The sequence below is a fragment of the Mesoplodon mirus genome (genome assembly GCF_964341445.2).
Source record: "Mesoplodon mirus genome assembly, chromosome: 7".
In the NCBI taxonomy this organism is placed as follows: Eukaryota; Metazoa; Chordata; class Mammalia; order Artiodactyla; family Ziphiidae; genus Mesoplodon; species Mesoplodon mirus.
Genome location: NC_138983.1, coordinates 53,857,302 through 53,999,442, shown reverse-complemented (window position 1 = coordinate 53,999,442; position 142,141 = coordinate 53,857,302). Strand labels below are relative to the sequence as shown.

At 50.4% G+C, this 142,141-nt stretch overlaps 2 protein-coding genes across 21 annotated transcripts; both read right to left on the bottom strand.

Moving 5' to 3' along the window:
* Positions 1 to 27,220: 27,220 nt before the first annotated feature.
* Positions 27,221 to 40,535, bottom strand: LRRC32 (leucine rich repeat containing 32). Of its 6 annotated transcripts, XM_082627666.1 has the most exons (4): positions 39,666 to 39,802; positions 36,555 to 36,595; positions 35,611 to 35,701; positions 27,221 to 31,303 (listed from the first exon to the last, which is right to left on the bottom strand). In XM_082627666.1, the coding sequence occupies exons 3-4, from the start codon at positions 35,695 to 35,697 to the stop codon at positions 29,399 to 29,401; spliced, it is 1,992 nt and encodes a 663-aa protein (XP_082483792.1). In that variant the 5' UTR covers positions 35,698 to 35,701; positions 36,555 to 36,595; positions 39,666 to 39,802; the 3' UTR covers positions 27,221 to 29,398. The 6 variants fall into 6 exon arrangements, with proteins under 6 accessions (XP_082483792.1, XP_082483790.1, XP_082483791.1 ...); XM_082627664.1 differs by lacking the exons at positions 36,555 to 36,595; positions 39,666 to 39,802 and adding an exon at positions 40,376 to 40,535; XM_082627665.1 differs by lacking the exon at positions 36,555 to 36,595 and having other exon boundaries at positions 39,666 to 39,801.
* A 15,760-nt stretch (positions 40,536 to 56,295) lies between these two features.
* Positions 56,296 to 141,082, bottom strand: LOC309807904 (uncharacterized protein). Of its 15 annotated transcripts, none has more exons than XM_082627879.1 (13): positions 140,872 to 141,082; positions 94,253 to 94,432; positions 92,404 to 92,480; positions 88,098 to 88,153; positions 85,386 to 85,556; positions 81,749 to 85,214; positions 74,659 to 74,807; positions 74,308 to 74,387; positions 71,737 to 71,900; positions 71,255 to 71,531; positions 62,919 to 63,005; positions 61,200 to 61,286; positions 56,296 to 56,620 (listed from the first exon to the last, which is right to left on the bottom strand). In XM_082627879.1, exons 10-13 carry the CDS (start codon positions 71,354 to 71,356, stop codon positions 56,384 to 56,386), a joined length of 513 nt encoding a protein of 170 aa, XP_082484005.1. In that variant the 5' UTR covers positions 71,357 to 71,531; positions 71,737 to 71,900; positions 74,308 to 74,387; positions 74,659 to 74,807; positions 81,749 to 85,214; positions 85,386 to 85,556; positions 88,098 to 88,153; positions 92,404 to 92,480; positions 94,253 to 94,432; positions 140,872 to 141,082; the 3' UTR covers positions 56,296 to 56,383. The 15 variants fall into 15 exon arrangements, 10 of the variants coding, with proteins under 10 accessions (XP_082484005.1, XP_082484007.1, XP_082484003.1 ...); XM_082627881.1 differs by lacking the exon at positions 140,872 to 141,082 and adding an exon at positions 121,398 to 122,059; XM_082627877.1 differs by lacking the exon at positions 140,872 to 141,082 and having other exon boundaries at positions 94,253 to 98,011.
* Between the last annotated feature and the right edge of the window lie 1,059 nt (positions 141,083 to 142,141).

The following is a 142,141-nucleotide window of genomic DNA, read 5'->3' as shown; positions in this document are numbered from 1 at the left end:
AACTCAGGTATATGAGCATCTGTGTATACAGAGCAAAACCACACATCACAGCCATCCACACGTGCATGTGTAAACACCTACCCTTGCACGCACACACACAAGCTCAGCAGCACTACACTCCAGTGTACACACTGACTTTTCTGGCTCCCTTGTTGCTGAGAGATTCTGCAAAGGTGCAGAGATACAAGCACCTAGTTCCACTTCACCTGAAAACCCCCAGGCCCTGGGTGTGTGGGAGGGTGAACCAGACGCCCTCCGTTCAGGGGGCACAGTGGAAAGTCTGACCCAAGTTGACCTTTGCAAAGAGCAAAAGTGAGGGTTTTTTCCACCCTGTTACCTCACTGTGTCGGGGGTGACCAGGGCCACCATCGCTAATCCTCCTCCCATGAGCCCCTCAACCCTTGAGGACATTCAGGTCCAACATCAGAACTCCATATCCTTAGTTAACTCAGCAATTAACTCACTGACACCTGCCCCCACTCTGTGCCAGGCGCTGGGCCGGGGGTTAAGGGCAGAGAAAGCAGCTGGACCTGGGTCCTGACTACAGGGCTCACAGTCGGGAGGTGGGGTGATGGATGGGATCAATGGGAGGCTCAAGATCAAGTCCCTTGGAGTGTATTCACTTGATGATCAATTTGCCAAGGGATCAAGCTTTCAGAAGACTGATTTGCTGAACATACCAATTTATGTTTGTTAATTTCAGGGGTTTTATTTTTTCAGTTTAAAAGTATACAGCAATTTTATTGAATGGATTGGGATTTGTTTTCATCTTGTCTTCATAACAGCATTTTATTTTAATTTTTAAATTTTTTAAACATACTTTCTAGTAAATGTTTTTATTATTTATTATTTTTTTACTTTTGGCTGTGTTGGGTCTTCATTGTTGCATGGGGACTTTTCTCTAGTTGCGGAGAGCGGGGGCTACTCTTCGTTGCGGTGCGTGGGCTTCTCATTGCAGTGGCTTCTCTTATTGTGGAACACGGGCTCTAGGTGTGTGGGCTTCAGTAGTTGTGGCACGTGGGCTCAGTAGTTGTGGCTCATGGTGTCTAGAGGGCAGGTTCAGTAGTTGTGGCGCTCGGGCTTAGTTGCTCTGCAGCATGTGGGATCTTCCCGAACCAGGGCTCGAACCCAATGTCTCCTGCACTGGCAGGCGGATTCTTAACCACTGCGCCACCAGGGAAGCCCATATAACAGCATTTTAAAGAATGTTCAGATAGTCAAAAGCTTAGGGTCGGGGGTGGTATAGCTTAATGAAAGCACTTAATATTTGTAACTGGAGAAGGACTTTCTGGGGACATCCAGTTCTGCAGCATGACAGGCTTTCTGGGACCACCTGACCCGCCAGGTGCCATGTGACCTATACCTGGATTCTCGTCTGATTTGCCCTGTGATCTTGGCCATGTCCCTACTCCTCTCTGGGCCTCTACCTGCTCATGTACAAAGAGCTCATCGTTAGGGCCCTGCTGACATTTAATGAGACCCTGGAGCTTCCTGTGACCTCCATCTCTCAGTGTGGTTGGGATTTGGGCTGTAGGCACCAGAGAGGATACTGACTCTGCTGGGGGTGACCCCACGCTGCTTGGAAATCAAAGTTGTAAGAGTCAACACTCACCCATGTAGTTTTGGTGCCTCTGTCTAAAGTGTGACATTTCTGGGTCCTGTCTCCAGCTTCAGGAAGAGGGGCCTAGCGTGCTCGGGGTGGGGAGGTGGGGAGCACGGGCTGCAGAAGGCGGGGCCCAACTAACTTTCCTTTCCTGGTAACACGCTTACTAACCTCATTTCCTTTTTCTGAAGGGAAATGCCATTGACACCACACAACTGGATTTTCAGTGAGGCCAGATGAGAACTCGTGATCTCTTTGCAGGCAAGAAGGATGCACACTTGGGCTGGGTGGATTTGGAGACCCCCTGATCTGAGGCTTCAGAGATGGAGACCCCTGGGGCAGAGATATGCCCTGGGGTCCACAGCCGGACAGTAAAGCTAGGGCCAGGAACCAGCCCCTGCCTCCCACCAGGGCTCTAGAATGAGGCACCTAACCCGCTCCCTCCACCACCCCATTTTTAAATTAATTAATTAATTAATTAATTAATTTTTGGCTGTGTTGGGTCTTCGTTGCTGTGCATGGGCTTTCTCTAGTTGCCGCGAGCGGGGGCTACTCTTTGTTGCGGTGCGTGGGCTTTTGATTGCGGTGGCTTCTCTTGTTGTGGAGCACGGGCTCTAGGCGCGCGGGCTTCAGTAGTTGTGGCATGTGGGCTCACTAGCTATGGCTCGTGGGCTCCAGAGCGCAGGCTCAGTATTGTGGTGCACGGGCTTAGTTGCTCCACAGCATGTGCGATCTTCCTGGACCAGGGCTCGAACCTGTGTCTCCTGCATTGGCAGGTGGATTCTTTTTTTTTTTTTTTTTTTTTTTTTTTTGCGGTATGCGGGCCTCTCACTGTTGTGGCCTCCCCCGTTGCGGAGCACAGGCTCCGGATGCGCAGGCCCAGCGGCCATGGCTCACGGGCCCAGCCGCTCTGCGGCATATGGGATCCTCCCAGACCGGGGCACGAACCCGTATCCCCTGCATCGGCAGGCGGACTCTCAACCACTGCGCCACCAGGGAGGCCCGGCAGGTGGATTCTTAACCACTGTGCCACCAGGGAAGTCCCTTCACCACCCCATTTTAATAATGGCACGAACATCTACCAAGCTGCCCAAGCCAGAAACTGCTCAAGCACCTCCTCACTGCGCTATGCAGCTCCTCCAATCTGTCCCCAGGCCACGCCCCAGCTCAGGCCTCCTGGGCTCTGTGTAGGACCCCTGCCCAGCCTCTGCTCAGGTCTCCCCACACCCATTCAGGCCTCTTCCTCCAATCTGTCCAGTTGCTTGGGTGACATGGCTAAAACACAGCCCACGATGTTACTCTGTAGCTTAAACACTCCCGGGGCTTCCTGACCCGGTATTCAAGGCTCTCCATGACTGTCACCATCTTCCTCTTAGCCACTCTCCTGATATGCCCCTTTGCTCCCTCAAGGCAGAGATTACTTGCCCTCCCCAGATTATGGAAGCTTCTTGCACTCACTCATGCTCTTGCCTCTACGGGAACTCCGCCATCTACATGCACATTCCTGCTTGTTCACCCCTGAGGGGGGGTGCAGCACTCCAGCATCTGCTCCCATCATTGCCTCAGAGGAAACTGCTCTCCTTGGTTGATGTGTCTGAGCCCTCCTCCCTACCTCCTTAAGGGAAGCAAAGACATTTTATTGTGGAAAATTTCAAGCATGCACAAAAATAGAATAGTACAAAGAACCCTGCGTACAAGGCCACTCTTGTTTCATTTCTATCCCCCAACACCTCCCCCACTGGATTATTTGGAGCAAATCGAAAATATCAAATCCCTTTATCTATAAATATTGCAGTATGTATTTTTAAACCATAAAGGCATGACCAGAATACCATTATCATATGTCTATTTTCATAATATTTTAACATTATCATCAAATATCCAGTCATGTTTAAAATTTCCCAATTGTCTCATAAATGGTCTTTTAAAGTTGGTTTGTTCAAGATCAGGATCCAGCAAGGTCCACACATTTCACTTGTTTGTTGGGTCGCTTATGTCTCTTTCAATCTGTAGATTTCTCCCCCTTCTCTTATTTTTCTCCTGCTTATTTGTGGAATAAACCAGGTTTTTTGTCCCCTGCCGTTTTCCACATTCTGTACATCCCCCATAGTGTTGTTTAACTTATTCTTCAGTCCCCTGACTTTTCTATAAATTGTCAGTTAGATCTAAAGACAATTAAATTCAGATTCAAAGTTTTGGCAAGAATACTTTATAGGAGGTGTGTATACAGTAGTCCCCCTTTATCCACCGGGGTAAGTTCCAAGACCCCCGGTGGATGCCTGAAACCTGGATAGTACTGAACCCTAGGTACACTATGTTTCTTCCAATGCATACATACCTATGATAAAGTCTGATTTATAAATTAGGCACAGAAGCTGAATATCCAAATTGCCAGCATCACTACTCTTGAGCTTTGGGGCCATTATTAAGTAAAGTAAGAATTAGTTGGACACAAGTACTGTGATACTCGTGACAGTCGGTCTGATAACACAGACGGCTGCTAAGTGACAAATCGGCTGGATGATTCACATCCCGGGCAAAATGGAGAGGGATGATGTGAGATTTCATCATGCTACTTGGAACGGTGTGCAATTTAAAACTTATGAATTGTTTATTTCTGGAATTTTCCATTTAATATTTTTGGACCACATTTGACAGCGGGTAACTGAAGCTGTGGAAAGTGAAACCATGCATAAGAGAGACTACTGTCCTTCCCTCAAAAGGCACATAATATTTCATTGTCTGTCTTTCTGCGCTGCTGAAAGACTTTGATGGTCATTGCCTAGATCCACTATTTTGTTAGAGATTTGCAAAACAATGATATTTTAATTTTACTTTCTTCTTCACTTATTAGCTGGAATACTTCTATGAGAGAAACTTCTCTCATCAACTCTGGTTTCTCTGAGGTACAATATACTTAGGAAAGGCAGGATAAATGCTTGATGCTTTCCTCCTACTTATCAGTTTTCAGAATAACGAGTTGATTCCCTAATATTCTCTAAAGGGGACCAACTGGGTTTTGTTTGTTTGGTTGTTTTGGTTTTGGTGTTTTTCTGTATCATTATTATATCATAGTTGTAATGTATTTGATATGTTTTAATCTATTACAGTTATTATCCTTGTTATCACTCAAATTGTCCCAACTTTGGCCAGTGGGGATCTCTTTAACTAGCTTCTGAGTCCTTTTGAACAGACCCTAAGTGGTGTTTAGTAGCTTCCTGACTTTCTGGTATGACAAGATGCCCAGGTTTTTCTTGTACATTTCCTGCCCAGATCTGGAATCAGCTATTTATCCAAGAAGTTCTGGTTCTTTAAGTGAGAAGTAGTATTTAGAGACCACAAATCTGGATGTTAGGGGTGCTCAATGCTATTTGGCTGGTCATTATGTCTAGGTTATTCCAGGGTGCAGAGCTGGGAAATACTTTTTTTCTTAAGAAACTTCACACCAAGAGTTCATATTGATATTTTAAATAAAACCTAAGACTATAAGACTTTTACTTAAATTCTTTGATTTTACATTATTGCCTCTTTTCACTAATGCTGAAAATCTTGCTTCCTACGAACATTAACATAATTACTGATTCACTATTTCCTACTTTTTCTATATATTATAAAAATGTCAGGGCTTCCCTGGTGGCTCAGTGGTTGAGAGTCCGCTTGCCGATGCAGGGGACGCGGGTTCGTGCCCCGGTCGGGGAAGATCCCACATGCTGCGGAGCGGCTGGGCCTGTGAGCCATGGCTGCTGAGCCTGCGTGTCCAGAGCCTGTGCTCCGTAACGGGAGAGGCCACAACAGTGAGAGGCCCGCGTACCGCAAAAAAAAAAAAAAGTCAGAGTAGCAATGCCATTACTTTTACAAACAATCTGATGACTGAAAACACCTTATGATTTGTTTGCAGTTCTTTTGTCCTTAGAACATATAGCCTACTAGTGATGTGCGGTCAAATCACCACATTTCTAAATCACTTGAACTATTTCAACTGTGCATGGAGAAGCCATCAACTCAAAACACAGATTCATTCATTTCATTTTGCTTTTGATTTGGGGGGACTGATTTTGGCTTTTGTTTTGATTTAATTTTGTTTTATTTTTGTGTAAAACATTTATCTGGTTCCAAAGGTAATCTGCAAAATGAAGTATATTCAGAGAAGTCTAGCTTCTACCTCCACTTCCTTTACCCTGTTTCCTTCCTCCTCCAATAGATAAGTTTAAATTTTTCATTTTTTATATTTTAACTGATTTTCTTAAATTAAAGAAAATATGTGTGTTTTCCCTTCACTTTCTTTGATAAGTGATAATGCACTATATACAATTTATTCCACTTTGCTTTTTTACTTAAGATTGTACCCTGGAGATTATGTCATCACAGCATCTAGAGACCCTCTTCATTCCCTTTTCTAGCTGCAGAGCCATATACTGTGTGGCCAACGAATCTCTATTGGTGCACATCTTAGTAGTTTCTATTACAAATGGTGCTTCTTCTGTCGATAGCTTTATGCATACATCTTGTCTTATTTTTGCCAGTTTATCTTTGGGATAGACTCCTAGAAGTGGGGTTGCTAGGTCAAAGAATAAACACATATGTAATTTTCTAGAAATTACCAAATTCCCTCCATATAGGGCTTGCACCATTTTGTATTCCTACCACACCATGTATGAGAAAGCCTCTTTTCCCACAGTCTTGCCAACAGAGTATATTGTCAAACTTTTGAGGTTTGTCAATCTGATAAATGAGATATAGCATCTTGGCTTAGATTTAATTGGTATTTCTCTGATTATGAACAAGGTTAAATATCTTTTCATATGTCTAGGTTCTGATTCACTTTTGGGTCCCTAGTGACATTTGTGTCCCTGGCACAAATGAGGTCCTTTGGAGAGATTCCTAGAATGAAAGAAGGAAGGAACAGGTGAGCAAACAGATGAAGAAAAGTCTTGAAGAGGATGGTTGACTTGCACAAAGTCACATGTCCAATTATCACCAGAATCGGAACTGGAATTGATCTCTTTTTTTCCCCTTGTCTAATTTATTTTTCTGTCTATAAAATGAATAGAAGTTTATAGTAGAAGTTTTCTGACTATAAAATGAACATGAGTTTACAGTAGAAAGTTTGGAAAGCACAAGAAAGTATAAGCCAAGGAAAAATTTTAATCTTTCTACCCCAAGTCAACCATTTTTAGCATTTCAGTCTATTTCCTCCCAGTCTTTATGCATTTTTTTCCATTTATGATCACACTACATATATGGCTTTGTATTCTGTTCTTTTTCACTTAACACTTTTCCATGTTAGTAACAACTCTTTGCAAACATAATTTTAATGGCTGTACAATATTTCACTCTCCGAGTACATGTTAATATATTTAACCTTTCTATCATTGCTAGACTTCTAGATAGTTTCCAGATTTTGGCTATTTTAAATAAATTCTTCCATGTTCATCTTTTTTTTCACGTTCTGAATTTTTCCCCCTTAGGATTTGATTCCTGGAAGTGGAGCTCCTAGAATCCCAGCACTGAGTTCCAAGTCCAAGGCTTTTCTTGGCTGTGCTCAGAGGACACTCTTTGCTAAGTTTTGCCCCTGTGACTTCCTATAGCCGCAGGCTAGTGTCTAGTGTCTGTGCTCTGAAGCTGAGACACACTCACACCCAAGTCAGATCAGAGGATGGGCCAGGCTGGGAGGGATAGAACCCACTCAGGATGAGGAATCAGAATCTCCTGCCATTCGCCCTTGAGCTCCTTGCCTTCCCAAGGCTATTGACAGATACCTTTAACCAATAGGAGGAAACCGCACACTGGCAAGGTCAAGCCTGATGGAGAGTGCAGGGCAGGCAAGGTCAAGTCTGGTGGAGAGTGCAAGCAGGTAGGGATGCTGAGCAGACGTGGTCTCTGCTTTGGAAGGACTCACCATCCAGGGAGCAGACATCTGGGGTCATACCTTCCCACCCTGAGAAGGGCTCCGTGATAAACTCTAATACAGCACTGTTCACTACAGAAGGATCTGGGAAAGCTGCCTGGAGGAGGCATCAACTGAGTTTAGCAGTAGGGAATATAGGTCTTACCTGACAGATGAGGTTGGACAGTGATCAATCCTGAGGGGCCCTGTAAGCCAGCTTACAGATCCTGGATCACGTCCTATGCAGTGAAGCAGGGGGATGAGGATCAGGTGTGTGTAAAGGACAATCCCTCTGGCTGCTGTGTGGAGGGCAGAACTGTAGATGGGAACTGGACAGACAGTTAAAGTGAGACCAATACTCAGGGAAGAGACCATGAAGCCCAAATCAGAGCAGTGGCCATAGGGACAGAAAAGGAGGGCCAAGATAAGAAATGCCAGGTATACAGTCGATACTCAAAAAAGAAAAAGGTATGTCAATTTATGACCTTCCTGTAGCCTGTGGGAAAGAGTGCTGGACTGGGAGTCAAGGTACCTAGGTTCCAGTCCCAGATCCCTATGATCCAGAGCAAGTCTCTTGCCTATATCTGGGCCCCAATTTCCATTTTTGTACACCAAGGAGGTTGTAACAGGTCATCTCCAGGGGCTTTTATGTTCTGAAAACTCTTTGATCCTAAGGCTGCAAAGTAGCCGAGGTCCTTGGAGGGGAGAGGAGGGAAAAAAACAGAGGCTGAGCAGAAAGAGCAGCCGGGGCTGGGGTCTTGGGGTCTAGGCTCTCTGTCTCTCCCCCCCATCAATCTCGTAGGCTTAATGTCAGTGGGGCGGCTGGGCCGAAGCCAGAGGCCAGCTGCAGGGAGGGAGGAATTGTCTCTGGCTCGAGGAAGAGAGAGGAAAGAATGCAGAGTTTCCAAAAAGCTGTGAACAAGTCATCCGCTCCGGCTGGGTGCCCAGAGGTTTCGCAACTGTCCTGGGGGCCTGAATAACAGAGCGAGCCAACACGGGAGGGCGGCTCATTCCCCTTCTGTGCATCAGAACCTGCACGATGACGAGGGGCACTGAAGATGCCTCTGGCTGCAGGTAAGAGAAAACCCTGCCTCCGGAGCTTCTAAATATAGCAAGGAAATGTATCAGCTCTCATGCTTCAAGCCCAGAGAGGGTGGCTCCACTCCAGCAGCAGCTCCTGGTACCATCAGGAACACAGGGTTTTCTATTTCCCTCTTGTCCTTGGCTGGCTTCCTTTGTGGCCCCATGACAGTTGCCAGTGACAACAGAGGCTACACGTTTCTGTGTGAATGTCCCACAGGAAAGTGCAACAGAGGACCTCTCTCCCAACCCTGAGCTAAAGTCCTTTTCTTTGGTTTGAATAGGACAACTTGGGTCATGTTTCCAATCAATAACAGTCTCTCAGGGAATGGCATGTGCTGATTGGCTTAGATTAATTGAGATCTAATGTTAAACCTGGGGGTTGAGAGAATGAGCAGAATTGCGGTCCTATAAGGAAGAAATTGGGGAGTAGTTGCTGGATGGGCAACTAACATGTCTACAGGATGATAAACCTCTGTTCCCCATCAGCTCATCCAATCCCCACCCAACCTGGGGGTCAGGAGGATGGGTGTCCTCTCTAGGTGACCACTGAGGTCCCTGAGACATAGAAGGTGGAGTGGCTTGCTTGGGTCACACAGTGGGTAAGTGGCAGAGCCTGAATTGAGAAAAATAAACACATAGCAAACACAGAGCAGACCTCCAGCTGCCAGCCTTGAGTCAAGCTCCTGTGGGCTTCCACAGTGCCTGCCCCCAGCGGCCCTGTCTCAGAACCCACCTTGCAATGTGGAAGCACACCTCCCTCTCCAGCCTGAGCATGCACGCACTCGCTCACGGTGTGAGGCTTCCCAAGAGCTTAGGGATCCGAGGCCAGGGGTGTGGGTTCAAATCTTGACCTCGAGCTTCTGTGTCCTCCTCTGTGAGATGGGAGTGTGAACCCCACCTTCTCCCCTTGGCATAACTGTTGGGAGAGTGAAATGAAATGAGGAGATGATGCTTTACTAATTCTGAACCATCAGGTTTTCCATCTCCTGGTGGAAAATGGTCATTCCATGGGCCTCATCTTCACTAAAAGACATCAGGAGACAGGGAGCCAGAGGGACCACCAATGAGACACCCAGATATGGATCCATTTGGTGAAATGCATAGTTCGAATCCATCAGTTGATAGATAAGGAGATCTGTCCAGAAAGGGGCAGTAACCAGCCCAAGGTCACACAGGACTAGAACCCAGGCCCCTGGCTCCCAGCCCTTCCTCCTGCACCAGGTCCCACAGGTCAAGTGAGGTCCGTTGCCTGGCTTGAGGTGGCGACGGCACAGCTGCAATATGGTCTGTGCCCGCCAGCACGTCCCCAGGTTTCTCGGGGGCCATTCTTCAGGGGTTCACTGAGGTGAGGCCACACTTCCCCTCTGGCGGCTTCCTGTTTTGGCCAAACAATGACTCTTGCCGGGACCTGGTGCCAGCTGGCTGCAGCTGTTGCCAAAGAGTTGACTTCTTGCATGCAGAAAGGGGAGATCATGGTGCCCCCAGCCGGGAACCCCACACTCAGACGTGGTCTTTGGGCCCCACTGAATTCAGTAATCCCTTCATGCACTGATCACATGCACATGAGCACCTTGTTTGCCAGGTTCCATCTGGGTATCCAGAACACAGAGGTACATCAGATGAGAGTTTAGCAATTCTGCAAACATTTACCCTCTGCCCGTGAGGAGTAAGACATTGTACGAGGTAGCAGTGATGCATTTATGAATAAGGTACACCCTATAAACTTGATGACTGATGCATCTATTTGTCCTCCCAGGGCCTTGCAAGAGCTCTGAATGGGTTGTCAGTCATTTACACGCTTGTGTGAACTAGTGCAAACAGCTCTTTCCTGATGGAATGTCTCAGGGCACATGGGGAAGGGTGTGAGTAAAAATAATAAAGATGAAATGTTTATGATGGCTTTTTTCAGTAGGTGAGAAAATCAAGACTCAGATATGCAAAGGGACTTACTTAAGGTAGGGAATGGAGCCACGACCTTGACCCAGGCTTTCAGAGTCCAAGCCTGGCACACCAAGATACTTCAAAGAGCATCCAATCTAATGTGGAGATTCACAGGATTAGAGATGCAGTGGGAGCGCCCAGGTGCCCATGGGGTAGGGGTGCTTGTTGCTGAATAAAATCTGTGGGGGAGACTGGACAACGGGAGGGAAATATTGAGTGCTCTCTATGTGGCAGGCACCTAGCCAGTTGTCACTCTACAGATGAGGAAAATGAAGTGGTGACAAACCTCCCTGAACGTCTGGAAAGCAGCGCAGCTGGCACTTTCACCCAGGATCCACACTGTGCTGGTCGTTCTGCAAATGCCCCAGATCTGTCCTCTGTCCTGCTCTGTGTCCCGGGACGCTGACTTCTGTGGATGCTTCACCTTTCTGTTGGGTTCGGCCAATGGGAGGCTATGGCAGGTGGCCAAGGAGAAAGGAGAGAGGGGTCAAAGCATCTGGTTCCCCTGCTCCCCCCTGCGTGCCCACAGTGCTGGCACCACCGGCTCTGGGAACATCACTGCCACCCAGGAGGGTAACCGCTTCCCACTGTCGCTGGTCTAGGCGCTCCCCACCCTCTGTTGGTTCCCTTAGTGTGCCCATGCTTTCAGTCATCTCTCTTCAGTGCCTCACCTTGCGTGGCCCAATTTCCTGCTGGAATCCTGGCTGGGACCGAGCTGGACCCTTCTCCCACCTTCCTGCCTTGTTCCCCATCTCTACTGCGATGCCCGCCATGGCCCCACCCACCTGAGACAGAAGAGTGACCGGGCAGGGTCTGCCTCTCCCTGGGCCTCCTGCATTGTTTCTGGGCTGGTGCTGCTGTGGAAACAATGAGACAGGGGTTTCCAAGGGCTGGAACTGGGTCCCTCCATGTGCCCTACCTCCTGGGACAGGCTGGAACTCCCGGGCTGTCACCTAGAAGAAGCAGAGTGTCCCGCGAGTTGGGGGTGGCACCTGAACCCAGGCCTGCCTGCCGCTACCCTCTGGCTGGGGGTGGGGGGACAAGGGAGGGGAAGCAGCAGAGGCTCCTCCCGCTGAGCTGCAGGACCCTTAGGGGTCACCCAAGGCGACCCCTCTTGGTTGGGCAGCAGGAACAGACCCAGAGTAAGGGATACACTGAGACCACTAGGTGGATGACGCCCGCATCTGCTTCAAGCCCAACCTCTCCCCTGCGTGCCACACACAGACCTCCACATGCTCCAGAGACCTTCCTAACCCACAAGCACCAACACCCAACATGTCCCCCCCAACTCCTCTCCCCACATCCCCTCCATCAGGGAAAGGCACCAGAAGCCTGGAGTCACCCCTGACCATCTCTCTCTACCCTCAGCCCCCGTCCTTATCCGGGTTTTCCAGCAGTTCGGCTTGCTAAACCATGCTCGACCCTGTGATCTTCTCTCCAGGCCATCGCCCCTCCCCTAGTCTGGGCCTCATCATCTGTACTCAGTTATGACAATGGCCTCCCGACTTGTCTCCCTGACCCTGGTCTTGCCCCTTCCCACCCATCCTCCGCTCAGCAGCCAGAGTAGTCTTTCAGAAGTACGAATCTAAGCGTGTCTCTTCCGTGCTTAAATGGAGCCCAGGCTTTTAACCTGTGTGATATGCCCAGGCCTCCCGCTCCAACTTTGCCTCTAAAGCAAAACCCTATCAGTGGGCCCTGATCCATTAGCTGCCGCTGGCTTCTCCACGCGTGGCCACGAGTCCACTTCAGAGGGGCCCCTGGGAAGGGCTCCTCCTCATTCCCACCAGCACCAGCACTGCTGTCTCAGTCTGAGTTCCTCCAAACTCGAGGCTCTGGTGTAAGTGGTTTAGAGGGAGGTGAGCCTGAGAAGCGAGAGTAAGGGAGTGGAGGGAGTGCGACGGGGAAGGAAGAAAACCCCACACCAGGTGTGTTCTATCCGTCTGCACAGTGGGCAACGGAATTGCATTCCACCAGCACCCTGCGAAGCCTGAGGAACACCTCCCAGAATCGTCCACCTGCAGGATGGGGAGCTGGAGGTTGATCCTGACACTCAGCCCATCAGGTGAGGGGCCTTCAGACCTCTTGGCTGTGTCATCTGCCCAAGCAAGCTCGGGTGGTGCTGAAGAAACGGCGGCCAATGTGGAGACTCACAGCACAAGCGTGGGGTAGGACACTGGCCTTGGGAGGTGATCTTTGCCTGTAATCAGAAGTGAGCCAAGGGATGTAACAACGGCTTCTGAGGCGACTGCACAGAAACACTCTTTAATCGTTCAGTACAGGTGCCTTGTTGGCGCTCAGTGTGCGGGAGGTGTCCCGAGTTGCTGAAGAGGAGCCTGTGGTCAGAGTGCACCTGAGCGGCTCTGGAAGGAGCCTGGACTTTGCTGTCAGACTTCCTGGGTTCAAACCCCACTTGGGTTGGCACCTGCTGTGGGTCCTCTAGCAAGCCACAGCACTCTTGAGCCACCGTGTTGTCAGCCACAAAATAGGGACAATAAATTCTACCACATAAGGTGTTTATGAGAATCAAACGTGTTATCAGAAATGAATGCCTATGGCAGAGTCAGATGCCAAATACAACTGGTTATGTCTATTTCTTTCTTCCCTCAAGAAGATGCTGCCCTAAACTCTTCCTTACTCAGCTCCCTCAGCCATGAGCACCCCATCTCCTCCATGCTGTAGGTTTATCCTATGTTACCAGGAGCCCTGGCCTCCTATGGGCAGTGCCAACGCATCTGCAGTCCCCTCCCCCACTCCAGGGTACAGAGCAGAAGTAGCTTTTTTGGAAGCACAGAAGAGTTGGCAGTGCGTGCCACACAGCAATAAAATTTTTCTAAATCCCCATGAGCTGTTTCTGTCTTTCCCCCAAATCCCCCTTCTGACCCAGCTGCCTTTATCACATGGGCAAATTTAGCTTGAGCCAACGCCTCTGGTTCTACTCCTCCATGTTTATCCCTCCACTTTGGGCTCTGGCCTCCACTCACCTGTTATGGGTAGAATTGTGTCCCCCCACCAAGCCAGATTCATAAGTTGAAGCCCTAACCCTCAGTATCTCAGAATGTGACCTTATTTGGAAATAGGGTCGATGCAGATGTCACTTTGCTAACATGAGATTATAATGGAGTAGGATGGGCCCCTAACCCAATATGACTGGTGTCCTAATAAAGAGGGGAAATTTGGACACAGAGACACATACATAGTGAGAACTCCATGTGAAGACTGCAATTGTATCGCTCAAGCCAGGGAACTATCAGGAAGCCAGGAGAGGGCCATGGAACAGATCTTTCCCTAGTGCCTTCAGAGGGCACGCAGCCTTGCCAACACCTTGATCTTGAACTTCCAGCCTCCAGAACCGAGAGACAATATATTTCTGTTGTTTTAACCTACCCAGTTTGTGGTACTTTGTTCCAGCAGCCCTAGCAAACTAACACACCACCTAAAAGGGCAACTTATTTTTCTGCTACAAATATCATGTTCCTATCCTTACCTTCTTTTATAAATTATTTAATATTTATTTATAAGTAAACAATATTTTTGTCCCAACCCTTGTAATCCCTTTGCTCCTCTGTTTATGTATCTATCTTCCTTGACTCCCTGTTGGACTGTGAACCCCTTGGAGGCGGGGCCTGTGTCATTCTCATTGTTGTATCTTCAGGCCCCGGCAAAGAGCCTGGCCCACAGGAAACATTAGTAAAGGTTTCCTGGAGATTTCTTGAAAGAGGTAACTCTGATGCTTGCCCTTGAAAGTGTGGTCCCTTTGGACAGGCAGAGCTACCAGAGGAAGGCATTCCAGCGAGGAGAATGGCATGAGCAAAGGCACAGAGGCAGGAAAATGCAGGGTAGGAATGAGTGAGCAGCTCACCATTGGCTGGGGGCTAGGGTGTGGGACATGGGAAGGCACAGAGGCAGGGTGGGACCAGAGGGTGGGGAGAGGTGGGCGTCAGGGTTTCAGGGTTTGGGAATGAATTTAATTGAGAATGCTGTGGGGGTGGTGAAGAACCATGTATAAGAGAGGGAACAACAGCGGGGCTCTGGGAATGGAGCTACAGAACAGACAGAAGACAGGGAGGCCACAGTCCAGGTGAGAGATGACAAAAGCCTGAACCCTCAGGGGCCTGAGGATGAAGAGAAGATGAAAGACATTTAGGAGGAAGAAATGTGGGCCTGATGACTGATGTAGAGATATTTTCCCCTTTGAGGTGCCTACGTCCAAGCTCCTCCTCCTTCTGAAGATGCCACACTGAGAATTTCCATGATGTCGGCAGTGACCTATAAATCACCCCACCCCCGGTGCCCTCTGTGACAGCTGTCAGTCTTGGGGAGGGAGCAAAGGAATGAGCAATCCCCACCTCAGGCTGCTGAGCTTTCTGGTCCACAATTCAAAATGTGGTGGAAGCGAGTAATTTTTCACCTTTTTAATATCAATTTTTTCTTATCACTCATGACTAATGGTAAGTTAACTGTATAAAGAAAATCTGAACGTACAGTGGCATTAGATCTTATAAGGTGAAAATTGCATTCAATAAAAATAACCCTGGATAATCCCTTAAGTGGAAGGACCTGGGATGTTAGAAATTCAGAAGAAAAGATTACTTTATATAATGACCTTTTTTACTGTGACCTCTGTTTCTCTGGAGTGTCAAAGACCAAGGTCTAGTTTGAAATGGGTGAAAGGGCAGAGTTTGGAGGTGGTGGATAGGTAGATTAAATGCTTGCTGGGTATGAGCCCATTATATGGATAAATAAAAGAAGAAAATAAAAATCATCTGAAATTCTCCTCTTACTCTTAGTTTGTGGTGAATATTCTCTTTCCAGTCTTTTTTTTTTCCCCCCTAATGCACATTAAAAGCTATACTCAGTAGAGTATGAAGTGCCTCTTGATGTGGTGACCTGAGAAAGACACATCACCTCTGTGGTATTCCTCCCAAAAAGGCAGAACCTGACAGAGGAAACACCAGACAAACACAAACTGAAAACCGGTCTATAAGATTATTGGCCCAGGCTCATCAAAATGTCAATGTCATGAAACACAAAGAAAGACTAATTGTTTCAGACTAATGGAGATGAAAGAGACATGGCAACCAAATAGAATGCATGATCCTGGATTTCATCCTAGATGAGAGGGGAAATTGCTATAAAGGACATTACTGGGGCATTTAGTGAAATTTGAATCTGGCTTGAGGGTTAGATAGTGGTGTTATAGCAATATTAAATTTCCTGAATTTGATAACTGTACTGTAGTTATGTAAAAGAATGTCTTTTTTCCTAGGAAAAAAATGTTGAAATAGTTGGGGTAATGATGTATGCAACTTATTCTCAAATAGTTTGGGGAAAATGTGTAGAGAGATAAAAAATGACAAAGCAAAATGTTAACAATTGCTAACAGCTGGTGAAACTGAGTGAAGGATATTTGGAAGTTCCATTCTTCTGCAAGTTTGAATTTGTTTCAAAACTAAAAGGTAAAAAAAAAGTCCAGTCCAATTAAAATTAAAACTTCAATCTCTGGGAAAAAATATTTGAAAAGACATATCCGACAAAAGACTATTATCGAAAATATACAAAGAACACTTAAAAGTCAATAATAAGAAAACAAACTGCACAATTTATTAAATGTGCAAAAAACCTGAACAGACAACTCACCAAAGAAGATATACCAACTGCATGAAAATCATATGTTATCAAGGAATTACAAGTTAAAACAACAATGAGATAACACTACAGACCTATTTGAATATCCAAAATCCAAAACGCTGACAACACCAAATGCTGGTGAGGATGTGGAGCAACAGGAACTCTCATTCATTGCTGGTGGGAATGCAAAATGGTACAGCCACTGTGGAAGAGAGTTTGACAGTTTCTTACAAAACTAAACATAATTTTACTATATGATCCATCAATTGCACTCACTGGTATTTACCCAAATGAGCTGAAAATTTATGTCCACACAAAAACCTGCACATAGATGTTTATAGCAGCTTTATTCATAATTGCTAAAACTTGGAAGCAACCAAGATGTCCCTCAGTAGGTGAATAAACAAATAAACTATGGTACATCCAGACAATGGAATATTATTCAGAGCTAAAGAGAAATGAGCCATCAAACCATGAAGACAGGGAGGAAATTTAAATGCATATCAGTGAGTGAAAGAAGCCAATCTGAAATGGCTACATACTGTATGATTCCAACTATATGACATTCTGGAAAAGGCAAAACCATGGAGACAGTAAAAAGATCAGTGGTTGCCAGAGGCTGCAGGAAGAAGGGTATGAATAGGCAGAGCATGGAAGAGTTTTCGGGAAGTGAAACTGTTCTGTATGATGTTATGATGGTGGATACATGTCATTATACATTTGTCCAAACCCATAGAATGTCCAGCACCAAGAGTGAACCCTAATGTAAACTATGGACTCTGGGTGATAATGATGTGTCAGTATAGGTTCATCAGTTATAACAAATGTACCATTGTGGTGGCGATATCAGTGGGGAGAGGTTGTGCCTTTTGGGGGAAAGGGAATATGTGAGAACTCTCTGTACTCTCTGCTCAATTTTGCTGTGAACCTAAAACTGCTCGTTAAAAAGTCTGTTAAAACAAAACAAAATTTTAGTCTCCTACTACACCCCCATTAAATGGATTAAAAAGAACGACAACAATACCAAGTTGTTAGTGAAGATGAACGGCAACTGGAACTCTTATTCATGGCTGGCGGGAAGTGAAAACTGAACAGTCACTTTGGAAAACAGTTTGTCAGCATCTTTGGAAGTTAAACACACACTTGCCATGGGACCCAACACTCCCACTCCTGGGTATTTACCCAAGAGAAAGGAAAACTTATGCTCACCCAAAAACCTATAGGTGAATGTTTATACCAGTTTTATTTATAATTCCAGCCCCAAACTGGAAACAACTCAAATGTTCTTCAGTAGGTGAATGGTTGGACAAACTGTCATACATCCACTCAGCAGAATACTACTCAGTAATGGCAAGGAACGTTGATACTTTCAGCAACATGGATGACTCTCAGATGGGTTGTACTAAGTGAAAGAGCCGAGACCCAAAAGGCTACATACTGTGTGGTTTCATTTATATGGAAAAAACAAAACTACAGCAGAAAACAGATCAGTGATTGCTAGGGACTGGGGATGGAGGAAAGAATTGATGACAGAGGGAAGGCAAGGGGACTTTCTGGGCTGATGGGAATGCTTTACCTCGTGACTGTGCTGGTGGTTACATAACTGTTATGAGTTTGTCAAAACTCATAGAACTGTACATTAAGGGTGAATTTTACCATATGTAAATTATATCTCAATTACACAAAAAGACAAACAGAATTTCTCAAAACTTCTCTCCTCCCCTACAGCTCCCAGACAAATACACTTCATAAACACGTGATGGGAAAAGGAAGGTTTGAGGCAAACAATTTTGGGATTATGCGGAGCCCCCTTTGTGGTCTCTGCCAGCTGGTCCCTGGGCTTCGGGCACATACCCCTGGCTGACCACCTGTCCCTGCCCCCTCCATTCCTGCTGAGGGGTTCTTCTATAGCGTCCCCTTGTCCTGGAGGGCTGACTTCTTGGTCAGGGATATTTTGGGATGACTCAAGCCCAGCGACCGTGCGCTGTGTGCAGTTGGTCCCCTAAGAAACATTCCTCTTTTGTTGCCAAACTCTGGAAACACAGGCTGCTCCCACAGCAGTCCCCACCCCTGGTTTGGGTTACCCCCAGGGGCAGCTCCCACCATCCTCTCATCTTCAGACTTTTCCTTGTGAGAGGTGGGGTCAGGCTCTGTGTCCTCTCAGCTCCAGGGAAGCCCCGGTGGCCAGGCTTGAGCTTTGTGTGGTGAAGCACAGCACTTGGACAACTCCCTCCATGGAAAGTCTCAGTCCCTTTCCTCCTCTCTCAGGTCGGAGTGAGTCTGGAGGCAGGTGATGGGGTGAGGACATCTTAGTCTCTGCCTGAGTCCTGCTGGGTTGTGTCTGGTGCTGCTTTTGAGGTTCTGGGGGACAGCAGCAATTCTGAGACAGGAAAGTCCCATTTAGCATACAATTACACATAACTAGTATGTTATTTTAACAAAACTGAGATCTTTCTTACACATGGTTTATAATCTGCTGTTCCACTTCACACTATGTTTTGAGCATCTTTTCATGTCAGTAAACACACCTCTACATTCATACCCTTTTAAATGACTGACCAGTATTCCCTTGTATGGATGTATTGTGATTTACTATACTGAACCCTGATTGTTGGCTGTTTTAGGTTGTTTCTAATTTTAGGTTATTATTAACAACGCTATGATTGTCTATTTACATGTAGCTGATGGTGCTTTAGCTGCAGGGTCCTCACTTGCTCAGAACCTTTCCACATGCCCAGGAGAGGAGTCTGGCAATATTATATTCATGATTTTGTCTTCTTTTTGTAAGAAATGACCTCTAAATTGTATGAGCTTCAGGCTCCACAAAAGCTGGATGTGCCCTTGGCTATGATAAACATCCTCACAGTCGTTTTTCCTTGGCTACATCTAGAAATGTAGCCAGAATTGCTGGGTTGAAGCAAATGCACATTTTTAAGATTCCTGGAACATATTGCCAACTAGCCCTCCAGAAACACTGATCTAATTTACGCCTCATCCCTGCCCTGGACAAGATACCCAAGACTGTGGTGATTTCTATGGGATTGTAGTTCCCTGTTACTGTGGCTTGGTTGTAGCTGCCATTAGCATTTTCTCCCCAAAGCAGGGGTCTTGACCTGAGATCCATGAGACACAAGGGTAGAATTCCTGGGACTGTGAACCTGGATGAGAAAAATTTACATCTTTCTTTTCATCATTAGCATCTAGTTGAAATGTAATAGCTCTTTCCATCATGAATGTGGGCCACAAATCCCTGAAGCATTACTAGGACCTGTGACGTTAGCAGTTCCACTACCAAGAGAAATCAGAGATGTTTTCATGTCTTGTTACAGCTGTTAAAGATCTCTCAAAATATTGTTCATGCTCAACAGTGCTTCAAAATTACAGTAATTATTAGATCTGCAACTAGGTTTTGGTATTTAACATGTTAATTAAAAAACATGTATTGCCCAATTACAATTATTTTTTAATATTTTGAAAACTGCATTCAGTAGGATTGATTTCCTTTGTAATCATGCATTTTTGTTTTGTTTTATGAATTAAAAAACGTTATTTTGGGGCTTCCCTGGTGGCACAGTGGTTGAGAGACCGCCTGCCGATGCAGGGGACACGGGTTCGTGCCGCGGTCCGGGAAGATCCCACACGCTGCGGAGCGGCTAGGCCCGTGAGCCATGGCCGCTGAGCCTGTGCATCTGGAGCCTGTGCTCTGTAACGGGAGAGGCCACAACAGTGAGAGGCCCACGTACCGCAAAAAAAAAAACAAACAAAAAAACGTTATTCTGAAAAGGAGTCCACAGGCTCATCAGACTGCCAAAGGGTTCACGCACAATCAAGGTTAGAACACTTCCTGTGTGGGACTCTTAACTCACATGTTCTTGAAACTTGTGCGTGATACAAAAGGAAAGGAATTAAACTTTCATGACTGCTGCCTGGAGCCAGCCTCTGTGTCAGGTGCTGGGGTACAGAGGGGGCAGGATGGCCCCCTGCCCTTGAGGAGCTCACAGTCTAGGTGGGAGATGCAGTTTCACAGCTCCTGCCACTCATTGTCCAGTGGACTGGGGATTCAGGTTCTCAGATTTTCCAGGATTTTAAGAAAATCATATGTCCATATTTATATATGGTCCCATATAAAACAACTCTTTCAATTTTTTAAATGTTGGCAACCAATCCAGCTTTTTATAAACCACTGTGTGGGCCAAATAAAGCATGACTGAGGGCTAAATCTGGCCCACAGGCCACCAGTTTTCAACCTTTGCTCTAGAAGGAGAACAGAATTCCAGTTAGGGTGGAAAAAATTCATTCTGTGGAACAAAGCAGCAAGGATTCTGAGCCCCCATACACACCTCCACTCTGCTCCTGCAAACCAGAGAGACAGGGAATTGGAGCCCTGGTCTTGGGAAGAGAAAACATGTGAGAAGGAGCTCTGTGGTGGGCAATGTAGGTGGCGGGGGGGATCCCTGCAACCTGGCTGCAGTCCAGGTGAAGAGAGGCCTGGCTGGAGGCAGATGCTACTGTGGTGAGGGCATCAAGGGATCTATGGGAACAATGCGGTCAATTAAGTGATTGTAAACCCAGAAAACCCAAGAGCCTCTAGCAGAGAAACAAAAACCAAAAACAAACGCAAAAACAAAACAAAACAAACAATTAAAAAAAAACCTATTTGAATTAAGACAATTGATAAGGTTATTGGATATAAGATAAATATACAGGGGCTTCCCTGGTGGTGCAGTGGTTGAGAGTCCGCCTGCCAATGCAGGGGACGCGGGTTCGTGCCCCGGTCTGGGAAGATCCCACATGCCGCGGAGCGGCTGAGCCCGTGAGCCATGGCCACTGACCCTGCGCGTCCAGAGCCTGTGCTCCGCAACGGGAGAGGCCACAACAGTGAGAGGCCCGCATACCGCAAAACAAACAAACAAACAAAAAACCAATTGTGTATTTTTCTCTATTTTGACGATAAACACACAAAAATGAAAATAGAAAAAATATTCCATTTATAATCTTGACAAAAAGTCCAAAATAGTTAGGAATAGATTTAAGAAGAAACACTTAGGGCCCATATGAAGAAAGGTATACAATCTTGTGGAAGGATTGAACATGGAATCTGAACATATGGGAAGACATACCATGCTCCTGGATGGGAAGACTTAATATCATAGAAATATCAAAATTCCCCAGATCAGTTCCAAACAGAGTGAAATATTTATATGGAAGAGTAAATGCCCGAAAATAGCCAAAAAGTTATGGAAAATAAAAACAGTGCAAAAGAATTTATTTGTATCAGAACAAACTCCAAAAGCAATCAATGGAGTATTAGTATAGGAACAGGGAAATAGATCAAAGAAATATACAGAACAGGAAATCCAGAAATAGATACCAAATATATATCAGAATTTAGTTTTTAACAGAGTGAACCTTTGATTATTTAATAAAGGATGCTGGCACAATTACAGTGCACCCAGAAGCAAATAAATTTTTCCATCTTCATAATAAGTTCAGATTATTTAAAGATTTAAATGTAAAAAAGAAAAGAAGAAAAAAGAAGAAGAAAATTTAGGAGACTATATGAGCAATCTGAGTGAAACAAATTGAGAAGCTATGAAGGAAAAATGAGGCCCTGAAAAGCATTTTAGAACAAAGATACATAAGAGTCGATAGACAGATGAGAGACTTGGAAAATATTTGTTATGAAAATGCTAGATAAAGTTAAAAACTGCAATGTACAATGACGCTTAACAAACTGACAAGGAAATGATAACTCAACAGAAAAATGGGCATAGGACAAAAATAGCAATTTATGGAAGAGTCAATCCAAACAGCCAACAAACAAATGAAAAGCTGCTCAGATTCAGCAGTAGGGAAATGTAATTTAAAGTAACAATAAGCCACCACTTTACATTTGTAGCTACTACATGCATTTCTGGCAGGAAGTATAGGAAAAGTTTAGGTTACCTCACAAGTTGTTTGTGGAAATATGAAACATTATGTCTTTTTGAAAAGTAGCTTTAATAAAATTATGTATCATATATATCTATATCTATCTATCTATCCACTGATGTAGAATCTCACTTATAAGTAGTTATCTGACAGAAATACAACTCCCAGGGACTACGGGCATAAGAACAAGGATGATTTTGCAGCATGTTTACGTTTGCAGGATAACAAAGTGAGTATCCACCAATTGTGAATGGTTGAATAAATTATGGAATATTCACGTAACGGAATATTGCATACTGTCAAAAGTGAATCAGAGCTATTTGTTTGTTTGGTAGGATTTCCTTAAAGTACTGTTGAATAAAAACAGCAAGATGCAGGAAACCATATATGATATGATCCCATTTTTATAAAACAGTGATACATGCATAAGTTTATTTGCATATAATTTAAATGTATCTGTCAATGGTGACTTGATTATGGAGAAAACATACAGAAGGTTAGATAGGAGAATGTTAGTAAGCTACCTAGGGTGAAAGAGTATGGTTGGTGCAAGCTGACATGGGCGGCTCAGGAATGGCGGAGGGAGCCAAGCCCATCCCACCGCCCCACCCCAAATAAAGCAGGAGCCTTTGGAACTTGACTTTCTTACCCTGTAGCCTAGCCAGTCCCTCACCCCCACAATGCTTGACTCCTGGCACCCATCCCTTGGCCATGCCTCCCACCACCCCTTATGGGTGGCCTTCCATATTTTTCTCCATGATTCTAGAACGAGACAGCCAAGGCACTGAGGGGAGGGGAAGGCCAGGAGGGTCCCAGGGTAGGGGGACCTTTCAGTGCATGAGAATGGACCTCAGGGTCTAGAGTGCAGCTCTTGCAAATTCATGGGAGTGAGGGGAAGAGGCTAGAAGGAATATTAATTCACTCACTCATCTTAAGTCCTCCTTCAGTCTCAGCTTACAGATTCCATCCTCAGAGAGGACTTCTCTGAGTCTGCCCATTTCATTCTGTCTCCCTATTATTTTCTCTCATAATACTCTTCAAAGTTTGCTATCTTGTCTTTATTCTTGAGTGTGTGTGTGTGTGTGTGTGTGTGTGCGTGCGTGCGTGCGTGTGCGCACGAGTATGTATTTAATGCCTATTCCCCTCCTCACCAAATAAACAGCACCGCCAGGGGAGGGAGCTGGTATGTACAGCACAGTATGTCAGTTGAATTCAGTAATTTCCTACTCACTTATGCTCTTTTTCATTGACTCACTCCTTTATTCATTTATTCCCTTATTCATTCCAGAAACGTGCTCTTGGCCAGTGACTTTTCCCCTGATCTGAGTCTTCCACTTTCTAGCATGGCTTTTTGGGGGGAGGTGGGAGTGGGAACGTGACTGCATAATTCTGGGAATGCATCCACAACCTGGGAGAGCTGGGTGAGTCTGAAGCTCTCCAGGGAAGGAGGGAAGATTCCAAAAAGCTAGAGGGTCAGAGCGGAAGGTGCTGGAGGATCAGAGAGGACAAAGTTGGGAGTGATAGGGTGAAGGATGCACGAAGGGAGACTCTTCTTTGCCCCCACCCTCACATCTTCCCACTGCCCAGCTTTTGCTCTGGCAGTCTGCTCTGCCTGGAAGAGGCTCTCCCCATCTCCACATGCTGAAATGCTACCCTTCCCTGCAGGGCCAGCCCAGATGTCCTCGAGGTCTCCTCTGAATCCTCCAGCTGGAAGGGCCGCTCCCTGCTGCAAACAAACTCCCAGAACACAAAGTCTGGACCTCCCTCGTGGTGCTGACCACTTCCTGCTTGGGCTGTAGTGTGGCCCCTCCCTCCGCCCAATAGGCAGAGGCTCTGCCTGCCTGTTCCCAGGGATCCCGCAGGGCCCAGGGCCCAGCATCAAGCAGATGCTCAAGCCTAACATGTGAACAGCACTGCGTGTTTTGGGGGGGGGGTGGCAGTGATTATGACCCCATTTCACAGATGGGGAAATGGAGGCACAGACCAGGGGCATGACTTGCTCCCAAAGCAAAGCGGCAGCACAGCCTAGACTCAGCCCTGCATTTCTGGTCCCAGAGGCAGAGCTCTTTCCAGGGCAGCTTGGTGGGAGGTGGGAGTAGGGTGGGGTGGGGTGGGAGCTGGGTCCTGAGAACCAGCAGGCCAGAGAAATTTGGAGTTCGAATGGCCAAGTTCAGGGAAAGCTGGGGAGGAGCCAAGGTATTTATTATGCTTGGTCTCCAGCTCCAAACAGAGCTGATGGATGGAGCTGCTCCAGTTCCTATAAACAGCTCGGGCCTCCCTCGCCTCCACCCCTCCACGTTCTCAGCACCACAGCTCCAACTCATCCCACTGAGAAGGGGGTGGGGGAGAGATGACCAAGGGAGGAGAAGGAGAAGAGAAGAGGGGTTGGGGGCAGAGAGGAGGATAAAGAAGAGAAGCCAGGGTCCTAAAGGCAAGAGGAACTGAGGGGAATGAGAGTGGTGAGAGAAGATTCCTGTTCCCCTGGGAAGCCCACACCCTGCAGTCCCTTTGTGTCCTCTACGTTCCTGGGGTCTGTCTGAGAAGTTTATCACCCGTTCTTGGTCTGAGGGCTGATGCTAATCCCCACAAGTGTTTAGGTCCTGGAGGGCAGGGCCATCCATTCAGGAAACATTTTCTGAACTTGCCTCTGTGTTGGCTCCGGCCCAGGGGACACAGAAGGGACTCTGGGTAAGACCTCCTTCCAGGAGCTCCTGGTCTGGTGGTGGATCAGGCAGACATCCCAGTGTTGTGGCCCCGGGGAGCCCAGGGCTGATGGCAGCTGGAGGAGGGAAATCAGGGCAGTCTCCCCAGAGGAGGTGATGCAGGTAAGCATTGAAAAAGGAGGAGTTTGGCAGGTGGGTCAGGGTAGGTGAGACATTTCAAGTAGAAGAGGTGGGAGAGAGCCAGAATTGGGAGGGTCAGGAAGCAGTGCTGCCTAATGGTTAAGATTGCTGGCTCCAGAGAGGAGCAGGGCAAACCTGGGTTCAAGTCTCAGCTCTGGCCCTTGACAGCTGTGGGATCTTGAGTCTCAGTTTCTCTAAAGTGAGGAAGATAATAATAGAAATCTCTTCAAAGGGTGTTAGAATTATATACAACCACGTACATCAAGTATTCAGCGCAGGGCCCACCCGGAAGTGCTCAATAACTGTCAGCTCTGAATAGGAGGTGGGAGGTGGCCAGAGAGAGATGAGGATGGAGGGCCGCAGGGACCCGGACTTGCAGGGCCTCTGAGCTGCTAAACAACGGGGGCACAGAAAGCAGACTGTGGATCCTGGATCCTGGAGGATTGTGCCAGCACAGGGAACTGACAGGGGGAGGCGGCTGGTGGGCCAGGGATGCTGGCTTCCTCTCCTCCCACCCGGCCTGCGAGCCCGGCTCCTGCTGGGCCTGGTCCTCGTGGACTGAGTGAGCCAGGTGACCTGACACCGCAGTCTGTCTGTGACAGGGGCTGTGCAAGGGCATCCTCTCGCCCTGGAACTTGCCGGATGCTCCGATAACCTAGTTGGCAGCTGTGTCCATGTTCGGCTGAAAACAGGAATTTCTGCCTTGCTGGGGGTCTTGGTCAGGTGAGCAAACTCCCCTGTTTGCCAGGAAAAGGGGTTAGGGGCCTGGTGGGCTCCCGGCTGAGTCAGAGGTTCCCAGAGTCCTGGGTTGAGCTCAGCCCATGCTACTGCCCTCCTGCAGGCCTTCGTGCAGCACCTACTGTGTGCCAGGGCATTGAGTCACATACCCTCTCACCCCCTAGCCCCATCCATGAAATAGGCATTTCAGTTTTTCCTTTGGAGAGTAGGAGCTGGGAGCAGCAACTGGGAGGTGAGAGGTCACAGCCAGGGAGGAAGCTGGGCTGGAGAAATCTCCAGGACGCTTGTGGATGGGGGAGGCACAGCTGGAGCCTGTGGGAGAGGAGGTGGAGAAGAGAAGGTTGGCACCTGCAAAGGGGGTGATGTCTCGGGGTCAGGCAGCTGAGAACGGAAGGCGGGGCCCCATGAAGACAAGCACAAGGGACTGCAAAGTGGGAGACCAGGGGGACCACTCCCTGCCCTCTAGACTCTGCTTCAGCCCGTCGCCTGACTCCCACCCGCACCCCAGGTGAGGTGGCTCTTGTCCCCTCCCCCAGAGCCCACAGCCCACACCCTCACCCTCCAGCCCCCTTCTAGGAACCACGCATGCTCTTCTTCTGGCCCCTCTTGGTTCTTCCAAGTTCAACCTTGAACTGCAGCCCGGCCGCTCACTCTCAATCTTCCAGCCCCTGGGAGACCTTTAACTCTCTAGCTGGGGAGGCCTCTGGGTGTCAGGGTATCGAGGCTGGACACTCGGGAGGGGCTGGGGCTGGAGACAGAGACGTGGGCATTGTCAGAGCGATGGGGTGGCTACGTCAGTGAGGGTGATGGCCTTCCCAAGAGAAGAGTCCTGCTGATTGCCATTCTGATGGCTCGAGGAAGAGGAGCATGGAGCGGAGCCTGAAAAGGAGCGGCCTGAGAGGAAGGCACCTAGGGTCCTAGATGTCGGGAGAGTGTGCCGAGGGGAAGGTGTGGGTGATGGGGGATAGAGGTGAGGGGCCCCGCAGCGGAAGGGTCAGAGGCGTGGTCTGAAAAGTACACCCTTGGTGACCTCAGCTGGGGGTGGGGAGGGGGACAGCTGGAGGTGGCCTGGGATGGGTTAGGATGGAGGGGAGGGAGAGGAAGCTACTTTACCTAGAAGTTTACCCATGAAGTAGGGAAAGGAAAGGGGAAAGTGGCTTAAGGGTCTTACTGTTCATAAGATGGGCAAGACTTGAGCACAGCTGAAGTCTGAGAGGAAGAAGCAAAGAGAGGAAAGGCTGAAGGAGAGGAAAGAGAGAAAATGGAGCTGCAGAGGAGGGAAAGGCGCTCAGCGGCTCCTGCTGGAAGTCACTGTTTTCTCAGTGGTGGGTGGGGAGTGGGGTGAGTGTGAGGGGACAGAGGTGTGGCAGGGACACGACGGGGGCTGAGGCACCCAGGTCCAGGATGGTGATGACCCAGAGCTTCAGTCTCCCACCCAGCGGCCCTCAGCCTGTCTCCCCAGGGGTTTGCCATGAGGCTTCAAAGGCTGGGAGGGAAGTAGAGGAGGGCAGGGTTCGAGTGGACGCAATGATTACCCGCAGCAAGGAGGAGGCCGGCAGGCCGCACTGTTTCTCCAAAATCATTTTTTAATACATTCACGTGGGTTACACAAAGAGCTGGCCCCGAGGCCTGGGTTGTAGCCTGGGTCCTGGGGGGTGAGAGCAGCATTGTGTAGTGTTCTCAAAGATCAGGCATGGAGGGGCCCACACCTTGCCCTCCAGGCCTGAGGAAGAGTGCTTGTGTGCAGTGAGCACCTGTGGTCATGATCCCACACAGAACTGGACCCACCGGCTGCCCCACTCGCCATCAGGGCCCTGGGCTGGGGCCAAGCCACCAGGCTCTAGCCCCGGCTCTGCCGTTGACTCCCTGAGTCCTCAACCTGCTCTGGGCCTCAGTTTTCTCATCTGTAAAATGGGGTAGAGAGGGGGCATTTTCATCATCTCACACTTTACCGAGCACCATCGTGAGCCTGAGTGCGGGCCAAGCACAGATAAGAGGGTGAAGACAATGACACAGGGTCCTGGGGTTAATCCCAGGGCTTCCTTTCTTCCCAGACAGCCCATGATTTCATGGGTATGAGAAATAGGGGGTTATATCTGGCTGGGATTTTTCTATCCATTTTTCTAGGGGAAAAAATAAGTCCCTGCATGATGAGGACTAGTAAGAGAGTTTGGAGCCAGCATCGTCTTGTGATGTGACAGCTGAGAGAGAAGGAAACCATTCAGGTCCAACCACCAAGCCCCCCCCCCGCCCCTGCCATGAGGTCTGAATCCACCTTGTTTCACAGGCTCTGCCACTGACCTGTGCAGCTCTGAGCAAGTCCCATTCTCTTCCTCAGTCTTAGCCTCCCTATCTGTGCAACAGGGAGGTTGGACTCAATGGTTTCAAAGTCCAGGCTATGTTCAAAGGAGGGAGAGGGAAGGAGGGCACACAAGAGCAAGAAGAGAAAAAGGAGGGCCCGCCTGGTCTGCAAATGAGGGAATAAGGAAAATGAGGCACAGAAGGAGGAGAGGGCCTGTGGCTGCGCATCTTCTCTCTGCCCGCCTGGGAGAGAGGAGGGAGAGGAGCGGGTGGGTGTGCACGGCACAGGATGCTCCCCGGCCTTGTTCCGGCCATGAGGGGCCAGTTCCTGTCCACCTAACAGCCCGCAGCCCCTGCAGTGGCCAAGCTCAGGCTCTGGACTCAGGAGGATGTGAGTCTGTAGCTCAGTTCTGGCATTTCTTAGCTGGAGGTCCCTGGAGGAAGACTTCTGGAGCCTCTTGTAAAATGGGATAAAAGACCAACCTCAGAGGGTTGTCATAAAGAGGCAGATGCAGGCTTGGGTTTGTCACCACTGCCAAGTGTGGTGCAAAAGAGAACCAGATACCTAAGGTTCTTACTCCTGGCTCACCAGCCAGGGTGGGACTGGGATGGAGTAGGGGGCCTGGGCAGGGAGTAGGGGGGCTAGGGCAGTATCTTGGCTGGTGTGTGCAACACAAGAGTGCCAGGTAGGGAAAGAGCCTGCCCGGAGCAGGAAATGGAACGGTCCAGTGCTGGGCTGGAGCCCAGGGAGACCGCCTCTTAACCAGGCCCTGCTGGAGCTGCCGCAGCCTGCCTGATAGCACTGGATCCAAGCCTTACTCAAGTGGCTCCAGCTCTCTTCCGGTCACAAGCCTTTTATGTTCCAGAGAAGCTGAAAGTCGTTATCAGAAGATGTGACAAACAGTCTGCTTGGACACCTCTCAGACAAATCCTCTTGGTCGGCATTGCCTCTCTCTTACCCTGGCCCAGCAGGGTCAGAACTATCCACACTCAGCCAGCTGGGGCTGCAGAGCTTTGGAGCCCTGGCTTCCACACTCTGTGTGGTCACTGCAACCACCTCCCCACGCAGACTGGGCGATGCTGAGGGCAGGGATGTGTCTCATTCCCTGGCGTCCCCAGTGCCCAGGGCAGGGTGTGGCACAAAACAGACGCCTGGTGAAGATGTGTTGATCCGATGGGTCAACCTTACACTCTGTCACTCCTGCAGCTGCCCATCTTCCAGCTTCCACAGCTGGACCACATGTGTGCCCTGTGAAGTGGGTCACCTACTGATGCAGCAGGATACAGGGAAAGGAGCCTTGGGCTGGGACTGAGAGACCAGGCTTCTTGGATCCTGGCTCACTGGATAACCTTGGGTCAGTCCCCACCCTTCTTCATGCCTCTGGCTCCCCCACTGACCTGGCAGGGTCCCCCGACAGAGCTGGTCTGTAGCCCCCAGCCTCTCTAGGCTTTGTACTGTTGGTTGAACTTCTGCCGGCGGACACAGCAGCAGGTGGCCAGCGTGGTGAGAAGGATGGCACACACCAGGGCGAAGGTGAGGATGATGATGAGGTTGACGTTCTTGAGCCCCCCCTTCTCACAGTCCTCAGGACGCACATGACTCAGGGACACCTCCTCCTGGGAGCCGAAGCGGCAGATCAGGTCCTGGGTGGCGTCCACGTCCACACGGCCCTGGTGCAGCTGGGCCGCCAGCCAGCCGTTGCCGCAGCAGCTGAGGGGGTTCCCCTGCAGGTAGAGGCGCCGCAGGCTGGTCTCCAGGCCGCCCATGGCACTACCCGGCAGGAGGCTGAAGCTGTTGTTCCTTAGGTCCAGCACCTCCAAGGACACAGCCTGCGTCCAGGTAGGCAGGCGGCTCAGGCGGTTCTCTGCCAGATTGAGCCGCTTGAGGCAGCTGAAGCAGGGCAGGTCCACCTGCAGGATGGCCAGCCCGTTGCCCTGCAAGGCCAGGACCTCCAGGGAGCCCTCCAGGCCTGCCAAGGCCCCTGTGGCCACATCCAGCCCAGGGTTGGCGGAGAGGTCCAGCTCGGTCAACGGAGTGTGGAGGAAGGCACCTGCCCGGAGCGTCTCCATCTCATTGTCCGCCAGGTTCAGGACACGGAGGGAGGAGACTCCAGAGAAGGCCACACAGCCCGCAGGTCCAGGCTCACCTGGACCCCCGCAGGGGCTGACCCGGTTTCCCTGCAGGTTGAGCCTCTGCAGGCTGGCCAGGCCGGCGAAGGTGTACGGGGGCAGGTCCCGCAGGGCGTTGTCCTGTAGGAGCAGCGTCTGCAGAGACCCCAGGGCCCTGGCACCCAGCTCCAGCGTCTCCAGCGCATTGTGGCTCATGTCCAGGAGTGTGAGGCAGGGCAGGGAGCCCACGCGCCGGGCCTCAAAGGCCCTCAAGCAGTTCCGGCTGAGGTTCAGGAAGCGCAGGGAAGTCAGGTGCTCAAGAAAGCCCTCGGGGACGAGCTCAATCTCATTGTAGCTCAGATCCAGATTCAAGAGCTGAGAGAGGGGCTGGGTGCTGGCGTTGCGGCCGGGGTTAGAGAAGGGCAAGGCGGACCAGCCCTCGGAAGGCGCGTGAAGGCCCTCGCCACCCTGGGGCGGCCCCGCAGGGAGGCGGATGAGGTTGTTAGACACGTTCAGGTAAACGAGTCTCGGAAGTGCGGCCAGGTCGGGGAAGTGGAGCAGTTTGTTCTCCCGCAGGTCGAGCCAGGCGAGCTGATACTGGGCCCGGGGCTCCGGGGCCGTCTGAAAGGCCTCGATACTGTTGCAGCTCAGGTCTAGGACCCGCAGCTGCTGGAGGCTGAAGTCGGAGATGCAGGTGAGGGAGTTCCTGGAGAGGTTGAGGTGTGCCAGGTGGGGCAGGGCCTCGAAGGCTCCGTCCTCGATGTCCATCAGCACGTTGCTGTGAAGGTCCAGCCGCTCGAGCGCGGGCGTGCCCCAGAAGGTGTGGCGGCCCAGGCGCGTCAGGCTGTTCTCCGCCAGCGAGAGGCTGCGCAGGGCGGGCGCCTCCGCCAGCAGCCGCTCCGCCAGGCCACTGTACAGGCTGTTGCCAGACAGGTCCAGGGACGTCAGGTGTGACAGGGGACCCAGACCCCCAGTGCTCAGCGCCGTGCCCACTGCCAGGCGGTTGTGGGCCAGGTTGAGGTGCTCCAGGTGGGGCAGGGCCTGGAAGACCCCTGGCTGGAGGAAGCTAATCTCGTTGGCGCTCAGGTCCAGGTGAAGAAGCGCTGTGTAGAAGCCCAGGGGCGAGGCCAGGATGCTCCGCAGCTGGTTCCCAGACAGGTCGAGGACCTCGATGTCCCGTGGGAGCACCGAGGGGACCTGGAGTAGGCCAAGGCCCCGGCACAAGACTTCCTTGTCCACCTGGGGAGGGGGAGGGCAGAGAGAGCAGCGGGCATTAGTGGGTGCTGTAGGAGGGGCAACTAGACACGCACCTCTAGGACGTATGACTGGAGCCACCACCAGGCCTGGCCAGGCCTCTCCTCTGTCCTCCCAGCGTGCTCGACGTCCTCCCCCGCAGCCTAATCACCCCATGTCTTCATGACCCCTACTCCGCTCCCTGTCCCTGTCTCTGGTACCCCGTACGGTGGTGCTGGCATCAGGGAGGGACTCAAGGAAGCTTTGATTGGTAGACAGAGAGAGAGATGATGGAAGGACAAATGCACTAACAAAATACTCTATACTGATCATTATCCCATTTTAGAGGACACTAAGCCATGTATCACCTAGAGTGCCCCAGAGCCAGTGAGGAGCAGGGCCAGCTGGGACCCAGGCCTCCTGGTTCCACATCCCAGTTTCCTTCCATGGACCCAGAGAGTTAAATTTACCCAGCTGATGTTCTACTAGAAACCACTTTGGGAGAAATGTTTCCAAAAGGGGAAAATGCTATTTGCACTCCTGTCATCGGTGTCAATTTTGGTCTCTCACCCTCAGATTTCATTCAAGCCCTCACTCCACGGGGCAGAGCTCAGGCCCCAGAGCCTGTCTTCCTTGCTGACACTCACCAGATGACCCCGTTCTACTGCTGCCCCCACCCCCATCAGTGGCTTCACTTTGCATGGTCCAGTCCAGATGGGCCCCTGAAAATGGGGCAGGGGGCAGGAAAAGATGACCAGAGTCTCAACACACATCCTTTGATGACAAGACTGATTTTGTTGTGTCACATTACCACTCTGGTTTCTTATCCAGAATGCAACTCATCTTTCCCCAGCACCCATTCAGCATTTTATATTTTATCTAGCATTTTCAGACCCCTGGTCTCACTGGATCTTCACAATAGCCTGCCCATCAAATCTGATCACCCCTCTTTAAGAAACCCAAGGTTAGAGAGGGGAAGGGAGTCCCCAGAATCATCCAGCTGGTGAGGAACAGAGCTGGCTTTTGAACCCCAGTCTCTTAACAACCAAAGACCCCACACTTTTGCCCCTCCATCACACGTGCCTTCAGGGGCCAGAATTCTTTCCATGGAAATGCAATCTCCCTCTGTCTTTTCCCACACACCAGGAACCCCAGCCTTTCCCAGCGAAGGCTCTGGCTTCCATAACCACCAAGCTCAGGCCCACTCCGCCCTGGCCTCTCTGTCTCCACTGACCCTTTTCCACTAGCCAAATGCGTGGCAACTGCTCAAAAACTCCACTCTGACCATGCTGCCCTCGGCTTAAACCCCTTCTGGGCAAAGTCCAGCACCCTCAGCAGAGAGTTCAAGGCTGTCTGTGGCTGCTGCTGACCTGTCCCCTTTCCTCCCAACCCACTCCAGCCCAGCCCACACCTGACCACTGCCCACTGTGCCCTCCCACACCCACCTCTGGGCCTCCTCCTTGCTGTTCCCTGTGCTGGTTATGTTCTTCCCAACCAGATCAGCATGGTGAACTCTGTGTGCTGAGCTCCAAGGTCTCCTCCACCTGGAAGCCTTCCCTGACTGCCGGGCAGGTCGGGGCCTCCTCTGGGCTCTCACAGCCCCTGTGCTTCCTCTCTCATAGCTTTGGCCCCCTGAATTGTGACTGTTTGTGTGCAGACCTGCTAGATAGTAAGTTCAGGGCAAACAGGGTTTGATTGAGTGACTATTGTGGACCTGGGCCATAGAAAGTGCTCAGTACATTTTTCAATGAATGAAAGAGTCACAGACATCATCAGCTTAGTAAAAGTCTGAGGGACTGACTGAATCACCTTTCTGAAAGGAAAAGAAAAGAGATGATGCATATATTCAGACTAGAGTCAAAGACCATTAGAGCAAAAGGGGTCCAGCACACCCACTTCCCAGATGGGGAGACTGAGCCTAAAGATGGCATGATCTGCACGAGGTCACAGCGAGTCAGTGGCTGAGCCGATAGGGCAGGAGCACCAGCCTGGGTGTTCCCTGCCTGGCCCAGCTCTCAGCTTCCTCCCAAGAGCTTCAAGGTGAAAGGGGGGTGGGGGAAGAACGGACTGCCCTCCATCAGGCAGTGCGACTCTTCCAGCTCCATGTGGCTTCCAACTCCACAGTACTGCCCTACTCAGAGGCCCGAGGACACCCCTGCAGTTGGGCACACATGCAAACTGGAATCCTACCCCGGCCACCCTGCCAGACCTGCTTGGCTCCTTGCCCCTTCCTCCCTCACAACCGTCTCTGCCAGCTGGGGCCACTGGGCACGGCCTCCCTATCCGTATCCTCAGCTCCCCAAACCATCCTGATTAAAGAAGAAACAGCAAAATGAACACGAACACAGTGTGTGTTGGGGGATGGGGCTTAACCCACCTGCAAGTCCACACCCCGTTTCACCCCAGAGGCAATGCTCAAAGGCTCCCTGGGGCACCAGCTCCTGAGAGTTGAGCCGGGACACAAAGCTGGCCAAGTCCAGCACCTAATCCTGCTTTCTGCCCAGTGCCCAGGACCCCTGTCACAGAGGCCCAGAGGGGCTGCTACAAGGCAGGGCTACCCAGCTGTCCAGTCCAGTCTAGGAAGGAGCTTGAAGGCGTGGGCAGCTCTCAGAACCCCACTTGTCGGGTACCCACCGCTCCCTGAGCTCCAAGCTGAGTGACTTATTTGGGGAGGGGTCTTGTGGGCATCAGCCCTTAATCAAGTTCAGAGCTTCCCCGATGACCCCCTATCCACTCTCTGGTATGCCAGGACTCCACTGTCCAGCTTTTTTTTTTTTTTTTAGAGGGAAGAGGGTGTCACTCATCACCATTTTACCACCTGCACATAGAAGGGAAGCAGGGTAGGGGGAGTTACCCGGCAGTGGACAGCATGAGCTCGGGAGAGATGGGTTCGAATCTTGTCTCTGTTACCTCCTATCAGTATGACCTTGCGGGTCACATCTCTTCTCTCAGCCTTGGTTTCCTCAGCTGAAAAGAAGAGTTTTCTCTCATAAAATGAGAGAAAGCCCTTAGCGTGGAGCAGGCCCCTTATTAGCCCTCGGCATGTGGCAATTTGTTTTTACTATTTTGAAAAGCATCAAAACTGCTTCCATGGGAGTTCAGAAATTGCTTTCCTGCCTGTTACCTCATTTGCCCCAAATCCAAAGCCCACCCAGTTCCCCTCTGCCTGTTGGGTGGCCCAGACCCTTTATCTCTCTGAGTCTATTGCCCCAGGTGGATGTGGGGCTGCATATGGTGACGTCTGAGGCCTTCTTTGCCTGTTATTCTGGGTGCTGGGAATCCCAGAAGGGCTCCAAGGAGTAAGAAGTGAGGTGGCAACAGCGGGACACTGCAAACCCCAGGGAAGGGTTGCAGGGCCCTGGCTGCCAGCTCCTCCAGCCTCCGAAAGCAGCTGCCCATCTTGTGTCGTAAGCTTCCAGTCCCAGGTCCAGGTGGGGCCACTGGAGGGCCTGTCCCTTCCCCAGCCCAAACTCTGGTCTTGACTTCAATGATTGCCCAGCCTTACGAGTGGACCTAGAGGGTTCCTTTTCTCTGTACCCCACAGGGTCACAGTAACCTCAGGGCTAGTCTCCCTGACTCCTGGCAGAAAAGTGGAACAAAGTGAATCAAACCTGGTCGCTGCCCTTGAGAAGCTCTTGGTCTGGTAGCTGAGACAGGTGTGGACCATTCACTAACTACCCCATGCACTCAATATTGAGATGGAAGGAAGCTTAGGGCTGTGGGGGCCCCAAAAGGGATCAAACAGAACCAGGTCGGCCTGGAAGGGGTCAGGGGAAGTTTCCTGGAGAAGGCAGCATTTGACCCCGGCACTAATAAGTCAGAGGCATCACAGCAGAGATGTGGCAGATGGGCTCGAGTTAAGGAGCCCAGTTAGGAAAGGGTATTTGTCCCCCGAAGGGACCTAGTACAGAAGAGCCTTTCCCAGATGCCCACTCCAAATTCCCCACACATATACCTATTCCTCATCAGCCAGCTGGACCCACTGCCCTTTGGGGGCAGCTTGAAGGGACAGAGTCCAATATTGGCCCTAGTTGAATGACCTTTTGGACAAGTTACCGAACTTCTCCAAGCCTCGGTTTCCAACTCTATAAAATTGGAATAATGGTACTTACCCAGCAGGATTAACAGTAAACAAGGCATTTAAACATTCTAGTAGGTGCTCATTAAATGCAAGGTTTAAAGGCATTACATGCATTCCCCTTCCTTTTCTGACCCCCCTAGCCTCTGGCTTCTGGCGCTGGGGCAGTAGAACACCCCCGGGCAGGGGGTAGGGGGAGACAGGGAGTTCTCCCTGCCTAGGCAGAGCTTCTTACCTTCTTACAGGGCACCTTGTCTCGGTGTTGGGAGGTAGCCAGGCCCAGGGTCAGCACGGCCAGAAGCAGCAGGATCCGGTGGCTCATGGCTCTGCACAGGGCAGGAGGAAAGGGGAAGGCTGTAAGACCACAGGCTCCTTCCCACCGCTCCTTCCTGTCTGCACCTGCCCTCAGGGAACCTCAGACTGCAGCTGTAGCTGGACCAAAGGTGCTGTGAATGGGGCACCTTGTGAAGGGGATGGGAAAAAGGGCTGCAGCCCATCACAAAGGGCTTTCAGTGCCAGGCCAAGGAGCTAGGCCATTACCCTGGACAAGAGTTTTTAAGCAGTGGGTGACATGGTCAGATTTGGGTTTCAAAAGACCCTACCTGGAAGACAGCCTGGAGGAGGTGAGCAGGAGGTAGAGGGACCCTAAGGGCTGCCCTGGCCAAGCTCAGGGCTGGGGTGGGGTGAGGTGGGGAGCTGGGCCTCACTCCAGTTCCACCCAGGCCACAAGCAGGTCCCCCCATCCTAGCTCTTCAAGCCCCAAACGGAATTCCTCAATCCCCCCACCCGCAGACCTTTATTTTGCCCTTTCTCTTTTGATTTTCTGGTTCTCAAGTCCCTGCCATTGTTTGAAGGCTGGGTCTGGAGCCTTGACAGGAAGCCCCGCCAGGAGGCCTGCCCTGCCCCCAGCACTGCGGGCCGTGGACTTCCCCAGGAACAGGCTGCCAGGCCCTTAACTTTCACTGAAGCCACCGCCCACACAGTGGGACACCCAGGCATGCTGGGCCAGCCCTTCTCTCTATGAGCAGCGGGGCTGAGGTTGAGGGGGACCACAAAGCCCTCAGGAGGGTCACATCCCAATGCTGCTAGGGGCTCATTCACTGAGAACCTGGGCCAAGTGCTAGGAATACACAGCTCAATCCATCAATTTCATTCATTCATTCATTCATTCACTCACACCTTTACTGAATGCCTCCTCTTGTCTGGCTCTGTCCTGGGAACTGGGGACACAAATAAAGGCACAGAAGAGACCATAATACATACAAAACATTAACAAGGAGAGACACATAATGCCCTCCAAGAGCACTGGACCCAGTCACCCACACCAGACTGCTCCCTCTGTCTCCTCCACTTACCTCCTGTGTGACTTTGTACAAATCACTTCACCTCTCTGAGCCTCAGTTTCCTCTTCTGAGGCTAATGCCAACCTTAAAGTTTTGTTAAAGATCAAATGAGACATATTCTATGAAAGTGCCACTTACAGAGCCCTCATTACGCACCAGGTACTCTTCTTGACACTTTACATGTATGAACTCATTTAATCTTTCCAATAATTCAATGACTTGGTTCCATGATCACCATTCCTACTGTGCATACAGGAAAACTGAGGCTCAGAGAAATTAAGCAACATGCCCAAGGTCACACAGCTAACAAGTGGCAGGCCCAGGAAGTCGGGCTCCAGGGTCTGTGCCCTTAACCTCTACACTATAAGGTCTCCTGCAGGTGCTCAATAAATAAGTGCTGAATTGTGACTCTGAGGGATGTTTTGGAAGAGGCATTTATAGAACCTTTATGGCTGAGTCTTTACTATTAGAACCCATAAGCATCCTTGCTATGAATTTTAAATGAAGGTGGGTGCTCTGAGGTCCTTTCTTGTTCAAACAGGCAAAGGCCTGAGCCGTGTCTTTTAAGCCCTGTTCCCTGGGTTCCACCGGGGCCATGGATCCCCTGCCCCACAGATGTCCTCCTCTCACCTGCATTACAGGTTGGGTTTTCACAGGAAATTTTGTTCTGCTGTTTAAAAAGCAGAACATCACCACCCTTTTGAATGCTAGTGTACTCAGAATTGAGTGGAAACCCCTCAGCGGGGCCTTCGAGGCCCTTGGGGAGTGCTCCCTGCCCAGCCAGCTCTTCTCTCCAGCTTCATTTCTCACTGTCCTTTCTCCCACTCTGTGTTCTGGAAGCCTCATATTTCCTTCAGTTCTCTGAGCATCTCTTCACTGCCCCAAACCTTCACTTCCTCCCCTCTCTTGTGCTGAATACCTCCTCATCCTTTGGGTCTCAGCGTAGATGTCACCTCCTCCAAGAAGCCTTCTCTGGTTTCCCAAGTCTGGGCTGTATATTGGCACTGAGCACTTCATCACTCCGTGGTTCCCTCCCCTTTACCACCGCCCCCCAACCACCATGGGAACTGCCCCCAGGGCAGAGGGGCCTCACTCTCCTCTGGGAACCATCTTACACTGTGCAGGCTGGGGAAGGCGCTGAGAATTGACATGAGGCACCTCGGTGACATGGTGACGCTGGTGAGAGCAGTTTTTCTCCTGGACTCTCCCTTCACCTCCCTGCCACACTCCTTCCCCCCATCAGTGGGTTCTGTCTGCTTTCCCTAAAACACAGACTCTGGATCTGCCTACCTCCCTCCTCCATCACTGCCACAGACAGGCACCACCACAACCCTGGGCCTCGACCCCAGCAACAACCTGAACTCTTTTAGTCCGTCCTAAGCATGGCAGCATGAGTGATGTCTTTAAATCACGTATAAGATCATGAATCTCACTGCTTGAAAACCTCCCATAAAATCGAAGCTTATACAATCTCCTCTCTGACTCCATCCACCATGTGCTCTTCCCTCACCAAATTCTAGCTTTCTCACCATCCCTCAAACACAGCAAGTGCATTCTTGCCTCAGGGCCTTTGCCCTTGCTGCTCTCTCCACCTGGAATGCCCTTGCCCAGATCTGCACGTGTTCTATTGTTTTCCTCTCATTGATCATTTCCCGATCATTTATTTCTTATTCTATGAGAACAGGGGTCTATTAAGCAGTGCTCACTAAAAGTCTCCTGAACAAACAGCAAAGTGAGTGGTAGCAGTCCACGGCAAAGGGCTGAGCGGTGAGTGCGAGGTGAGGATAAGGAAGGACCTGGATCAGTTCTGAACCTGAGGGCACTGCTGCCCAAAGGGGCACTCGTTTCCCCCTCCCCTGCCTGCCAAATTCCACTCTATCCCTGAGGTGAGCATCTGAGCCTCCAGGAGGGCCCCTCCCTGCAGCACGTGGAACTCCACCCTGCCATCTAACAGAAAGGGGCCCCTCGGCAGTGGACACCCTTGAGCAGTGCCCTAGACACAGTGTGGAGAATTTGAGGGTTACTCGCTCTCAAGAGGGAGGATTGGGATAATTGAAACCCAGGCTCCCATCCAGACTCTACTGCCCACCAGCCCTGCTCCCTGGGGCAAGTCCCTTAAGCTTTCAGGGTCTCAGTGTCCCATCTGTAGGGCAAGCAGCCTGGTTCCTGTTCTGCCACTGTTTGACCCCAATGGTTGTGATGACCAAGCTGAGAATGGCTGTGAAGGCACCCTAGACACATATTGTCTTTCCCAGCTGGGACAAACCCACAGGGCTGAGCAGCCCAGGCGAGGTAAGGAGTGCTGAAGAGGGAGGCCCCAGGCCAGCAGACAAGTGGCCTAGGCAAGAGGACGCAGGAGACATCTTAGGACACTGACTGGGGGGAGAAGTGCCAAAGAATATCCGTGTGTGTGCGTGCCTGCGCACGCACAATGTGGAGAGAGAGAGAGAGAGAGAGACAGAGACAGAGAAATGGGGCGGAGGGCAACACCTACTACCATAATAAGCCCATCCCTAGTGTTTAAGGATGTTAGATACTCTTCTAAGCACTTGACCTATATCATTTCATGTAATTCTCACAACAAGCCAGTGAAGCAGTTACTATAATTTCCATTGTACAGATGAGAACACTGAGGCTCAGAAAGGTGAAGTGACTTACCCCATAGTTACCCAGCTCATAAGTGTTTTGGGATTTAGCCCCAGGTCTGTATGACCCAAATGCTGTGTTTTCTCCAGCAGGTGCTGAGCTGCCTGCCCCCTATAGAGTTTGTCCATGAGGGAAATGAGGCTCAGAGAGGTGACTTACTCAAAGTCACACAGGCAGGAAATGGCAGAATCAGGATCAGAATCCAGCCTGTCTGCCTCCAAAGCAAATGTTTCCACAACACCAGGCCAAGATCTCCCTCTCTAACCCCCTCCGACCAACCCCCAACCCCAGACAGGCTCACAGTGCTGGGCTCTAGGGTGCTCCTCTCCCTCCTCTCAGCCTGGATCACTGGCAGAGTGGGGTCCTGGGAGAGCTGCTGTGGACGTTCCCAGCGAGCAGTGAATCACTAAGGGCAAGCCCCGTTCTGGAGACATGTGCATCCCACGGGGGAATTAGACCTTAACCCAAAGGAATGTGGCTGTGATGGCGGAATTTCAGGCAGCTGAGGGTGGGGGTGGGGGTCCCTCACGTCTTACCACCCATGAAGAAGGCTGGCTGCGGAGCTCCTTGGAGGGAGGTGGGTGCCACCCCCCCCCCATCCCCGCCCCTAGAGATGGGCAGGCTATCTGGTGCGGTGGGATGGGAAGACTCACGCCTGGCCAGGGTCAGAGGGCAGTAGCAGACCAGATTCAAATCCCGAACTGCCCTTGACTAGCTGTGTGTTCCCTGCTCAAGTGCTGGCCTTTTTGCAGTTGTTTTCCCATCTGTCAAATGGGAACGCCGGCCTCGCCCTTCGCGGGAAAGATCCGCTGAGCTAGGAGCCTTGGAGACTTCTGGAGTCAACCCTGGCTCCACGCGCAAAGCAGGGGGCGGTGGCGAGAGGGGACTGTTGAAGTTCCGCGTCTCGATGGACTAGTCCCAGCCCATCTCCGCGCCGGGTGCTCAAGAGGGGCGCGGGACCGCCGGTTCCCCGAGGGGGCCGGCCAGCCTCGCCCGCTGGGCGGCTCCTACCTGGCTCAGCGCGGCCGCCGCTCCTCTCCCGGGCAGCCCCGGCACATTTTGCGCAAACCTGCCCTCCCCGTCCCACCCCGCGCCAGACCCCGGGGTCACGGCCCGAGGAGGCGCACGGCCGCTCCACCGCCCCACGGGAACCGGACCCGCGAGAGGGCAGCTCGGGCTCCAATTTAAATACCTCTCCCGCCGACCCGCCCCACCACGCCCCCCCCCCTCGGCCCAGCCGCGGGGTCCTAGCGCCGGGCCGGCACACCCCCGTGTGACTCGGTTTATCCGGAACCCGCGAGGGGGTGAAGCTTTTTCTTGACGCTGAAACCCGGACTGGGAAGGGGCGGGTCGAAGAGGGCGGACTGAAAGGGCGGGGATGGAGAGGGGTCGCTAAGGAAGCGCTGTGCCAGCCAGGCCGCCCCGGGCCGCCGCACGTGCAGTTCGTGGCCCCGCGGGGTCCAGGGGGGCGGGTGGCTCTAGCAGCCGCGGGTCCGCAGAGGAAATCCGGCCTGGCCCCGATTTCCCCCGCTGTCGGCGCCGCCGCACTTAGCCGGGGAAACAGGAGAGGTGACGGCAGGGCTGAACGCGGAAGGAAATGACCCTTCGCTGGCCCTGGGGTGGCCACAGAGGGGGTTCCCCACACCGCAGCCGTCCCATCTGGTGAGTCCAGGCAGGTCAATTCTCCTCTCTGGACTGTGCTCTAGTGTCCAGACTCTTCCTCCTTCATCATCTCCTGGGCCCTTAAGCAGCCCTGTGAAAGGGTCCCATCAAAGCCCCCAGAATTCAGGTGGAGAAACAAGCTATGGATGGGGTCATCGAGTATAAATAAAAATCACGGGGCTTCCCTGGTGGCGCAGTGGTTGAGAGTCCCCTTGCCGATGCAGGGGACGCGGGTTCGTACCCCGGTGCGGGAGGATCCCACATGCTGTGGAGCGGCTGGGGCCGTGGGCCATGGCCACTGAGCCTGCGCATCCGGAGCCTGTGCTCCGCAATGGGAGAGGCCACAACAGTGAGAGGCCCGCGTACCGCAAAAAAAAAAAATCACGTGTCTGGGACTAGTAAGGTCCCCATTTATATTTAGGGAAACCGAGTCTCAGAGAGGTTAAATAGCCTATCCAAAGTCACACAGAATATAAGAGACAGGGATTTCCCCCCAGTCTGTCCACAAAGCTAAGCCCTGCCCAAACTGGGTACACTTTTCCAGCACTATGTTAGTCAGGTTGCCTTTGAGTGCTGTGCAAAAAGTAGCACGGTGGTATTATTGTCTTTTACATGGAAGGTTGAGGCGCATCTTCCCCAAAACCACCTCCTCTTCTAGATGCCTTGGCTCTGCCAGATCACAGCTGCCATGCCCTGCCCTGCTGGGTGTGGACCTGAGGAAGGGGAGCCTAGGAGAGGAGGGTCACAGCTGTCCTTCAGGCCCTGGTTCCAAGGGTAGAAGAGAATTCCTCCTCGAAAATTTTTCTCTTCCGTGATGGTCACCAGCCCTGAGAGTAGTACAGCATGTCCCATTTTACTGATGGGAAAGTGACCACCCAAAGCTTTGTGGTAAATCAAGGTGAAGCTAGACTTAGAAGCTGGGTTCCCTGAATTCTATATAGATGGCAGCTGCATTTCCTTCCTCCCATCTGGCTTACTGTGGGGACAGGCCTGGGGAGATGGGGACAGCTCAGAGAAGACAATCTGTGATAGCTAGGAGGGCAGGGTGGGGGTGGGGCAGGGCCTAACCTAAACTCAGAGGAGGAGATCGGGGAAAGCTTTCCTAAGGAGGGACCTGAGCTGCTATGAGGGTATAGGTAGGAAAGGTCACAGGACCTGGGAAGGGTGTCCACACCTTCCTCGCCCTCCCAGCCACCGGGAACCTCAGATCTATGCTGAGGGAGGGCCCAGCTGGTCATCGCAACCCCCTCTCCCCGCCTCGCCGGCTTTAGTCCTCATCTGGTCAAATGGAACTTCAGTTTCCCCATCTGTAAAATGGGAAAGATAGTAGCTTCTTCTTGGGTTGGTGCCAAAACTAAGAATAACGGACTTAGCCTGGGGCCTGTACCCAGTGGGTGTTAGGCAGCTTCTGGCTGTCTTTATTGTGGCGATTAATGATGCCTCTGCCACACCCTGTGGGCTTCCTTTTCCAGATTCTTGTCCAAGAGGCCAAATGTCCAGGAAGTGCTTCGCAGCAGCCCTGCAGCATGGGCAGAACATGGCTGAGCTGGACTCAGACTGGGCTCTCCTGACCTGCTCCCCCCACATCCAGCACCACCTCACCCTTCTCTGAGCTGCTGCCAGCAGAAACCGCTGGGCTGGTGCAGAGCTCTGGCTGGGGCTGGGGTAGGGCGGGGCTGGGGCAATGGCGGGCTTGGGGGAGAGCGACCTGCCTCCCACATACCCCCAAATGCTGTGGTTGTGGTTAGTCAGTTCACAGGGGTCCACTTCACTCAGTGCCTGGATGGGGCTCCCCAAGAGTTGGAGACAGATGGGCAACCAAGCGTGCCTACCCGCTGCAGATGCCTCTTGGGACTGGGGGCTGAAATCGGGAACCCCACGTGCTCAACGCCCCTTCTTTCACCTTTTCACTTCTTCAGCGTTCATGTTGCTGTGGGACTTTTGGCAGTTTGCTTGATCTTTCTGACCTCAGTTTTGCTGATCTGCAAAGTGAGACTAATAATAACACCTGATGTTCTGGCTTGTTGTGAAGCCCAAATTGCAACAACGTGTGTAAATACCTGGTCGGGGGCCTGGCCTGTGGTCCTTGCCCAGGAAACATGACCTCCCTCCCCTGGCAGGTCCCGGAATCAAAACATACAGGACCTACCCTTGTGGAGCTCCCAGACCAGATGGGAGGCAGATGAGAACATAGGATGATGGAGTCCAGAAAACTCAAAGGCCAAGTCCGGGAGCCGGAGCTGGGTCTGAACGGGGAGGAGAGGTGGGAACTGAGCAGGGTTGGATTTGCCTGGCAGCCATGTGGAGGGTGGCTTTCTTTTAAAGGCCACCAAGGCCAACTTTCCATCCAATGTTGCTTAGTGCCTGCTTGCACCCCTCCAGCAATGGGGCGTTCTCCTGGACAGCTCGTCAATGGGAGGCTCATCTTCACTGTGTTGGTATTTTTGCGGAAATGCTTCTGTACCCTCATGCATCTGTCAGTGAAGATAGGAGACATCTTTTCCTGTGTCTTCAGGACTACCATTCCGAGATGAGAAAACCCTCCCAGGCACGAAGACAGGCTCAAGGCTCCCTGCAGGGGGAGTTTCTTAGGCCAGGCTGATAACCAAGGGTCCCAAATAGGAGTGAGTGCCCAGGAAGGCAATGATGTGCACATCCCATCTGACCTCGGACAAGTCGCTAAACCTCTCTGAGCCTTGCTGGCCTCATCTAACTGTAGAAATGGGGTGGGAAGGACCATGGCAGCCTGGACCCCCAACTTAGTTTCTGCTGCTCTTTTTACTGAACGCCCACTGTGGGCCAATCCTTTATCTCATGTGGCAAATCAGGATAAAGATAGCCACAGACAGCCTCAGGTGTCTTTAGTCTCAATTACTGACTAAGAAACTGAGGCTCAGCGAGGTTAAGTAACTGGCCCAAGTCACACAGCTTGGGAGCCAGGAATTGAACCTGGGTCTCCAGACTCGCAGACACCCAGACCAGATCTCAGTGCAGGGATGTGGCTCTCCTCACTCCCTGCCCCTGCCCAGCACCTCTATGGGCCCGCAGGGAGTCAGGGAGTTCCCTCATCAGCCCCTCTTGGGGCCCTGCCTTCTGTGGCAAAACCCTGGGTTCCCCAGTTCTTCTCCTGCCCACCCTCCTGTGCTCCCTAGGGCAGCTACTTTTAGACCATACCAGCTATGGGCCACCTCCCAGAGGGACAGTAGGGTAGGAGAGAAAATGCTTGATGTCAGCTGTAGGGAGTTTGTGAGCCAAAAAGCAACCTAGGGTGCTTGGGAAACAAACGCTGATAAAGAGACAGGTGGTGTTTCCTTTCTTCTGAGGACTAACTTACGTGTTTAATGGGTATAATGAGGGCTGCAGGACTGGGCGTGGTGCCCGGTACTTTACTTGCACTGTCTTCTCCTCACAGCCACCCGGCAAAAGGGGGGTATTGTTCCCCCCTTTTACAGAAGAGGGACCGAGGCTCAGGGATTCTGTGACTTGCCCACAGTCACACAGCTGATAGGGCGGGGCACGGCGGCCCTTCCCATGGAGTCCTCAGGCTCCAAGGCCCTCATGCATGTGGCCAGCGACTGGCTTGGCTGGTTTTCTGCTCTCAGCTGGGGCACGAGACACCCCCTCCCTGGGCGCTCGAAGCCATCAATGCGGGGGGAGCGGGTGCTGTGTACCGCTTGGCCGCCACATGGGAGGCTCTTAGCTCTGAGTCTGGTTAGTGAGACCTGGGGCTGAGGAGTCTGGAGGCTCCCGGAGGCCCCAAGGGAGAGGGGGGGATGTTAGGTGAGAAACTTCGAGACTGGGTGAAGAAGGCAGGGCAGGATCAGAAGCGTCTCCACAGCTTGACTGTGCTGCTCCATGGACCATGAAACCACAGCCCTCTGCAGGCCTCAGGCTGCTGGGAACCTGAGGGTTTGTCCCTTTGAGCCACAACTTTTTCATCTGTTTTAACCATTTAAAGCTTAAACCCCATGAATCCTTTTCTTGATGATCCAGGGTTATCAGGATGGGCCTTGGTTAGGGTCTATGATGTCATAAATGTCACGTCCAAATTAACACATCAGCAACAGAACCAAGCCCGGGGTGAGATAGCTGCACACACACGAGTGCCCCGAAGGCAGCGTTAATTAGAGGCGAGGCTGCTGTGGGGCGGCTTCCACCCACAGGGGAGCTGGGCGCCCTTGGGCAAGTCATTCTCCCTTGGCGGCCTTGATTTCTCATGTGTCAAATGAGGACAGTCATTCTGCTGACTTCAAGGGGGTGTTGAGAGGATGACATTCTAGAAAGCTGAATGGAATGGGGACTGGGTCAAAATGACTGACATGGCCTTCCTCACATGAAAGCCTGTGACTCAGTGGTAGACTGAAGCGACCTGTGAGCAGAGGGAGTGCCCAGTGATGGGAGACAGTGACTGGGGGGGGGGGGCTGAGTCGGAGGGACCATAGCGCTGTGGGCTCAGGACCCAGGGCAGAGGTGGGTCCCAGGCCCTTCGGGGGAAGGGCTGTGACCCAGATAGGACAACCCATGGTGGGGGGCCCCCTGCCTCTAGGGGTTCCCTGGAGGTCCCTTGCCAAATTCCCAACCCTTCCAGACTTTGGGATCCCCACTGTGCTGGGCTCCCGCAGGCAATAGGCTCCTGTCTCCCTCCAGGTGGTCAAAGCCCCAAGGCCGGGCAGAACTTCCAGAAACTGGCTCTCCTGTACCCAGACGATTCCCACAGATAACGGTCACCTGCTGAAGTTTCAGAGACCCCTTCTTGCCTCCTCTACTTCCACTCCCGGAAGGACAGCAGATTCTAGGCCCAGAGAGCACGAGGCCACACGTGGGTGATTTCCCCAGCCGCCACCCTACTTTCCTTCACTTGCCTCACGTGAGGGACTCCCGGTTCACAGAGCAATCTTTTCGGAGGCCCAGTTCCTCTCAAACTTTAGAGAGTATCAGAATCTCTGAGGGCTTGTGAAGACATACTGCCGGGCCCTACCCCCGACAGTCTGGTTCAGTAGGTCTGAGGCGGGGCCCAGGACCTGCATCTTGAGCCACCTCGCAGTGGTACTGATGCTGCCAGTCCGCAGGTGCCCTTTGAAAAGCGCTGTGCCTGCGAGGGCGTGGGGCGGCCAGGCTCCGTGGTCCTTACGTGGTGAAATGGAGGTAACACCTGCCCCTCCCCACTGAGTTGCCAAAATGAAGGGATGAAATATGAAGGTTAGGGTTAACGGGATTATGAATCTTTCTTACCATGAGTGAACTTCTGAGACCAGTGTGAGGCCTCTGTACTTTTAAGTTGAGAAGGGGATGGGCTGGCCCAGGCAGCTTTCTAATGCAACTTTCATGTTGTAACCCATTTAATCCTACAACACTCAGTGAAGTAGATATTATTATTATTATTACCTCCGTTTTATAGATGACATATGAGGAAACCCAGAGAGGTTAGGTAATTAACTCAAGTTTGCACAGCCAGTATGGATGAGTCCAGGCAGTGGGGCTCCAATGCCTCCCCACTTCATACTCTACTGTATTGTCACATGATGGAGCATTAATTAGCTGAAAGAGCAAGTAATCTAGGAGTTTTACAATTTATCATGACATCCCCTGTGTGTAGAGTTGTATTTTCCCCCATCTTGGGTGGGGTGAGGAGGGACCTGAGGAGGACAGAAGCGAGGAAGAGAAGCAGCCCAGGTTTCAGAGAGGGACTCACCTGGGTTCCCGTCCTCACCGTGCTGCCCACTGCTGTGGGACTTTGGGCCGGTGGCCTAACCTCTCTGAACTCATTCCATCTCTAAAGTGGAGCAAAGATGGACGGACGGCTGGGGCTGTTAGGAGAGTGAGCTCGCTGGTGTCAAGTGCCTGCTTGTGCGGCTCACCCGGTCCGTGGCGCTCACCCAGTCTGTGTCAGTGCTTGTGGTTCCTGGCCAGGCGTTGTTTTCTTTTGGGGGGCAGCAGCTCTATTCTCTTCATGCTCGTTTAGTTCAGGGCAGGAGTGAAGTGGTTCAGGAAGCTTCCCTTGTTAGTGCTTAGGGGGTGTGGGGAGGGGACCTGCCTAAAATGTAGCTGTGGCTGCCCGTCAGGAGCAGTGAGAGGGGGCAGCATTCCCATCCTGCAAGGGGACAGGTGGAGCCCCCAGAGGTTGGGCGGAGGCCTGGCCACACCCAGCTCTCACTGGGACGGTCCTCTTCAGTACAGTTCACAGTGGTCCCTTCTTGTTCTACTCACGTTGCCTTCCTCCTCATGACCATAGGGCCTTCCTAGAATTCATAAAGTACTGACCCTTGGGGGGAATCTGAGGCTTGAGGGGGGCACTAACTAGCTCAGATCACACAGCTGGGAGATGGTGAAGTTGGGGCTGGAACTCCGCCCCTTCTGCTGTGTTGGGCTCTCACACCTCCCTCCATGACATCCCTCCTCACACACACGCTCCCCCCACAGACACAGTCACCTGCAAAAGCACACTCTCCCGCCAACACACGCAGCACACACACATACACACAGCCTTCATATACGGCGTCAAAGACAACACAGGACACACAGGGCCACAACTCAGGAAAACAGGAAGCATGCATCCACCTCACATGTCAAACAGGCACACACATGGTCCACAAACATTTCAATAGCCACCACACACAGACACACCCCCCAAGTTCAACTCTTGTATATCCACTATGCATGCACACACCACAAGTGTGCACACTGAACATACGTGATGTGTACACAGTGTATATATCTCCCATGCAAACACCAGTCACAGACACTCCATACGCATTGCCCACAGACACACTTCATAACCCAAATATACAGTGAAGACTTAAAATACCCAGGCCCCCAAAAGCAGTGCAGACCCACAGGACACAGTGCACAGAGAAACACACCATCTGTGTGTGTGGACACGCTCGTGGGAACAAGGCTATCTCGAATTGCTCATGAAGCTGATTTTCTCAGAAGCAGACCACACACAAGTCGAGTGGCTCCCACTAGAGCTAATAATTCCCTGGGGTGTGAAAAGGAAGAAAGGGAAAGGGCTCAGTTAGACTGTCGTGGCCTCCCAGGGATTCAGTGGTTCATCCCTATGGGTGCTGTGGGCTCAGAACCCCAGGAACTTGGAGGCTGGGCTGGGGGTCCAGAATGCAAAGGGCTGGATCCTGTCCCCCGGGGAGTGTACGCCCTGCCCTATCCCCAAAGCCAGCCCCTCTCTCTAGGTCTGGAAACTTGGAGATGGGTATTCAGCCTTACAGACTCCTGCTCTCTAGCCTCTTCTGGGCTGTGTGACTTCTTTCTGCTTGCCTTCCCTACCCAGGGAGTAGGAGACCTGGGTTTGAGGCCTGAACCAGACCCAAAAACCAACCTCACCTCTGCCTGCATCAGGGCCCACCTGGCCTCCCGGGGGACAGGCTGTGCTTTCTGCTGGCAGTGGCCACCTCTTGGGAAGGCTTCTGGGCAGCCCCTCTCCCTGCAGGTTCTCCCATCAGCGTAGACATGCCCCTATTTCACAACTCCCTTCCAGACCTCCCAGGTGCCCTGCCAGCCACTGCCCACCCACCCTCTTGTCTCTTCCTGGTCAAGCCTGTCAAGGCTGTTGCCTGCTCTTGTGACCTCTGTTTCCCAGCCCCATCATTCCACCCAGCTCACCCCCGGCCTCCACGTCCGGAACTGCTATGGACAGACACTCTTCCATCTCCACCTCGTTTGGTCACTTGGTCACTTGATGGCTTTCTTCACAGCTGCCTGCTCCCGTGGCTCCTTGTGGCACCCTCTCCTGGTCCCCTTCCCACCTCTCCATCACCTCCTCCTGCATCCTTTTCTGGCCCCTCATCTTCCTCTTCATCCTCCTGATCTTTAAATGGGTCTCCCTCCCCCTTGGCCTTGCTCATTTCTCTCTTCACCTTCCTCTCAGGAGAGTTTCCTGCCCCGGGATCTCCCTTTCCTGTTCATCCATCCAGCCATTCATCCTCCACGTGGCGGCCAGATGGAGTCTCTCTAAAACACAGATTTGACCAGGTCACTCCCCTGCTTAAAACTCTTTGATGGCCTTGGGGCTCCAAGCACATGTCACATTTCCCATTTTCCTGTCTCTTTCACTCTCACAGGGGCCAGAGTCCCTATCAAGTACCACATGCATCCTCCATCGTCTCCTCTCTCCTTTCCGGATCTGTCCCAACTGTGCACAGTCATCTGTCAAACTCCCTCTCCTCACCTCTCTCTTCTGCCCTCTGCCTCTCCCTTCCCATCTCTCTGCTCTATCTCTGTTTCTGTCTCTGTTTAGAGTTGCCAGAGGGGAGGGCTGTAGGAACTAGCTTGTGGGGCTCGATACAAAAAGAAAAGAAAAAAAAGCTAAGCCCTCTGACTGAAAAGGCTCTTCATGTCCATGCTACAGAAGTCCAGAGGCCAAGAGAGGGGAGATTGTGGCCGCAGAAGTGAGAAACCCACCCTCCTTTGGGCTGCCCACAAGGCGAGCCTTGAAGACATCCTGCCCAGTGCCTTAACCAGCCCTTTAAAAGGCTCCTGGATGGTCAGAGTTAATTCACTCTCCCAGTGTCTCACTCACACTGCAGGTTCCGACCTTGACCTCTGTCCACAGCACACTCGGACGTCTGCCCCATTTGGCTCTTCCATCCACCAACCGGACACCTGGCTGTTGGCCTTGGCTTCACCCCGGGCCCCAGCCTCACTGCCTGCCCCTCCGGACCTCACCCCAGGACTCACCGCATTTCCTTTGGCTGATCTCACCCTGCGGCTGGTGACTGAGGCTGTCACTGTACCTGCGTCACTTTTTTCCATGCAGTATGAGGCTGTGGCTGACAAGGCAGCCAGGATGGCGTGCATGGTGGGGTCTTTGGAGTTGAGGTCCAGTACCACCACTGGTTTACTGGGTGACCTTGGACTGAGTCGCAGTAGCTTCATTGAAAATACAGGAAGAATGTGCCTACCTTGCCTGATTGTAGTGAGGACTAAAATGCAGATATTCCACCCACCTCAGGTCCTTCTTTTCAGTGAAATAAAGACCCTCCCATGGGCTGCCTGCAGAGGGAGCCTTGAAGACCTCCTGCCCAGTGCTTGGAAGGCCTGAATCAGCCCTTTAAAAGGCTCCTGGGCCTTTGATCAATCCTGTAGTTGCTCTTTGGGTATCTACCAATGAAGCAGGAAGCTGAGGCTGGGTGCTGGTTGACTGGGGGCAACAGGGGGTGATGGGGAAGAGGAGGGGGAAGAGGGGGTAGCTGCCGGGGAGGGACCTGGGAAGGAGAACTGAGGTTCAGAGGGATTCATGAAGCTTGGCTGCATGATGGGTGATGACGTACTCTCTTCTCTGGCTCCCAGGAAATCTCCAGCAAACTCCAAATTTCTCATTGCTGCACTGGGAGGTTGGACCTGGTTTTAGGGCTGTGTCAAGTACTCAGTGTAGGCTCAAGGCAGACACACAGGTAGAACAAAGCCTGCACCCACTGCCTAGCTTCCCCCAGGCCATGCGCCTAACGACAACTCTGGAAATGGGCCAACTGGATATTCTGGTGTTCTTCAGGCTGGAAGTGTTCTACATCTGGACACAGTGGTGACAGGCCAAGGTTACATAGTCCCCAGACCACTGGTCCCAGGTCTTGGGGGGGGTTATTATAACTACTAATAGGAATTCTTTTACAATAAAAATCCTCTAGGTTGAAACTGGGGGTCTGAGCAATTTGAGAGGACAAGACAGGGCTGGGCATGGGGCTGGGAAATGCTGGGTATCAGGGGAGATGGTGGGAGGGTCCGTTGGCAGGAGCTCCATGACGGGCCCTGGCCATCAGCAGTGGGGGAGTGCTAAGGAGGAAAGCAACATGGCAAGGTTTGTGCTGCAGGCAGACTCGGGCTGGCACGGGCCAGAGGGAATAGAGGCCAGAGAGTGGCACAGAGGCCGGGCTGTTGCTGAGGATGCAGATGATGGGGCCTAGACCAAGGCAGAGACTTGGGACAGGCTCGGGGATTAATTATGGGTGTGAGGGAAAGGGTCATGGAAGGACAGGAAAAAGAGGGTGGTCACCCCCAGTTCTGGCCAGGGGACAGGGCAGAGTACAGTCAGGGTGACCTGTGGCTCATTGGGGAGATGCTTGGCAGGCAGCCGGGTGCTGAGCTGGAGCCCAGAAGGAAGGTCTAAGTCAGCAGTGCAAGAGAACTGCCAACCTCACTCTCATCTGTGTGTGGGGACCATTGCCCCTGCCTCCCCAGAGAGGGTGTGGTAGGCTGCGTGAGCCAGCGTCAAGGTTAGCATCACCTACGGGTTATTTAATAGGAAATGCAGATGGCTGGAGACTGGACAGACCTCTGACAGATGCTGACTCGGGCCAGGCCTTTCTGATGGTGACAGATGCTGAGATCTGTCGTCCGCTCACTGCCCATGGGTCGTCAGGGAGATTCCCCAGGCAAGGCTCCCCTGTGGGGTGGGGCCCCGGCCTATCGCTCTGCGCAGCACCATCCTCCCTCCCTGGCTGGACAGCTGAGCCCAGGGAGCCGGACTGCCTGGAGAGGTGCCAGGAATCTTGGGGTTCCTGGAGGGGCTCTGGTTCTTTCGGGAACAGCTTGCCTGCCCCCTGGTGGACTTCTGAAGAGTCTCAAGGACTCAGGGAAACCTCTGGGAAAGGAACCTCGGAGATTTATTTAGTCACCACGCCCACCCCCACCCTCCACCCTCCACCCCTGGTCCATGTCCTGATGGGGAGGCTGGAGCCCCAAGCAGGAGTGGTTTCTACAAGCAAGTCCAGGGGCAGAGCTGGGACAAGAGACAGCATGGCTGGCCCTCTGGAAAGCACCGGGATTTTCATCCCACAGCCCCAGGTGAACTCAGCGGCAGTAGTGGTGAAGGCACCCATATCCTAGGGCTGCGAGGACCACTCCCTGAGACAGTGCACACACAACATGCTGAGTACGGGTGAGGCCCTTCCCTCCCGCTCTAGTCACTTCACCTCCCCTCGTAAGAGTGTAGACTTAGCTCTAAAGTCTTTGAGCAAATCTGGATTTTCACGCAGGTGCATTTCCTTAAAGCGAGATTCACCTGCCACCACAGTGGCCTTCCCCACCTCCCCTGCCCTGTTATATTTCTTCTCCCATCGAAGTCACAGAAAGAGGGCTTCGACTCAGCCCTGCCCTCAGGAAGCCCCCAGTCTGCAGGGACAGGGCTCAGTGCCCAGGGGTCTGAGAGGGCAGAGGAGGTGCCCCTCCTGCAATACACAGGGGTGGAAGGGAGGGTTTCAGGGAAGGCTTCCTGGAGGAAGTGACAAAGGAGCAGAGGCATGGAGGGTGCAGAGGAGTTGGCCAGAAGGAGTGGGAAGCAGAGGGGCTGGGGAAGAGCACCCAGTCTAGTGCAGGGGTTGGAGGTGAGAGCATCCATAGCAGCAGGCTGGGTGGTGGGGAGGAGAGACAGGGCAACCATGGGAGCCACGGACTGACACACTGCCCACACCTACCTGGCATGCAGGATCCCAGCTAAGCATTCGACTAAGCAAGCCTAGATGCAGATACAGCAGACGAGAAACTAGGCAGGAGACTCAGGAGCTGGCGTTGCAGGAGGGGAAATGGTTCATCGAAACCTTTGGGTTAACTGGTTCATTAGCTTATTCATTCATCAATTCAGCCTCCCAGTGCATGCCTCTTCCTGGGCATTGGACGAAAGGAATGAACTAGATAAGGTTCCTACCGACACATGAGGGTCAGGCAAGGCAACTACTAATTACGTACAGAGGGAGGTTGGGAAAGGGTTTTAGGAGGAGGTGGCTTTTCATTTATTTATTTTTAAATTTTTAAATTTTTAATTAATTTATTTTTTTGTCTGCGTTGGGTCTTCATTGCTGCACACGGGCTTTCTCTAGTTGCGGCAAGTGGGGGCTACTCTTTGTTGTTGGGTTCTCATTGTGGTGGCTTCTCTTGTTGTGGAGCACAGGCTCTAGGCATGTGGGCTTCAGTAGTTGTGGCATGCAGGCTCAGTAGTTGTGGCGCACGGGCTCAGTTGCTCTGCGGCAATGTGGGATCTTCCTGGACCAGGGCTGGAACCCGTGTTCCCTGCATTGGCAGGCAGATTCTTAACCACTGCAAGGAGGTGGCTTTTTAGATGGACATTGAAGGATGTGTAGGAGTTCACCAAATGCTGAAAAAGTTGAAAAGGTCATGTAGGTAGAGAAAACAACAAGAATAAGTTGTGGCATCATGAAGGGTATGGGGAAGAGTAAGCAGTCTGATGAGGCCGGAGAGTTGGGAGTACGGGGAACAGATGAAGTGAAGACAGCGTGAGCAGAGCCTTGAATGCCAGGCTAAAATGTTCATTGTTTCCAAGGAGACCATCCCAAATTGTGCCTGCCTGAAGGACCTGAACCAAACAACTCCAGACCACCAGGTCCTGCGAGGACCTTCCAGGGCCCCTTGGCCCCATCTGCCATATCGAGAACCCCAGCCCCCAGAGATGCCAGGAGTGTCCCATTGCTGGGAACCGACCTCAAGGGCCAGGAGGATAGCCCCGGGTTGGTGGGGGAGGATAGGGGACTTCATGGGGACCAGCTGGCACTGATTCATCATGAAAGTCATGACTTGGGGCCCCATCTCTGGGGTTCCACACGAGCATATGCACCGAAGCCCCACGCAAATGCTAGGCCGGCTGCTCACGAGGGAGGGGCCAGCCCCGGGAGTCTCCTCAGCCTCATGAGGAAGGTTCTGTCCTCACCTCGTTCACAGAAAAACAATAATTGTGTGTCCCTGAGGCCACCCCCTCTGGGGGGCTGCTATTTCTCTGGGCTTCTATAGCACTGTGCAGCCACCTCGGATCAGGAGATAGACAGAGACTGGCATGGACAGGTCACTTCACCCCTCTGAGCCTGTTTTCTCTTCTAGAAAGTGGGCAAAGCCCTCTTGTCCCAGTGGGTGGCTGTGGTTGAGATAGTGTCGTGGGAGCTCCAGGCACAGGGCCTGGCCCATAGCAGGCAGTGGGCAAATGTAAAATAAACGAACCCCAAAGCCTCTGGGGGAAGAGGAAACCGGTCCAGCCCCAGGAAGGGACACAACACAAGAGCCAGACAGGCACTGGTTGTCCTCCTGGGTGACCTCACCCTCAACTGATGGGGGAAGGTTGGGGAGAGGTGAAGACCCCAGTGTGTGGGATCTGTTCATATGCAGTGTGTTGGCTTTGGCAATAGAGTTTCTCCCTGGAGCCCCCAGCTTCTGCCCTGGGGGGTCTGAGTCGAGGCCTCTGAGAACAGAGCTGCCTCAGCCCTTCTCAGCATGGGCAGCCCAATGCCAGGGGCTACTCTCCCCTCACTACCATTCTGGAAGGCTCAAGAGCAAGGAGACCCAGGTCAGATCCAGGCACAGCCTGACATATACCCACATGTGCACAAGGTATGCACTGCGACACACACCACCCACACAGACCCACACTGTGGGCACAGACACGAATATCAGAAGATCTGCCGCTGCTCCCAGACTTTGGTGCCCAGACAGACACATCTGGACACATAACATACACAGTTAAGGCAGCAGACATGCAGACACACCAGTGCACACACACATCAATGCACATATACACAGAGGCACAGCACACGCACAGACATCCACAGACAAGCACACACATGCAGATGGAGTCACGTGCACGGGAACACGGTCACCTGTCTGCTCAGGGTCCTTTGAACGCTGACATCCACACAACGTACACGAAGCCACCCAGGTCTGTTTACACACGTGCACCCTCAGTCACGGGTGCTGCACGCTCTCCTCGGGGACAGCATGCTTTCAAAGCGTTGCCTCCTTTGACCTGACAGCATCCCCATAAGGCAGGTGGGGCAGGGCGCTGGTCCCCACTGTGCAGTGAGGAGCTGAGGGCTTAGAGGGGCCCATAGACCAGTTCCTGGGAGGAAAGCAGAATGGGATCCTGCTTTGAATTCTGATCTTGTGTCTGCCTGCTGCTGGGCATCCATTTACCACCTGTGTGCCCATGGATACGCACAGAGCCTCACGCCCAGGGGGACTTCATGGCCATCAGACCAAAAGTTCCTTTTACAGATGAAGAGACTGAGGCCCAGAGAGAAAGTCCACAGGCCCCACGTGGGCCACACAGAGTTCACTGGAGGAACCAGGGCCACACTTCTGGCCTCCAGGCCACAGGGGCACCGCACGTGCAGACACCATCACGCACAGAGCCGTGGGCACGTCCCACAGATGGGCATGTGTGCATCCTCCCTTCTTAGCCCTTCTGCAGGCCTGCTTGGGGCCAGTTGTGGTGTTTCCAGTCCTTTCCATTAATTTTCGCAACGACATGGGAGGTAAGGGTGACCGGTCCCATTTTGCATTTGAGGAAATTGAGGAATAAAAAGATTAAGCTCAATGTTGTGACGGTCGGGATGGCAGGGGCATCTCCCAAAGTAGAGTCTAACACTTTCCACCACACAGCAGCTCATGGCTCCACACACATCGCCCACATCCCTCTCACATCTACACACACATATACATAAACACACACACACAAACACACACACACGGCACAGCCTCCAGCAGAATATCCTCAGGACACCCAGTTCAGTTTTAGTGCCAGCTCCCCCCTCCCAAGGGGTCTTTTGAGGAAGGACGAGTTTGTTTAGGGCTTAACCTGCCCCCTGGCCCCCGCCCTCTCCCCTCAGTCAAGGAAATGAATTCCACGTGTGCCTGGTCTGTCTGCTCTGAAATCAGCCTCGGGGGTTTGGAAAGTACACTTTGATGTTGGAAGCTAGTTTAATGAGTTGGATGTGGGTTAGTTTTTTTTTTCCTGTAAGACAGAAGTCTCATTTTCCTAAGAACCCAGGAATTATGACTCCCCTCCCGACCCCTCCCCTTAGATTCTGGGAGCCCAAGACCCAGACTACCAACACAGTGCTCACAGATGCCCAAGAGGTGAGGCCAGCTCAGGGAGGAGAGGCGGGGAAGGAGGCAGCTTGTACTGAATGTTTGCTGTGTGCTGAAGCCCTCTGTCAGGAACAAGCCTCGTGTGGGCCCACTCCACACCCATTTCAGAGATGACAAAACAGAGGCTCTGAGAAGTGGTGTAATGTGAGCAGGTGGTCCAGTGGCTCCTGGAGCCCTCGACTGCCTGGCTCCAGCTCCTGGTCCCCGTCTTGCTTCTGCCCGGGGCAGCTGTGCCACTCAGGACAAATGACCTCCTCCCTTGGGGCCTGGGCACCTCGGCTGTATGATGCGGACGGTGTCCTCAATGGAAGGAATAGTGAGCTCTATAACAAGCTCTCAGAGTCAGAACCATTTGTCCAGAACAAAGCGCTCTGGGAAAGGAGAGAATATTTCTATTTTTATTGTTTCTGTGTCACGAGGCAAGTTTACCTGTAGGATTCACATAGGAACGCATCAATTACTATCACTCTAGGGCACATATTAACGAGTGCCCTGTTGGCCGCCAGGGAGCTCCCAAGGGAGTTCTTTGTTGGGAGTGGAGCAGGGAGAGGGCTTAGGGGTGTCCAGGCACAGAAGTCTCTGGGCTGGACATTGCTCCGTCCCTCTCCTCAGGTCCTGGCCGAGGCCCTCCCCGAGCTCCAGGGCCCGTCTCTGCTCTGGTGGGCTTTGGCAAAGGCCACCTTGATTTCTTGGTTTATGAGGTCCTGCCAGGTGTCCCTAGGGGAAAAGGACAATCAAGAATAATAAACCCGGGCTTCCCTGGTGGCTCAGTGGTTGAGAGTCCACCTGCCAATGCAGGGGACACGGGTTCGTGCCCCGGTCCGGGAGGATCCCACACGCCGCGGAGCGGCTGGGCCCGTGAGCCATGGCCGCTGAGCCTGCGCATCCAGAGCCTGTGCTCTGCAACGGGAGAGGCCACAACAGTGAGAGGCCCGTGTACCGCAATAATAATAATAATAATAATAATAATAATAATAATAATAATAAACCCCACCCAGAACAACAGTGGTGGGCGTTTAGAGCCCACAGCTGCTTACAAGGAGCCCCTCACATTCCTTGGCTTCTCCTGATCTCTGCAGCAGCCCTGTGACGGGCATACCACTGCCCTCTGCACTTTGAACTTTAGGGCACCGAGGCCCAGGAAGGTGAAGTGCCACTCACTCATTTGCATTTGTGGCTTTGAATCCAGAGGCCTCCCAGGAGATAGGCAGCTAGCCCCAGCTTTGTCCCCTAATGCTCTGCAGTGAGGGGTTCTGTGATACAAATCAGGATAGGGACACTGGCCCCTGAGCCTGCGTACACTTTCATTTTCTCGTCTGCTTCCCACGTGTGCCCAGAGGAGCGTAGAATGGGGTTATCGCCTTTGCACGGAGAAGGGAGCAAGGCTGTGAGTGACAGCCAGGGCCTCAGAGCAACCTGGCAGGGATACTTCTGAGCCTGGTTGTCGGGGCAGAGTGGAGAAAAGGGGCCCCTGTGTGGAGTGTCTCTGTGACACGTGATGGGAGGCCCATCTGCAGGCACTGCTGCCTGGGTTGTGGCTATACCAAAACGTGAAGGGGGTGGGGAGTTTGGTCCCCTTCCCCTGATCTCCACCAGCTTCTCCAAACATCTCCAAATATAAAGATAAATAACTTCTGCAGATATGGCAAATACAGAAAGTGAGGATAAAAGCAACTTTAGAAAACCTGACTTAAAAATCAAGCTATAGGGGCTTCCCTGGTGGCGCAGTGGTTGAGAGTCCGCCTGCCGATGCAGGGGACGCGGGCTCGTGCCCCGGTCCGGGAGGATCCCACATGCCACGGAGCGGCTGGGCCCGTGAGCCATGGCCGCTGAGCCTGCACGTCTGAAGCCTGTGCTCCGCAATGGGAGAGGCCACGGCAGTGAGAGGCCTGCGTACAGCAAAGGAAATAATAAAGTCTATTAATAATATATTTTAAAAAAAATAAAAATAAAAAAAATCAAGCTATAGCACACAGTTCAAGTAAAAATTTGGTAACTGCCTCATAAACACAAGTCCAAGACAAGTTCCCATCCAGCTGGCCCTTCCTGCAGAGATTCTGTGTGTCTGCCTGCATGTCTGTCTGTGTTTCTGTGGATCTATCTGTGACCTCATCTCCAAGCAAACGGAGGGGCATGTGGTAGTGTTTCCACATTTGTATGTATCTGATGCCCACGCCAGGTGGAGTGTGTGTATGAGTATGCAGGTGCACTTGGGTGCTCGGGCCCCTGTGCGCCCACCTGCTGGATCTGAGCCTGTGGGCCTAGGTGGGTGTGGGATTCTTCCCTGCTGCCTAGAGGCCTGGGAGGCTCCCAGGTCAGGTGGAGCTCACTGGGGCTAATCTCCGCTCTCTTCCCTCCCTGAGTCAAGAAGATGAAAATGTTGCTGGCACTTTCTAAAGATTCTGGCTTGGAGTGGAAACGTCATCAGCTGAGAGAGCTCAGGATGACGAATGGCTGCCAGACCTGCTGGTTCCCACTCCTAGGATGGGGTGGGTTGGATCAGGGCTGGGAGCTCACCTCCCTGGGTGCCTGCCACTGGCAGACCCGCAGGCATATCGGCCAGCCAGATTCTCCTGGGGGAAAGTTCCATAAATGCATCAGCAAGAAATATCAGGGAAAACCAAGTGCTACAGTGACACAGTGTTGGGAGATGGGATGGCGGCTGCAGCAGGGCTCCAATTAGAGTGTGTGATGAGAGTCGCCTCGTGAAGGAAGCAGCAACAGAGCTGAGACCTGCAGGATAGGGAGGGACCAGGCCAGGGGACAGCGAGAACGAAGGTCTTGAGGTGGGAAGCTCGGTGTGTCTTGAGGAGCAGCAGGGAGGTCCCGAGGAGGTGACTCACAGCAGAAGGTGCTGGAAAGCTGAGCCCAAGGGGCAGGCCCAGGCCGGACAGAGCAGGACCTCAGAGGCAGCATGAAAGAGTTCAGGTAGGAAGACCCCGAGGGTGTGAAACATGGAACTTCCATGTGAAACGTGTTTGTGTTTTATTGAAAGATTGCTCTGGCTGCCGGGCAGAGATGGATGAGGGGAAATGGCGAGAGTCCCCACAGTGACCAGGAGAGCGGGGGTGATGGAGAAGTCGTCAGCCTCGGGCTGTGATGGAAGCAGAGCTCCAGGACTTGCTGAGGACTCCAGGACAGTGTCCGGCTTTCTGACTGAGGGTGGCGAGGCCACCCACAAGAAGAGAACTCTGGTGGAGGCCAGGCTGCCAGATGGACCTGGTGGGTCTGGGGTCCCATGAGAGCTCCGAAAGAACTATGGAGGGGGTCTGGGGCCAAGACCCAGAAGGGGTGTCATCAGCATCAGGATAGGAAAGGATGCCCTGGGGAGGAGCCCTGTGCAGCCCCAGGAAGGAAGAGTTGGGGAGAGGAGAAGAGCTGCCGGGGAGCCCAGGGGGGAGAAGTTGGAGACAGGGAAGCACAGCGAGGGCGCCGAGGAGGCCTTGGAGAGCCTTTCTAGGAAGAGGGAGGCCGGGGAAATGTTACCATGCAATCAGGCTGGTAACTAAAACTGCCCACGGAGCTGGTGACATGGGTGGAAGGCACCGGTGACCTCACAGAGCCTTCTGGGTGAGTGGTGGTGGAAGTCAGGCTGCGAGGCCCGGCAGGAGAGGAAGATGAGGAAGTGAAGTCAGCGTCAGCAGACGGGCCTTCTGAGAAGGCTGGCTGCCCATGGAGGCAGAAGTGGGGTGGAGGCCCAACGGCTGTGAGGTCAGAGGACGGCAGCTGGAGTGGAGGACCCAGAGGGACTGGACAGGGTGAGGGGCCGCAGATGCTCTCCTGGGGCTGCTGTGGCCCACGGGAAGGCCAGGGAGGTCAGGGACCTGCCCCACGTCACACAGCCAGTCCCGAGCCCGGTCCTCTCCCGGCAAACCGTCTGCAAAGTTGAAGGACCCAGGGCTGTCTGGGGGCCTTTCTGTGAACACAAGCTGGTTTTGCCCCCAGGAATCTGGAGTGTCCTTATAAAAAGGGTGCATCTGTGTGTGTGCTGCACCCTGAGGGCTTCTCCATATGCCCATCTTCCCTACCTCACTGGACCCCAGTGTGTGTCAGGGAGGGCACTCAGGGATGAAGATGAACAGGGCACTGCCTGCCCCCAGGCACTGCTCTGCCCGGGTTCCCTGGGGTCCTGAGGCCTGGGGGCAGCCTGATAGCTGGGGGGCAGGGGTGCTCTGACGGCCCTCAGCTCCTGTCCATATCGATCCTTCCCCTTGGAGGATGCACAGCCTAGGCTGCTTTAGTGCTGGTTTTTTCCCAGGAAGCCCATGTGTGCCCCACACGTTTCTGGTCTTTGAGAGATGGGAGGGGGCCACCCTGGAATTGCTGCAAGGTGTCAGTTGGAAGTTCTAATGAAGGAAAGACCCTGGGCAGGAAGCTCTGATGTGGTCGTGCTGTGGGCCCCTGATGGGGCTCTGTCCATCCCCAGGCCAGCCACCCACTGGTGGAATCAGCCCGTGGGCCCCTGTGGGCCCCTGGGCTGCCTCATTTCTAGGAAACTAATTCTCAGCTATGGGCAGCACCTGCACCCTGTGGCCCCCTGTGGACCGCCCGGTGCTTGAGTGGAAAAGAGTGAGGAACAGCACGTTGCAGTAAAATGTTCTTGCTTCCCCCGCTCCCCCATCTCACCTGTGTTGCCCTCAGTGAAGGACATGGGGTCGCAAAGGACAGAGGACAAAGGAAAGAGCCCAACTGCAGGGCAGGCACCAACTCTGAGAATCTGCTTCTTTTGGCCCCTAAAATATGAGGGCCTTTGATCTGTAAATTCCTCGTCTGTGGAAATAGTCTGCAGTCAAATGCTTTACCACTGAGCTATACCCCCTGCGGAAATAGTCTGAATGACAAACGCCCAGTGATATTTATCAACGTATCACCTGTAACGGGCTCAGAATGGGAAGACTCTACATGCTGCGTGACAAGAGGGAGGGTGAGCTAATCACGGCCGCCACATGTTGCAATCCTGATGCTGTAACTACAAGTGTGGGTAAAGTGCTCTGAATGATACCCAGGGTGCTCAGGATGCTGAGAGGAGAGCACAGACCAGAATGAGAAGTTATGGAGGCAGCATGATCTCATCCACGACATAGACATCAGAAACAGGCTGGCAGGAACCACGCTAAAGTGCTAACAGTGGCTGTCTCTCAGGAGTGGAAAGACGGCGATTATTTAATCATTAAAGAATTCTGTATTTTCCAAGTTATCCCCGCTAGGCAGGTAATACCTTTATAATCAGAAAAATAACAAGTATCAAATTTCAAACAACAGAGGCCAAGCTTTGGGGGAAATTCCACTTACTCACCCGGGGTTTGATGTCCGGAGGTGTGGGGAGGGGTCTGGGGAGGCCCCCCTTCCCCACCAGCCAGTAGGCCTCCTTGAAGTCCCTCCCCTGGAAGAAAGAGAAAAAGAGTTGAACATACCTTCTCAAGCAGAGAGCCAGGGCAGAGGCACGATTCCCACAACTGGGAGGAAAACAGCCTAGAGCCTAGAGGCAGATTGGGTCCAAATCCTGGTTCTGGGGCTGTCTGGGGGCCTTTCTGTGAACACAAGCTGGTTTTGTCACTTCTAGCTGTGTGACTTTGGCCAACTTACTTCACCTCTCTGTGCCTCAGTTTCCTGAATACCTCATAGAGTGGTGAGGATTAAATGAATTAATATTTATCCGTTAGAGAAATAAATAAATAATGAATCATGAGTTCTATAACCAGCAGTCATGGAATGCTAAGATCCCAGGATTCTGTGATTTGTGATTCTCCCAAACTGTTGAAGGATACAGTGGTCTCCCCTGGGATGGGGGTGCAGCTCCCTGGGGGGTCAGGATGGGCTGTCCTAGAAGTTTCACACGCCACCTGGACCAGGGATGGGTATTGTCCCTTGGATCCCTCAGGTCAGCCCAAAGAACCTGAGGTTGGCATGCTGCCCTCCCCACTCCCACTCTGCATCCCCTTCTGTCATCAGAATCCCCTGCTCCTTAGGACATCTAGTGCCGACTCCCCCAGACAAGACAGCCTGCCCTTACTCCACTCGCCCATCACTTCAGCCTCCAAAGCAAAGGATTCCGCTTACGCTGGCCCTCACAGGCTGTGTGACTTTGGATAAGTTACTGCTCCTCTCTGAGCTGCTGCTCTGACATTTCACCGTTTAATGAAGTGAGTCTTGTGGAGCCCCCCACGGGAGTCCCCCAGTTTCTGGGGCCCAGTTGCAACCCTGGGCCTTTAAATGCCCCAGCTGCTCCAGTCACTCCAGTAGGCCTGGCTCTAGCTGAGGAATTGGGGAAATGAAAGGCGGTGGGGTAGGAAGAAAAGTCATTCATAGGATGGTACCATTACCTTACTGAACGTTAACATTAAAAAAAAGAATGCGGACGTGACAGACCAATTTCTGCCTTTGAGGGCTGATGGGCAGGTACAACCCAACATCACACTGACAACATCAGAGGGCCAGCTGTGGGACTGGTGGGTGCACAGAGAAGGCATGACAGTTATTTCTGGGGGAAAGGAAGAAGAGGGACATTCCTGGGTCAGGGCAGGCTTCAGTGAGAGCTAAGGTCTGTGCTAGGGTTCTGAAGGATGAGTAAGAGCCCAACAGGGCTATGGAGAAGGCACAGGCTTTGGAGCCACCAGACCTAGGATTCAGCTGTGTGACTTTGGGTGAGTCTCTTTGCCTCTCTAATTTAGTTTCCTCAAATGTAAAATGGGGACGTGGATCTTCCTTTCATTATTTCTGTGGTAATAAATATGTTACTGTCTGTGGTGCACCAGCGTGCTGCCCAGGTAGGTCATCAAGAGAAGTAACTTCTCTGCCCCGGCCCTTCTCCTTATGAGGAGCCAAATGAGAGAGGGGCTCCCTGGAAGAAATGTTTCCTTAGAATTTGGGGAGTGAGGAGGACATTAAAGGTGATCAGCTCCCAGGCCGGCATTTCCTTTAGCTACGTCAGTCAGATGAGAATCTCTCCTGCTGCCCGCAGAAACTGGACCTCTGGAGACATTTCCCATCAATCCCAGGAAAGAAAGTCTCTCACCTTTAGCTCAGTCTGGCCTCTGATATCAATTTTGTAGCCTTCATCCAGGCTGAGCCGTGTCTGGGCGGTGCTTATGAATTCGGTATGCTGAGAAGAAAGGTAGTAGTCAAGTTACCACCTGGTGACAGCATTACCCAGTGTCTGGTAAAATCATTAAGAGCCTGTAGCAGCCCCAGTTCCAGCCAGTCATGCACACAATTCTGATTCATGCAGTACCTTTTGCCTGGCCCTCTTGTCCCCCTAGTAGATTGCTGGGCACTAAAGTGGAGGTCTCAAGGGAAAGGAAACTACATGGATTGATTGTTAAGGAGAACTCAAGATGAAGTCAGAACCCTAGGAACATAATCTCTACTTGTAGGGAAGTCTTTGAAGGCTGAGTCAGTGCAGATAAGCAGTTATTTTTCTTTTAAGGGCAGGGCTCCCCTCTAGGGCCACACATCTGATTAAGCAGGATACGTACTGAGCGACATGAGGGAGCACACAACCTGTGCAGCCAGGAGCAAAGGCTCAGTTTTTTCAGCTGCTCTAGCCAGGCCATCAGAGAGGCTCCTGCTGCCAGCAAGGGTCTAAAACGGTGTATCTTTTTTTAATTGAAAGGGGTCTACTCATTGGAAAGATGGGGAAACCAAGACCTAGAGGAAGAGCATTTTGCTCAAGGACACTAAGCACACCGGACCCAGTCAGGGTGAGGACCCAAGTTTCCTGCCTCTGGAGTCATTGTTTTCCCTGCTAATTCTCTCATGAGATCATCACAAAAGCCCTGCGCAAAGTTAAAAGAACCAGTGACATACATCATCTCCTTCTAGTTGTTTTACTGATAACTAGGGTACGCTGCCACCAGGCGGTGATTTGGTTACTAAGCACTGTTTCAAATAGCCAGGCTGCAGGGGTCATTGAGAGAGTCCTTCCCTGGGCTTCCCTAGGATAGAAATATGAGACACTCACGTATCCCTGTAGACTCCATCTGGGATGCGGTGTTAACTGTGTCCCCAAAGAGGCAGTACTGAGGCATGGTGAGACCTACAACCCCCACCATGCAGGGCCCTGAAACTCAGTTGTGCCCAGTGAGCTCCAACAGGTCCTGGACCCAAGAGAAGTCTCTACAACACTCTTGTCCCTCCAGTTCTCCCCAGACTGCTGTCCCCACCTCACATCTTGGGCTCCAGCTGGGGTGTGAGGATGAAGCTGTATGGAATCTCCAAGAACACCCAGAGAGGAGATGACATCTAAGCCAGGCTGTGGGCTGGGGGTAGGGGGGCACAGATAAATTGGAGCCAGGCTCTGCTCTTAATGTGCTCCCAGCCTGGTGGGGAGATACGTATAAATGCTAATCAGTGTTGTGAAGAGGGAAGCACCAGGGCTGTGCCAGCCCAGAAAGAAGACTCTGACCCAGCCCAGAGGACTTCCTGGAGGAGGCAGTACCTAAACTGTGTCTTGAAGGATGAGAAAATGAGTCAGCAGGGAACAGCAGGTGCAAAGGCACAGAGGCAGAGAGCCCACATGCCTGTGGGAAACTGCTAGTGGCTGGGTATAGACAGAATACAAAGTGGAAAGTGGTGGGAGATGTGGCTGGAGAGAATAGCAAGGCCCTTGGAGGCTATGAGGCGGGTGGGGAGTTTGGACTTTATCCCACAGATGAAGTTATGGAGAGAGGAAGGGGTGAGGGCACGAGAAGGATATTCTATAGTAGAGACCCTGAGGTCTCTCCTAGTCCCCTCCCAGCAAATATTGACTTGTTTGCATGACCACAGAAGGTCTCTGTTCTGCCTCTTCCATCAGACCATCAGCTCCTCAGCATGGACTTAGATGACCTTGACAGATGTTGAGATAAAAAATATATATGTGTGTGAATCTGAGCATCACAGATTCTTTGATTTATGACATCTTAGGACCTTAAAATAATAGAAGAAAAAAAGAATTGTAAAAATTTTCTATTATGGATTTTTAGAATCTCAGGATTCCAGAAGCACGCCATTGGGGTTGCCCCAGCCAGCGTCCCAGGCAGGGTTGGGAGACTCCCGCAGCCCCAAGTCCATATCTGAGTGCAGTCTAGCCCTGATGTGAATGGGCACAGTGGGCACGTGCCTCATCCGGAAGTCGCCCACAGAGCTGAGGATGTCCAAGGCCATGTTGGTGATCTCAGCTTCATGCTGGCTCCTGTTGCACCAGGGCAGCCTTGCTACCACCATTTAGGCATCCCCGATGGTCTCCACCTAGAAGTCACAGCCTTCATGCTCCAGGACAAGACGCCCCCTCCTTGGACTGACCCACATCCCACACAAGGCCACCTCTCTGGACCCCCTGACCCAGCCCTCAAGTCTTTGGCGAACAGTGCCATCTTTCCCAGGCCTCCCATCCCAGCCGCTCTGGCAATAATTAGACCTGCACATTTCAGATCACCTTTGTCTGAATTGCAGGTCTTACCTCTGACCCCAGACCATGAGCTCCTTGGCAGCAGCCCTGGGTGCCCCATCTGCACAATGCCGCAGCAGCAGATCAGGGCTTCATCTGGAGAGGAGTGCATGTATATTGGATATACAGCCTATTTCCCAAACCCTTGGCCTTCCAAGGTGTACTAAAAAGAATGTAGCGTTTGAAATCCAAGAGATGTGGATACAAACCCCGGCTCTGCCATTTACCTTGGTCAGGCCACTTCACCTGTGCAAGCCTCAGTTCCTCTTATATGAAATGCATATTAAAGATAAAGATTTAAGAGCCAGTTTTGTCACAGATGCTCAATAAACAGAGACTTCTCTTGTTACCATCATCATCATCATCATTATCATCACCATCACCATCCAACACCATCACCACCACGATCATCATCATCATCTTCTCCTGGGCTAATGCTTTTGGAAACGATAGAATCCCAGAGTCTCAGAATTAGGGGGGACTTTAAAGGCCACCCACTTGCCTCCCCATGGCTGTCCGGTCCTGCTCACGTCTCCTTCCTGAGGTGGCTTCTTCTCCCTCGGGGCAACTCTGATTTACAAAAGTTGAGTTGAATGGTAACCTGCCTTTCACCTGCTGGTTCCAGCTCTACCCCCTGAACTCAAGCCACAGTTCTTTCCTATTCTGAAGCTCATTCTCTATTCTGAAGGCCCTGTTCCAGGTGCTGGGGACACAGATGTATACCGTGGCCTTCTCCCCTGCCACAGGCCAGGCCAGCCAAGGTTGAAGACAGCAACTCTATACCCCAAGTCTTCCCATCTGCAGGTTAAAGAGCCCAGCTCCCGCACTGCCACTCCTACAGCAGGCACATGCAGGCATCCCTCGGACCTGTGGATGAGAGCTTTCCCTCTGGCCAGGGATAGCCACTCTCCCTCAGCACCTGGTAGACAGTAATAATAATGATGATGCTTCTCGTGCCCACAGGGGGTGCTATAATTCAATAAATTTCTTTCGCACACCATTATCTGTGGACTGTGCCCTACTACCTATGTCCCCCAGCTCTTTCCCTCACCCAGAATATCCCTGCCCCAATACCGGGAAGTGATCTGCCCTAATCATGCCACATTCTGCTCATACACTTAAATGTCCTCCCTACAGCAAGAGGCTTAAAATTTACTCCCCATGGAGCTAGCAATCAAGGACTCCCATGATTCGCAGAATTTCCTGACTTATTCCTAACTCTTGCTCCTGGTTTCCCACGTTTCAGCCAAACGGGAAACTTCCTGCTTCCCGCAGAGACACTCAGCGCTTGCTCACCTCCAGGCCCTGATGGTCTAGTCCCTCTGCCTAAAATGGTCTCCCCCAGTCCCTATCTGGTGAGATCCAAGCCGTCCATCAGCCCAGTTTTCACTGCATCGAGTCCATTAAATCTCCCCGGTCACCAGCTGGGGAAAAGATGTTTCCTTCCTCAGGGCTGTAACCTCCATCTCCCTCCCTCCCCATCATCTTCACTTACTGTGGGCTGGTCTGAATGTGGCTGGGTCAGGGGAAGGGCTGTCCCCCACTGTGTACATTTCCACAGAGGAGAGAGACCTCCCACCCCACGCCCCCGGGAAAAAGATGAGCAAGCCCTGGCTTTCCCCCTGCCCACACCCTTCTTCCCCGCAGGAGGACGAATGCATCATCTGATTGGCAAGATTGGAAGAAGGTCTAAGCAAGTGCTCCCTTATTACTCATATAACCAGACGCTATTCCAAACCCTTTACAAGACTTAGGTCTTCACAAGAATTCTGTGAGGTAGGTAGTATTACTATTGCCATTTTGCAGACAGAAACTGGGCCAGAGAGGTTAAGTCACTCGCCAACGTCACACAGCACAGATTTGAACTTGTTCAGTCTAGCTCCAGAGCCCATATGCTATGCTGCCTCCTGATGCACATGGTTTGGGCTCTTTCTCTCTCTCTGTTGGGGAGAATCTGCCTGCTATGTGGGGTTTCCCTCTGTTCTGCCCTGCACATGGTCAGCACGTGTGTCTGGGCCAGGTCCTGCTTCCCAGAGGTAGCCTGGGAGATCTACTGCTTGCTAGCCCCTCTTCCAGCCCACCAGGTGTGCAGCTGCACTTCAGGAAGAGACACCAGCTCTGGGGACCCAGCACTGCTTCAGATGGGTGATCCAAGGCCCAAACTGGGGAGGAGGAGCAGTAGAAAGCCCCAAGGTGGCCACACATCCAGACCACATTCTCCAAGCGGCTAAGCTGACCTCTAGCCCTCCACCTGCTTGCCACCTAAGCTGGAAGGGAGAGTTTGGCGTAATTAATAACCATCCCTATAACCCCAGCAGCAGAAAGATGACCAGGCACAGGCCCTGCCCTTTAGGAGCTCAGACTCACAAAGACGATCACTCAGAGACTCCTGTCGTAAGGGGCACTCAGCTACAAACGAGGGCTGCGCAGCTCCCTGTGCACAGGTGTGGTCCTTTTGCAGCTGGGAGAACACAGCCAGAGGAGAGGTGGGTGCAAAGGTTTCCATACTAACAAACACGGAGGTGAATTCTAACTCCACCACTGGCTTGCTGTGTGACCTTGGGCGAGTCACCCACCTCTCTGAGCCTGTATCCTCATCTGTACAGTAGGGATAATAATGCATCCCTCTGAGGGGCATTTCGAGGGTTAAATGAGATATCCTGTGACAATCCGTAGGCCAGGCCAGTCCTCTGTAGACATTTAAGTGGTATATCTATACCCCCCGCAATTCTGTGCTTTCAAGGGGAGGCGTCAGCGCGTGCACGTGCTGGTGCTCATTGTCGTGTTTGTAGGAACGACAGCAATTCCTCTCACACTGCTTAATCTGCAGAACCACCCTAAGCCATAGGCACTTTCACCTCTGTTTTACAAATGGGAACTTGAGGCTCAGAGAGGTGAAGTGATGTGCCCAGGGTGGCTCAGCAGTATGGCCGGGGCCACGCCCACCCGCCAGGCGGAGTGGCTGAGGTAAACCCTCTCCTCCCCCGCAGCCCACTCAAGCCCTGCTCCAGAGTTATGTCCATGAAAGTGCTCACTCAGCGCGTGCTGGCAGGGAACCACAGACCCCTGTGGGACCAGGAAATGATCGCCTGGCTGCCTCCCAGCCCAGACCGGATTAAAGAGCAGTAATCAGATCCTGCTGGGACGGAGGGGAAACCAAGGCGGCTGCGTGAGCGATGAGAGATGCGCTTGCACATGGGGCGGACCTGGCCTCCTGTTTCCCCACATCTGGATGGGTGTGCAGGCCTTGTTTTATTTCATTTCACTCTGCCAGAAAGATGCAGACCTCTTGGCCAGAGTTCAGAGCAGATCAGAAAGCGTGATTCAGAGCTGGGAGGGACACATGTGTGAGAAAAGATTAGCAGGGGAGGAAGAGACAAGGTCAGGGGTGACTCAGGGCACATCAAAGCTGCAGGGCTCAGCAAGACGAGATGAGGAATCTTTTCCTGGGGCCCACGGTAGCTCTGGAGGCAAGAGGGAAACTCAGCCAGCATGACAGAGAATGCCTCAGACCATGGGCTGGGGCAGGAACGGGGAATGCGAAGGAAGATGTGTGCTGGGAATTCCAGTGGCTCAGGTTTCCGCGGGTCAGTGTGGGGTAGTGGACAGAGCTGGGCGGTGGTGGTGGACATGGCACTTTCCTGTCCTGGCTCTGTCACCTACCAGCTCTGTGACCTCAGGCAAGGCACTTCCCTCTCTGGGCCTCAGTGAGCTCCTCATTTAGTCAGCACATGTTTCCTGAGGACCTACCATGTACTGGACATTGCCAAGCACTGGGGACAGAGCAGTTTAGGTTGGAACCAACAGGTCCAAGGGTAGTTATGAGAGCATCACACAGGAGCTCTTAACCATGTCTGGGAGGGCAGGGAAGCTAACCTGAGACCAGGAGGGAGCAGAAGGGGAGAGAGAGCAGGGCTCCAGAAGGAGGGAACAGCATGTGCAAAGGCCTTGTGGTTAGAGAGAGCAACGCTTGTGTGAGGAATACAGAGGACTGCAGGGGCGGAGTGCGGAGATGCAGTGGGGAGGGAGGGGGGCCAGCTCCTGGAGGGCCTTAGGGGCCGCTACGAACCTGTGACTTTATCCTGAGGCTGTCCGAGTCCCGGGATGGTGAGCCCTGATGAAGCGGGGTTACAGGACCAGAATGCCCAAGTTCAAGCCTCAGCTTCACATTCTGCTGGGACTATGTAATTAGACAAGCTGCTTAACCACCTGTTTCTTCATCTGTAAATTAGGGGTGCTATTATCTACCTCATACATTGTTATGATGATCAAATGGGTTAATACATATAAGGCATCTAGACTGTGTACCAGTGTCTGGTATACAGTAAGCACTCAATAAGTACTGGCGATTACTGTTGTCGGGACACTGTATGTAATGCTACCAGCAGACTTCCTCACACCTCAAAGAGTTAGTTCTTTCCTCTGAAACTTCCTGCCCATGCATCCTTTCCATCCTGGCTTCAGCCCAGGGCCTGGCCCTCCCCAGTCCCGGTTTTCCTGGAGGGCGGTGGCAGGAAGGGGGCTGGCATGTCACAAACGAAGGCTAAGGCCAGGGGAGCCAGGGTATGGCTGTTTCCTGGAGCTTCCTCCCCACCTCATCCACTGTGTCTGAGGCTGACCTAGGACCCCCTAACTATTGGATCAGAATAGGGGCAGGGGTGGGGTGGGAAGGCCCCCAAAGCAGGCGTAGAGGGCAGAAAGCTATTCACTTTCACAGGCTCACAGTTTACACAGCACTTCTACCAGGGGGAGAGGATCTGCCCATCATCTGTGAACCCCTTGGACTGGAGTCATTATTCCTGTTTTATAGATAAGGAAACAGAGGTCCAGAGAGGGGAAGACAAAGTGACATAGAAGCTGGTGTTCAGGGTGGGACTCAAACCCAGAATCTAGGGGTGCACAGGGACTAGATTGTGGAGGACCTTGACGGCTCTGCCAAGGCCCCTGCTGCCCACTCCATCATCTCCCACCCACCACCCACTCCCACCACTGGCCCACTTCATGTCTAGCCATCACAACCCATTCAGCATCCCTCCCAATTACTAGGTCCACCCTCTCAAGCCTCAAGCTTTAGCACTTTATTCCCCCATTGCTTGCCTGGAGCAACCACACCCAGGCTGGACAATGCTAGGAAGACAACACCTCCTCCAGGAAGCCTTCCTTGCTCTTTATTCATCTACTCCCAGATGGATTTGGGGCCCTCTCAGCCTCCAGCACTGAGAGCTCGCCGAGGGCAGGCACAGAAGCTGACTCACCTTTCGGCCCTTGCCTGGCACAGGCTGAATTTCTTTCCCCACCTCTTAAATCTGGGCTGGCCTTTTGACTTGCTTTGACCAATAGAATATGTCAGAAACAGCAATGTGCCTGATCCCAGCTTAGATCTCAAGAGGCTTCTGGGCTTCTGCCTTCTCTCTCAGAACTTTGCCACACCATGTAAACAATACCAACTCACCTGCTAGAGGGTGAGATACCATGTGGACCAGAACTGAGTTATCTCAACAAAGGCTCCAGAGTCCAGCCAAGATCAGCAGAGTCTCCTCTCACCCACAACTGACCACAGATGTATGAGTGAGACCAGCTGAGTCCAGAGACATTTCCAGCTGGACCTATAGGTTTGTGAGCAATAATAAATGCTTATCATTTTACACCACTGGGTTTGGGGAGATATTTGTTACACAGCAATAGCTTACTGATAAAAAATGCATAAATAAATGACAGGAAGTAAATGTATGATGCAAACACAACATAGAGGAGGGAGAGATGGAATGCCTGCCTCTTGGTCCTCTCACCTTACACAGGTCATGGTTGCCCAGAACAGCATCAAACAGTGTGTAGAGGTCATTGAGCAAGCCCACCACCTCAGTGGGCTCCCTCAGGGCTGAGATGGTGGTAAAGCCTACAGTGTCACTGAAGTATACGGTCACCTGGTCAAAGTACGCTGGCTCCACAGTCGTCCCCGTTTTCAGAGCTTCAGCCACAGACTTGAAGGGATGGGAAGGGCCAGAGTCACAAGGTGGGAGGACCATCTTTCCACAGTTGGAAGTGAGAGAGGGATATTTGGGGGAAAATCCTGGGTTGAGTGTCAGGGGATCTGGGATAGCTCTGTTGGTGTGCTGGCTCCTCTCCAGCAAATACCTGCCCCTCTCTGGACATTATTTCCTCTGAGGCCAGATGGGGGACCCTGTGCCTTGTCCTTGTTCCCTAGGGAAAGAGGCAGTAGAAATTCAACACTCATGTGCCCCCAACAGTGCCTAATACATGTAAGCATTCTATTAAAATATGTTGGATAAATAAACAATGAATGAATTGAATGAATTAATGGAACCAAGATTTACTGAACACCTACTATGTCCTAGGTCCCATGCTCAGAGCCACTGAGGCTAGAGGCACAACCAAGTCCACTCACGGCAGGAGCATCTGAGAGAGCAACCTTTCCATCTTCTCTCTCTCCAAACCCAGCTCCTCAGTGCACTCCTGGATCAGGTCCTCCAGGTTCTGGGAATACTTCTCCAGCATCCACAGCATAGAGTCAGCAACACTGGTCTTCTTGCCTTGGTTAATGCTTTTGAACTGAAAATGGAACGAAACTCCCAATTTGTCCACGAAGGTCAGCACACTCGGCCCTCAGGTTGAGAATCTGGGCCACAGGAATGAACCACACATAGTCCCTGCCTGGAAGAGCCAGATGGTGGGGAGCAGATATGTAATAGACAAGGGATGGTAACTCTGACAAGCGAAAGCACAGATGGCTGGGAGGAAAAATGGGTTGGTTCTCTATGAGGTGAACAGGCAGGGAGAGAACTTTGCAAAGGAAAGTTTGCCCAGCATTGCATCACCATTAACAAACACATTGGTTCTCACGAAAACACTGTGGAATAGGCATTCTTTGTTCTCAAAGATAAGTGGATGGATGGATGAAGAGATGGGTAAGTAGATAAAAGCAATGTATGTAGATTATTTACGTATATAATCTATTTCTACCTCTTTATTTCTCTCCATTTTCAAAAAATTGTTTACAAAATAAAATAATAAATATGTAAGGGTGCTGGGACCAAAGAAGAGTAAAGGTTAAAAAAAAAAAAAGGTTAATCCAGGAGTGAGGTCTATATGCAAAATGCATGCTAGAATTTGGTCACAATTTTGGATATGAGCTTCCTGGCAACAAAGCAAAGAGGGAAATAGAGATTACATAATCTATGGAGTCCGTGAGACAACGGAGTATTAAGCTAGTTGCTCAAAAGGAACACAACTACTGCCGGTGCTGAGCAGAGGGAAGTACCTCTCTCAGGTCTTCATAAGAGGACATTCACATGCTGTTATAAATTGTACCTTCAACAACAACCTTATAGGAAATATGGCACCCAGTTTCCTAGGGAGACTTCCCCAGTGCGGTTTGCACCTTCCCAAAGTGCAGTCAGTAGGAGAAGCAAATTAATGATGATCAAAGTGGAGGGGTTCATTCCTGTCTAAATCCAGCATCTCGACCTTTGTGTGTGTATAGATGTGTATGCAACCAACCTTCATTGATACTGCTTCTCTCAGGCAAATGTCTGTAAGGTAGGGAGTAGCAGCAGCCCCTGAAGAGCACCTATTTTGTATTGCTCATCAAAAGCAGAGGCATAAGCTTTAGAGGTCAGTTGCCATGAGTGTGACAGCTGCTGACCTTGAGACACCAATATGGACAAGAAGCTGACTGTAAGGTCATCTCTGCAAGGAAGGCCCCTATTTTATAAATTAAAAAACAAAGAAATATAACTTGCCAAGGACAACATAGTGGTGGAACAGAGTTTCAAACTGAGGTCTATTATATATTAATGTCATCACCAGCCACCCCTCTGAATTATTTTATCATTTGGAATGTGTTTTCCATTGTTTCCCTTGCATTGCCCAGGAACAAAATCATAGGATCTACAAATAACAATCACTTTCTTCTTCCTTTACAACGTTCATTTTCTTGCTTAATTGCATTGGCTGGTACTCCCAGAACAATGTTATATGAACACAGCCCAAGTCTTTCGACTTCAAGGTCAGTGCTCTTTATCCTCATTCTCTTCTCAGAAAATTACTTTTTTTTTTGGCTTGGTTATTTCACTTGATGGTCACACCAACATGTCAAGTTAGACCAGAGTTAGTCTTTCTAGGCATCACCTAAGGAGATCTGAGGCTCAACAGTGCAATCAATTTGGCCAAGATCAAGTAGTAGGTAAGTGGCAGCATAGATCTGAATGCAGGCCTTCTGACCCTTAGCCTCCCCACAATGTGATGTAATTCTCACCTTCTGCATGTGAAGTATATCATGTGCCTGTCTCTGCCTTCTCTGCCACTGAGCCTTAGGCAGGCTCACCCCTCACTCAGGGCAAGAGCTTGCTCCCCCACCTCGCTAGCTATGGCAATCTCTGACCCCTGGAAAGATTCTAGGCTGGTGTTTTAAGAACTGGTTGCTCGTCCTAGCTCTGCAACCCACCCTCACAGTGGCCACTGAGAGCTCATTCACTCTGAGGTCCAGATTTCCCATAGGACACCTGTGTGCTTCTCCTGTCTTCCTGCCTCTCTCTCCCTCATCACCTGTCTGGAAGCCCCTCTCGCTCACTGAACCTGTCCTTGGCAACGTTCCCCTGTGGCTGGGGAGTGCAGGGCAGGAACGGGAGGCACAGAGATGTCACCTCAGGCTTGATGGGTTGCTCTGTGGGAGCCATTACCCTGCTCAGTCAGGCCCACACACTCCACCACCGCCCTGCAAACTCGTACGGGCTTGCCTCCCCCTCCCAATGCAGTCCCCAAGGCAGGCCTGGGGGGCCCCAGTCCCCCTCACATCTTCCATTCCCTGATGCGGGGAACCAGCGCTGCCTACACGGCCACAAATGGCCCCTCTGCTCTGGTGCCAGGAGGCCCAGCACAGGGTTGGGTCCCCAGCATCAGCACTGCAGAGACAAACCTGGGCTTGGGTTCCAGCCCCACCTTTCACTCCCTCACTTACCTTTGGCAAGTCCCCTCACCTCACTGTGCCTGGATTTCTCTCTTGTAGAGCCCAGATAACAGCAATGCTTCCTCGGAGAGCTATCATTAGGGTTAAATGAAGTAAACACAGCACTTAGCACGGGTCTTGGTGCTCAGGAAGGCAAATGTCCCTGAACCCAGAGTTCTGAGGAAGCTTTCCTCAGATGGTGGATCTCAGGCCTCACCCTCAGCGATGACGATGCTGGCCCATTGCTCCCTTTCTGCACAGTGGTTCCAGGCCCCGGGGAGAGTGCGGGGCCCCCACTGGGGAAAGTGAGGTGAACCGATCAGCCGTTTCTTGTGAGCAGCCAGCTCCTCTGGGGACACTGACCTGGGTATAGATCTGGTCCAGGTTGGGTCTGTCCTCCGGAGCCTCCTCCCAGCACTGCTCCATCAGCTGGATGCACTCAGGTGGCCCGCGGTGAGGAGACACCAGTGGCCGGCACAGGGGAGGGGAAGACACCACCTTCCTGATGATTTCTGCAACAAGCACGGGCCAGGCAGTGGGGCTGAGGTCCCCAGGAGGGCTGGTGGGAAGGGGTGGGCCTGGGATCCTGAGACGGAGGGCAGGGTGGGCCTGTGGGGTGCAGACATCAGGCCCCGAGTGTATTCCTCAGCCCCCTGATCTGTGTCCCGGGATGTGCTGGCCAGTGGACCAGGATCGCTGTTTTCCTGGGTCTGCCCCAGAGCGTGGCTGGGGAAGGGGTCTCTGCCTGGGAGACAGGCGAACAGGGTTTGAATTCTGGATCTGCCACCACCTCTCTATGAGATGGTGAACAAGACAGCAATCTCTCTGAGCCTCGGTCTCCCCATCTGTGAAATGAGCTTAATAAACTGCCTTCTTAAGAGGGGTGCTGAGGGAGGAGATGACAGATGCTAGATCTCGGGGTACTAGGTTCACTCCAACCCCTGAACCCTGCACAACTTGTTACTGCTCTGTTGCCAGCAATGACCACGAATGTGCTCGAGACCTGTGCAGTGCAGCTCTTTCTGCCAGCCCTGACACCTGGAGGCTGTCTGGTACCAACTCTCCACAAGTGTGAAGACTCTCTGCTTATCATTATCCCCATTATGATGACTATTCTCCCAGGACCACCCCTGCTGTGGATCTTCCTGTCCCCGCTCCACATGATGAAGACCACAGACTAAGTCCAGATCAGATAGATCAACGATCCAGCTCCGTCTCTGCCACTTGCCATCGCTCTGTGCCTTGGCTTCCCCACCTAACAACCAATGGAAATAACCCCACCTCGGGAAGTTGTAGTGGGGCCTGGGGGAGCTGAGAGATTCACAGGAGCACCGGGAGGAGGTGAGGCTGGGTACCAAGCTCAGGCTCTCAGCGGCACAGGAGGGGACTTCGAGATTATCCACTTATATTCTGTACACGTTATGCCACCTCTCTGAGTTTCAGTTTCCTCACCTATCAAAAGGGCATAATAGGGGCTTCCCTGGTGGCGCAGTGGTTGAGAGTCCGCCTGCCGATGCAGGGGACGGGGGTTCGTGCCCTGGTCCGGGAAGATCCCATATGCCGTGGAGCAACTGGGCCCGTGAGCCATGGCCGCTGAGCCTGCGTGTCCGGAGCCTGTGCTCCACAATGGGAGAGGCCACAACAGTGAGAGGCCCGTGTACTGCAAAAAAAAAAAGGCATAATAATAGTACAGACTGCACAGGGCTGTTAGAGGTATAGCAGGTTAACCTCTGAGGAGCGCTGTGATCCTCCTCAGAGACAATGAGGAGGTGGGTCCCTTGGAACCAGTGAGGAAAAGTTTCTTTCTGGATTTCCCTTGGCTGACCTCCTTGTTGGGGGCAGCCCATGATTCACTGTCCCATTTTACAGACAGGGAAACTGAGGTTCTGGGGTGGTGAACTAGGTCACCCACAGCCACAGGGTAAGTAACAAACAGATGCCAGAACTAAGCCTGATCGCCTCCCAGCCTGCACAATTTTCTCTGCCCAGAGGTTGCCGGTCTGCAGGCGTCAGACCCTGAGGGCCTCTGAGTAAAGGGTCTGGGAAGCTGTATGTGCTTGCAAAGGAGTGTGTGCAGATGGAACCAATAATAGATCACACACACACACATGTCCAGCTCTTTTTCAAAAGTATTTGGATGGTGTTGTGATGAGTAAAATACAGATCCATTTCGAAGTGTTGCTGATTTCAGAGCAGATTTTTGTCTTTGGGCATTTCCTCAGTCAGCGGATATTAAAAGTCAAATAGTAGCATGTGAAGCTCCAAACTTTTTTGTCATTAAAGTGGAGTCCTCACAGGCAAGCATGTTGGGAACCCCTGGCCCAGTCCAGGCCGGGTCTCGGGTTCCCTCCCCATGCCGAGCCTGCTGTCCACACCCAGTGCATCACTGTGATGGACCAGCCCTGCTGACTGCTGACAGGGTAGGCTGCACATCCAGCTCCGTGGAGAAGTTGCTCCGTGGATGACTCCAGGAGATTTTAGGGCAAGAGCACTGAGCTCACCCAAATCCTAGACCCATGACTTCCCGCTAGGGAGTCCCTTACCCTCTCTGAGTCTCACTTCATTCATCTCTGAAAAGAGTGCACTAGCCCACCTCACAGGGTTGTCCAATGTCATAATGCATATGAAAGTGCTTTGGAAACCACAAGTATCCCCCCCAGCCACCACAGGATCTTAAAAAGATGCTATTTCTAAGAGTAAGGAGGTCTGCTTCCAACTGGGAGAGTCAGGAGAGAACATGGGATTCCCCACTAGCACACCCCTAAAACCACCCAGTATGCTAGGCACTTTGTCTAAGGCATTTCACTGAATCCTCACAAATACTCTGGGAGGCAGGCATCATAGTCCCCATTTTACAGATGAGAAAACTGAGGCTCAGAGCCTGAAAGAGATTTATTCAGAGTCACAAGGTGAACTGGTGTGGAGCTGGTCTCAAATCCGTGTCCCCCAAAGACTATGCTCTTGACATTTTACTGCCTGAGACCAGGAAAACTGCAGCCAGGGAGTAGCAGGTCCAGGACTGACAGCCCAATCCAGGGGTGACCCTGGGGTTCCAGACCTCATCCCTAAAGCATGAGAAGCCCTAGTCTGAAGGGCCCTGCACGGTGGCATGGCTGACAGACCCCTCCGGCTGGTCCCCCCTCTCTCAGCAGGCAGATGTTTCCAGGGGCGGCGGAGCAGTTGAGGAGAGTTGAACAAGTGGCACGACCAAGCCCCTTCCCTTCCCACTCTTCCACCCCATAAATCTGGGGCCTGGAATGCTCATTATTCATGGAGCAATGCTTTGTGCAGAAAAGAAGCGAGGCCAGGCCTCCTCATGAGTTAAAGATTATCCATCTGGGGTGGGAGGGGTGGTGGGTTCTGCTCCATCCCTGCCTGTACTGCAGGCCGAGATGCAGGGTATCTGTGAGACAGGTCCATGGAACTGGACAGAGGCAGCAGGGGGACAATTAGAAGAGCAGCCTAGAGTCCAGGGAGCCCTGACAGATAACACAGAAGGGGAGGAAATATTTCTGAAGTTGGGCCCTGGCACTGGGTCAGAAGAGAAAATGCCTAAGACCAGGTGATGATGAGGAAGGTGTGAGTGATTACACCCAAAAGCAGGGGGACAAAAGTGCTCTTCAAGGAGCCCCACTCAGGCAGAGGACCAAGCCCCCAAATACTGAACAGACTGGTGACATCAGGCATGGACCGGATGTCTGACACATTTTTAAATCTGATCCCCACTATAAAGATGGGAAAACTGAGGCTCAGAGAGGGTAAGTGATTTGTGTAAGGTCATGTAGTAAGTAAGTGGTCCAGGGGGAGTACTGAGGTCTACATAGACTCAAAGTCTGTGCTGGGCAGCCCGGTGGTAAGGGCATGAGCACCTCCGGACACGGCAATGACATTGGGAGAGGAAGGAAGGGGTTGGGCTTATACCCAGAAACCAACGTCTTTAGCCCTGGAGCTGGTCAGCTGCCATTTTGGCAGAGTTGCTGAAGGCTGCCTGGTTTAAGTCAAAGAAACCCAATTCTTGCTGTCAAACCAGGCATGTGTGTCTGTGTGGTTATTTCCAGGCCCCAATTTCCTGATGCTCACAGAGCTCCTCAACTACATGGGGTTTCTGCCAGAGACAGGCCAAGGAAGGAGGAGGAGGATGCTGTACCTTCCGCTGAGAGCCCTGGGGAACCATAGTGCGGGCCTCAAGTCAGCACCTCCTGCAGGATGATGCCGATACTGAAGGTGTCTCCTTTGAGGGTGCCCCGCCCAGGTTCCCCGGGCCCCCACAGCAGCTCCGGAGCTGTCCACAGCAGCTCTGCAATCACAGGATGAGGCCACACAGCCGTCACCCACTGACCACCCAAGCTGGGCGGCACTTCACACATGTGGTGTCATCGTCCTGTCCCTACAGCCCCGGAGGAGGGAGGTGTTTCTGTCCTTCCCCATTCACAGGTAAGGGCCCCGAGGCTCAGAGAGGAAAAACCATTAATTCAAGGTCACACCACAGGAAGTACCGGAGCACCGGACATCTCCCCACTCCCCTTGCCTCACAAGCACCCAGTTTAAACAGAGGCCTCAGAACCTACTGGCAGCCTCCTGCCCACCCCTGAGCTGACCTTCCAGGGCTGGCCAGGGGTGGGGAGCCCGCTGAGCGTCCAAGAGCTCTGCATAACCACGGTCAGTGACCTTCAGCACAAAGCATCCAGCCACCACACGATTTCGGGACTTGAGGCAGCCATGAGGGAAATGCCGATGGTGCAGATACCACACCCCCTGGAGTGGAATAATGGGGGTCCCTTAGGCCTGTGGTGAATGAAAAGGACCCCTGCTTCTCTCAGAATTCCCACCGACCCCAGGAAACCTTCCTGCCTCCCCCTCCCCCTTTGCCACACTGTCAGATTTTTCTCAGTTAGACAAAGTGGAAAGAGCCCAGGCCTAGGAAATCTGAGCATCTCTTGTCTCCCTTCCCTCCCCATTGCCTCCACAGCTCCAGGTTTGAGAAGGGTTCTCACACGGATCATATCCAGCACCAGGGAGGGCTTGAAAGTCCAGTCCAGCCACAGAGCCTCATTCCGCAGCAGGTCCTCCAGGCTGCCCCGGGCACAGTGCTCCAACACAAGAGCACTGACCCCAGGGGCCACAAAGAAGCCCAGGAAGGTGGCAGTGTTCTCATGCCACAGCTCCCTCATCTGCCAGGGTCATGGTCACCTTAGCAGCCCCCAGGGGACTCTCAAATTGTGGACATCTGACCCCCAGTACTTAGCACCCGGCACACAGCTGAACACAGAGACGCATCAGAAATGTTGGATGGATGTGATGGGTAGATGGATGGATGGATGGATGGATAAAGGATGAGTGGATGGATGATGGATGGATGAATGATGAATGGGTGGATGGATGAATGAATGAGCCAGCGAAATGAGTGCATGGAAGCATCATGGATGAATAAATGAATAGGCTGTAGCCAACTCCACAGAATAGGGATCTAGGCCTTTTCTCAACCTAAGTGACATCATGGACCTAGAAACTGTGTAAATTCTCTCCCCAAGACTCGGAGACTGATGAGCAGAAGAGCAGAAGAGACCAGGCACAAGCAGAAAGCAGTCCAGCAGGTCAGAGAGCTCGAATCCAGCCAGCAAGGCTAGCATTTGCCCAAGCAGGAAAGATGAAACCATTGTCTGGCATGGCCTTCCTCACAAAAACAGTGCAGGGGTCAACCAAGTGGAGGAAACCTGAATACTCTTCCCCCTCCTTAGAGATTTGCATGCTTATTAGCACACGCGGTGGGGTAAGAATGGCCTCAAATCCTTTGACACTCCTGCTGTCAAGAGCCTGGGCCTCTGACCCCCTCCCCTTGAATCTGAGCAGGCTCTGTGACACTGTGACCAATAGAACATGGTGGAAGTGATCTTGTGTGTTATGGGTCCAGGTCTTAGGAGACTGACAGCTTCCATTTCCTGTTTGTTGGAGCCCTCTCTGTTGGAGCCTGAATGCTCATAAGAAGTCCCTCTACCCTGAGTCACCACACTGGTGAGACCACGGGGAGAGGCCCTGAGACTACCCAGAGTGCATGTCAGGCATGTACCTATCAGGCATGTCCTGATGAGTACTCTCTTCCAACTGCCCAGCCGAGGCCCCAAGCATGCAAGTGAAGACATCTGAGGCCTTCTAGACAGGGGGTCAGCAAACTTTCCTGTTAAAGTCCAGATGGTAAATATTTTCAGCTCTGTAGGCCTTGCAATCTCTGTCACAAATACTTCTGCCATTGCAGTGTGAAAGCAGCCATAGAGAGTTACATCAACGAATGATCATGGCTGTGTTCCAATCGAAATTTTTTCTACAAAAACAGGCAGTAGACTTGATTTGACCTGAGAGCCAAGCACTGACAGCCCATTTACAAGCCGAAAAACCACTGAGTGACCCCCAATACAGGTCAAGTGGAACAGAAGAACTGCTTGGCTGAGCCCTGCTCAAATTTCCTACCCACAAAATTGTAAGATATTATAAAATGGTTGATGTTTAAAGCCACTACATTTTGGGATAAGTTGTTACACAGTCATAGATAACCAGAACAGCATAGTAAAGGTTCTGAGAAGTCCTGTGTCTAAGCCAAGAAACTTCCAAACTCACTTGCTCACAGATAGAACCTTTCCTTTTAAGAAACATCTACACATATTGATTGCAAGATTCCCACTGGGAAATGCCTAACCTAACCTCCAGACACTGAATCTCTCCGAAGCTGATTCCAGATGGTGGTGATGTTGGAAATAATAATAAAATCCACAATTTTCCAAAGGCACTCTACTTGCCAGAGACAGTTCTAGGTTATTTCATCTATTCTCTCCAATCCTCATAATTCCCCTGGGGTGGATTTCATTAGCTCCATTTTACAGGAAAGCTAAGTGTCCTATGGAGGCAGGATTCCATCTCAGATCTTCCTGACTCAAACCTTATGCTCTCTCCTCCATCGCACAGTGCTTCTCAGGATGGTGACCATCTCAAGGGTGAAGGGGCTTATGTGAGTAGTGACAATAGGTGACTGGAAGCTCCCCGAAGAAAGTAATCCTGTCTCTTTTCTCCACTGCTGTGTCCCCAAAGCCCAGAGCATAGGCGGTGCTCAAAAAATAGTGGACAAATGAATGGATGTGTAGAGGGATGGAGGATACAGTTGAGGTCCTTCAATGGTGCTGATTGTACCATGTGATGATAGTGATGAAGAGGAGTGTGCCCCTGGTAGTCATGGGGGTGATCATATTGGGGTGGTGATGTGACGTTGGGGATGCTGGTGTGTGATGGTGACAGTGATGGTGTATATCTGTGATGACAGTGGGGCAGTGATCATGGTGATAGGAAGCACTTCCTTTTTTGAGGCTAGAAGCTTCTGCATTGAGTAGAGACCAACCCAGAGCAGTAAGGGTCTCCTGACAGCACCCCGTCCGCAGCCCACCCTCCACGCCCTCTGCAGCTCTACCTTTCTCAGGAAGACGAGGCAGCTTGGCCGCAGCTCAGGGGCTGTGCCAGCTTCAAACTTCTTCAGCCACACCCACTCTCCCTGTTTAAGAAAAGACAACAACAAGGGCTTCCCTGGTGGCGCAGTGGTTGAGAGTCCGCCTGCCAATTCAGGGGACACAGGTTCGTGTCCCGGTCCGGGAAGATCCCACGTGCCGCGGAGCAGCTGGGCCCGTGAGCCATGGCCGCTGAGCCTGCGCATCTGGAGCCTGTGCTCCGCAACGGGAGAAGCCGCAACAGTGAGAGGCCCGCGTACCGCAAAAAAAAAAGAAAAAAAAGCAGTGCTCACTGTGTGCAGGGCACTGTTCCAAGCCCTTTATCTGCAATACAGTAAGTCCCCTACATACCAACCTTCAAGTTGCAAACTTTCAAAGATGGGAACATGCGTTCCATCTACCTCCGGTATGAGTGACATTGCAGCTTGCCCTCCATCTCTTATTGCTGAGGATCCTTCAGCTCTACCATCTCCCACCTCCTCTCCCTCCTCCAGTCAGTAACTCTTCTTGCTTGTTCACTTGATGCCAGCCCCTGTGTGCCAGCTGTTATAGTGTAAACTGTACTTTTCAAGGCACTATACTGTAAGATTAAAAATATTTTCTTTATTTTTTGTTTGTTTTTTATGTATTATTTGTGTGAAAAGTATTATAAACCTATTATAGTACAGTACTACATGGCCGATTGTGTTAGTTGGGTATCTAGGCTAACTTCATTGGACTTACAAACAAATTGGACTTATGAACGCGCTCTCAGAACAGAACTCATTCATGTGTAGGGGAGTTACTGTAGTCTATCTCATCTTCACAACCTCATGAAGTTGGGGCTTTCATTAACCTCATGTCATTGACGAAGAAACTATAGCACAGAGAGGTTAAGTGACTCGCCTGAGGTCACACAGCTGGTAGGAAATGGGGCCAGGAGTGGGATCTTGGTGATGTGATCCCAGAGAATGTGCCCCTAACCTCTCTGCCTTCTGGCTTCTGAAAGCCAGCACCATGGCCAGAACTCAACCCCCTGCAAGAGGGGTGGAGCAGGCGTCTGATGAAGTTTCCCTCCCACTGCCACACAGAAGTGAAGTGTTCATTCTCCTAGCCCCGCTAACATGCTACCTACATTCCTTTGCTCTAGCTGACCCCTGTGTCTGCAATGCCTTCCCCTCATTTCCATCTGCCATCACTTCTCATTTTCGGGCTCCACCCTGATGTCGCCTCCTCGGCAAAGCCCTGCCCACACCCACACCCATGCAGATCAGCTCCCCCAGCCTCTGGGCTCCTGGGTTCCCCGTATCCACATCTGTCTCCCGCCAGCCTCAAGCTCCTCCCTGCTGGAGCCCGACCAGTTCCTCTCTGTGTCCCCAGAGCTCAGCCAGCATCAGACGCAGAGCAGAGCTCAGTGACCGTGGTTGAATGAAGCGTGTACAAAACACTCAACCCTGTGAAGTGGGTCTCGTTATCCCCATTTCCTCTGCTGGCAAACTGGAGAAGTGAGGCGCCCGTCCTGAGGGGCGGCGGGCACACCTGGGCCAGGCCTCATCCTCCGCTCGGCTCTAACTCACTACAGGCCACAGGAGCTCAGAGGCTGCCCACCCCAGCCTTCCTCACTGGTACCAGCCTCAATTCCCTCAAAGATAGAGCACAGCAGTTGGTCTCAGTGGTTCTCAAACTGTTGCCAGTGTCACAGTAAGAAACACATTTTACCTTGGTGTGCTAGCAAAGCTGAGTATATAAAAGGAGTACACACGCAAAACTGGAAGTTTCACAGAATGATACCTTCCTAGCTGCCTGCCCTCCACTCTCACATTCACCACTTTTATTCTATCCTACTCAGTTCCATTCTTCTCTCTCTCTTTCTAGTCCAGCCTCTTCCTTTTTTTTTTTTTTTGCAGTGCTAGTCTTGATTCACTATATTGGTTTCTTGACCTAAAAGGGCCATGACCCACAGTTTGAAAAAGCTCCAGTCCAGATGAACGCTAAGGTCCCTTCTGTCTTCCTGGTGCTACCTCTTGTCTGCACCCCACCCCACCATGACTCTCCCTGCCTAACTAATTCCTTAAAGACAGGCCAAGTGCTACCTCCTCCAAGAAGCCTCCTCAGATCCCCCAAGGCCTGGACCGATGCCTGCTCTTGTTCTCCTGGCCTCCACTCCCTGGGGTGACCTTGACCTCTCTGTCATAACCTGCTTATACACCTGTCTCTCCATCACTTGGTTGTCCACTAGAGACCAACCACTCTGTCTGTCCTGTTCACCAGACAACCCAGCATCCAGCACAGCAGGGGCTTAATAAATGCAGGAAGCATTCCATCGATCAACAAATCCATGAAGGATCTGACTCTAACTTCAAGAAACTAAGAATGGCTCTAACACCTTTCCTGGGACTCCGGTCCTGCTACACTCTCCTTTTCTTCACTCTACCAGGCAAGAACCAAGAAAGCCCTTGGCTCCCACCCCACCATTAACACATGCATCAGAGCTCAAAATCCAGCTGTACTGCTTGCCAGCTGCGTGACTTGGGCATGCTACTTACCTTCTCTGAGCTGCAAAATGCAGACCTCAGCAGAACTAGCTCACAGGGCTGCCGTGGGGTTAAATGTGGGCCTGTTGTCAAGTGCTCAGCCCAGTGTCTGATATAAGAAAACTCCCCATCAGCAGCCATATGAAGTCCCGGCTGCCCAAAGGAGGAAAGCACCCACATACACTTACTTTTCAGGCCATCCATGCTGCAGAGCTGCTTCAGGACCCTTGTGGCCCCCTGCTCCCCGGGTCCCAGAGAGGTCAGCAGCCCCACAGGCAGCCCGTATGCCCTGAGAGTCATGGACACCTGCCGGGCAGTAGCCAATCAGATATCCTGGTGGGAGGACACAATGGCCACGTGAGCCCAGCCAAAGTGTCTCATGATGGACAGCAGCACGTGGGCAGCCGAAGGCAAGGTGGGCACCAGCACACCTCCTCCCTCTGGAACCCCACACACCCGGGAGAAGAGGGTCTTTCCCCAGCCTTGGGCCAGCAGGGCTGCTGCTGGGCAGTAACCAGGATTGACAGGGTCCACAAAAACAGCTACAGTGTCCTTGTGGGCCAGGAATGTGGCCAGGGCGCTAGAGGTGTCACAGCCCGTGGGAAGAACCACGGAAGTCAGCTGTGAGTCCAGGGCCAGTGAGGAATCCTGGTTGGCTTGGTTCACAGCCAGCTGGGCAGCCACCCTGGGGAGGGCCTGAGCAAAGATGGGGTCACAGTCCCAGGGACCCAGCACCCCCAGGGTGAAGGTCCAGCCAGCCACAGGAGAGCACCCCAAAGCAGCACAGAGAGAAGTGGCAGGAAAGGGACTATCCTTGGATGGCTGAGAGTAGACCCTCACGGGCCCTGGCAGGGTTGGCAGGCCTTCCTATGCAGCAGCTTCCAGGACCGACCTTCAGGGTACAAGCCCTCTTGCAGTCCTTGGAAAGAGGGATAAAGGCAAGGTTTGCTTTCTAGCATTTTCTGCCTATGCTTCCTGCATGATCTTGAGGCAGACACCCCTCCTGCCCCCAGAACCTCAGTCTCCTCATTGGTAAAATGAGGGATTTGGACCCATGATATCGGAAGACCCTCAGCTCTGGGGGCCTAACCTCCTCCGCAGGACTGGCTCATAGCCCCGTGATACACACGCACGGTCCTGGGCTGGAGCTCAGTGGCTCGGCATGGGTTCCAGAGTCAGAGCTGGCCACACATGGCTCACTGCTTCCCATCCTTGTGGCTCTAGACCAACCTCTGAAGTTTCTGAGCTTCATTTTTCTCTTCTGTAAAATGTGGATAATGAAACCTACTTTATGGAGTTATCATGATGATTAAATGACACAATAAAGCACTTAGCAGTCTCTGGTGCTCATATGTTCAACAAATCTTACCTCTTTCAACCTATTGTTATTATTTCTTCCTTCACTCATCTTCCAGAGAGGGCCGAGTTCTCCCTCTGGGCCTCTCTGCCTCTGACCCTCAAGCCCATCTCCAATCCCCCTCACAGCCCTGTTCAAACAAAGGTCCCTCTATCTCCATCGTACAGATGAGGAAACTACAGGAAACTGAATGGAGCTGGCAGAGACAGGATTTGGGCAAATCTGTTCAACTCATGTCCCACCCCACACGGGGCCCCCTTGACATTTGGACTGGGGCATCCCCACTCCATCTTACAGTTCCAAGACCCTCATGCCCATCCTGCAGCTCCTGCCTGGCCTCTGCCTGCACCCTGCGTTTGCTCATGCCTCACCCACAGGACTCATGCATCTCCTTACTACACTATTTATGCAGCCAACAACCTTCCACTGGGGGCACCCCAGGAAGGCAGAAGATCCAATCTCACCCTTAAGAAACTGCCAAGCTGGTAGGGAGGCAAGTCCCAGCCAAGAGAAAAGCGGATCACAAGTGCGGGCAGTAGCAGGACCCGTGGTGAGGATCTGAGGACCCCAGGAGGAAGGCTCACGGAGGGTTTCCCAGAGTCTGAACCGCCTACACTTGGAGTGTAGATCAGGAGGGTAAGAGGATGCCCTCCCGATGCCAACTGCAATGGTCTGTGCAGAGTAGGTCCTAGAAATTATGTTCAGTGCAGAGGAATAAGAAGGGCCTTGGCATCACACAGAGGAATAAATCCTGATTTTATCATTTACTAGCCCCTGACCTTGGGCAAGACATTTAACTTCTCTGAACCTCAGTTTTCTCATCTGTAAAATGGAGATGACAATAGCTACCTGGCAGAGCTGTGGTGAAGACTAAAATGTGTAGGGTATTTACAGTGGGGATAGTCATTGTGGTGAGTAGGTAATTAACTAGGCACTTATGAAACAGAATAGTTACCATCATCACCGTCACCATCATCACCGTCTTTGGATCTTTGAGGAGAGGCAGGTGTACTGTGGTGTAAAGAAAGCTGGACAGGGAGGTTGAGGCCTGAGCTTCAGCCCCAGTCCTGCCCCTGCCCCATTCAAGGCCTCAGCCTCCCCTTCTGCAGAAGAAGCTGGTTTGCAGAGCTGGACAGACCTGGGCCCCCCTGGCCTGTGATGCTATGTTTCTCCCAGCTCAGAGGCCAGGGTCTTGGGGAGTGCTGCTCTTCTACCAGTCTCTGAGGGACCCTCTGTACAATCCCTCCTCTTCCGCTGTGATGCTCTAAGTGGTCTCCTAAGATCCCACCCCAAAGGATGAACCCCTCAGAGCAGCTGGTTTGTTCTGGGCCCACAAAGAGCTAATCATTTCTGGTTGGGAACATGGGCATATACGGCTGATATTAATGACAGACACCTCTCCCCTCAGTCTGTACTTCCCAAAGCACCTGTGATCCACTCCTTTGCCTGGTGCTCCTAGAGACCCTGAGGAGAGACCTCTTATCCTCTTTTCCAGAGGAAGAAACTGACTCTGGGAAGGGCAGTGACTTGTCCAGGGTCTCACCAAAAGTTAGGGCTGAGTTGGTCCTGAGCCTGGCTTCCCACCTCCCAGCCAAAGACAAAAATCACCTCTTTTATTGAACACCTAGAACATCAGAGCTGAAGGATCCTGGAGATCTAAGCATCTGAACCAACTCCTCTGTGTACAGATGGGGAAACGGGTACAGAAAGGGGGTGTGGACTTCCCTCCATCCCACAAAGCAGCAGGAGGCTCCCCTGGTCCCTCAGTCCTGCTGGCCATCCTCAGTGTCCCAGGAATTCTGCGGCCAATGGCCTGCAAGGGGTCACAGGAGGCTCAGGCCCTTAGCGAGGGCAGCCTCTGGCCAGGCTAGAGGAGGAGCCACCTTTAGCCCCACCTCCACCTCTGACTTGTGAGACAGTGTTCACACCCTTTTCGGTGCCACCTGTACAGGGAGGGCTTAGTTTATATGTTTAGGGTCTCCAAAGATCCTTCATCTCCAATATTCTAGCTGTCAACAAAAATTAGGAAACAGGTGATTTTTGTCTCCGCAGCTGGCCACGTCCCCTCTCCTAACCCTTCCCCCAGGAGTGTGTGAGCTGCAAGTGCTCCCACCTCTGGCACAAGGGGTTCAGGTGCCACCCTCCTAGGGAGGGACCATTTGTAGTCTTAGACTCAAGGGGATGGACACTGAGGATTAGCCACAGATAGCTTGGCTCATGGCACCAACTTCATGAAGCTAGTCAACTCCATACTACCATAACGCAAAAAGATGAAGATGGCTTTATTTACATTAACAAACAAACGACCAAAATATTCCAGGGAAGGAGGATGGGGGATTCCTGTCAGAGCCAGGGGCCCTTCGAGCCCTGGATCCAAGGGTCACTCTCCTGTGCCCCAACCTGGTCCTTCTTGCCTCCTTCAGGGCAAGCTCCCCAAAGACCCACCTGCCACGCTGTGCTGTTGGAGCTGATTGATCGCCTCTCGGAAGATCCTGAGGTTCCTGCATGAGCGTCCTCGGATGTCAGACTCTCCAAGCGGGCTCTGTCCTGGGGAGCCCCCATTCCCACCACAGCCCACACAGTCCCACAGTCACCACTCCGGCTGCCTGCCAGCTTCCCGAGACTCCTGCTGAGGGAGGGACTCGTATATGGCTCATTCCCTCCTGTCCGCCATAGGGGTCTGAAGAAACCGTTTGGAAAATTCCATCTTTTCAGACCCTAGGGCTCCGGGGAGCCAAGCACAGAAGAGAAGGAGGGAATGAAGGAGAGAGGAACTGAGGGAAGGAGGCAGGGAGGGAAGGAGGATGTCTTCAGTACTACGGACAGCTCCACACCTGGCTGCAACTCCCAGGAGGAAAAAAGAATGGGTGAGCACTGAAGAAACCAGCATTACTGAGCATCCACTACGTGCCAAGCCCTGTGCTGGGCACTATTTATACAACCCACTGAGACAGGTACTGTCATTATTATTCCCACTTTATATATGAGGAAAGTACAGCTCAAAGAGGTTAGGTAATTTGACAAAGGGCACAGAGCTAGTAAAGTGGCAGGGCTGACTATAGGTCCAGGCTTCTGCTAATCACACCACATTGATTCTTTGGGAATTATAACAGCGGTTTTTCTTTTTTTTTCTTTCTTTTTTTTTTTTTTTTTTTTGCTGTACGCGGGCCTCTCACTGTTGTGGCCTCTCCCGTTGTGGAGCACAGGCTCCGGACGTGCAGGCTCAGCGGCCATGGCTCACGGGCCCAGCCGCTCCGCTGCATGTGGGATCTTCCCGGACCAGGGCACGAGCCTGTGTCCCCTGCATCGGCAGGTGGACTCTCAACCACTGTGCCACCAGAGAAGCCCAACAGCCGTTTTTCTATCTTCTCTTTTGTTGTGAACCCTTATGTGGAGATAGACGCCAGAATCCAATGGATTTTCAGCCCTTCCTCTGCCACCTGCTCTCTCCTACTAAGGTGAAATTAACCTTTACTAAGTACACGAAGTTTGTACTATGTGCTAGGGATTGTACCTACCCTATACAACCTCTCTGGGCTGTACATAGTGAATGCTCAATAATGCTGGTTTCTTTAGGGCTCGCCCATTCTTTTTTCCTCCTGGAGTCCCAGAAACCGCTGTTTCTGATGGTTAAGTGCTGCCATCTACCTGGCTTCCCATTATTCGCACTGAGATCAAGGAGCTTCCATTACAACACCCCCCATCGCCATCTCTGGCCTACAAAGGACAACTACCATAGAGTTCTTCATGGATGGGGAGGTCTCCCACCCCCATGAATGCATTCCTTAATGCTTGGGTGAAGGGAGTGTCCTCCAGCTTCTCCTAGGGTTGTGAGCAGGTTGCATATAATAGATCCACTCCAACGTGCCCACTCTCCTGAGGCTTCAGACTTCCTACACATTGTTCCAAAGAAGTTCTGGAATTTCAACATTGTTCAGTAAGGCCATCACTGTGTCCAAGCTTCAATTAATCAGATTATTATAGCCAAGACATGTGAACAACCTAAATGTCCAAAGACAGATGAATGGATAAAGAAGGTGTGGTACCTATATACAATGGAATATTACTCAGCTATAAAAAGGAATGAAACTGGGTCATTTGTAGAGATGTGGACGGACCTAGGGTCTGTCATACAGAGTGAAGTAAGCCAGAAAGAGAAAAACAAATATCGTATATTAACACATACATGTGGAATCTAGAAAAATGGTACAGATGAACCTATTTCCAGGGCAGGAATAGAGACGCAGACGTAGAGAATGGACATGTGGACACAGAGAGGGAAGGGGAGGGTGGGACGAATTGGGAGATTAGGATTGACATATATACACTACCATGCGTAAAATAGAGAGCTAGTGGGAACATATTATAAAGCACAGGAAGCTCAGCTCCGTGCTCTGTGATGACCTAGATGAGGGGATGCGGGGGAGTGGGAGGGAAGTCCAAGAGGGAGTGGATATAGGTATACATATAGCTGATTCACTTCACTGTACAGCAGAAACTAACACAACATTGTAAAGCAATTTTACTCCAGTAAAAAATAAATTTAAAAAGAAACCACTCCTGGGTGATCAAGTCAAAATATTAAATTCCACATCCTAGGCTAGGGCACCCATCTCAGTGAATTTGGCCCAATCAATTCTTATAATTCTTCCCCTTGGTCTAACACCCTCGGAATCCACTCCCACAGGCTCCTGCTTATATAGATTGAAAGAGTCTTAGAAGTATTACACTGTATAAGCTATCTTCTCACAGTGCAGGGGTTTTTTTGTTTTTGTTTTTGTCTTTGTTTTTGTTTTCATCAAATTTAAGATTTATTAGATGTAGCAAGACCACATGGGAGTAATAAACTTACTAACTGCCAAGTTTACCTTTTCGACTACAATATCAGTTCTTTGGTCAACTTCTGAGTATCTGAGGTTACTAATTTGCACTTCTCCTCCAGGCTCTGCTGGGGCTGAGTGCTGGTCATGGGCTTGGAGGCGATGAGGATGATGAGGGTGTTCTGAGGAGCATAGGTATCAGCTTATAGAATTACTGCTCCCCGGGCGACCACTGAAAGGCTTTTATGCAGATAAGGAAGTGCACTTAGGTAGGGAGGGGCTGCTTCCGCTGCTGAAGGGGATTTAGGGGAATTTGCAGATCAGAATTCTCAGCCCCATCCATTTCTCCCCAGATTCCTCCACCCCATGTCCTGGGGTCCCAGTCCTTTCCTATCAGCACTCCTCCTTCAATATAAGACACCTGGGGTGGAGGTGTTGCAACTCTGCAAACTTTACCATCAGATTCTGGGTTTGGTCCTCGCTTATACCCTCCTTGCACCCACAGACATGAGGGACTCCTTCAAGCTCTCATGGAAACTTTCAGTTGTTCACACATGTTCTCAATTTTATGGTCATAATTTTCTATTTATTTTCTCTCTCTCTCTCTCTATATATATATATATGATCTCTTGGGCTGTAGGAAGAAGCCATGTGCCTCCACTGTCTGTTTTTTTTTTTTTTTAACTTCACAAATGCCCATGATCTTGGAAGATGGTTTTTTTGTTTGTTTGTTTGTTTTGCAGTACGCGGGCCTCTCACTGTTGTGGCCTCTCCCGTTGCAGAGCACAGGCTCCGGACGCGCAGGCTCAGCGGCCATGGCTCACGGGCCCAGCCGCTCCGCGGCATGTGGGATCTTCCTGGACCGGGGCACGAACCTGTGTCCCCTGCATTGGCAGGTAGACTCTCAACCACTGCGCCACCAGGGAAGCCCTGTTTTTTTTTTTTAATAAATTTATTTTAGGCTGTGTTGGGTCTTCATTGCTGCGCATGGGCTTTCTCTAGTTGCGGAGAAGAGCGGGGGCGACTCTTTCTTGTGATGTTCGGGCTTCTCATTGCGGTGGCTTCTCTTGTTGCGGAGCATGGGCTCTAGGTTCATGGGCTTCTGTAGTTGTGGCACGCGGGCTCAGTAGTTGTGGCTCTCGGGCTCTAGAGCGTGGGCTCAGTAGTTGCGGCACATGGGCTCAGTTGCTCCGCAGCATGTGGGAATCTTTCCAGACCAGCGCTCGAACTTGTGTTCCCTGCATTGGCAGGTGGTTTCTTAAACGCTGAGCCACCAGGGAAGTCCCTCCACTGTCTTTATAACCAGTATTGTTGCCACAGGGCAGAGTGCCACAGCCACTTGATATGCCAAAGTCTGGCCTTCCAACCTGCACCGCATCCCATGCTACTACCCATGATCATTTTAGTAACTGTGATACTACCAGGTGTCATGAATTACTTGCATCCTATTTCCCCTAGCAGGAGATTATCCCCATGTTGCTCAAATACAGGACCAACCCAATTCCAGAATCTTATTTGGAGAATCTAGTTCCTAAGGGCACTCTTGGCACTAGACAGAGTCCTAGCAGGAAACTGAGGGCAGACTCAAATTAGGGTAATACTAGAAGGGCTTGTTTACAAAGGCCTATTATAAAGGTGGGAGCAGGGGTTTCTAAAGAATATTGCAGTAACTTGAGACTAATGGTAGCAGAACTATGGCCTCTCCAGGTCCAAAGGGATGAGGGGAAGGAGTTTTCTGGAGCCCGGAAGACAGTTGGCTGCCTCGAAAGGTGACATCCAGACAATGATGCCCCACAGGAAAGAATCAAGGGAAGTAGAAACCCAATCCCATATCTCTTACCCTTGCTGCTAGGCTTCTCATTGACCAAAACTAATGATGTCCCCACAGGAAAGAATCAAGGGAAGTAGAAACCCAATCCCATATCTCTTACCCTTGCTGCTAGGCTTCTCATTGACCAAAACTAACCAGGATCCAGGATCTCTCCAGGGGTTCTAGAGTCCACTCCATCTGTCCTCCAGAAAAATGGAAGTCCTTAGCTGATGAAGGAGCCTTAAGTGGTCTCTGAGACACCTCTCAGACAGGACAAGAACTCTGTGTATCTCCACCCACACTTGCACATATCCACTGGTTACTGGCCACTCACTATTCCCTGGGCCACTGCCCTGCTGTAAGCCAGTCAGCTGTTAATGCTTCTGTCCTGTAGCACTGAGAAACCTGTGTCCTCTGACCTCCACATCCTCGTCCTTGTTCTATATTCTCTGCCAGCAGGGCAAGCCTGTACCCTCTGGCTGTCATCAGCCCCAGACGGTCAAGAGGCATCATCAAACACAAAGTACCAGTAAATACCATCCATAGAGCCTTTGCAACAGCCAAGATAATCATAATAGCAAACACGTTATGTTTAGGACCATTATAGGTGTTTCCCATGTAATGATTCATTTCATCGTCACACTCCTATGAGATAGGACAGGCCTTCCCTGTCTTGTTCATTTCTGGCGCCTTAAGACCCTGCCTGGCACTTATTACATATACAGTAAGTCTGTGTTGAATTTACTGTCTCCATTTTGCTGCTGCAGATTACAAAGCTCTTGAGGGGCAGAGCTGGGATTTAGAACCAGGCGATCGAGCTCCAGAGCCCATGACCTCAACCCCAATATGTGCTGCTTTTATTTTTTTAACATAATGCCAAGCTTTCCCTCATCTTTTCTTTTCCCAGGAAAGCATCCCCAAATCCTTTCACGTTCCTCACATAGGTAATAACATGACATGACATAAATGGCACTCAGGTGTCACTGTGGTATATTCTCACCTCATTTAAGCCTCATTATAACCTTCACAGTGCAAGGCTTGAAGGGGCAAGGACCTGTTCAGTCCTATTCATTGCTGTAGCCCCAAAGCCAAGCCTGGCACAGAGCATATGCACATTAAATATCAATTGGGTGAGTTAACTTTACAGATGAGGGATTGAGGTTCATAAAGCTTAATAAACTTTCCCGAGGTGGCAGAATTAGTAAATGACAGAGCCCTGATTTTTAACCTGTCTTTGTCCCCCAAACTGTTTCTACTGCACTGTGCTGCTTTGCCTCTCTGGGTCTCACTTTCCTCGCCAGTTAAATGGGGATTTTAACGGCCCTTAGGGCTGCTGTGGGGACAAAGGGTACAATGAGGTGGAGGCACTCTGCAAACAGGAAAGGGGGACACAGATGCAGGGCTACCTCCTTTCCCTCTCTGTGTCACTGAGCCCTGGTGCAGAACAGGAGCCCCAGAGAATGAGGGTGATGCCTCCAGACAACGGTGAAACTGAGATGGATGGGGGTGGGTGGGTGGATGGATGGGTATGTGGGGGGGGTGGACGCGTGAATGAAAGGATGAAAGATGGGTGGATAGATGGATGGATGGACGAAAAAAAAATGCCCTTTTGAAAAAGATGTTACTGTACCAGGGTGGACGCTGGCTGGTCTTTTAGCCTTTATCCAGCAGAGGGCACCAAGGCTCCAATAATTAGCCTAGACTAGAGTTTCCTGGCAGGAAAAAGCCTCTTGAAGGAAGGCACTGTAGCCAAGCCCTGGTCCTGGTCTGTAGCTTGTTGGCAACTCTGGCAGGTGAAAGGATAGATACACAGAAAACCAGGTCGAAGACCACGGGGCACAAGGTGAGGCGTAAAGAGCACAGGCTTAGAGACAGACCCTCACGCCTGCCTCCAGTAACAGGGGCCTCAGGGAGAACACTTCACACACCAGAGCCCTGTTTCCCTTTGTAAAATGGGGAAATAAGTGTACCTTTTAGGTTTGTCGTGAGGATTAAATGAGATACACTAGAGAGCACTCAGTATGCCAGACGCCCTCAACACTTGCAAGTGAGGTATTCACGGCTCAGAGTGGTTGTTTGACTTTCCCGAGGCCACCAAGCAAATACAAGATGGGAAGTAAAGATGGTCTCCAAGGATCCTGATGAGATTTCTAGGTGAATAGAGAAAATTCTGTTAGGATCAAAGTGGTTCGGGGCAATGGAGACAGTTCCAGGTGAATGTGGAAATTTTAGGGGTGGAAACTGCTCTGAGGCTAAGGAAGGTTCTTGGAGACAAGGGCTGAGTTAAGTGAACTCATCCTGCCACCTGGGGTGGATACCAAATAACCATTTAACAGCCCGCCCAGGAGCTCCAGGTACACTTCTGTAATGTGGGAAATTAACATTTTAATGTGGAACTCGACTTGCATCTCCTCGGGCGGCTGGGTGCAAATTTGCCATCTGTTTCAGAAGGCTGAGTTTTTCCCTAGACATTTATTTTATGTGTTGTTGTTTTCACTCGTGATCCCTGCCAGGGATTTATTGCAAGGATCAGGCCTGGCTTGAATTGCCTTGGAATGAGCTTGTCAACTAGCAGCAACCTGCAGAAAGCCAAGACCTTCAAAAAATGAACAGAAAACCAATGTCGTGTTTCCCTGGAGCAAGTGGAGAGACCTGCCCGGAACACAAAAGAGCGAGCTGGCTTTGGATCATAAGCTGGTCCCCTGGGCCCTGACCCTGAGGAGGAATATGGTCCACACTGCAGCACTCCTGTTTTAGCAAGTGGCTTGTAGAGAGCAGGCCTTCCCTGAGACTGGGGGAGGACCCAAAGGAAAAGCGGTGGTGCTCTATTTGCCCTTTTACTCCTCATAAGTCAGCGTCTAAAACCTGCCAAGGTGCTGCAGGCCAGTGTAGACTTGAGTGGGACCGTACCCACCCGGGTCTAAACCTGCTTCTGCAGCCCCCAAAGCTGCTCACCATGGTGAGTGACAGGCTCTGCCACCTGAGGGTCTGCCTCTTCCACCAGCCGCATGTGACCCCACTCCCTGTCCTGGCTTGAGCAGGATCTTTGCCTTCATTCTTCATAAAGCTCCGCCCATCCATGAGTCCAGCTTGTTGAGATTCACCCCTTCGTCTGTCTGTGGCTTCAACCTTTTCTGAGCCCTTATTCTACGCCAGCCCTGTCCTTGGTACCAAGGAGACTGGGTGACTAAGCCAAGGCCCCTGCTGTAACCTAGTGGGAGGGGCAGAGGATTGCCACCTAGTGGAGGGTGTGTTATAGGGAAGAACAAATCTGACTCCATATTAGATCTGTTTCTTTTACTTTAACCTTTGTATTCTACTGCTTTTGCTTCAAGTCAAGAGTGTTGCCAATAGCCTGAAATGTACAGGATAACCCACTCTCAAGGCTCTGACCTTTAAAGGTTTAACACTTTCCCCTTCATATAGAGATTAAAAATAACATTTGTCTCATTGGAGGTTTACAGGAACATCGTGACCTGACCTGCATGGGCAGCTGCAAGCACAAAGGATTCTGATAGCAAGAAGTTTTTGAGAACCAACCACGCCCCTCCCTCACCTTGCCTTTAAAAATGCTTTGCTGAAACCCTTCAGGGAGTTCAGGATTTGGGGGGGGCATGACTGACCCATTCTCCTTGCATGGCCCTGCAATAAACCTTTCCCTGCTCCAAACTCTGACGTTTAGGTTTGTTTGGCCTCACTGTGCTTCAGGTACATAAACTTGCGTTTGTTCAGTAACAAGTGGAGGCACAAAAGGAGGTGGAAGCAACCATCTCTGGCGTGGACCCTGTGGTCTGGTGAATCTCAGCCCTTCCCCTCCTCATGCATGTGCTGGACCCCAATCTCCAGCAAAATGATTGAGCAGGACAGAGGCAACAGAGGGCAAGCTGGCAGAGACACTTCAGCTGACAAGGAGCCAGCAGAAAATAGTAAGAAGTAGATGGGAGGATCCAGAAAACTGTGAGAAGCAGCCTGATGAGAAAGTGAGCCACACTTGTCAGGAGGGCCCGTGGCAGCGCCCTGGAGGGCATGAAGCTGAGAGTTTGCAGCCTCAAGTGCTGTCCAATTCTTCTCCATGGCCCCAGGACCCCAGACAGCTCTGGCCCAGCATGGTTCTGCAGAGCTAGCCACGTTCTGGGAGCAGGGCTGAATGTGTGAAGTGACACCAGGGCGTAGAGACCTGGGGCACCCACGCTGGCTCCACGTCAAGGGCCCTGGCAGTGAGTCGGGGCGGGAGGCAGCTGCTCCCTGTGCTGCCAGACCACCGGCTGGCACCTCCAAACAGGCAGCCTGCCACTTCCCACTCTGACATCTGAGGCCACCCTTTGGGGCCATCTTGTTTCCTTTAAGATTGCACTACTTGTGGGACTTCCCTGGAGGTCCAGTGGTTAAGACTCTGAGCTTTCACTGCAGGGGGTGTGGGTTTGATCCCTGGTTGGGGAACTAAGGTCCCGCATGCTGCGTGGTAGTGTGCCCACCCCCCAAAAAGAAAAAGATTGTGCTACTTGTGATGTGCCCCCCAAGCTCACTGCCGCGTTCCCTCACCTCCAAAATGCAGAACCTGAGCCTCTGGTCAGATATCTGGCTATAACATGGCACCTACTGGGATATCAGATCTGACAGCTTTTTTTGCTGTTGTGCCTTCTCTAAGACTAGAACCAGCTGCCAATGGTCTGCTTGGGAAGGATCTCTCAGCTTCTCCTCCCACTGTCAAATTTTCATCGTTGGATTGTCACAGTGGGTAGACCACACTATAGGCAGGTCAGACTTGTGCTGGGCTGAAAACGCCTCTGAACTGGCCTGTGATCTTGGGAGCCTGTCTCCTCACCTACCTAATGGGGGACAATTGGGCCTGCCTCCTGGGGTTGCTGTGAGGTTTGTGTGGGGTGACAAGTGCGCCTGACACGGGTTGGGAGGTGCGCAGCAAATGTCTGTTAGGGGTTCTGGAAAGCATGGGGCCAGACAACAAAGTGCAGGACCTGTGGGTTTTATATGACGGAAACCAGATCCTAACCCATGGATGGGTCAGAATTCTCTCTCCTTACTGAGCCTTGATCTGTGTCTACATGGGGAACGTTCCAAGGGCTGAAAGCTTGCAATTAAGGCCATAGTAGACTCCAAAAAGAGGAACACTCTTTAGACGAAACTGAATGCCAGCTCAATGAGAGATGACTGCCAATGCTCATGCCCCAGCTGTGTGTGTGTGTGTGTGTGCATGCACACACACACACGCATGCAAACATGGAATGCGATTGCTTGTACAGCTGACGCCTGCTCTCCAGTTTTGGGCTGTGGCAGGACGTGACACTCCCTCTGAGTGCTGCGTCTGACTTTTGGAGCCTTCTTTCAAACAGAGGCAGCCAACTGGGCCCAACGTGCCTGCTGGAGCCAGCCTCACAGCTGCTGTCTTCATCACAGGGAGGAGCCTGGCTCTGGTAGGGGCCGCGTGGCATCAGCTCCCAGATCCCAGCCCCAGGCCAGGGCATGCCTGGGAAAGGGGACTCTGGGCAGGGGTAGAGATGGGGTGTGGACCCAGAAACACTGGTCCAGGAATAGGTTGAGAAAGCAATGTTGGTCAGGGAGTTAAATGGAGCAGTGATCAAGTAGTGATGGGGTAAGAAGGAGAAACAGTTCAGAACACAGTTGTCATAGATGGGGAAGAGGTAGAAAGCCAGGGAGAAGGGCAGAGAGGGAAAAGAGTCCATAGAATCAGAAGCAATAGAAACAGAGGAAGGGAGAGAGGGAGAAAGAGATTCATGAAAGAAGAATTAAGATAGGAAGTAGATGTTCAGAGAGGGCAATAAAATCATAGTAAGAGGAAAGAGAGGAACTCCAAGAGAATCAGAGGCAGACAGGGAAATAGTGTATGATAAATAGACAAGGAGCAAAAAGAGAGGTGGCAAATAAAAGGGAGTATGCCAGAGACGGGAGGAGGAGAGGGCAGAGCCTGGAGGGGCCTTAAGACCTACCACATTCAACCCTCACCCCTATTTTCCAGATGAGAAAACTGAGGCCCAGCACATCAGTGCCAGAATCAGGCTTAGAATACAGGTGACAAAGCTAGTGAAAAGGGAAAGAAACCTGGAGAAAAGATGAGAGTCCAGCAGAAAGCCCAAAATGGTTGAGGATCAAGAACAGAAGGGATGGAGGACTTCCCTGGTGGTCCAGTGGTAAAGAATCCACCTTTCAATGCAGGGGACGCAGGTTCGATACCTGGTCAGGGAACTCAGATCCCACATGTCATGGGGCAACTAAGCCCCACGTGCCACAACGACTGAGCTCACTCTCCTCAATGAGACAGCCTGCGTCCGCAAACTACAGAGCCCACGCAACCTGGAGCCCATGCGCCACAGCTAGAGAGAGAAAACCTGCATGCCGCAACTAGAGAAAAGAAAGCCCACATGCCACAGCTAGAGAGAAGCCTGTGCACCGCAACAAAGATCCCACATGCTGCAACTAAGACCCGACGCAACCAAAAACAAATAAATTAATTAATTAAAAAAAAATAAGGAGGGGTGGGGAGAGGTTCTGGGGTCTGGCCCACAGGATAGGCTGCCGTGATGGGGAGACCCTGGGCACCCAGAACAGGGAACACCTGGCCTCTCCCTAAGTTGGGGAGCTGGCACTGGCCCACAGACCTGAGGACCTCCTGCCTGTCCAGGTCCCAGCTTCAGACAGAGAAACTGGGGGTGTGGTATGGGCTGAACCAATACTAACGCAGTGATTTCCACTTCCACACATTCTTATCCAGTCCAGTGATTTGGCTCATCAGACCTCTTCAGATTAAACCAATAAATCAGAAGGAAGCACCCTGGAGGTGGGCACACTGGCAGGCCAAAGAAATGTCAGCCGACAACCAAGAAAGAGATGGAATAATCGTGACCAACAGATACCAGAAGTCACTGTTTCTCAATCTGGGACCAAGCAGAGCAGGGGCACCAGAATCATTAACAGTGAGCCTGCTTAACAATGATTCATAGTTATCAAGATTGTGTAACCACCCTAGTGAACGCTGCTTACAAAGGTGCAGAAGCATAACACACGTTTTAGAGAAAGGGTCTCAAATCAGGAGTCCAGCAATGTATTCTGAGGGTACAAGAATTCTTTGAGAATTTTTAACCGTGTGTTTTCCTTATTTGACATTATTTTTAAAATTCTCTTCCCAGTTATGGGAGCAAATGATTTCCTTTGCAGTGACAATTCAAAGTTAAAAGAGATTTTCATAGAATAAGATTTGAATTTCTTGGTCAGTGTTAAGGACTGACCATTGAGTGGTCAGTTCAACAAATGTTGACCTTTACTTCCCCTTTGCCAAGTCCTGGGCCCATATGGGAATTGGCCTGGCACAGGGTATCAGAGCACAGAAAGGGTTAGGAAGTTACCCACATGAAGGAGGGGGGCAGTGCCTATGATGGCAGACTGGTTACATATGATCAAATAAGTAAACATATTCAGCATAATGGAAGCCACTGTTAGAGGAGGGAGTTACAAATATGGAAAGAGAGAAAAATAGAATTTTCTGTGTGATGTTGGAGTGGAATTGGAGGTAGTGGGATGAACACGTGGTTTTCCAGATAGATATGCTTTCTAGCTCTTTCCACTGAGAGGAGCTGGAGTAGTAACATTCCAATAGCAATGAGCACCCTTAACACTTAGATCTTAGCTTCTAAAAGGAACCGGGGCTCCTTGTAGAAAGGGCTTATTCCAAGCCTGGAACAGGGAAGGAAAAAGATGAGCCTGGAAAAGCTCATGGAAAGTAAGGAAGTGCTCAAAGAATGATTGGGATATATCAAAAAGACACAGAAGTTGCTGGTCAAATCTGGAATACTCTGTGTGTCAGAATAAATAATAAGAAGAACAGATTATAACTCATTGAATAAGAAACCAGAAGTCCAAACTGTCAGGGAAGGAGGGAAAGAAGGAGGAGGGAGGGAGATTTTGATGTAGAATGGGATACTGATACAGTTTCAGAATACTTCCCCACAAAATACTTATTCACCACAAATGGAAAAGAAATAATTTTCTGCAGTAATTTGCCTGTGGAGAAGCTTGGCAAGAACCATCAGAGTGATCAAAGTGAACATAACCAGTAATGGAGCAAATGAAATCATGTGCCACCTGATGGGTTGCACTGAGAAGAACACAGCGTCACTTCTGTGATGTTCCTGCTCAAGATTCTAATCATGAGGTAGTATCAGACAAACCAAAGTTGAAGGGCATCCTACAGAGTAACTGGCCTGTAATCTTCAAAAGCATCAAGATCATGAAAGTCAAGGAAGGGCTGAGGAGCCATTCAAGTCTGAAGGAGACTAAGAGGCACAGCACAACACAAGATTTTGAACTGGATCCTTTGGCTCTAAAGGACATTACTGGGACAATTAGAGAAACATGAATCAGGTGTAAGGAGTAGATTATAGTAATGCATACATGTTCATTTCCTGATTTTGATGTTCCTATTGTGGTTATGTAAGAAAATGTCCTCGTTTGTAGGAAACACTAAAATATTCTTTGAGGGAAAATATAAATTACGGGCACTCGCAACTTTTCTGTAAATGTGAAATTGTTAAAAAGTTTTTTTGATCTTCCCACAATAAAACTCCCAAATAAAGTTTTTCATCTGAACAATGCCAAACCTTCAAGGAATGAATAACCCCAAATTCATAAACATTTTCATATGAAAATCAGAGTCGGTGTGATAAAGAAAAATTGTAAGCTTATAGAATATATGAACATGTATATAAAAAATCCCAAATAAAACTGCAAGCTAAGTCTAGGCCACCAGACTCCAAGGGCCTTTCTTGAGAGTCAGCTGGCTGGCCCTCTGCCTCCTGCCTGGCGGGTCCTCCACTGCCTGTGCTGCAGGAGCGCCATCTTGGATCCTGAGGTCCGCCCCCTTGAGAGGTGACACAGCCTGGGCCGTTGAGGGACTTCCTGCAGCAGGTTGCCAAACTACCCATGAATTGCCTACTTTGGATTGGTATATGAGAAAGACATGAACTCCTCTTATGTTTAAGATGCTATTATTTGGGGATTTCTGTCATTCACAGTCAAATCTTATCTTAACTAATATTAATCAATAGCAGATTCAAGGAGAAAAGCCATATTTTCATCTAATAGGTTTTTTAGAAAAGGATTCAGTGAAATTCAATGTTCATAATTTTAAAAAGAACTCTTGGCAAACTTGGAAGAGACAAAAACCTCCTAAACCTCGTAAAGAATACCTACACAACTCCCACAAACAAACTTTATAGTCAACAGTGAGTTGTTTTTAAAAAAATTCTCTTTAAAATTAGGAACAGGACAAGAATACTTGCTGTCACAAATTCTAACTAATTCGGTTCTGGAGCCCCTAGTCAAGGCAATACAGTAAAGAGAAGAAACGAGAAGTACAAAGATATGAAAGGAAAAACAAAACTCTCATTGTTTACAGACGATATTGTCTACGTGGAATCTACAAACAATCCTGAAACAAATCATTAAAATAATAACGTTTAGGAAGTGGGTGAACATAAGATAAATACATTAATACCAGCTGCATTTTTATATACTGGCAACATAAAATTCAAAAATGTAATTTTTTTTTTTTTGGCCGCACGGCATGCGGCATCTTAGTTGCAGCATTCCCCACCAAGGATCGAACCTGTGCCCCCGGCAGTGGAAGCGCGGAGTCCTAACCACTGGACCTCCAGGGAACTCCCAAAAATGTAAGTTTTTTAAAAGATGCATTTACAATAGAAACAAAAATTTAAGTGTACCTTGAAATAAATTTAACAGAAGACATGCAAGCTCTTTTGTGAAGAAATATTTTATTGAAAACATTTTATTAAAAAACATTAAAGACCTTTAAAAAGTAGGGGATACTTAAGATTCATGGATAAAAAATCATCAATTATTGGTGTCAATTATCTCCAAATTGATGGATAGATTCCATATCATTCCAATCAAAATTCCAGCAGGTCTTTTGGAGAATTTTACAAGTCAATTTTAACATGTTTTTTTTAAATAGACAAGCAAAAAAGCCAAGATACTCCCCCAAAAGAAAAATCAGGTGAGGGGCCTGCCCTAGCAGCTATTGAGACTTATCATAAAACCATAGAAATTAAGAAAGTGTGGGTGTTGACATAGGTGGTAAACAACTGGAGCAATGAAACAGAATAGAGACCCTAGAAATAGGTCCTTGCATATGTGGAAACTTGATCTATGACAGCTGTATTGCAGATGAAGAAAGGACTATTCACTGAATGGCACTAATATTTCTGGTTAACTTTCGGCAAAAAATGAAGTGTGATCTTCACCTCACACCAGACACAAAAATCAATTCCAGATGGATTAAGAGCCTAAATTTGAGAGCCAACTTTTCTGTTAATTTTTGGAGAACATATAGAACATATACATTGCTTTATGAACTTAAGATAGAGGACTTTTTAAAATAAGATATTAAAAATGCAAACATGAATGCAAAAGTGCAGTAAGTTTTATTGCTATAGAGTTTAGAACTTATGATGATCAAAAGATACCATAAAGAAAGTGAAAACATGATCTGCAAAATGAGTGTGGCAAATTTTATTTTCCGAAGACGGCTGCAACAATATCTCCCATCCCACATGCTCATTTAGGAGCTTGCCACTCCCCATCAAGAAGCAGAGTCTACGTCCTCTGCCCTTGGACCTGGCAGGCGCTTGTTGGCGCTTGCCTTGACCAATAGGGTACAATCAAAGTGATGATATGTGACTTCCAGGTCTAGATCATAAAAATGCCATACATGTTAACCTCCATCCCCTGCTTCTGGACTCCTCCCCCACTCCCCACCTGCACTTTGCAGGTGACACATTACTGCTTTCTGGTTCAGACCCTCGCCTTCACCACATCTGATATGCTAATATTTGCCTGGGCTTGGTTTCTCCATCTGTCTCAGCAAGACCCTCCCCCAGCACCACCTGGCCTAGGCCTTACTTGGGGCATATACTTTCACAGTCTGCAACTTGAGAGGTGGAGAGAAGCACAGAAAACAGAAAACAGAAGTCAAAGGTATATCCAACTTCCATTCATGCTGAGGAATGGGGGAGAAAGGGATGGTCTGGAGTAAGTGCACATGAGAACGCTCAGAGTGGGGGGCCCTGTCCCCACCACTGCCTGGTACTGTCCTCCAGAGTCATGCCCAGTAAGGGTGGAAAAGGTTGGGACTTAGAGAGTTCAGTTCTTGCTCTGCCCCTGATGTGTTGTGTGACTCTGAACATGTCAATTTGCCTCTCTGGGCCTCAGCTTCCTTAACACCAAGGTTCCTCTGTTCGTTGTTTTCATACATATAATAACTAGCAGGGGGCCTGATATATGGAGTAGATGCTCCATAAATAGAGTTGAAGGAATGGTCTCTTGCCCTGTCCCCCGCATATTTCCTACCTAGCAAACTTCTACTCATTCATCAAGACCCATCTCGTGTATCACGCCTGCAGGACATCTCCCCCGTGACTCATAAAGCTACCTGGGGCTCTCCACGCTTCTCTCCCTCACAATATGGAACTCTGCCTCCTATCTCAGCTACTCCCGCATGTGAGCCCTCTGAGAGCAGAAATCATTTCCTAACCACCTCTGCATCCAGAACCCAGCCCCGGGCCTGGCACAAAGCAGGCACCAGGAAATGGCTGCTGAACTGATTATTTAATCAGCACATAATGAAATTTGTTCCTTTAAGATGACCCAGGGCTTCCCTGGTGGCGCCGTGGTTAAGGATCCGCCTGCCAATGCAGGGGACACGGGTTCAATCCCTGGTCCAGGAAGATCCCACATGCCACGGAGCAACTAAGTCCATGCGCCACAACTACTGAGCCTGCACTCTAGAGCCCACGAGCCACAGCTACTGAGCCCGCGTGCACAACTACTAAAGCCCGCGTGCCTAGAGCCCATGCTCTGCAACAAGAGAAAACACCACAGTGAGAAGCCCGCGCACCACAACAAAGAGTAGCCCCGACTTGCCGCAACTAGAGACAGCCCACATGCAGCAAAGAAGACCCAACACAGCCAAAAATAGATAGATAAATAAATAAATAAATATATATATATATATTATATATATATATATATATAATATATATATATATATATATACATATAATATATATATATAAAGATGACCCAGAGGGGTCTGTCCTGGCTGACGGCCACTCAGCATGCATTACCAGCCAGACTGGGAAGTGAGCCCCCAGGCTTCTTTGAGATTCCTGTGAGTGAGACCAGTCACCAGACTGTTGGGGAAAGTCCTCAGCTTCCAGACAGCTGTTTTCTCAGCTGATCTCATGACACACATGAGCAGCGGTCCCCAACCTTTTTGGCACCAGGGATCGGTTTCATGGAAGACAATTTTTCCATGGACGGGGGAGGGGTAGTGATAGTTCAGGTGGTAACGCGAGCGGTGGGGAGTGGTGGGGAGCGACAGATGAAGCTTTGCTCTCTTGCCCGCTGCTCAACCCCTGCTGTGCGGCCCGGTTCCTAACAGGCCGCGGACTGGTCCATGCCCAGGGGTTGGGGACCCCTGCACATGAGTGTCTCATGTATTCTTTTATTTTCCAATATTGGCAATATCCCAATAGTGCTATACTTTTTTCTAGTGAGATCTACAGACATATATGAGGATGTTCATTATCATCAATGCTGATTTAAATGCATATTCATACCTTTCAAGCCTTAGTCAAACGGCACAGGGTAAACTCTCAATTATCTGCATGTGGATTGTCCATGACAAGTGTGGACTCCCAGGTGGCTTTCCTGGGCCTCCTGGGCCACCTTCCCCTTCTTGTCTGATGCTAAGGACTCAACCTTTCCAGTTTAACCTGAACCAAAAGAAATCTGATGTCTTGAGGCTTGTTCACACACCTCTGGCCTGTTCCAGTCCAGTATGGCCCAGTTCAGCTTAACTTGAACTGAACTCAGACAAGAGGCAGCCCATGAACCAAGCTGTAACCCCTCAACAAGCCCCACTGTGGGAGCCAGTCTGTCCCTGCACCCCTCTACCTGCTTCCTCATTTTCATATAGTTCAGCCTAGGACTCTGTGTTCCAGAAAGACCCTTGGGGCTACAGAGTGGAGACGGGCAGGAGAAGGACAGACTGAGGCAGGAGACCAGTGTCTCAGTTGCTATGTTGACTGGCCCTGGATCCCTTGGTCCACCCCCAAATTCTAGGGTGGCCACAGGAAACAGTTCCCATACCTGCTGACAGCTTCCCACCCCAAGCAACTTCCTCTATTTTCTGCCCAGGGAAGAGAAGTCTTTCCCAGGAAACTGCTCTGCCCTATGGACACCTCTGGGGCCCCAGGGAGACTGAGCTTTATTGTTTTTTCTCCTCACTTTCCCCACTGCCTGATTAACTCTTAGGATCACCCTCCAAAACCTGTGTGCATCCAAGTTCTTGTATCAGAATCTGCTTTTGAGGGAACCCAAAAGAATACGCCCCAGGAGGAGGCTGGTGCAACCGTGCAGGGAAGAGGTGATAAGGGCGTAACTAAGGAGAGGAGTTGTGAGGATGCAGAGAACTCGTTGATCCCAGAGAAGTTTTAAAGATAGAATGGATGGGACCTGGCAACTAATTAGATATAGGGGACAGGGTAGGAAAAAGGAAAGAGGCAGGAGTGACTCCCAAGTTTCTAATTCAGGCATCACCTTTACTGTGATAAGAAACGATGAAGAAGTAAATTTGGCAAAGAAAGATTTGAATGGATTACAATTTCAAATTTTATATTTATTATAGTTAATCCTCATACCGACCTTGTAAGCTATTCATAAATGTATTGATTTCCCATCATGTCAAAAAGAAAAAAGGGATTTAAAGTGGCTTATAAGATTTTATAAAAATACAAGATGATGGATCTATAGCATCAATATCAATCAATGGAATGTTAAAGGGAGTTGTTAAAATGATGATGTAGAATATTTAATGCCTTGGAAAGATGTTGACAGCATTTTGTTAAGCTAAAAAATCAGCCCACAAGAATATTTATAGGCCTTCCCTGGTGGCGCAGTGGTTGAGAGTCCGTCTGCCGATGCAGGGGGCGGGGGTTCATTCCCCGGTCTGAGAGGATTCCACGTGCTGCGGAGTGGCTGGTCCGTGAGCCATGGCCGCTGGGCCTGCGCGTCCGGAGCCTGTGTTCCGCAACGGGAGGGGCCACAGCAGTGAGAGGCCCACATACCGCAAAAAAAAAAAAAAAGAATATTTATCAATGAATGCTAACTGTGGGAGTATGTATGTGCTTGGGTATATATAGTGGATTTCAACTGCAGACCATTCAGATGTACCAAAAAAGTGGTAACTTTATTTTTTGGCTAAATTTATTTCTATTATGAACCCCCATTCTGTGAGGTGGAAACTTAATCTCAGACATTTCTGGGTCCTCCACCCAAACAAACCACCTCCTCCTTTTCCCTGTTCCTACAGGTAGGTCCTCAAGTGTCATCTCTCCACAGTGGTGTCCCCCTGAGACATCCAAACAACCTGCCCAAGCCCTGGCTGTCAGTCCTCATTGAGCACTTTCTGGTCAAGCCTTATTCCCGACTATGTGACCCTTCAGTTCCAGGCAGCTTTCTTAGCTACTGCAGGGCCCCTGTCGTGGGCAGAAAAATGTCCCTCCCCCTACCCCCACAAGGCATATTCACTTTCTAATCCAGAACCTGTGACTATTACCCAAAATTGCAAAAGATGCATATTGCTTATAGGGCAAAATATGTGATTAAGATAAAAATCTTTAAAAAAAAATCTGGTCTCATAATTTCAAAGAAGAAGAAACTGAGGTCCAAAGAAATGAGTTCCCTTAACCCAGATCACCCCTAAGGGCTCCTGATTTTTCCTCTTCCCTTCTTCTCAGCAGAATAAAATATAATGGGGCAGGATAATATAGAAAAGTGCTACCAGTGGATAAAATGAATTCATTTATAATGTCATCATTAACTGAGCACCTATATACCCAATGCCCTGCTAAGCCCTAGGGGTGGAGGACCTCTGCCCTCACCGATCTTAGATGCTAGTGGAAAGAAGTAGCTTCCATCACCTTTTAGAAATTGGTCTCCTGTATCCAGAAACTCTAAATATGCATCTCCAGCCCATCAGAGGCCAATAAAATGTTCTATTTCTTTTATTCTGTACATATTTTACGCATTAATTGGGTGCCTCAACCCAGGCAGAGATAAACTGAAGGAAAGGCAGTGAGTGATTCTTGAACCCTGCCTCATTCAGCTCTTCTTTGGTTCCTTACCTAGGCAGACATGGAGAGATGAGGTACATGGATACACACATGGATGGAGAGGATAGAGAGCAGAAGACTGAGATGTTTATTTTAGTCTCACCTAAGAAATTTTAAGAAATTATTTATGGGTTTATATTGTAATTTATTGATGATTTTAATGATTTGCTTAGTTTAAATTGCTATATGTATTTGCTTATAATTTTCATCTTACATATTTTTGAAATTTTGTTTATTTTTATCTTATTTAAGGTAAGTTTTTTATGGAGATAATTGACATATATGTTTCAGGTATAAAACATAATGATTTGATATTTGTATTGATATATATTGCAGAATGATTATCACAATAAGTCTAGTTAACATCCATCACCACATGTAGTTACAAAATTTTTTTTCTTGTAATGAGAACTTTTAAGATCTACTCTCTTAGCAACTTTAAAATATGCACTATGGTATTATTAACTATAGTCACCATGCTGTACATTACATCCCCAGGGCTTATTTATTTCGTAACTGGAAGGTTTTTCTTTGTTTTGGCTGCGTGGGGTCTTCATTGCTGTGTGTGGGCTTTCTCTGGTTGCAGCGAGCGGGGGTTACTCTTTGTTGTGGTGCGCAGGCTTCTCGTTGCAGTGGCTTCTCTTGTTGTGGAGCACGGGCTTCAGTAGTTGTGGCACGCAGGCTCAGTAGTTGTGGCACACGGGCTTAGTTGCTCTGCGGCATGTGGGATCTTCCAGGCCAGGGCTCGAACCCATGTCCCCTGCATTGGCAGGTGGATTCTTAACCACTGCACCACCAGGGAAGCCCATAACTGGAAGTTTTTACCTTTTGATCTCCTTCACCCATTTCTCCAATGCCCCCCAGTACCCTCTCCCCTGGCAATCATTAATCTGTTCTCTGTATCTATGAGAACTATTTGGGGGATTTTTTATTTGTTTTAGGTTCCACATATAAGTGAGAACATACAGTATTTGTCTTTCTCTGTTTGACTTATCTCACTTAGCCTAATGCCCGCAAGGTCCATCCATGTTGTTGGTTTGACAAGATTTTATTCTTTTTTATGTCTGAATAATATTCCATTATATATATATCACATTTTTTTTTATCCATTCATCCACTGATGGACACTTAGTTGTTTCCACGTGTTGGTTATTGTGAACAATGCTGCAATGAACAGGGAGGTACAGATATCCTTTCAAGTTAGTGTTTTCATTTGCTTTAGATAATACCCAGAAGTAGAATTGCTGGATCATATGGTAGTTCTATTTTTAATTTTTTGAGGAGGTTTCATACTGTTTCCCATAGTGGCTCCACCAATTTACATTCCCACCAGCAATGCACAAATGTTCTCTTTTCTTCACAGCTCGCCAACACTTGTTATTTCTTGTCTTTTTGATAATAACCATTCTAACAGGTGTGAGGTGATATCTCATTGTGGTTTTGATTTACATTTCCCTGATGATTAGTGATATTGAGCACATTTTCATATACCTGTTGGCCATCTGTATGTCTTCCCTGGAAAAATGTCTATTCAGATCCTCTGCCCATTTTTATTTTTATTTTTTATTTTTTTATTTTTTTCTTTTTGCGGTATGCGGGCCTCTCACTGTTGTGGACTCTCCCGTTGCGGAGCACAGGCTCTGGACGCGCAGGCCCAGCGGCCATGGCTCACGGGCCCAGCCGCTCCGCGGCATATGGGATCCTCCCAGACCGGGGCACGAACCCGTATCCCCTGCATCGGCAGGCGGACTCTCAACCACTGCGCCACCAGGGAGGCCCTCTGCCCATTTTTAAATACGATTGTTTTGGGTTTTTTTCTGAGTTGTATGAGTCATTTAATATGTTTTGAATATTAACCCCTTATCAGATATACAATTTGTAAATATTTGCTCCCATTCGATAGGTTGCCTTTTTCATTTTGTTGGTAGTTTCCTTTGCCGTGCAGAAGCTTTTAGTTTGATTTAGTTTCACTTGTTTATTTTTGCTTTTGTTTAAGATAAGGATCTTGAGAGAAGGAGTTTATCCTGGATTATCCAGATGGGTCTTAAGAGCAATCACATGTATCCTTATAAGAGAGAAGCAGAGGGAGATGAGACAGCCACAACAGAAATGTGCAGCCACAAGCTAACAAAGGTTAAAAGCCACTAGCAGCTGAAAGAGGCAAAGAGCAGATTCTCCCCTAGAGCCTCCAGAGGGAATGGGGCCATGCCAGCACCTTGATTTCAGCCCAGTGAGACTTATTTTGGACTTCTGGCCCCCAGAACTGTAAGAGAATCCATTTCTGTTGCTTTAAGCCGGCAAGTGTGTTGGCAATTTGTTACAGGAGCCACAGGAAGCTGATACAGCTACACACCAGTGCACTGTGATTGTACTTCTTGTGTGTGAGCCACAGGAACCCAGGTGCTAGCTCTCCAGCATGCACCGCGACCTCCAGGGGCCCAGGACCTCCCTCCACCCCTGCCCAGCCTCTCCAGGGCCGTGGAACATTCCACGAGGCTCTATGGGCCCAGCTGCTTGTACTTCTTCAGTCATCTCTTCTCTGCTATCCAGACTCTCAGAAGGCTGCAAGAAAGTCAAGTGCCCGGACCTCTCAGGCTGTGCTGAGAGAGGGGACACAAAGTGGTGGGGTTGTGGAGGGAGATGATGTAGGACCCCCTCTTAACACCCAAAGCTCCTCACCTTCCCTCCAGCTCTCCCCCTCTGCTCTCCATTAGAATACTCCCTGTCTGGCCCGGAATCTGGGTTGCTTGACTCCATCAATTCTTCCAAATGTGTCGCTTATACTCAAACCACAAAAGCCAAATACTGGCTTCCTTTATTATCTGCATTCCACCGTGGCATGAAGGTTTGATCCCCTCGCAGCCTGGGCAAGGGCATGGAATTAAAGGAACTATGGAGGAGGGAAAAATAAACATTTACTAGCTCAATTACATATGTGTGTGTGTGTGTGTGTGTATATATATATATATATATATATATATATATAATTTATATTAAAATCTATTATATAGGGGCTTCCCTGGTGGCGCAGTGGTTGGGGGTCTGCCTGACAAAGCAGGGCACGTGGGTTCGTGCCCCGGTCCGGGAAGATCCCACTTGCCGCGGAGCGGCTGGGCCCGTGGGCCATGGCCACTGAGCCTGCGCGTCTGGAGCCTGTGCTCCGCAACGGGAGAGGCCACAACAGTGAGAGGCTCGCATACTGCAAAAAAAAAAAATATATATATATATATATATATATATATATATATAATATTTTATATGAAATATGTATTTAAAATATATTTTTAAATATATAAGTATTATATATTATATGTGAAATATAATATATATATATATTAAAATATATTTTTTATATGTAATCCAAAAGAAATACTACCAAAAAAGATTAAAAGTGGTTATCTTTGGGTCACATATATTTTCTTCCTGGTGCTTTACATGTTCATTTCCCAAAATATCTAACATTAACATGTATTATTTTTGTAATTGAGGAAAAACTGTTATTCTGAAGAACTTATTTAAAGGGCATAGCATTTAAAAAACTTTTAAAATAGGCATGGGAAGAGCCAAGCACAGGAATAAAGCTTCATGCACCTAAAGATGGATGAGTTTGCTCTGGGAAGGACACAGGTTTTGCTTTCGGCTTCCCAGCAGCCAGTGAGCGTGAGAAGTTCGGCCATGGTGCTCATGAGATTGAAACAGACCAACTGCTCAGAAGGACTGCTATTCTTAGGCCTAAAAGCAGACAGGCATTTCTGCCAAGATCTGTTAGACACATACTCTTCATCTGCTTTTATACAGAGAGGAAACAAACTGAGTGGTAAAATAAATGTCTGGCCCAGTGATGCAACTACAAAGAGGCGGAGTTGGTATTTGAACCCATAGAATAACTCTGCAGAGTGAGCCTTCTAAAACATGAGTCATAGGAAAAGGTGGTCAAAAAGTACAAATTTCCAGCTATAGGATAAACAAGTCCTGGTGACGTAATGTTACAGCATGGTGACTATAGCTAATAATACTGTATTGGGGCTTCCCTGGTGGTGCAGTGGTTAAGAATACTCCTGCCAATGCAGGGGACACGGGTTCGAGCCCTGTTCTGGGAAGATCCCACATGCTGCAGAGCAACTAAGCCCGTGCGCCACAACTACTGAGCCTGCGCTCTAGAGGCCGCGAGCCACAACTACTGAGCCCACGCACCACAACGACTGAAGCCTGCGCACCTAGAGCCCGTGCTCCTCAACAAGAGAAGCCACCGTGATGAGAAGCCCACACACCACATCGAAGAGTAGTCCCCGCTCTCCACAGCTAGAGAAAGCCCACGTGCAGCAACGAAGACCCAATGCAGCCATAAGCAAATAAATAAATTTAAAAAAAAATAATAATACTGTATAGCATATTTGAAAGTTGCTGAGAGAATAAATCTTAAAAGATCTCATCACAAGAAAAAAAATTTTTGAGACTATGTATGGTGATGAATGTTAACTAAACTTACTGTGATACTTTGCAATGTATACATGTATCAGATCATTATGTTGTACACTTAAAACTAATACAATGTTATATGTCAATTATACCTCAATAAAATAAATCAAATCAAGTCAATTACATCATTCCTAGGCTCAAAACCTCTAAGGGTTCCTTAATTCATTCAGGGTAAAAAAATCAAAGTCCTTACAATGATCTCTTAAGGCCTGGTAAACAGGCCCAGTAACTGCCCTGCCCTCATGCTCCTGTTCCCCTTCTTCACCCCAACTAGCCAGGCAGGCCCCGCCTTAGGGCCTTTGCCCAGACTGTTCTCCTGGCCAGGAACACACCCCCCATAGATTCATCTGTAGGGCCAACTCCCTCACCTCCTTCAATCCTTGGTTCAAAGGTCCTCTTCTAAGGAGCCCTATACCAACCACCCTGTTTAAAATTGTAACCCACTCCCCTCCTCGCACCCCACACGCCCCCTTGCGCTGCTCTGTTTTTATCCATAGTGCTTGTCACCTCCTAACGCTCAGTATGCTCGCTGTTTGTCATCCACTCCCTCTGCTAGAAGGCAAGCTCCACAAGGACAGGATATGTGACTTTTGTTCACTGATGTTACTTAGCGCTGTTTGCAGAACTTGCCACACCATAGATGCTCACTACTTGTTGATGCTCAGAGAATGCTCCCCACGTTGCCCGGCACATAGTAAGTGCTCAGAGAGTGTAGCTCTATCTTGGGATGGTCAGGGGCGAGACCACTTCCTAGGCATGTATTGCATTGGGTCAGGTCCTGCACTGGGCACTGGGGATGGGGATAACCCTGGCCTCAAGGACTTCCCATTCTGATGGGGAACACATGCCAATAACATAAGGGGGGTAGCAAGACAAATGATTTAAGGTGTCAAGATAAGGTGGAGTTCATGTGTCAAAAATCACCCCTGGGGCTTCCCTGGTGGCGCAGTGGTTGAGAGTCCGCCTGCCGATGCAGGGGACACGGGTTCGTGCCCCGATCCCGGAAGATCCCACATGCCGCGGAGCGGCTGGGCCCGCGAGCCATGGCCGCGGAGCCTGTGTGTCCGGAGCCTGTGCTCCGCAACGGGAGAGGCCACAGCAGTGAGAGGCCCGCGTACAGCAAAAAAAAAAAAAAAAAAAAAAAAATCACCCCTGACACTTTCATATGGGTTTTCTCACTAAATGCTCATAAGACCTACAGCTAGGTATGAACAGCCCTACTTTACACCCAAGTAAACTGAGGCTCTGTGTGTCAGGTAACCTGCCCAAAGTCAGGTTAGTGAGTGAGTCATTGGACTCAGGGAGATCTTGGGGGGTTGCAGCAGAGCTGGCAGTTGAAGGGTGAGCAGGATAGTAACAGAAAGAGAAGGCTGGACTGCACATCCCAAGTAGCAAGGACAGCAAGATGTGGTGGCCTGGGGTGTGTTCAAGGGCAGCCAGAATCAGGTAGGGGCTGATCTGTCTGGCTTGCCACTCTGGCCCATGCTCAGGTGGGGATGGGGCCCAGGGACCCACCTGGGGATAGGATGTGCCAGGCTTACTACCAAGATGGGGTGAAGCCTGTAGTCATGGAAACAGCCTCAGCCCTCATTGGCAGGACTGGCTCCCTGACCCTGGCCCCCTTGGGTCTGCTTTATGCTTGCAGCTTTCCTGGGTTTGGAGCTCTGGCTCCTCAGCAGCCACCCTAGCCACTTGGTCAAGAGCCTGAAGAAACAATTTCCAGGCCCCTCCACTCAATCTGCTGTGAGCCTGAGGACCAGTAAAAAGCAAGCCAGACCCTTTGCCCATGCTCCTCAGCAGTTTAGGCTTAAATAGAGCAACTGGCCCCCTATATAAGGATAAAGATGGATCCTTCTATATTGAAATTTTTTTCTTTTAATTCTTGTGCTAAGATTATTATCATTTATATAAGAGCTAAGATTTATTGACCACTAACTATGCACTTTTACATTCCTTATTTAATTTCATTCTTGTAAAAACCTTACAAGACAGGAATTACCTCTACCGTTTATTGAGGACCCTTGATTTATGCAAAGCCACTACTGATCAGTGACTGAGATCCAACCATTCATCCCCTCATCTTTTCACTTATTTACTCTTCAACCCTTTTTGAGCAGCTGCCCCACCCTGCTCCCACCCCATGCCAGTCTGAGAAAGTACCAGTGGCATGTGACTCTGGTCTGACTCTTTATCAGGCATTCAGATTCCATCTCAAGTAACATTTATTGTGAGCCTTCACTGTTGAGTGTATTATCCATGGCTTAACATTCAATTCCCATAGCAGTGCACCAGAAGGGAATCTGCTGCCCCATTTTACAAGAAAGAAAACAGAGGCTCAGAAAAGGGAAGTGATTTGTGTCAGACTAGCCCACTGGTGAGGGGCAGAGCCCAGGATCCAACAGGGGAGAATCTTACTTATTCAATTCCCACCTCAGGTTTCACGTTCCAGCCTCATATTTGTTCTCGGGTTCTTACATCCCTCTAGCTGGGTCCTGCGGTCTAATTCCTCTCAATTGAAGCAGCCCTGAGATCTAATAGCCCAGCTCCTGGCAGGCTCTGCAGGAGGAAGCTAGCAGAGGAAAGCAGTCTCTGCAGGCTCACACAGGGTTGGGGTGAGGTACCTCCAGGCTGGAAAAGGCCCAGGCAGCCCTGGCCATGGGTCACAGTCTCTCCCCACTCCCCCTCAGGAAGGCTGTGCTAGGACGCTGTGAGTCCAACGTGCTCCCCTGATTGTGCTGGGGCACCTGCCTGACAGAGGGACAGCGTGGGAATTCAGGCTGGCCAGGGCTTTGGGAAAACCCAAGACTACCCCTCAGCCAGGTTAAGGAGGCTAAGGCCTGTGGAAGGGAAGGGGGCCTCTAGGATGGGAAAGGGGTCCAGAGAGAGGAAATGGGAGAGAAGAACACAGAAAAAACAAGGAGAGAGGGACAGAGAGGGAAACACAGATGCAGAGAGCAAGTAGAGGGAGAAAGGCAGAGGGAGGAAAAAGACAAAGCCAGCAGAGAAACCAAAAAACAGCCACACAGAGAGAAAGGAGAGAGGGACATGGCGATAGAGGCGAGAATGGCATACAGAGAAAGAGAGAAGGGAAGAAGGATTCCTTCCACCCCCAGGCTGTGGAGGCAGGGAGAGGCCTTGGGCAGCTCCTCAGCTAGGGCTCAGCCTGCTGGACTCCAGGAAAGAGGCAGGGACGGCCCCCATCCGGAAGCAGTCAGGGTCCCTCCAGGAGGAGGGCGTGGGGACGGAGCCAGACATGAGCCACGTCTGGAAAGAGGAAGCAGCAGAATTTTGCAAAGGCTGAGCTGGCAGGGGGCAGGGAGGTTGCATAGACTGGGTTCTCTGGTCTGGGATTTCTCAGCGGGCAGAGAGGACAGAGGTCCCGCCCCATCCGTCCCATCTGTCTTGGGCTCTGCAGGAGGACTGGGTGGGTGGGAATCTCAGAGAGAAGCCCACCCCTGCCTCTCCGCAGGTGGAAAACAGAGGCACCAGGTGGGAAAATGTGTAGCCCAAGGTCACAGGGTTTCCAGGTCTTCTGTAAAGGCAGCACCTCTCCCTCATTCATTCATTTAGTCCCTCATTTATTCAACAAGCATTAACCTAGCACCTGCCATGTGCTAAGAAGTACCGTGCTAGGTCCTAGGGGCACGTTGAGGATGAGCAGAGACCTCTGCTCGCCAGAGCTCACAGTCTGACAACACGGTGCGCTAGATGCTGTGGTAAAGGGAAACTCTGGGGTGTGGAAGCCGGTGGGGGCGTCCAAGGGCAGCTCCCTGAGGAGGGCTATCAGGGCAAACTGAGAGGTGAGTAGGAGCCATCCAGGAGGAGAGGAGAGGGAGAGCGTGCCAGGCAAACTGAGCAAAAAAAGTACAGATGCATCAAGGTCACAAAATTCAGCTCACTCTGCACTTTCACAAGGAAGCTATAATTATTTTGTTTGTTACTAATCTGACTTTCCTCCCTAACCACTCCTGCCTTGGTCAGCAGGAAAAAATTGCATAATGTCGTCTAACGTGATTTCAAGCTCAGTCTGATCTGATCATTTAAACAGTCTCTTTTGGTAATATTCGGTCTGCCTTGTATGAAAACGTTCCATTCCTCAGGTAGCTTCCACCTCCACCTGCCTCTCAGCTATGTGTGTGTAAAGGGGACCTTAATGTGAGCAGCCAGGCAAGTACGGGATTACCTGGAAGAGGCAGATGCTGTCAGTACCGCCTGCTTCTCCAGGGCAACGCTGGGTTCCTCAAGGGAGGTCTCTAGCCGGGGCCACGCCCCCACTGGTGTAGCTGGCTCATCTGGCTCCACCTTGGCTTGTGGTGCCCATAGAATCACAGCCTCTGCCTTGTTCCCCGTCTAGCCCCCTGCCCAGTCCTCTATCCTCCCGGGCCTCTTAGCTCACTGGCTCTTAATTTAGTCTCCTGGTCACTTGGAATTCAGGACATCCCAGGGGAGCACATGCTCAGGCCTCCCTCTCTTGGACCACACTGTAAGTCCAAGTTTACAGGGTGGCATGCTCCTGTTGCTGCATGGTATTGTATAGAATGAATGTAGCACCTCCTATTCTTGTACATTTTCCTCCAATTTTTCACTGTTATTAACAATCCTGTAATAAATAGCTTTGTGCTGTCCTCTTTGTGCACATGTGCTGGTGTTTCTCTGGGGTAGATTCCAAGAGGTGAGTCGCTGGGTCAACTACACCATGATAGTGTATTTTATAGTCTGATAGAGTCTGTCAGTCTGTCAATTGGGCTCCAGAAAGGCTACCCCAGCTTACATTGCCAGCAACTCTCATCAACATTGGATATCATCAATATTTTTCAAAATTTGTCAACCTTATAGGTGAAAACTAATTTCCAGATCAACGTTCAATTTGAACTGGGGGAGATTGCCACTGCAGGTGGAGAGGGAGATCTGGGAGGAGTCAGAGAAGGGAAGGTGGACAGCATGTAGAGTGGGAAGGGCTTGGACCTGTCTCCGGATACAGTCACGGCAGGGGAGCCTTGAGAAGGAGGAGCCCTCAGAAGCGACTGAGAAGGCAGAGCCTAGAGAAGAGGGCAGAAGCAGCTCGGGGAGGAGAGCCAATCATTGGCATCAAGTGGGTGTCTGAAGAAGGAGGGCGTGTCTAGAGCACCCAAGACACTAAGAAGGCCAGCCGGTCAAGACCAAGTGAGAGGTGTCCACTGAATTTGACAAGGAGTTTGCAGGGGACTTGGTGGAGAGCATGGTCAGTGGCATGGTGTGTGCGCTAGACTGCACCAGGACGAAGCAGGAAAAAGATAAGGGACAGCGAAGCATGCAGCACTGCACCTGTAAGCACGAGATTGGTCCTATTGAAGTTCACCCACCTGGAGGCTGGGCCCCACCTCCTGCGAGAAGCAGATGCCATCCTGCTTCTCCCTCCGTCCTCCCCTCTCCCCAGCACCCTCCCAATCCCCAGGTTCAGTAGGAGCCGTCCTACTGCTCCAACTAATAAGGTCTCTCATGGCCAGCGTTGTGGAGGAGGGGTATGGAGTAGAACGTGATGATTCGAGAGGAAGAATCTGAAGGGCCAGGCAATTCTCCCAACGATTCCACTGTTTATCTGAAGCTTAAAGGTTATTAGAGGTGTAGAAGTGGGAATAGCTTCATGGGGAAAGAACGAGAATAAAGTATTCCCCATGTGTTGTTCCTGACATAGAGTAACTTTGGTCACTGCCCTCTCTTCCCTGGGAACATCCTCCCCTTCGCTCTCCCCAGATGTGGCACCCTCACGCCAACCCTAGGGGACCTCCATCCCAACACCAGTGATGACAGTCACAGATGAGTATTGGTCAGGCCTAAATTCTTCCCTCACAGTATCTCTTTTAACCCTCACAACAACCTGATGAAGAAAGTAGAGGGTATCATTACCCCCCTTTTACAGGTGAGAAAACTGAGACTCAGGGAAGTGAAGTGACCAGCCCAAGATTACCCAGCCAGGAGGCTGCAGACACTGACTCCAAAGCCTCTGTGTGCTTCTAACTCCCACCTAGTCAGGCTCCCCTAAACCAGGCCCTTCAAACCTCGAAGTCATGTTGACCACCTGCTCTATCCTTGGGGAAAGCCCAGGCCTGCCCCTTTCCTCTCCACTTCCCCAGGTAGAAGTTCTGTTGTGCTTTAGGGAACAACGGGACCAACATGATTGGGCGGAGATTTTTACTGGCTGCATGACCTTGGGCAAGTCATTCCCCCTCTCAGGGCAATTGTTTTCTCCTCTATAAAGTGGGGATAATAATCTAACCTGCTAGTATGATGGCGAAGAGGAACTGAGTTGTACATGAAGGACCAAGTGCCTTGTCTCATCCCAGAGAGTTCCGTTCGTTCTTTCCTCCAGTTTCCATTACCTGGACCTCCCCTAACCGTTTCCTGCCAGAGGCCTGGTCCTCTGCATGGAACTACTCAGTGATGGTCTTTCTGTGAGGTCTGAGCAAGGGCTCATGTTTGCTTTGGGTGACCCAGAATATCTCCCTGGTCCCTGATATTAGCCTCCCCCTAACCTTTCAGCCTAAGGGGCCCCTTGCCCCAAGATGCTGATGGACCCTGAAAAAAAATAAGGCTGGAGTCTCTTGGCTAACTCCAGGGTAACCACTGGGTCCTCATCTGAAACACACACCTCGACTCGGAGGCTGACAGGCCAGCAGTACTTGATGGGTCTTCTTTCAATGTTCTCTGACTTGTTCGCTTGGAGGAAGTTTCTCATGTGGGTACACATTCTCACACACAAGCCTCGCTCACACTCTTACGTTCGTTCACAGTCAAGCCCACAGTCTCACATACTCATTGCCAAGAATATATACTCCAAGGAGTCGCCTACTACCAATTTAGCGGCTGTGGGAGGGGGCGGAGGGGGAAGGGGGAGGTTGCTGTCGGCAGCCAGTGGGCAGGATACAGAACTCTGGGTTGTGGGAGGTGTCATGGTCCTGCACAACTGGGGTTCTGTTTCAGCCCCCGCTCCAAAAAGGACATGATGCTTTTAGCTGGAAAGGGCATTGAGCTCCTCCCATTACAGAGGAGAAAGCCTGTGCGATACAGGCTCGGGCTGGAGAGAGGGACGGGCTACATCAGCCATGCTCACGGGTGCAGAAATGTAGCCTTCATAGGTAACTTCTGCTGCAGGTGGACACGACTTGGGTCAGTTCCGGGTTCCCTCAGACAACTGAGGGCTTTCCCCCTCACCTCCTACCTGGGGCGATGGAGTTCTGGAGGTGGGTAGGGTGCATAGTGACAAGGCGATGACAAGGGCCACCTGTCCTTGGTCACTTTCGTTCCACAATGGCAACCCCCACTGCTCTCTCATTTCCACTGGTGGGTCTGGTCACCAGCATCTCTCCCCACTGGCATCCACTGAAGGGCCCACATTCCCATCTGATCTAAGACCCATCTTGGATCTGGGCAAAAGGGGCACCTGCCTGGGCTTTGCACTCTAGAATTTCATGCATATCACAGAGACTGAAATGCAGATACATAGATATAGTCCGGTAAGAAATTATTTTGGAAGTCCACTGACTGACTGAGTAAACAAAAACACCAGAAATGGAAGTAAGAGACAAATTGCCCCCATCCCTGCCAGGCCAGAGGCCCCAGGGCTGAGAATACATCACTGTGTGAGCATCAAGCATTCCTGTGTCAGACAAACTGAGGTGTCAGGGGGCAACCAGGCATTGGAGAGGTGGACCCCTCCTCACCCTCTCACATACCCAAGTGGGCTCTCAGCTTGCCCCCAGCATGCCTGGACCCCCTGGCTCAGCACTACCATCACCATTAACTTCACAGCAAATCTGAGCACCCCTTGGAGGGGCTTTGATGTAGTAATTAAGTCAGGGCCAACAGGAGGGATGGTAATTGAGTGCAGGGAAGTGAGGTAGCAACTTCAAGGTCCTGAAGAAAAACGGAAGCACAGAGGCATTCATGCGGGGCCTGGCCAAAGCTCTGGGGTTGGCAGGGGGAAGGTGAAAGGAGTCCCAGCTGTGGCCTCTTCCCAGACTCACCGATCCTCAGAGGTGGAGGTCCCAGCAGCCTCTGTATAGCTGAGCAGGCAGGCCCAGAGGGAAGCAGGGACTCCTTCAAGAGCACACAGCTGAGCTGGAGTAGCAGCCAGGTCTTTGCTAAGTGGGCTCTGACTACCTGTCCAAGTACTGCAAGAGCCCTAGAAGTTCTAGGGCTGTGTCTTGCCCCCATGTGGCTGCACTTAGTTTCTTCATCATAACATAGTGATGTTAATGAGACCAAGGCACTGAGCCTCCCCTCGGCCCTAAGCTGGGCCCGTCATTTCCTGACTACAGCTCCCATCCCCAAAGACAAGTATAATCTTAAGAATACTTGCTCGAACTAGTAGATTCAGCAAATAGATTTCCTGCTGGTTAAACTACTTCCATCTCACCTAACCCATCCCCCCCAAACCCCCAGACCCACACAAGGGAGCAGGCAGCCCAGGTCACATCTCAGGATGATCTATCAGCAGCTTGTGAGCAATGCAAGGGCAGGATCTGGGTTGCACTCCTCCCTGGGTCCCAGCACCCAGCATGGAGCTTCTCACAGAGGCCTCAAGGGCACTTGGTGAATGAATGAATGAATGAATGAGTGAATGAATGAATCACACCTCTTTTGCCCGGAATAATATCCTCATACCTGACATGGCCCAGTGCCAGGAGAGACGTGTAGGATGCATGGATAGATGATGTGCAGAGTGTCCTCCCTTTGTCCCTCCAGCTCTGCTCTCCACCTTTCCACACCCTGCTCTGGGCCCCAGAGGCTGACCTGAAGGGACTGCATCACTGGCTCAAGTGTCCTATGGCCTCTGGTTGGGTCAGCTGATGGGGAGCCCAGAAGGAGGGGGAGGGAGAGGAAGGGAGGGAGACGCTGGGGACCTTACTGCTCAGACTCCTCTCTGTGTGGTGCCTCAGATGGGCGGGCACCTCTCTTGACAAAGGGCAGAGCTCTTGTCAGGTCCTCTCTCCCCAGGTTCCATTAACATCTCCTCCCTCACCCCTCAGGCTCCAGGTACTATCCACCTAGCTGTTCCTAACACTCAGGCACTGCGGGGGCCTGTGTGGTTTCCCTTCACACACATACCCCCATCTTTATAAACTGTCTCTTTATTAAGCCCACCTTGAATTAGCCTGAATGAAGTGTGAATCTCTTTTCTACTGGGACTCTGTCTGATACACGTGGGTAACTGGTTAGATGATTGGATGGATGGATGGATGGATGGATGGATGGATGGATTGATGGAAGAATGGAACTAGTATAATGTAGTCGTTAAGAGCCCAAGTCTCGTAGCCTGGATTTTTATCCTAGCTCTACCACTTACTAGATATCTGAACTTGGACAAGTTATATAATATCTCTAAGGTTTTGGTTTTCTTAGCTGTAAAATGGTAATAAAAATAGTAACTTACAGGGCTGTTGTGAGGATCGAATGTGATAATAAAGCAAAGAGTTGAGCATCTTGCTTGGCACACAGTTAGTGCTCAGTAAATGGTCACCCTTGCCACCATGGCTGGCCGGTCAGATGGTAAGATGAGGGCTCGCATGCTGTCCTTGGCTTGAGCCACCTGGAGTTCATGAACGAGGAGGTCAAGCCAGGTCTGGGTGTAAAACATCTGTGAGTTCTTTCCCTGGGGGCCACCAGATTCCCTCTCTTTCCTGAGCCTGGCTATGGACAGCGCTAGCGCCATTCTCCCTCCTGCCCTCGGAGCTGGGTGGGCAGACAGCTTTCTCTGCTGGGCATGCCCGTGGCTTGGTCCTCTTCTTCTGGAGTTAGGGGAGGGGAGCATGGCTGAGTCCTCAGTGACATAAGTGACTATGGCAGTTCAGGGGAAGCCTCTAGACACTGCAGCCCCCTAGCAAGCTTCCCACTCCCACCTTTAGGAGGTCCAATAAAGGTCAAGAGCCACAGGGCTTTCTCTTAAGGGGCATCCCAGAATATGAACTCCCTGGTGAGGCTGAGAGGGGTCCCCAGAATCTCCCCCTTTTAGAGACCTGCCTGAGGCCTGGGCAGCAAGTACTCTCCCTGGTCACCAGGAGGGCAGCCTCCTACCCGAGAAGAGCAGCCCTGGACCCCCTGCCCCTTCACTTGGAGCCTGCAATGCCCACGCACGGTGCACCCACGCACGCTCCCTCCCACCCCTACAGTCAGTGAAAGTTCACTGAGGCCCCCTCTGAACCAAGGGCCACCCCAGGCATGGGGAACGCAGATGAGGCAGACGTGGTACCAGCCTTCTGTGCACAGCACACATCCAGAGGCGGTCTCAGCAGGAAACAAGTGCATTCAAGCCCCCCCACCCCGCTTTATGGATGTGTACAGTGAGTCCCAGAGAGTGGGGGGGGGGACATGCCCAAGGCCACCCAGCACTTGGGGGCAGAGCCTATGCCAGCCCGGGATTCCCAAGCACCAGGCCAGTGTCTTTCCACCTCCTGAGTCACTGTGAGTTGCAGGGAAGGAGACAAAATGGGTTGTGGCTTGAGGTCAGGAAACTGAAGGGCTTTGGAAACTGACCTGAGTTCAAGGCCTGGCCCTACTGCTGACTTGCTGGGAGGAGTTGGCGGGTCACCTGATCTCTCTCAGACTCAATTTCCTCAGCTTTGAAATGAGAATAATTCCTTCATTGCAGAGGATTCCCGCGAGACTATAGCAAGAACATCCTAAGATGTGCCTGAATAACATGTATTCGGTTGAACTGTAAGAAATTGTCATTTTTTTGAATAATAATTTCACCTAATAATTATATTATCAAATGATAATAAATTATCATTTATTATTTATTAATTAGCATAACCATCATCAACCACGTGCCTCTCATACATATTATTTTATCTCTCAGCCTCCTCACCCCCATCCCCACAAAAAAAAAACAGAGGTAATATGCAGAGCGCTCTATGTGAGACCTGGCACATAGTAGGTGCTCACTAAAGTTTCCTCCTGCTCCTTCCCCTCCTCATGCAGGCACTTCTTCCGTGGGAGGCTACAAGAGAAGCTGTCCTCTTTTCTGAGTATCACAGCCTCATGGAGATGAAGATGAAATTGTGATTGAGACATAGGAGAAGAGTAAATAAAGATCTAAAATCATTTTCTCAGAAAAGTTTAAAAAGTTAAAAGAAAAAGAAACACACACACACGCGCGCGCGCGCGCGCGCGCGGTCATGTTTTTAAAAACATGCACAGTGCAAAACCTGCACAGTGAAACCCTATCAAGTCATGATGGGCTCAGGGACAGGAGACCAGAACACTGTGGATGGCGCCTCTCCCCACTCCACTCCCTCTGTCAACCCTCTCCCAGACTCCCGGAGGAGGATTTAGCAAGAAAGTTAGTTCATTGTGTTCTAGGTCACAGCTGAGCAAACAACCAAAATGTCCTTTTGGCAGTTGGATGTCACGTGGAGCCACAGCAGAACTGAAGATTCCAGATCTGGGAGGACCCCAGTGTCTCTAAGTCCAGCCTCCTGCCTCTAGATGGGAGCTCTCACACTCTGAGGGCAGAGGCTGGTGCTCTCCCAGGATGGAGATGCCACCCCACCTCTAATGCTGCCTGCAGGGCTTTCTCTCAGGTCAGTCAGGAAGTCCTTCCTTTTGTCCCACCACAGCCCTCCCTTCCTTTTATCCATTAATCAATAGCCCCTGACAACATCTCTATGGTGACCTCATGTGTGCTGGTAAAGGGGACCCGAGGACCAACAGAATGGCCCGTACACTCCCCATCTGTCTCACTGGGTTGTCGTTGCCTGTTTAGCATCAATCTCCCCACCACCTTGATCCCAGGTGAGGCTAGACCCAGGTGAGGGCAGGACCCAGGTGACACAGGGTGCATGGAAAGTACTCCCTAAATAGCTCTTCAATGTTAAATGAATGGGTAAATGAATGAATGAATAGCCATGCTCCAGAGGAACAAGATGCTCACTGCTTCACAGGGAACCCATGTCTCTGGAGGGAACAGGTTGGAGGTGGTGAACAGCTGGCCCCCTAGGTCTCCTTCTGCCATTGGAGAAGCGCTATCCATTGGAGAGCCCATGAGCCTTCCCACACACGTCTGGGCTCCAAACCAGGTGCTGGCGGATCCCCAGGTCTGGAAATTCCCCTGTCCATGGCACTGGGCTTTCCTTTTCCACCCCACCACTCCCACGGGTCTGGACATTCTCAGCACCGTTTCTTAGAAGGAGATATTGCCTTGTGAAAACAAGTTCTGGAATTCACTACGGGAAGTGGCCGTGTAAACAAGGGGGAAAGACCCTGACTGAAGAGTCAAGATCTCCAGGTTCTGATCCCCACTGCTGCAATTACAGGCATGAGCTGCAGGGTCGGACAGACCTGTTTTCAACTCCAGCTCTACTGTTTAGGAGCTGTCAGATTTTTGGCAAGTCATTCACCTCCCTGAGCCCTGGTTTCCTCTTTTTAAGAAGGGATTATAGTATCTGCCTCAGCAGATTCCTATGAGGATTATACGAGGAGCCAGTAGGGCTGATATTCAGCTGACCTACAAAGATTCTAACTTACTGCTTGGTAAATAGCTGCTGCTCAGACCCCCCTGAGTGCCCCTCCCACCCAGCACATCACCCACTGTCCCCATGATTCAGCAACTAAAGGGTTAACATCTGCCCCAGTAGAGGGTCTCCAGGGCCCTGGTGACCCTTCTGACTGGTTGGTGCCCATATTAAACTAATGGGTGTGAGTAAATGCTTTGTAAACTGCCAGGGGCTGGTTAATCCCCAGATGTCTTACGGGCAAGGCATGCTCTCCACTCCCAAACTGAGCTGAGTTCCGTTAAATCCATCCCAGGAATTGGCTCCCAGATGATCTGACCTCTGCCCAGATGACCCAGGCAGCTTCCATACCCAGTCTATCCCATCTGGCAATTCTCTAACTCCCCCAAGCCATCCCTCTCACTCCTCTGCTAAGCTGGCACAAGCTCCCCGCTGGCTTCTGGACTCCAGTGGCTCCCTCCATTTCATTCTCACATTGGACAGAGCCACTTCGAAAAGCAGGTGTCTCTTCTTGACCCCTTGATGAGATGTCCACCTTCACTGACATCCCTCAGCGATGGCTGTCACAGCTGGGGTTCCTGGGGAAGGAGATTTTGAGACGCATATTTGCTAGCAGGAGGTTTATTGGGGATTGATCTCAAGATGAATACCTGTGTTGGGGGGTAAATGAAGCAGGACTGGGTAGAGGGACAAGTTAGTCTCTTATGCAGACCCCATGAAGGTCTCAGCCCACCTCTAGGGAGCTCTGGAGCTGGAATGACTTTTCACAGTTGTGCCGAGTTGAGGCGAAGGGCCCTTTATCCCCCATACGGAGCAGTCATGGGATGCAGGCTGGGCCAGGGAAGGGGAGTGACATTAGATGAGGAGTGTCTCCTAAGGCAATGGCAGGAAGGGGCGTCTCAGCGGCCAGCTGTCAGCCATCGGAGGGGTGAGTGAATGTTCCAGGCTGAGGGCGGAGGCGCCAGCATCTGGGGAGTGCGCCGTAGCACCCTCTACAAAGGTGCTTTGGGTCCAGCAGATCCTCAGGAAGGTTTTTGTACAGGATGAAAAGAATCACCCTCCACTGCCTTCAGGACAAATTTTGAATGTCTATTTAGCACATGAGGCTCTGCAGGGTCTGCTCCTAACATCCTGTACACTCCACTCTCTTCTCTCACCCCTCCCCACTTGCTCCCAACTTTCTAACCATATTGTGCTTCTTGCAGTTTCCCAAGCTCAACATGCTATTTCACACCTCTCTGCTTTTGCACATGTTATTTCATCTGCCTGGAATGCCTTGAAATGGAAAAAAGAAATCTTTTTCTCTTCTTCCAGCCCCTTCCTACTCCACCAACAAGACTCTGGCTGAATTCTGCCTCCCCTGGGAAACCTTCTACCACCGACAGGCTGGTACTTTTCTTTTCCCTCTTCCAGGCTTTGCACTTACTGGCTGCCATTCCCTGAGACTCTCCTACTCAGGTGCCACAAATGCACCCTGAGTAACCGAGGGCCCTCGTGGCACCTGGCTCTGTGGCTCTGAGCCTGGATGAAGATATCATGCAGATCAGCACCCCACACCTGTACCCTGGGCATGGCGGGGGCAGGAGGTTTGGGGGAAGTAGTAGAAGGCACCGAGGCGAGCCCTGAAGTCCAACCCCCTCAGTATAGAGATGGGGAGACTGAGGCCCCAAAAGGGGACAGACTTGTCCAAGGTGAGCCAATGCCAAATCCAGGACGAGGAGCAGGTAAGTCTCCAGGCTCTGCAGAAAGAGGGCAGGCACTGTTATATCTGTCTCACAAAAGAAGAGACCAAGGTCCAAAAAGAGGCAGAAACTTGCTAGGATCACCAAGAGAGTCTGTGACAGACCATCTCTCTGGCTTGGGCTCCCCCATGGCTGCCTGGGCCCAGAGGCTTCTCTGGAGGAGTAGCAGCTGGGAACCTGATCCCCGCCCCTAGCGAAACCGGAATGAGTCACACTTCCTGAGGCCACTGGGCAGCGTCTCCTGACTGGAGAAGCCACCACATTCTCCTTGACCCTGTTTCATCTGTCAAAACCCAAAACTTCCAGGAAGGGAGGCCTGCAAGGCACTTATTATCTACCCACTGTGAGTCTGAGGAAGAAATTGGGCTCAGAAAGGGGGAGTGGCTGCTCCAAGACCCCACCACAACCCCGGCCTGGCCTGGCTAGGCGGGCCTTGACCCCCAGCCCGTTCTTTCTTAGGAGAGACAAAGAGAGGCAGAAACAGACACCAGCTCAGAGGGGAGACCACACTCACCTTGGAAAATCAGGCAGTAGGGAGGAGACAGCCACAGCCACCTGGCAAACAGTGGCAGCCCTACCTCTCAACAGGTTGGAAGGAAACCTTTGAGAACTGGGAGAAGAAAGAGCTTGGATTTGCACACCAGCCAGCTGTGCTCCCATCGGACCCCGCTGTTCCCTCGGGCACCCCCTCCCAGACCCCAGCGTCCATCATCCCAGGTGCTGCACCCATTGGCCCTGCCCTGTGGCTCAGGGCACAGCATCAGACACCTCTAACTCAATGCCATCTCTCCTGCATTTGTGCCTTTGCACCTGCTGTTGTCTGCCCAGAATACCGTCCCCTCCTTGTCTCTCTAACTCTAACTCACCTTTTATTTCTTCGGCTGAGGCTTCTCTGGGAGGCTTCCCAGTTCCTCCCATGGGGCCCTTCCTTCTCCTTGAAGCCAATCAGATGCCACCTGCTCCAGCTTCTCCCAGCCCAGGTGCTTTCTTCCCTCTGTCACAGTGCAGGTCACACTCTGGTCACTGCCTGTGTCTGCTTCCCCCAAAAGGCCAGAAGCCTCTAGAAAACAGGGTTGGGCTCTGACTTAAGCAACATCCACAAATGCAGCAAAGAGCTGACCACAAATGATCGACTCATTCATTCATTCCACTAATAATGACCGAACACTACGTGCCAGGCACTGTTCTAGGTGCAGGAGATAGAGCAGGGAACAACATAGACAAAATTCCTGCTTCATGACTATCATCCTATGAGAATGGGGAGAGGGAAGGGGGGCAGGTGAGAGTGAAAATATAATAGTCCAAATAAGTTTGAATGGTGACGGGTGTTATGAAGACAGTAGAAGTGTTTATTGAATGGGAACTGCAGACAGGGAGACAGGGGCTCCAGACAGGTATGGTGAGCTGGGGGAGGTAAATTCCAGACCCACCCAGCTGTAGGCCCCTCCATTACATTCCCTCTCCAATGCTGCCAGGCGCTGGGGGGAGGAGGCGTGTAGGAAGGAAGGCTTGGGCCCCCCTGGAAGTGCCAGACGTCTCTCCCACCCACAGACACGCTTCCTGGCTCTCCAGGAATTCGATTCAGCAACAGTTACTGAGCAGTTAGTTATGAAAAAGTCACAGTAGCTGCCATTTATGGTGGGCCTAGAGAGTGCCAGGGGCAGAGCTGGCTGCCCTCTCTCAAGGAGCCTCTCAACAGCCTGGTGAGGTGGGCACTTGTCCAGGGTCACACAGCTGATCCCAGACCTGGCCGGGATCTGAGCCCAGGGCCGGTGACCCCTGGGCCCATGTGCTTCCCACACACCCTATAGACCCCCAGAGGCTTGGAGGGCAAGCGAGTGGTCCCAGTGGTGAAAGGAGCCAGGGCCTGAGTCTGGATTCTGAGGTCCTAATCCCAGCATGGGTTTTTTGAGGTGGAAGGGGCCCCTTAACTTCTCTGGGCCTCAGTTGCTCTTTGTGTCAAGAGGAGCCATTAGCCCAGCCCACCTGCAGGGGATGCTGTGAACATCAGGTGAAATATAGTGGGCAAGCATTTGGGGAAATACCATACAACACACCAGCCAGTCCCTCCGCCCCGACAACCCCCAGGCTGCCCTCCCTACCCCTCCAACCCTGCCCTGGGGTTGGCTGGGGCCTAAGCCAAGCAGGCTGACCACACACGGCAGGGTTGCTGCTGAACCTGGGCAGGGGTGAAAAACTCTGTGAACTCTGACCACCTCATAGCCTGGCAGGTAGAAAGACAGTGTCAAGGTCAGGGTTGGGGCTGAGAGCCGGATTGCTAGTCTGGGGAAAAGTGAAGGCCAAGTCAAGGGTCAGGTGTCCTGCAGGTTCATGTTGAAGCAGGATGACTCAGGGACATCCCCACCCCCTCCCCTGAGAGAGCCAGCTGCCGTTCCCATGCATGGAGGGGAGGCAAAGCTAGCATTTGCTAAGGGCCTACTATGTGCTGGGGCTTTCTCAGGCATTACTTAATTTAATCTACTATTAAAGTGCAGAAATGTTAAGTAACTAGCTCGATGTTGCATAATGAGCGTATTCATTTCCTGTGGCTGCTATAATCAACTACACAGACTGGCTGGCTTAAACAACAGAATTTACTTTCTCATGGTTCTGCAGGCTAGAAGTCTGAGGTCAAGGTGTTGGCAGGGTTGGTTCTTCTGGGACTCCTCCTCTTGGTTTGCAGGTGACCATCTTCATGTTCACATGGCGCTCTCCCTCTATGTGTGTCTGTGTCCAAATTTCCTCTTCTAAGAAGGGCACCAGTCATGTTGGAATTGAATCCACCCTAGTGATCTTATTTTAATTTAATTACCTCTCTAAAGACTGTATTTCCAAATACAGGCATTCTGAAGTACTGAGGGTTAGGACTTGAACATATGGACTTAGGGGGAACTCAGTTCAGCCTATAACAATGGATAAGTGGCAGAACCAGACTGAATTTGGGTCTTTCTGGCTCAAAAATCTACCCTCTTTCTATCATACCACACATTATACTTCCTCTCGCCTGAATCCAAGGCTGATTTCTCATCAGCCTGCCACAAGGGGAGCTAGCATGTTCTGAGCATCTACTGAATACTAGGTGCTTTGCCCCCATGATTGCATTTAATACAACAACTTGAGAGGTGGGCACCTTGAAGAAACTGAAGGTAAGAGAAGGGAAGTGGGGCTTCCCTGGTGGCGCAGTGGTTAAGAATCCACCTACCAATACAGGGGACACAGGTTTGAGCCCTGGTCCGGGAAGATCCCACATGCCGCGGAGCAACTAAGTCCGTGCACCACAACTACTGAGCCTGTGCTCTACAGCCCACAAGCCATAACTACTGAGCCCACGTGCCACAACTACTGAAGTACGTGCGCCTAGAGCCCGTGCTCCACAACAAAGAGAAGCCACCGCAATGAGAAGCCCGTGTACCGCAACAAAGAGTAGCCCCTGCTCGCCACAACTAGAGAAAGCCCGCGCACAGCAACGAAGACCCAACGCAGCCAAAAATAAATAATAAATTAATTAAATAAATATAAATAAATAATAAATAAATAAATAATAATAAAAATACCATACACTTAAATAAAATAAATTTAAAAAAATAAAAGAGAGAGAGAGAAGGGAAGTGGCCCAAGGGCACACAGGGGAGTTAGTAGCTGAGGCAGGGCGTGAACTCTTGCGTCTGACCTGCTCCACTCTGCCACACTGCTGCCCCACCTGGGGCAACAATCACACTGCTTGACCAGGGCCACACAGCAGTATGGTGGCATGGCCAAATGGAGGTTGGCACTCCTGGCTAGGGCACTCACCGTTGAATTGCTGGAGTGCCCAAAGGAATAGGGAGCACTAGAGGAAATTAAGGGAAATGGCTATTTACAAACCAAAACAGAAGTGTATCTATCTTTTTACACTCAGTGAAGCAGTCCCAATGCATACGGTCTGAACACCAGCCCTATTCTCTACCATCAGTCATTCTTTTGGGAGTTAGGACCATCACTAAAAGTCAGAGTGGAAAACTGCCAGGAACTCCTCCTGACCTAGAAGGTGCTTGACAAGAAGGAGTTTCCTTCCTTTGAAAAGAAAAGCCACGTCTAAGGAGTTATAGCTAAGAGAAGAGGGTCCAGGGCTGGAAGGGCCTGAGAAATCACTCTGTCCAAGCCCCTTACTGTACAGATGGGAGGCTGATGCCAGGGACAAGGATCTGCCTGGCTTGTGCATTGAGCCGGGCCAGAGCCAGGGCTGGCACTCCAGACTGCCTGACCACTTCTGCCCAAGTGCCCTGACCCCACTAGAAGCAGCTTTCCAGGCCCACCCATTGCCTCACCCCATGGGGACTGCATGTGACTTCAACAGCCTCTTGGCCTTCTGAATTCCCCTGGAGATAAGAAGCCCAGAACAGGGCACAGTCGCAACCTGCCCTGACCCGGGCTGGGCTGAATAAGCCTGGCAGCGATCCATGGAGGAGATGCTTCATCCACCTGCCTGTCCAGGACCAGGCCAGCTGACCATGCTGTTGACTACAGTGTCTGGATGGGCCCCTATCCATGAGTAAGAGGGCAGAGGCCTCGTGGCATAATTGGACCTCCCTCCACCCTGAACCCCTGTGTCAATGAAGAGGTTAAGAGCACGGACTCTGAAACCAGAGGGCCTGAATTCAAGTCTTGGCTCCACCACTTACTAAGTCCATGAACCAAACAAGTTATTTAACTTTTCTATGCCTCAGTTTCCCTTTCTGTAAAATAGGGATGATAACGGTAATGCCTTCCTCATAGAGTTGTGAGGATTCAATGAGTTAAGAACTGTATCTTGCCCACTGTAAGTTTCAGTAAGTTGTTAACTTTAAGTTTTATTTACTGGAGCCACCATTACAGGTGCCAACGGCACAAAAACTAAGTGTAAGTCCCAGCTCTGCCTCTTTCTCACTGGGAGGCCCTGGACAACCTCTCTAAGCCCCGATCTGTAAAATGAGGGCTTGAGCCACACCTCCTAGGGTCCCCGGGAGCATCAAAGGTAACCATGGCATGAACCCTGGGAAACAGTCTACAAATGTTTAATTCCCGTGACTACCACCAGAAAGTAAAATGAAAGCACGTTGATAGACAAGTATCCTTTTTTCTTTTAGGCATGGGGCCTGCCCTGCAGCTCCAAACAGTAGGACTTGGAGCTGGCTGGGGTGGGAGGGAGGCCCCCAGCTCTGCCATGGACAAATCACTGACCCTGGCTGCTCATCAAGGGCTGAAGCATCCCTCTCTTGCGCAGTCATTCCCCGGATATTTGCTCTGTAAGCACAGAGCCCATGGCTGATGAACTTTCTTCACCTGCCTGGGAAGGCACCTGAGTTCAGTCATGCATTTGCCCTGGGCATGCACCCTTATATAAGAGCACACTGGGTCCTGCCCTGCCCTTTCACCCTCTCCTCTCCCTACCCGCCTCCTCCACCTCTTCTCTGCTTCCTGCCTCCCCACACTCAGACCATCTTACTTCCCCCGCTCAGGCTCTGGTTTTGAGGACAGACCTTGACCTCACAGCTCCTAGACCTTTGACTAGAGACACTCAGGATTTCAGTCTTTGGGGTTAGAGGGAGAGGTTACTAAGACTAGTGGAAACAGAGCAGAGGTTTGGAGGCTTTCCGCCCTGAAGTGTCTGGGGGCCTGTCGCCTGGTGCGGGTGACCATCGTTTGTGTATGGGGGTGGGCAGACGAGTTGTGAGAAAGGAGGCTGAATGGGCAGGCGGAGCCCCCCTCATGATCCCTCAAGAACATTGAGAAGCTAAGACAAGCAGAGGCTATGGGGCAAAGCTCTAATGTGCTGCTCCCTTGGACCAGAGCCCCCTCAGAAGGTCCACTGTGGCCCAGCACGGGGCGTGCACAGGGCACCTCTTAGCAGGTGAGCTAGAGCTGCATCACCGGCTCTGAGGGATGTTATGGCAGCTGTGAGCCTGGAGGGGCATGGCCAAGTGCTCCACGTCTCTCGGGTCCTCAGCCCGTGGTTTAAATCTCCCTCTAGCCACTCGCAAGCCATCCAACCGCTCCCTCTTTCTGAGCCTCAGTTTCTCCAAGTCTAAAATCGGACTAACAATAGCACCTACTTTGTTGTGAGCATTCACAGAGGCGATGCTGGCAATCGTGGCATTTAGCACGGTGCCTGGCACACAGCAGGGGCTCCGTAAATGTTACTCCTCTTCCTTGCCCTCTACTCTGTTATCCCCTACTCTCAGGACAGGTGTGTGAACTGAGCACCCCAATTATTCAACAAGGCTTTACTGACCATCTCCTTCTAAACTGTTTATTTAAGAGATGATGATTATTGATCATAATAAACACTGAACAATTACTACATGTGCAGAATCATGTGAACCACTTTGCATAAGTGAATCCATTGAATACCCTCCACTGCCTTGCAAGGTAATAATTTCCTTTATTTTACAGAAAAGGAAATGGAGTCTTTAAGGAGATCAGAGGAAGCACAGAGCCAAAATTCCATCCCCTTCTTCTGGCTGTTCCCACCGTATTTGGGGGTTGGTCGTTTTCCCGGCAGCATCCCTGCTCGGTCCACCTCCCAGGGCATGAGGCAGTGATTACCCAAGGGAAACAGCCGAAAGAGCACGGGCCTCAGAATCAGAGAGTAGGCTTGGAGTCCTGGCTCCCCCATCCGTGAGCTGAGTGACTTTGGGCAAGTTGTTTGACCTCTCTGGGCCCCAGTTTCCTCATCTAAACAACAGAGATAAGATGCTGTAATGGATGTGTGCACTCAGCCCAGAGCCTGACCTAACTGCCTCTTTCCTTCTCTTCATCACACACAGGGGTACGAGGACGCTTTGTGCACATGACCTTGCTTTGGCCATGTAAGGAAGGATTAACCAGAACTCTCTGCTCAGCTGATGGACCCAGAATGTAACGGTCTGGCACCATCTGAAGAATGAACCCTGAACGTCGCCATCTTCAGAAACCCCGAGCATGGTTCCTGTTGTTCTAGACCAAAGCAAATGCCTCTTGATAGTCTAGAACTAGGGAGATTGGGAATTTAAGAAGGAGACTCCCTGATGACTCAGAGCCCAAAGGAGTAGATTCTAGCTGTGGCTCTGCCCCAACATACTGTGTGACCCTGGACAAGACCCTACCCTCTTTGAGCCTCAGTTTCCCCATCTGTAAAAGCCGGGCTTCGAAGACAGTTCAGCGCACCCTGATTACAGAGAGTTGCTCCTGAAGGGTGTTTGTTCTCTCTCCCAGGGCCTAACCCTGAGCACTGATGCATGCCAGGCCAGGGCAGAGGCTCTGTCCTCTGGACCCCCAGGAAAATAAGCCCCAAAGCCTGGATAGTTCAAGTAAAATAACGCTACCAGTTCTCCCCATGAGAACCCCAGGACAGCTGTTTGGTTGCAAAGAGACTTACTCAGGTCAGAGGGAGTAATATGTGCATGTTCACAGTCACGTTCACGGTCTCATTGCTTACAACCCGCAGACTGGTCAGGCAGGGCCTCTTATCAACATTTTATAAAAAATCAAACCAAAAGTCAGAGAAAGGGCTTCGTCAGCTTTCTTGAGGTCACAGCTGGGAAGTGGTGGAACTGAATATTCTCTTGTCGCACAAATCTACACCCTGTAAATAAAATCACTATATTTTCATGATTACAACATCCTCTGACTCTGATTGTAACAGTCTCTGTTGCAAACATTGGTTACTGTCCCTAACACCACGGTGGTCCTGTTATGCTTCCAACATTCGTTGAGTCTAAAAGCGCATCCTTCTACAAATACTCATCGAGTGCTTATGATGTGCTAGGTCCTGAGCTGGATGCCAGGACACAACAGCCAGCACAGCAGAGTCCCTAGACTCACAGGGCCTACAGTCCAGAGTCAGAGAGGACAAGCATGAGCCCATTATGACACTGCAAGGTGAGGACCATGACGGAAGAGGCAGAGGATACTACAGACCCACGTGTAGGGGGTCAGAGAAGGCCTCCCAAAGAGCTGCCAGCTGAGAGGCACCTGGAGGCAGAGGTGGACGTTAGTCAGAGTTCTAGTTCAAGAGAACAGCAGGTGCGAAGTCTGGGACAGGGGTGGGAGCACCGTGTCCAAGGAAGCGGAGGGGGTGGCTGTGTCTGCAAAGTGGAGACACAGGACACAGGAGAGGTAGCATGGGGTCAGATTACACAGGGTTCTTTATGTCATGCTAAACGATTACAACTTCATCTTAGAAGCAAATAGTCATGGGAAGATTTTAAACCAGGTAGAGACAAGATCAGTATTGCATTTTAAAAGAAACCCTCTTACTGCTCCAAAGAGCTTGGTCTGGAGGTGATGATATGCAGGCGGGGAGACCTCAAGGTATTTCCATGGTCAAGGCAAGAAATGCCATCACCTGGACCGGGATCAGGTGATGCAAACAGAGAGAAGAGGATAGATTTGAGAAGCTTGGGGATGCACCGACTGTGAGGATGAAGAAGAGAGAGGAGGAGACTTGGACGAGTCCCAGCTTCCTGGTTTATACAGCTGGGTGGGTAGTGGTACCTTTCCCTAAGATGAGGACTCAGGAGGGGCAGGTTAGAGTGAAAACTAAATCTTTGATTCAGGCAAATGGAGTTCAAGGCCTGTGGGACTCCCAAGTGGAGCCGATAAGCAGGCAGGTGGCCAGAGAGGTCTGACAAAGGCTGACGTGAGAGGTGCCGGCAAGAGGTACAGGTGCACGTTCCTCAGCATCCGGGAGCAACTGAAGGCATGGGGCAGGGGTGGGGTGAGCAGCCCCAGGAACCGAGTGCAGAGTGAGAGGAGTAGGGGCTGCAGAGCAGAGCCTGGGAAACAGTCACATATGGACTGGAGACCAAGGAAGAGCCAGCAAAGGGGACCAAGAGGGAAGCCAAGGAGAAAGAGTCAGCTGTGACAAATGTCATTCGGTGAGGGTTGGTGAGCCATTGTCAGCAGCTTAGCAGTAGCAAAAGGCAGTTTATGGTTTTCTAGAAGGGATTTATGGGAGGTGGGAAAGTGAAAACAATAGATCCAGACTATCATTTAAGAAGCTTAACTGATGCAAAGGAAGGAACTCAGTAAATATTTCTAAGTGAATGTATTAGAGAAACAGTTGTGGGGACAAAGAGCAGTGACTATGGAACAACTAGGCTGCAGGAGGTATTCTTTTGTACTTTTGGCTTGTTTTGTTTGAACATGGGAGATATGAAAACAGAGGTTCTCCAATTTCCCATTGTAACCCATTAGTGGGATGTGAAATCAGTTTACAGGGTTGTGACTACCATCATTATTCCTAATGGAACAGAATAGAAGGGAAAAGAAAATATCATAGTATACCACCCTGGTAAGAGTAAGTACTGTTCTGTCAAACTTTGGTTTTAAATATATAGAGAGGAAGGAAGGAAGGGAGGGAGGGAGGGAGGGAGGGAGGGAGAAAGGGAGAAAGAAAGGAGAGAGAAGGAAGGAAAGGAAAAGGAAAGAAAGAAAGAGGGAGGGAGGGAGGGAAGGAAGAAAGAAAGAAAGAAGAAAGAAAGAAAGAAAGAGATGAAGAAAGGAAGAAAGAAAGAAAGAAAGAAAGAGAAAAGAAATCTGAAAATCTCTTGATAGAATTTGTTTCCTTATGGAGCAGAAAGATTCTAATGTTTTGTTGGGGTTTTCTTGAATATTTGAATTTTGTTTATTTTTTTATAAGCAGGTTCTTATTAGTTATCTATTTTATACATATCAGTGTAGACATGTCAATCCCAATCTCCCAATTCATCACACCACCACCACCACCACCACCCGACCTTTCCTCCTTGGTGTCCATACGTTTGTTCTCTACAACTGTGTCTCAATTTCTGCCCTGCAAACCGGTTCATCTATACGATTTTTCTAGGTTCCACATATATGCATTAATATATGATATTTGTTTTTCTCTTTCTGACTTACTTCACTCTGTATGACAGTCTCTAGATTCATCCACATCTCTACAAATGACCCAATTTCGTTCTTTTTATGGCTGAGTAATATTCTATTCTATATATGTACCACATCTTCTTTATCCAGTCGTCTGTTGATGGGCATTTAGGTTGCTCCCCTGACCTGGTTATTGTAAATAGAGCTGCGATGAACATTGTGGTACATGTCTCTTTTTGAATGATGGTTTACTCAGGGTATATGCCCAGTAGTGGGATTGCTGGGTCATATGGACTTTTATTTTTAGTTTTTTAAGGAACCTTCGTACTGTCCTCCTTAGTGGCTGTATCAATTTACATTCCCAGCAACAGTGCAAGAGGGTTACCTTTTCTCCACACCCTCTCCAGTATTTGTTGTTTGTAGATTTTCTGATGATGCCCATTCTAACTGGTATGAGGTGATACCTCACTACTAATTAGTGATGTTGAGCAGCTTTTCATGTGCTTCTTGGCAATCTGTATGTCTTCTTTGGAGAAATGTCTATTTAGGTCTTCTGCCCATTTTTGGATTGGGTTTTTTTTTTTTTTAATATTGAGCTTCATGAGCTGTTTATATATTTTGGAGATTAATCCTTTGTCCATTGATTCGTTTGCAAATATTTTCTCCCATTCTGACGGTTGTCTTTTCATCTTCTTTGTAGTTTCCTTTGCTTTGCAAAAGCTTTTAAGTTTCATTTGGTTCCATTTGTTTATTTTTGTTTTTATTTCCATTACTCTAGGAGGTGGATCAAAACATATCTTGCTGTGATTTCTGTCAAAGAGTGTTCTTCCTATGTTTTCCTCTAAGAGTTTTATAGTGTCTGGTCTTACATTTAGGTCTCTAATCCATTTTGAGTTTATTTTTGTGTATGGGGTTAGGGAGTGTTCTAATTTCATTCTTTTACATGTAGCTGTCCAGTTTTCCCAGCCCCACTTATTGAAGACACTGTCTTTTCTCCACTGTATATCCTTGCCTCTTTTGTCATAGATTAGTTGACCATAGGTGTGTGGGTTTATCTCTGGGCTTTCTATCCTGTTCCATTGATCTATGTTTCTGTTTTTGTGCCAGTCCCATATTGTCTTGATGACTGTAGCTTTGTAGTATAGTCTGAAATCAGGGAGTCTGATTCCTCCAGCTCTGTTTTTTTCCCTCAAGTCTGCTTTGGCTATTCAAGGTCTTTTGTGTCTCCATACAAATTTTAAGATTTTTTGTTCTAGTTCTGTAAAAAATGCCATTGGTAATTTGATAGGGATTGCATTGAACCTGTAGATTGTTTTGGGTAGTATAGTCATTTTTGCAATATTGATTCTTCCAATCCAAGAATATGGTATATCTCTCCATCTGTTTGTATCGTCTTTAATTTCTTTCATCAGTGTCTTATAGTTTTCTGCATACAGGTCTTTTGTCTCCCTAGATAGGTTTATTCCTAGGTATTTTATTCTTTTTGTTGCAGTGGTAAATGGGAGTGTTTCCTTAATTTCTCTTTCAGATTTTTCATCATTAGTGTATAGGAATGCAAGGGATTTCTGTGCATTAATTTTGTACCCTGCAACTTTACCAAATACATTGATTAGCTCTAGTAGTTTTCTGGTGACATCTTTAGGATTCTCTATGTATAGTATCATGTCATCTGCAAACAGTGACAGTTTTACTTCTTCTTTTCCAATTTGTATTCCTTTTATTTCTTTTTCTTCTCTGATTGCCATGGCTAGGACTTCCAAAACTATGTTGAATAATAGTGGTGAGAGTGGACATCCTTGTCTCGTTCCTGATCTTAGAGGAAATGCTTTCAGTTTTTCACCATTGAGAAAATGTTGGCTGTGGGTTTGTCATAGATGGCCTTTATTATGTTGAGGTAGGTTCCCTCTATGCCCACTTTCTGGAGAGTTTTTATCATAAGTTGGTGTTGGATTTTGTCAAAAGCTTTTTCTGCATCTATTGAGATGATCATAGGGTTTTTATTCTTCAATTTGATAATATGGTGTATCACATTGATTGATTTTCATATATTGAAGAATCCTTGCACGCCTGGGATAAATCCCACTTGATCATGGGGTATGATCCTTTTAATGTGTTGTTGGATTCTGTTTGTTAGTATTTTGTTGAGGATTTTTGCATCTATATTCATCAGTGATATTGGTCTGTAATTTTCTTTATTTGTAGTACCTTTGTCTGGTTTTGGTATCTGGGTGATGGTGGCCTCATAGAATGAGTTTGGGAGTGTTCCTTCCTCTGCAATTTTTTGGAAGAGTTTGAGAAGGGTGGGTGTTAGCTTCTCTCTAAATCTTTGATAGAATTCACCTGTGAAGCCATCTGGTCCTGGACTTTTGTTTGTTGGAAGATTTTTAATCACAGTTTCAATTTCATTACTTGTGATTTGTCTGTTCATATTTTCTACTTCTTCCTGATTCAGTTTTGGAAGGTTATAACTTTCTAAGAATTTGTCCATTTTATTGGCACAGAGTTGCTTGTAGTAGTCTCTTATGATGCTTTGTATTTCTGCGGTGTCCATTGTAACTTTTCCTTTTTCATTTCTAATTTTATTCATTTGAGTCCTCTCCCTCTTTTTCTTGATGACTCTGGCTAATGGTTTATCAATTTTGTTTATCTTCTCAAAGAACCAGCATTTAGTTTTATTGATCTTTGTTATTGTTGTCTTTGTTTCTATTTCATTTATTTCTGCTCTGATTTTTATGATTTCTTTCCTTCTACTAACTTTGGGTTTTGTTTGTTCTTCTTTTTCTAGTTCCTTTAAGTGTAAGGTCAGATTGTTTATTTGAGATTTTTCTTGTTTCTTGAGGTAAGCTTGTATTGCTATAAACTTCCCTCTTAGAACTGCTTTTGCTGCATCCCATAGGTTTCTGGATCGTCATGTTTTTGTTGTAATTTGTCTCTAGGTATTTTTTTATTTCCTCTTTGATTTCGTCAGTGATCTCTTGGTTATTTAGTAACATATTGTTTAGCCTCCATGTGTTTGTAGTTTTTACGTTTTTTTCCCTGTAATTGATTTCTAGTCTCATAGTGTTGTGGTCAGAAAAGATGCTTGATATGATTTCAATTTTCTTAAATTTACTGAGCCTTGATATGTGACCCAAGATGTGATCTGTCCTGGAGAATGTTCTGTGTGCACAGAAAGATTCTAATGTTTTCCGAGAGTCAGCTTCTGTGGGGGTAGCGTTCTGCAGTTCTGTTTGTCCTGGGACAGATGGTAATAAATTGAGCACACAGCCCTTTGCACGCAATAACATAATCATGCAACCCAAGCCTGATAACAAAGTCCCCGAGTTCATTGGCCCGCAAGGACTAGACTAGCCAGGAAGGCTTCTGCACCGGGGTGTAGATGAGCCCTCTTCCCCTACAGAGGGCGCTGTAGTCAGGGGTCAAGGAGACAATAGTCCCGCGGACTTTATCAGCGGGGGAAACAGCCCCGCAAATATGTTATTAATAAGCTGTCCTCACCCAGGTCAGTTGGCGACAAAACCAGGCCTGGAATCCCATGTCCTGACCTCCAGTCAGGGGCTCTTTGCCTGCAGAGTGTTGTGGTAGGATACAATCTGTTTCTTGTCAGGAAGACAGAACAAAGAGGAAAGTGGGGAGGGTCCAGGTAATTGATAAGGACTGACAGGCTAAAATGAGAGAGAGACAAGAAAGAGGAGGGAACAGGGAAGGAGGGAATGAGTAGTGGGGGGGTGGTGTGTGGAGGGGCGTAAGGTCTCTGGAAGGAGACTGACAGGCCCTGAGGAGCCTTCCTTCCTCTCTGGGCACCTTCACTGGGGCTCTCTCAGATAAGCACCTGACCACGTAAGAGATCACCTGAGGTTCCCATGCATTTGGCACCATGGACTGTCACCTCAGCCAGCCCATAGGGCCCCATGCCCTGCAACTTGCTCTCCTTCTCTAGGAACTGTCCCTGGCTGGGTCCCCTCATGTCCTGTACCCCAGCCGTACTGAGCCACTTATTGCTCTGTACTCTTCTCTGTGGGCTTTGCTCCTTCTGGGTGGAATGCCCTTAACTTCCTCCCTGATCCCATATTTCCGATCCCTCTATGTCCAGCAGGGCTCTTTCAGGCACCACCTCCCTGATGACACTTTTCCTCATTGCTCCAGCTAGAACCTGACCCCTCTCTGTTCTGAATGCTCTGCACAGATTTCTATCAGAGCATCCAAAACTCTTTAGGACCTAAGACATGTCTTTAGGACCCACCCCAACTATGAGCTCTCGAAGCCCAGTACCAGACATGTGTCAGAGGTTTGATAGGCAAACATTTGTTGAATGGATGTTGGATGGATGAATGGATGGAGAGTAAAGACAGTAGGGGACTTCCCTGGTGGCGCAGCGATTAAGAATCTGCCAGCCAGTGCAGGGGACACGAGTTCAAGCCCTGGTCCGGGAAGATCCCACATACCATGGAGCTACTAAGCCCGTGTGCCACAACTGCTGAGCCTGTGCTCTAGAGCCCACGAGCCACAACTACTGAGCCCATGCACTGCAACTACTGAAGCTTGCGCACCTAGAGCCCGTGCTCCACAAGAGAAGCCACCACAATGAGAAGCCCACACACAGCAACAAAGAGTAGCCCCCTGTTGCTGCAACTAGAGAAAGCCCGCGTGCAGCAAGGAAGACAAAATGCAGCCAAAAAAAAGAAAAAAAAAAAACCCCAGTAGGACAGATGGATGGAAGAATGGTCTGGGAGAAGGGGAAACATGTAGTTGTAGTGGCAACACAGAGAGGTTAAAAGAGCTCTTGACTGGGAGTCTAGAAGCTTACCTGTTCATTAGCTCTGTGACCTGGGACAAGTCACTCCCCTTCACTGGACCTCAGTCTCCCACCTGTACAGTGAGGGACATGATAAGGTAAGATGCCTGATGCCTGACCCCCAAAGGCCCTTCAGCTGCCATGCTGGCTCCACGGTGCCAGATGCAACACATTCGGTCTGAACACCCAGGCCGGCTTAGCTCCTGGATGCAGGGATGAGGGCAGAGGTTCTGGAGTCAGAGGAAGCCTGGAAGCCAAGGTAGGGAAGGGCAGAGCCTGAGGTGTGGACCTGGCCTCTTGGCAGGAGACAAGCTCTGGCAGCAGCTCAGGAAGCAATTTGTTCCTGACCTGCTACCATCACCACCAAACTGAGAAATTTGGAGGCTGAGGCCTTGGCAGATTTGACCAACAGCTTTCCGCCTCTTTGCAAAAGTCTCCTTTCCCAGAGGGTCAAGCAGAGACCCATGGCTTCAGCTGAGGAAGCCTCCTTCTCTACTGTGTCCCCTCTCCCCACTCAAGGTCAAAGCCACCTTCCATTTTTTTCTCTGCAGTGGGAGAAAAAAAACCTTTGTGTCTGCTAAGCTTCCCACACCTCACCCTGTGTTCTCCTAGGCCATACAATCAGTCTCCTGCCTCAGTTTCCTTGTCCAGTTTTACAAATTTTTTCCTATGCTGTAGAATGAATTAATAAATCATAATAGTAGTGGCCAACAGTCATCCAATGCTCACTATATTCAGGCACTACTCTACACATTCTGCACGAATTAATTCACTTAATCTTTGCAACAACCTTTGAGCTAGGGACTATTTTACAGATAAGAAAAGTAAGGCAGGGACTTCCCTGGAGGAGCAGTGGTTGGGAATCTGCCTGCCAGTGCAGGGGATGCGGGTTTGAGCACTAGTCCGGGAAGATCCCACGTGCCACGGAGCAACTAAGCCTGTGCACCACAACTACTAAGCCTGTGTGCCACAACTACTGAAGCCCGCGCGCCCAGAGCCCGTGCTCCACAAGAAAAGCCACCGCAATGAGAAGCCTGTGCACCGCAACGAAGAGTAGCCCCGACTCGCCACAACTAGAGAAAGCCCACACGCAGCAACGAAGACCCAACGCAGCCAAAAATAAATAAAATAATAATTTTAAAAAAGAAAAGTAAGACAGAGAACTAGGCAAGATTAAGAACTTGCCTACTCTGAAGCTGGGATTCATACCTGAGCAGTTTGGCTCCAAAATCTGTGCCTTCCCAGAATGAATGAACAATCTTGTTCATGACAGAGATATCCT

Bases quoted from the DNA above. Each gene is read 5' to 3' on its own strand.
- LRRC32 (XM_082627662.1), bottom strand. From the start codon at position 37,735: ATGAAGTGCTCAGTGCCAATATACAGCCCAGACTTGGGAAACCAGAGA. The intron at 35,702-37,637 runs GTATTCAGCACA...TGCCCTGTGCAG, and splicing joins GAGACCCAAAGGATGAGGAG to AGCCATGAGCCACCGGATCC. The intron at 31,304-35,610 runs GTAAGAAGCTCT...CCCCCTCCCCAG, and splicing joins ACAAGGTGCCCTGTAAGAAG to GTGGACAAGGAAGTCTTGTG.
- LOC309807904 (XM_082627883.1), bottom strand. From the start codon at position 71,356: ATGGTCCTCCCACCTTGTGACTCTGGCCCTTCCCATCCCTTCAAGTCT. The intron at 63,006-71,254 runs GTGACCGTATAC...CTTTCTTCTCAG, and splicing joins AGCCAGCGTACTTTGACCAG to CATACCGAATTCATAAGCAC. The intron at 61,287-62,918 runs GTGAGAGACTTT...TCTTTCTTCCAG, and splicing joins GAGGCCAGACTGAGCTAAAG to GGGAGGGACTTCAAGGAGGC.